This window comes from Pectinophora gossypiella, chromosome 14 (genome assembly GCF_024362695.1).
Source record: "Pectinophora gossypiella chromosome 14, ilPecGoss1.1, whole genome shotgun sequence".
NCBI classification, from domain to species: domain Eukaryota; kingdom Metazoa; phylum Arthropoda; class Insecta; order Lepidoptera; family Gelechiidae; genus Pectinophora; species Pectinophora gossypiella.
Window position 1 is genome coordinate 7,691,096 of NC_065417.1, and position 120,797 is coordinate 7,811,892.

Here is a 120,797-nt window from a genome sequence, read left to right on the forward strand (position 1 = left end):
CGTGGGGCTTAGGCTGTAAAGTATCTAACAAGATAAATAAAGACTGTTTCATATTTGAGGAACGTACCTATTTGCGGAATCCAACAAAAACCTGTTTCTGCGGGAAAACGAAATTGACAATTTACATTCTAAGGAAGCCTCTAAACAAAGTTTATTGGTAATGAATAAAGAATGTTTGAGTTCAGGAAACTGAATCTGGTATTCTATTGCCGCTTTTTGAGAATACAATAGAAAGTTGCGAATGTATAAGAGCAGATGTGCACCCAAATGAAAACTTCAGTAAGATTCTGAATAATATATGTATTTTACCTAAATAAACTTTTTTATTATTATTATAATTATAGTTACTTACTAGTAAAAATAATAATTTTATATATTATTGTCAATTGGCTCTATGAAATACATTATAACATCATAGAACTTACTATTCACAATGTAAGTACTTATATCTAAGTAACTAATACACTACTTATATAAAGAATAGTAAACTCCATTTGGAATATAGAAAATCTAAAAAATGCGATGATCTCCTGGTATTAAACATTCAATGATTAAATTAATTATCTCTTTCATTACATTCGAATGAATTAAATTTTGTTTCAACCATGTTTTCATTTTAGTTTTATACAAGAAAGTGTAAAAATAAATATGCGATCAAGTTTACAATAAGATATCTTAAACTGAGTCTACTGTGTGTACCATTTCGCTGCCTCTCATTTTTGTCATTTTGTGTAAGGCATTGTACATAATGATATTATTGAAACATTAACGAGTAAGTAAAAGGGCTGTGACATACAAATGGCGAACAATGACACTGCGATACTTGTTAAAACGACGCCAGCTAGGAATACACTTAGAATTCGTTTGTAAACTCTCGTCCGCAGATAATGAGGGAAGAATGGACGCTGGGTTTGTCCCCAAATCAGATATTCCTTTGAGCAGTCTGTGAATCCAATCGAAAGTTGTGAATGACATAAACAAGAGGTTGGGTTGGGCGGCGGCGGCGGCGCAGTAGACGTAGCGATTTGCCCTGAAACTTTATTTGCCAAGTCTGTCGAGGACAGCCTAGATGGAGGGGTTTAATTAAACGAACCACGGGTGGCCACAGATTATAGAAATTAATTTTAATACAGGGAATATCGAGCTTTATGTTGATAATTACAACAATCAAACTAGCAACATTTGCAATTTTGTGTAAAGCTGCACTTCATTTAAGTAGATCGATTATTTCAACAGTAAGATAGTAAAAGTTGTTATTGTGTGTATAATTTAGTTAACAGACAAAGAAATACCTAATAATAAGTAACTGTGATATTGTCATGTAGTTGAGAGTAGTGTCCTTTTATAATAAACAATTTGTGTTCTATTCTACTAAAAATACGTAATTTTTTTGTATTTGAGCGTAAGTATTCATTCAAATTTAGTTTAAATTTATATTGAAATTAATTTAAATGGGACTTTACTGAGCGTTGCCAAGCAAACTCACGTTTGAATGAATTCTTGAATTATATCCAATTCGGCTTTCGTTCATTCTGTGAATTTTTGTTTTTATTATTGTATGTCACAATATGACTAAATGTGCCGAACACTAAAAGTAATACATCCATCAGTATACTACATTTATCATTTCATTTCTAGGTATCCATTAGGCATGAAGATAATTGGTATGAAAAGTAATCGTAAAGTTTGAATGGAATTGGATGTTAAACGAATTATTAACCTTACTAATGGCTGTTTAACATGGCATGGCATAACATAAAGGAGTCGTAGAACGCTAAAAACACACATACCTATTTATTATGTTGTTATCTAACATAGTGCACTTAAGACTTGTTAGTTGTTACTGTAGGTTTGTTACTTTGGGGATAAATAAACCCGACCATTGATGTTTATTTTTACTTTTACCAGTTTCGCTTTGATCTTTGACATGATTACACCATTTGATCACTCAATTTCACCAAATAATGGAAACGTAATTGACTGCCATGGATACAGAAATTTCATGAATATTATGTAAGTAATTGAATTTCTCTAAAAACTGTTTAGTTGGGGTACTTTGTGTTTTGCTTAAATTGAAATTCCGCTGGACGGATTCTGATGTCATTTTCATTTCTTCTTTAGGCCGTCGCTGAAAAAGTTTTTGTATAACCCGCGCAGGTGGTACTTCGGGAAAAGTTGGTACAATGTAAAACAACGTCATCGTTGCTCGTTTAGCTTTAATCTTTATATAACAAGGGCTTTGAATTTCAGAGAATTGTGTTTCACTGACAATCCTGATCCCTTGTGAAATACTTGTTTTGTTTCCAAAATTACGACAGCTGTTTTAATTGGAGGCTTGCCCGGTTTGTACGTAGGTACACTTCATCTATATTTGTATCATAATTATAGGTAAGTACTTAGCTATAATTATAATACAATTATGATGCTGCCTTTTTTTCCCTAAAAAAGTAGCATGGAAAATGCTGCAACAACATGATGATGATGACTTAGCTATAGTTACTTTAAGACATAACACTTTTGCGAAATAATTAGTAAAAGATTGCAACATGACCTAAGATGACAGACTTCGTATACTTATACATACATTCATACATAAATTCACGACTATTTCCCACCGGTGTCAGCCGAGACAAGCCGAAGAAGAGAACTAGCCGAGCAAGAGAAGTGTGTCAGGATCGAAGCAAATGGAATTCTATAGTCTCTGCTTACCCCGGTGGGAAATAGGCGTGAGTTTAAGTATGTATGTCAGCCGAGACTACAGAATTATATTTACTTACTTCGAACCGACACTCTTCTCTTGCTTCCTCTACATTCATCAATCATTTCATACACGGACGCCGGTTAAGAGTAGACCGTACTAAACCTTTTCTAAGGACATCTCCAATTCGTATACTTCACCTTACTATTTTTAAATCTACTCCGAATGTTTACTTTTTAGTCGTATTTTATTAACAATGTTTAATGTTGTTTGTTTTGGCGGCTGAATAGTAACCCTGACACCAGGGTTGATGAGGCTGGTACTCACAACACACATGATAGAAGAAGAACAATGTTTATAACAATAAAACTTTATTTACACCATAAATAAAACAGTTACAGAACAAAAATATGAAACAAATCAAAAATAAAATTAAATAAAATTAAAACAAAACTCAAAATAAAAAAAATGTTTTTGAAACTAGTCCGAATGATACTCTGTGAATTTAATTTGCACAGATTTCTATTACGACTGTATTTATATTTACGTCATGCTAAGAGTTATAATCTCATTAGGACACCATGGTGGCACCACCACGATCACGCCACCAACAAAATGTATGCCCTAAGGCTTCTGCCTAGAGACAGTGTAATCATTGTACATGTTAATGACGTTACTCCGTGTCCCAGTAAATGAACTAAACGTGAGCGTTCACCGTTTGTTCGGGCAGAATTGCGGTATGAACTCCACAAAAATTCGCGCCGAAAAATTAATTGGAAGAGAAAGTTCGTTGGCTTAGAACAACTCCCCTCCGATTGTTGGGAGTTTTACTTTATTATTTTAATATTGTTATGAATGGAATGGAATTCGAAATTCAGAGGCACAACGCCGAGGGTCCCCCAAATTATTTGTCGTTTGCAATGCTTTACGTGGTTAGCAGGATAAGCCTCAAGATTCTTGGCCGCATTTAATTCTTACTCTTATATATACTCTTATCCTAACTTCGAATAAATAGGATACCGTGATACGTTTGCGTGGTTTTAGTCTGTTTCCGTACAAAAATCTGAGTTTTATTATAACTTTAGAAAATCTGACGTCGAAATATGAATTTGTCGAAAAGAAACATTAGCAATTCAGCGGACATCTACTTTTCTTCGAACGACATGCAATTAAAACTTATTATAAAGTCAGTTGTTGTGAAGTTTCGTTCGTATAGAATTATAAGTAGCACAGGAATGGTATGCTAGGACGGAAAGTTTGCCGTAGATTGAGTTAATGGTGCATGAGATTGGCACGAGAGCACATTTTCTCCTATCTCAGGTATTGACTGCATGTCAGCTAAACATAGCCTGAGTTCTGGTTTTTCCGCTAGCTGGAAATATATGGAAGAAAAACTGGCTAATCTTTTTTGAATCTTACTATTCTACGATCTAGTGGTAAAGGTTTAATTAAAATTAAAATTCAAATGACTTTATTTTCAGACCATAACGTGTCCATAGTAAATTCAAATTCAAAATGTTAAAATAATAAATATTTTTTTTAAAGAAAAAAGAATAAAGTACAACTTTAATAATATGCCTCTGTTAATAATAATAATTAATTCAGAGGTTATTTTTAACTAACCCAACATGCTAGCAGCAATCTATGTTTTACCACCACATGTTGCACATGCGCCCCGTAGAATTTATTTTAATCGAATAACAATTTAGTTTTGGTTCTACAAATCGTATTAATGGATTTGATGTTCTAATTAAAGACGGGTATGCGGTAAATTAGGTAACTCAATTTAAAACTCAATTTAGTCGTAAACATTTAAGAGCCTATTCCGGATTTATTTATTGTTATTTATTTCTAAATTTCAACACTTATCTTAGATTAATTTATCTGAATTTTAAAACATGAAGGATTTGTGGTTAGATAACATTTTAATTTACTGTCAGGTGAGATTGAATATGGTCTATTTCTATAAAAAAGAAAATAACGATGGATGTAGTCTTACAGCCCTGAGAAATTTGCGCTTTACTCCAGTTACCGTAAAAACTATATGTACTTTGTAAATTAAAATATTACTTACTTATTTAAATAAAGAATGTAGAGTTGCAAAAAATAATGGGCTTTAAAGAATCATTATTATGAGACTCCAACTTTTAAAAGATTTACTGTGTGTGTAAAATTTAAAGCTAAGATGGGTACTTAGTGATGTAGTGGCCCTTTTGTTAAAAGAGAATGTAATAGCATGACGCAGTTACGATAGCTCTTCATTGAGCATAAAATGTTACCTAGTTGATTCTTTCGGTGTTCCACTTTATCCACTTGTTGAATTCTTGGACTGTTTCCAAAATAGTTTTATAGTCATTTGTCTGTCTGGAGAGTTTTATATGGTTCGTTACATATAAGTTGTCCTTGCTTGTATAGGCGTTGTCGTTCGACATATGCTCTGACATTTTGTCTCCCCGAGAGGAAGAGTAAGGTCAGCCACCGAGTTACCGAAAGGCCATCGATCCTGAATATCTCTCGAACATATTATTGAACTCCTTTTCTGCTTTCATTTGCCAGCTATTTGATGGTAGTGAGATGAGAACTATTTGTTTTCATTTGTTCAATTACGTTGTTGGTACATTATTGATGTACGGCACTCAATTTTCGATTGATTGTATTACACATGTGTTCATATGAAGGTTATCGTCATTTTATTTGATAAATGCGAGGAAATGATTTTGTTTACAGAAAATTATCATTTTTGTCAGAATATTGTTATGCTATTTAGATTCTTGGTGGCATAATAAATAACTAACACACATTTGTTGTTGTTGATGATATCCATATAAATAAACACTTATAATATGAGAAAGTGTAACAGTTATTTATAACAAAATGTACCAATATAATTCAACGAAGTATTTAATTCAGTTAATTCTTTTGCAGAACGAAGGTGAAGTTCATTCTCATAACAAAATGTTTAAAAGCAGCAATCTCAGGTAAAAAATAAGAAATGAAGTTTGTGTATTTTAAAAAAGGTATAAATGATTGATAAAATTAGTCAGTCTAAAATATTACGACATCTACCAAATGAATCTGCGACACGAAAATCTGTTCAATTTATCGACTTGTGAATATTTATAATTGCAGTTCCATATTTCATGTATAAAGTTGGTTTGAGTTTATTATAAAGTTGGTTTAAGTATCAAGTCAGATTGCCGGGGAGATTTCTAATTTCCATACTTTACTTTCCAAGAATTTCTTATTAATGTCTCGCATCTACAGATTTTAGCCGAAATTGCGGATTCCACAAAATATGTGCGGATTTATTAAAATTCGAGGATATGAAAATTTATTTTTTTAAGTATCATATTATTTTAAATAGGATGTTGTTACGAAAAATGAGTCGGATAATAATAACAGAGGCATATTGCGCAATGTTTATTATGCGTAGTAGTGAATATTCTAAAGATGTATTTCGTTATACAGAATAAGTAGGACTTGCTTGGGAGAAGTTTTATTCAAGATGAAGACGAGGATTTTTAAGATAACAAGCGCTTCATAACTGTAAGTATATATATATATATATATCGTGGCCATATCATAGAATTGATCATTTCATGAAATGATCGACCATTTCATGAAATGGTCGTATTTCATGAAATAGAACAACATTCGTTGGCCACATCATGATGTGGTTTGGCCAGATCAATGAACACAAAACGTTTAACGATATGACCAACTAAATGCATGATTACTTCATGATATGGCCAAACGTTAGCGATCATATCGTAAAATAGTAACATTATCCACCGGTAGTGGCGCTGGTGTCGCTTTGTTTATGTTTTGCATAATGGCGGCGGACAATAATTATTCTTGTGTGAACGCGAATAATACGAATAATAATGAGCAAATACAAGATAAAAGTGCATTGAAGCAATGTTTTGACACTAAGGTGAAAAGAAAAACTCGTATTAACAGTAGACAGCAACTTTATTTTTATTTTTAGGTTATATGGCAAATAATGAAGGTCGAGTGACCACGCTACGTAAATCAATGGACTATTATTGGATTTCAAAATATGATATAATTAAAACTGCGAATGAAGAGATATTAATTTTAAAAAAGAAAAATATGGACGATCCTACTGTCCGTAAAGTTTCTTTTTTTGACGTGACTTATTGTAGATATGCCGCAGATGGCATTAACTACTTGAAACGGGATTCTATTAAAGCGCATAAATGTTTTTGTCATAATTTAAATTATCATAATCCTTTTTTTTATAATTTTTACAAGGCATAACAGTAGGTTAGGGTGCGGCGGGGGTGGCCCTTGGGCCACCCCTACGCCGCCAGTATGTTTATCTTACACACGAAAAGTATACTGAATAATGACCAATGGCATGAAATAGTGTCAAAAAATATGACGACGACTTCAAAGCGAGATGCAGTTACGGCGTATATGTCAACTACATCAACACTCCGTTAATCGAAAATGACTTTTTAATTTTTAATTGACTTTTAAATATTTTTGTACTTTGTACTAGAGTAATACATTATTTCCTACCTTATTTCGCGTTTTTATTACACCACTTATCATGGACACCCTACATTAATGATATGGCCAAACGTGGATGGAAATATCATTAAACGCTGACGTTTAAACGATATGGTCAGTTGAAGTTGGCCATTTCATGAAATACGACCATTTCATGAAATGGTCGATCATTTCATGAAATGGTCAATTCTATGATCTGGCCACGACATATATATTGTATGGTATTGTATAGTTGTTCGATACAACAACTCGGCAGACGTAGCAAGTTGCTACACCGTGCTACGCCGTAGCCGTTAGCGGTTACCGTGCTGCGAGGGGCAGTTAGGGTAGTCCAAGTCACGAAGGGGTCCACGGATTTTAATTGAACTGTAGGTTACTTTTGATATCAAATCTTTTTACAACCTTTTTTGTATAAAATCTTTTTATTTAGAATATTTTTACTTTTTTATATGATATTGTTTTTCGATCTATCTTTTTACTTCTGACATAATTATGTCTGACATAATTATGTTATATTGGAATTACATGCATAAACCGAAATTGCTGAATTATTTCTCAAAATAACACACCTTAGTTCATAAGTAAATTCATAAATCTATGCAGAATCTGCGATACTAGCGCCGCGGCTGTACCTTAATTTTCCATGTTCCTATCACAATGCGTCCATGATGGATAAGCCCACTATTCTCCACACAAAAGTTACTAAGTCAAATTAAAGAGAATCCAGGTAAAGCTTTCCGGATTTTCAATCTTTGCAGCGTAGTAACAAAGAAATTGCATCTTTTATGTAACAATGCCCTCAAAGGAGCAATTGGATTGATATGGAGAAAAGTTTGATTAAATTTTACTCTAGGAGGATTGAAGACACATTAAGAAGTTAATTCTATTGTCTGTGAATAGTTAAAATGGCAGTGGAAAGGGAGTGTGCATAATGATAAAATGGTTTCATATTGGGCCACATATATAAATTTAAATATGCATAGGTAGCTGTTTCTGCCACAATCACCGTTTATTATCAGTTCTTGACAGTCTTGATCGATGGCGCTGGTATAACAAACTTTGTTATAAGCCTCTAAATAAAAGAAAAAAAGAATCATCATTTCGCATATGTCGTCATAATTATTAAACACACAATTATCTACGAGCATAAAGTTATACTTAAAGCATATTGTTTTAACGTATAACATTTTTTAACCATAACATTGATCATTATAAACTGCTCTAAAGAACTGATAATGGTAGAATACAAGTCAGCAGTTGTCAGTATATTAACCTAACGAATTACTTAACATAATTACTAATAGTTTTGACATTTTTGAGTAGCTGCTTGTAACATTGGCCTTATATTTTATAAACAAAGACGCATGGTATTTGATAAAATATAATTTACTTATAATTTATTATTTAGAATGGGATAAGTACTTACCTTTAATTATATGTCAATATTTTATTCGTGAAAACTTGCTCTGACCTATGACTATTTTGCGCTGCCGCAACACACGTACACACCTGGATTCAAAATACAGAACTTCGACTCTGTTGTTTGGCTGTCAGTATCTAAACTTTTTACTTTTTTATGTGCATGTGTGTCTGTAGATTAAATAAATGTTTTTATCTGCTGCATTAGCAGTCGTTAATAACCACCAATCCGCACAGGGCGTGGTGGTTTAAGGCCCGATCTCCCTATCCATCCATAGGGAAGGCCCGTGCCCCAGCAGTGGGGACGTTAATGGGCTGATGATGATGATGATGATCTATCTGTATGTGTAACAAAAGATATTTTGCAATGAGGTTCTATTCATTTTATGAGTAACATGTTACTACGCAGAGCCGTAGCATGTAGTTGAAGGTGTGTATCACGAAGCTGTGTCATCAGGGATCGCAGGTCGCGGCGTGGGCTAATTCCCATATTGTACGCAGGGGATTAAGTGACACCGTCAGGCACGGCTAATGGATTTGCAACAACATTTTTTTATAGAAACCCGATAGTTTTCGCCTATTTAAAATTATAATTTGATGAGGGGTTATCTAGATTCTATTATTAAAAAACATTTTAGAACTCAGATTCTAGCTTCATTGTTTTTATGGTTTCGTTCGCGTTTAACTAGTTTGATTAGGATATTATAGGCTGATCACCTGATTGTCCAAAAAGTAAAATGATCCGTGCTTCGGAAGGCACGTTAAGCCGTTGGTCCCGGTTACTACTTATTGATGTAAGTAAGTACTCATTACATGAGCCATGTCAGGGGCCTTTGGCGGCTCAAAAGTAACCCTGACACCAGGATTGATGAGGTTGGTACTCCACCTCACAACTCACACGATAGAAGAAGATCTGATGGTAAGTGGTGTAAGGTGAAACCCATTTACCTAGTAAGTATACCTATTGCCTCTAGTTTTGAGGATTCAAGAAGACAAACACAGCCTTTTATATCTTCTTGTCACCTACGTAATAAGCTATTACAGATCAAAAATATTGTAATTTATCCTGGAGTTATGATTCTGCATTCTCAGTAGTAGGTTAGTATGAAGGACCGCAGGTAGGTGAAGGTGTGCTAACATAAAGCCTTGTAATCATGTAATCAAGGGTCGCAGGTAGCGCGAGGGCCAATTCCAATATTGTAGTCAGGGGGGATTAGGTGGCTGTAGCAACATCAGGCTCAACGGCTAATGGATTTACGGCAGTCGGTGACCGTAAATAGACACGGGTCTTTGTTTACCGCGCCAACCATCATAATCATTACATTGTCCTTTTAATTAACTCGGCCGCCTACAATAACTCCGTTGTATTATTGAATTTCAATAAAACAATCCAGGTAAATAGCTTTCTTAACAAAATAGATACCTACATGTATTTCCAGAAAACACATTTTCTAGTGGCAATAAAGTTTCTTATTAGAAATGTTTACACCGTTGTATTGCATAATACAACCTTTTTCACATTCCATATTGCGAACATAAAATTCTTCGCAAGACAAAATTATTATGAGAAATATTGCGGCCATTCCAGCTTCCATTCGTATTTTTTAATAGCCCACATTCTTGTCTTTATGTTATCTTTTCAACACGTAGCTGTATCGTAAAACGTGGATCGTTCCTTAATGAATATACGTCTTGTTTCTAAGTCATGCGAGCATCTAGTTTATTATTTAATATTTGTTTCATTGTTTCAGATACCTTCTCTTACATCTAGTTTTTAGTCTTCAGTGTGATATGTGTGAATCTAGTTGTGATTTAATCTATCTCAGTGTTGTAGAAATGTAGCTTCTGTGAACTAACAAATATAATTCTGTCATATTAAAATCTTTTAGTAGGTGACATACGTGAATACTTATAAAAAGTGTAGTTGTGATTTTGAACTCCGATATGAAGAATTAGTGTTTGTGTAGTAGTGAAGTGGTGAAGTCAGGATGAGTTTCCTGTCGTCGCTAGGACAGTACGTCACGAGTGTGGCGGACAGTGTCGCGGGGCTGGCGCTGTCGCCGCGCCGCGCGCCGCCCGCGCGACACCGCTCCGCCGAGGAGTCGCAGGCGCAGCAGCCACAGCCCTCCACAGCTACTATGCGGGGTGAGTCATATAATCAGTTTCGACCTCCTCCAACTCAGCTCAAAATTTGTATTCTTAGACGGCGCCACAATCTCGAGTTTACTCGGGAGAGGTATGATGTCATCATTTCAGTATTCTATTGTTGGCATTATGATATGCAATAAACAGCTCAGCTGAGCCTAAGTCGACCGGAGGAAATTTGGAGTTAACATCTTAGAATACGGGCGTAAGTCAACAGACGTAAAAAGATGAAAACATCTAACAAGTTACATGTTTAGAAACACCGTATTCGAAGACTATAACAAGCAGACATGCACTGGTAAATATTGGTCATCAAATGGACTCGACACATTGGCTGTGGCGGTGTAATGGATTGTTTCCCCGCTAATGTTTCACGTCTTCTCATCTTAGGCTGAGAGAAAAATGTTCCTTTCCTGTAGTAATATAATAAGACAGTGTCAGAAACTGTTGCGGATAAAAAGACAAAAATGCTCGAAATAAACTTCGGTACACATTTGTTTACAAAAAAAGCGTTATTCTGATAATGTAGATGTCAGTAGACTGTCTATGAGTATCTACGGACCGAGTAGTAATACTATTCATGACAATTGGCTAGTTTACAATAAGTCAAATTTTTTACTAAGCGTCAAACCACGAATTTACTATAGAGTTCATATGTGACGTCATAGAAAACGTAATATAATATCGGATTTATTATTATGATTCTTGATTGTAAATTCATAAATAAATTAATAGAAAAAGGAAAATGCTTTTCGTCAGTTTTAGATGTCTTTATTTAGTAATCAAAATTTCATGACCTAGGACACTACCCAATTGTGATTTTTGTAGTTTCTGTAGTTCTTCGCTCTTCGGCTTTCTCACTCTAAATTGCTAGGGCGGTGCAGACCATTTACTGCGGAAGTAAGACTAATTTCAGACAACGCCCTTACTTAGTCGCTTACTTTACGCTACGATTATATTTAGTTAAAAATATAACAGCTGTTAGCAATAGAATAATCGCTGCTAGTGAAACTGTGCTAGTTGATTCTATCGATCCAAATACCTTATTATCTTATTATTATTACGAGTGTATCAAGTAAATATCGTTAGAACATAATAATCCGTTGCTATGGAGGCTGTTACACTTCAAGTAAAATCCATGGCGGCAATTATGTCAGTAACTGTTACGATGCATTTCAATAACTAATTGAGTTTCAGATTACGAGTAGATGGGCTTATTGAACAATAGCTTTATTACTCGGCTTCGCTCATGGGAGTGATAACTGGTATATATCAGTATATCGGTTATAAATTCAACTACTTATAGGTAAGCGCGTGACAGCGCCCAATTTATATAGATCTCCGCGACAGTGTCAGTATTAGGCGTAATTAGTTCTGCCCATAACCAGTTAATGTTCATTCTAATACAAACATAAACGCTCTACATATTTAATATTCCATGAGCTGTTTTCGGAGAATGTATGTAGCATGCCCCTGCGTTTGGATCAGAAGACAGAAACCCGTTTTCATATTCCTGAGAATGCTTAACTTTGTGGATCGGTTTCAATTATTCAATCAACAAGCACCACGAGCTCTTCACTTGCTTCAGTTTAACTCGACAGCGACGCATCATAATTATATTCGCTTCAACTGGACCGAAGTTCAGTAAGGTTAAAGTTCACTTTCCTGTAGCGAAGCAACGTGGCAGAATAGACTATATACCTGCTACTAATTTTAATAACGAAGATTGATAATAATATGACTCTGATATAAAAGTTGAACATACAACATTAAGTACTTAAGATGTTTCTATTTTTTTGAAGTGAATAGATTTATTTGAAAACTTATCTGCGCGTAACGGATCTATCATTTGTAACGTTTCTATTAACGCAAAGTATGTTAGAGTGTGTAGGTTTAATAGGGTCTTACACTTAACAAATAATTCGTGAAGTGAAGTGAATGGAGTATTTTATCTGCTAGGTGTAAGACTCTATTACACCTACAAGTGCATAAAGTTTAGTTACAAAACCTAATAATTAAATATTCTTAAACTTAAAAATTACAAATAATTAAAACTGAATTACTAAATCAACAAAAAACAAAAAGTACATAACTACAGTTCTTGATATTTTATCATTTTACTACAGGGTTTTACGAGATTAGATAATATATTGATAATGTTAATTTTCTTAGCATCCAGCTTAATACCTAGATAGGTCTCTCTTTATTTTGTATTTAATATTTGTAGTAGGTATTTATCAATATAAATCATATGAAAACTAAACATAAAGTAACCTAGTAAAGTACCTACTGTGATAATGTGACCTCATCTGGGCACATCGTCCTAGATAGCAGCGCGTTATTTTAAACGTAAGTTAATCTTAAATGACGTCTATGAGATGGGAAGTACCTACGACGCCGTGCGCGTAAAGTATAGCATGGTGTTAAATATATAGGATTATTTTTCATTCGCCTTGTGCTACATTGCCCCATAATAGTACCTATACAGGGTGTTGGTGACATCGTAACGAAAACTTTGAGGGATGATTCTGACCATGATTCAGAGTTGATATCAAGTGGAATTTCCTGTCGGAAAATTCATGAAAATTTTAGTGATTGTTTTTTCAGCTTGTTCAGTTCCATACTTTTGCATTCATTTGTATTCGTTACGATGTCACTAATATCCATACCTATTTGTATGGCTACCTGTATGTATTTGTACAGGGTGTAAGTGACATAGTAACGAATACTGAGAGGGATGATTCAGCTCATAACTCTGAGTTAATATCAAGTGGAATTTTCCGACGCAAAATTCTATACTTTTGCGATGGAAAATTACACTTGATCATGGTCTGAATCATCCCCCCAGTATTTTTTACGATGTCACTAACACCCTGTATATATTTACATAAGTTCGAGCCATTCGACGCAACCCTGGTAAGTATGTAATTTGTTATAAGTACGCTCCCAAATCCTTATTATAAAGTTATCTCTATGTAAAAAGTCCCACCACACTCCTTTGACTGTAGTAATCAATATAATCTACAAAGCCAACTGCTTCGTTGTTTAATTAATTGTATGTCAGAGAACTAAGGAGTTATCGGTTCCGAGCCAAGTTGTTGATTAGCCAACCAATCCACAAAGCATAAGGGCGCTTACAGACAAACGACGATGGTGTCGACGACGTCGTCGACAAGCCGCCACAACGGTCAACGACTTCTTCGACATGCCTCGGCGACGGCCAACGACGTCGTCGTCATGCCGCGGTGACGGTCGACGACGTCGTCGACATGCCGCGGCGCCGGTCAACGACTTCTTCGTCATGCCGCGGCGAAGGTCGACTACGTCGTCGACATGCCGCGGCGACGGTCAACAACTTCTTCGTCATGCCACGGCGAAGGTCGACGACGGCGTCGACATGCCGCGGCGACGGTCGACGACGTCGTCGACACTAATTCGGTCGGTCTGTAAGCGCACTAATTGATAATTGGATCAATAGTCATTTCTAATATAATTATGCTATAAAATATACAAGATATGACAGTCACTGACGCCTTCTAATAACTAATTTAAACAATTCATTAGTATTAAGCGCTAGGCATAAGGACACTTCTACATCATCACACTAAACTAATTTACACTTTATAAGACCAATTAATTAATTCATTCATACAATAATTAAAATCTATTGTTTTATAAACACACACACATACACACGCACAATTAACACACACTTTTTTCATTCATAATTTTATCCTCATAGTAGAACAAAATACTCTTTGTTTATTATTAACCTATATTCCTGGTAAATTATTTAAAATAATGTACAAAATAAATATACGTAAACATCATTTTCCAATATGAGTTTTATCTCTATGTATTGGGTCCCTATGTATAATAAATTACATACAAAACTTGGTTAATATAATTACACGAAACAAGTCTGCGTAGCTGAACAGTTATTAATAGGATGATCAATTATATCCCCAGCTTCATCGCCCGGCTCAGAGGGTTGACTCTATGAACTCGCGATGAGTAATTCTTGTTTTATACATCTGTGCAGTAGCCGTAACATGGTGTCCACATATCGCGTGCGACGCGATAAATAAACCAACGCTTTGGAATAAGAAAAAATAAGCCAGTTTATAGAAATGATTTAATCTCAAAAGAAAAAGTATTTACATTTCATTTAATGAGGTGTAAATATTTATATGTACTTATAGTTTATTTACTTATTTTTGTTTTTAATAAACAATAGCACGCAAATACTAATAGGCTAGACGACAGAGTATCAAAATAAGATAAGTTACATACATTTATAAAATATCAAAACAGAATTCGTAAATATAATAAGTCGAAAATACAATTAGATTTAGTATTAAGTATCATTAGAATTGGTTATAAGCTGGCATAGCGATGCATGCGATACAGCATGCTACGTGGCCATTACAGTAGCCATAGTTTGCAGCCCGCATATCGCGAACAGTGCGATATGAACCATGAGATTATTTAAAGCTAATAGAGTTGGTAAAATCGCATCACACGCTATTATACAATAAAAAAATCTCATGCTACGGCCACAGATACGCCGTGAGGGACCCATTCATACCAACATTACTAACTTACACTTCCTTTGGCCAACTTGACAGCTTCAATTAATTACAATAAGGCGGGAAACCGACTTGTTTCTTAAAGATTAGACGCTCTTTGTTGTTTCACGTCAGCTTTCAAAAGCTTTTAGCTGATGATTAAAGTTAAAATTTGTTCCAAAATATAATGAATCGGGATCGAGTCGGTATTAATTTTCGTATAATTAAATAATACCGAAGTTTATTCACGTATGAAACTCGTAGGTATAGGATAGGAAATTGATATTTTACTTTGACATAATTATTTTTAACAATGCCTTGTTGATTTGGTAGGTTGGCAATTACAAGCAGTGTCAGTTTAGCTAAAACTACAGTAGACTATGGAGTCGAGTCATTATGCTCATGTATATTTTTAAAGGTCGATGGTGCGACGACCTAAACGCTTAGGGCCATTTCATATTCCATGGTCACCTGACCATGGCGATACCACGGTCGCGTCACCGACGTAATGTATGCAGTTGCGTTATACCGTTTCTCTCAGGGTCAGCTTACCTAACCTGAAGAATTGACATGTCCGGTTTTTTACAGAAGCGACTGTCTGAATGTATTTCCAAAAAGCGAAGGGAAAGCTAGCCCAACGATACAAGTTATATCACATAACTACCTCCAAAACGCATTTCTCGAGAATGTGGGTTTCCTCACGATGTTTTCGTTCACCGCTAAGTACGTGATAGTAATTTATAATCCAAACTTGAATTCGAAAGCAAATTCGACATCATTGGTTTAATTAGTCCCGTGCTGGAATCGGAACCTGCTTCCAACTGGGCTATCACAACTCAAACAAAGTTTCGGCTGTATTAAACATTAATAATATATATCATGTATAAAAATAACACTTATGTCCGCAAGCAACGCGTTGCGAAAAGCTTATCGCAATATTGACGACATGTTCGTGACAATTTTCTATCAAGCCATGTATGTGAGCGTAATGATAAGATGAGGGTTTGTCGGGTCCATGAATAAGTACCCATAGCGCTACATAGTTTACTTTGATGACAGACATATTATTGTTTGATATTTGTTCATAATATCGACGATGAAGTGTATATAAATATCTATTTATACAGATTTAAAATATGAATTCGCATGCACTTCGCAATACCACCTTACTTAATTTCGCAATTTTGAGATAATAGCCGGATTTTGTCAGAATAGGCGATGGAGCGGATCGAGCTTTTATGTCAGGGGGGGGGGGGGGGCACCAGGCAAATTGCAATAGCAACCCATGACTATAGCCCCCCCTTAGGTCCGCCCATGAGCCGGTCACAGGTCACCGAAGACAGGTCAGGGAAGAACTCCGTAGGTTTTTGTTTGAAAATAAGGCTAAAAATGACCGTATTTTTGGATTGGGTCGTGACAGTCAGACAAGCAGACGGACGGATAACAAAGTGCTAAGGGTTCCGTTTTTCCTTTTAAAGTTCGGAACCTTAAAAATCACCAATTTTCAACACTCTAATACGCTGACAAAATACAAGTGATCGGCCATTCTGTCGGACATTAAATTAGTTAATAATTAATAGTCTCTCATTACCCCGGTCGGAAATAGGCGTGAGTTTATGTACGTATTTATGTTTACAATTAACAAATTAAAACAATTTTTGGTTAACTCAATTTTACATTACAGCTTCCCAAGAAAAAATGGCTAAGTTAAGCAGCCGTATTGGTCTCAGCAAAATAGATATTACAAACAGTGGAGGTGTAGAATATAGCTACAGCTTAGCTACATGGTTACAGCATCAATTTGTATGAGTTGTGGTATACGTAGGTGCCGTATAGTGGACCGTCCACTTCAAACAACACCCTAACAAGGGCACTTGTTTGCTGTAGCGCGTGCCACCGGCGGCGCGCGGCGGCCGGCTGCTCTATACACAATCAATGAGTATTTTAACACAAACACCTCGCTAACGACGCGACTTGTTGCGGTGTAATGTCAACGGAACACAGTATAGTTGCTCTCTAGCTGCGTATTTTGTACGTACTTACTGTTATGTACGTACTTACGTACTTACTGAAATAAGTACCTATAGAAAGTATAAGTATTTCGTGACTGTCATTTTTCAATTCATCGTGTCGAGAGACGAGATGGAAGATCATCAGGAGTGGCTGTAGATTGTCTTATTGATGACTTGTTACTTGTTACTTTACTTGGGTTATGTATATGTCTTGCAGTGCTTAGTACTGAATAAAATTGCTAGAGCTATACAAATAACGTATAAAAGTGTCCCTGGATCTTCAAAAATCTCATTTTTACCGTCTGCTGCACGACATACCGCGTAAGTGCGAGATAGACAAACAGTCCGTGCTTGTTCTCCCTTACTCATTACCAGCTTATGATTAAGATAAGATACAGAGGGGGTGAGGTATATCTAGCTCAATGGCTGATACGAATCACACAACAGCAGTATTATTCTTTATTCTATCAACACAATAGAGCTAAAATGAGACGCCACTAACATTATATATTAACACTGTTATGATAGTGTGGTCACACTTGCCTACGCATTAATTTGTTCTGGTGAATGTCACCGTAATAGTAATGCTAATTATATATTGTACCTGTTACTCCGTGGCAAATAATTCATTGTATTTTTTTTTTATAAAAATGGGGAATTTATGTTTGGATCATAAATGATTATCACGTGCTCAGTGGTGAAGGAGAACATCGTAAACAACCCATATTCCCGAGAAATGCATTTTCGAAGGAATGTGACCTAACCTGTATTGGGCTGGTTTATCCTTCGCTGGTCGGAAAGTCAAACAGGCAGTCGCTTCTGTAAAAAAAACCGGACCTGTCAAATCTTCAGGTTTGGTAAGCGGACCCTGTAAAAACGGGATAATGCTAGGGAGGTGATTATGATGGCTCTGTGGTAAATAGAAAACCTAATTGTCAAAGTGGCTACTATGTTTTACGACTTTTACTGTGTTAGTGGCAAATCTTACTAGAATCATCGCGAATATTGTAAGTATTTCCATTATTTATAAACATAGCAGACGCAATATCATAAGGGAAGGCTTCCGCTATACATTTTATATTTATGAATACGCATTGTTTTTTCTGTTATGCGTAATGCGTGTGACACAATGCGTTCGTACTTTAATGTGTTGTATTATAGTTGTATCCTTATCTGACACGGTTTTCCGTGCAAAAACACAATTTACTTACATTAAGACAAGTAGTAGTGTTTTTTTTTATCTACGCAGCACATGTATTATACATCTGCTCGTTAATCAGAGGTATTAGATGATGCACGAAGAACCGTAGTTATGTATAAAATAACAAAAACTTTTTTCTTCTGCATTCGTGTGGCTTGTAAGGTCGATAACCGATCTCACCTACCGTCCTTGGTATTTACCGCGAAAGGTCCCTGACATATGTAATGACTTTTTTACTAGCAAGTAGTAACCGGCACCAACGAATTTAGTTTCTTCTTCTTCCACAGTTTCCTATCCAGGCAGATGTTTTGCCAATCTCTTCCATCTTAAATTAATTATTATACTTTACTTAAATTTAATTTTGAAGAATAATTTCATGCATTTCTCGCAGGGTTTCCCCGCGTAGTGCCGACGGAGGGTGCGTCGGCGCTGAGTGCGCGGCGCCGCACGCTGGACTGCCTCGCCCCCGCCGCCCCTGTGCGCCGTGGGGGCTCTCTGCGCATGCCCCGCCACCAGCCGCCCCCAGAAAAACCCGCTATGGCCTTCTGCAAGCGGCGGCTCTCCTGGCCAGAGGTTGACAACTCCGTCAATTCGGGGTAAGATGAAAATTAAGACAGATACGTGTAAATTTTTCACTACTTACAGCTCCATTTCCTATATACCACGCAAAGTTAAAAGGTAATCACGTAAATAACATTATTGAAAGAGGCATGACCCATGAGTATTAAAAACTATGCTCTCCTCTTGTATGGGACCTTCATTTACACAACCGAGTTATTTCCAAGAAACAATTAAATTTTATGTTATAACTTAGACCTTGAGTACCTATTATTCCTTTCTAAAATTTACGTACATCTGATATTGGTATACATTTTGGATAAAAAAACCTATTTGGCACATTTTCCGTCTGAATAGCTCGGGATTCATGCAATAATAGAAGCTTTTGACATAGTAAGCTGTGCACAGATCTTCCAAGCAGAATTGTGTGAAAAATAGTGACGCATAAAGTGAATAACGAAAGCCAAAGAAATGTCAGCCAATGTCGCTCGATTCATGATGGATGAAAGCCGAACAAGTGGGACAATTCATCAATTTTGAGGTGACAACAAACGTGAAACCGAAAAATTTTAGTTGGTGACATTTTATGCGGCTCCTCTGGCTTATATCAATAAAATACGGCTCATTACAGTTTCATACGGTTTTATTTCTAAACAAACACATCAGAAATGAGTAGGCCGTATAAATTATGAATCGTGGATAAAAATATGTCTATATATCTGAATAAATCATTTAGGTATCCGATTCCGCGCATACGTAACATCGGGCATACATCTAAATAATATATTTTGTTTATTTTACTTATTTGACTTGCAATGCAATCACACACGTATCAATCAATCCGTGGGTACTTTGTGCTGGAAGGTATATTGCAGACGGACATTTAGCATTTTATTTTTCCGAAACTCGGAGGATATTTGCGCGTCGGATAGTTGGTGCAAAAAGAACTTTACGCCTCACTGAGCGCGCTAGCAAAGAAATGTTCAGACGAATATAGGTGGATCACAAAGGCAAATGTGTTCTATGTCATAACTATGCCTGTTCTAGGTAGATTTCTTAAAAACATTTTGATAGAATACTTTGACAATACCAAACAAGAATATTTGTTCAAAAAACATTGCGAACGATTTAAAAAGTCTTTTGTGTTAAAAACCAACAGCTAAAAAAACTAGTTGGAGTGTCGCTTTGTTATTATTAAAATATGGTAAAGCAACTACTTTAAGAATACAATTGTTGAAGTCACTCAAGTGTCTCCAACTTAAGTGTTTGTTTTATCAAAAGGTAGGGGGGAACTTTTTCTTCATTGTTCGTTGACACTTTACACACATATCAACGTAATGCCTTATATTCGCGTCAATAAAATCGACAATTTGATATGTAGCGCGGGTAGGGCTCGAGAACTCTCAATTAAGTCGGGGAGTTGCCACAACAAAGGCCATGAAGACAAATAACGTTATTGAGGAAATCCAGTCTCGGAAGGATATTAACGTGTTTCCTCCGAAGGGGAATTGCAAATCAGCGGCGCGGACTCAGGCGATCGCAGCTCAGCCCACCATCCCCAATAACTTTCTCGACAGGTTTTGTAAATTCGCACGAAAGTTTCCCCAATATAAAGCGAAAGTATCTACGTACTTTGCCTTACCGATCGCTCAGCTGGAATACGTAAGTTTTTATCTTTGTAGCTTTTAGAACTTATTTGAAAAATATGACATTTCTTCGATATTGTTTTGAGTGTGCCGAGTTGAATGAATTATTTTATTGGTATAAGCTTCGTTGGCGATGCATTTAATTTTACGTTTATTGGATTGTGGAAATATATATTATTTATGCGGTTCAATAGTCCAGCTTCTTACAACCTCCTTTAGTACGGTTGGATATCTATATAAGGTAAATAAGGTATTAACTGTATGGGCCGTTTTGAATTCAGAACTTATCGCACAGGCGGCGCCAATTCATTAATCTTACCTTTGAATTAGTGTAATCAATGCTTTATCTCGACACGTACGATCTATTTAATACACGAGAAGATATATGCATAAACGATATGGTATATTATAATACTAGCAAAGCTTCAGATAATGAATATGGACATTTAAGCTCTTCGTGTTTTACGCGTTATTTTTCCGGCCAAGTAGTTAATGCCATCTGCGGCAAATCTACAACAAGTCACGTAAAAAAAAGAGCAAGTAACATTTTCGACCAAACCACGATAAATAAATATGTAGATAAGTAGTTAAATTAATAACTTTTTAGGGTCTTATTTCATTAGTACACCACGGTGGCGCCACTGGCAAACAAATTAATGTTGTGTAACCAAGCTGATAACAGGTGATGTACCCTTTATACAAGTCTAAATTTTCTTGGGCCGTGGTTTTTCTAGTGAGGTAAGCCTCCTAATTTCATTTTTATTTCATGGACACTATTTTATTAATAGATTGGACGCACAAAGTATGCTTTGCGGCGAGTGATAATAAATATATTACGATGACAACGAGGCACAGGCGGCAAACTAAAGCCCTAGGTAGTATTTAATTTTGGTAATTGGGGTTGGATAAACAAAGCGCGGGTCGCGAGCTGCCGCCGCCGCGAGATGGCTCCATTTATCAACCCGCCCCATTTGGCAACGAAACATTTGATTAAACCACTGGGCGTCAATTACCTCTTTATTTATTCCGCCACTCTGACATAATCAAATTTTTCACCAGGTCACATGAAACGTTGTCAAATGGAATTAATTTAAAGGGAAATAATTATTTTGTGAAATGTTTAGTAGAAAACACGACGTATCAAAAAAGGTCTGCACAAAAATAGAAAGGAGGAATTCGTGTAGGTATTAAATACCGTTTTAGGTCAAACCTTAAGCATTCTCATTCTTTTAACTGTTAATTGAGCAATTTCCTCCCATAACAAGAGTCCAGAAGGCCGCCTTACAGTTACGAGTAGCCGCAGAGGGCTCGACGAGGCGTTTACTGGTCGCCTTCACGGGACAGTTCGCATAATTGCCTCATATCCCTAATGGGAGCAATTAAGGGCTTGCGCAGCCCATATCCAGCGCATGAGAAATTCAATTTGCTGTCCTCCTGCCAGAGTTTATCTATTTATCGAGGTTGTCAGCCTCGCGCTTTATGTCACCTTGCACAAATTAAATTAAAATTATGAATTCAGAGTAGCTAACCACATAGCCGGCCCGTAATGGAATATACGTCGAAGACCGTCACATATAAAGCTGTATGTAGTTGAATCAGTGATGACTTTAATTAAATTGATAGCGCGCATATGGAGCAAGCAATGATGGGTTAAACCTCGGGAGAGAGGGTGGGAGGGGCGTCGGGGCGGGGGGCGAGGCGGGGCGGAGGACATGCAAGTACGTGCAACAGGTCGCTCGATGACCTACTTAATAGGCAAACACTACTTACTACGTAATGATCACTTCATAAACGCTCATAAAGTGTGCTATCCCGCTAATAGAGATCACGTTCCTTCGCTATGAGGAGGGATATTAAAGTATCGATCTAAGAAGACTTGTTTATCTTCGTGGGTTAATTTTATAGGTCAATGAAATGTTTTATTAATATTTTGATATGTATCACGTCACGTAAAGCGGTTATAAAAATTGGCACGCACCTAGGATAACAAAAATATTGAAGGGAGATCCCACTACAACCTTTCACGAGGAAAAGAAAACCAGCATAAATTACGCTCACGCCTTCTTTCGGGTACTCAAAACATGAAATGTGGATCTACATGTGGGATCTAGATAAATTTTTCGCCTGTACTTACCTTTGAATAAACTGAATATACAGATACAAAAGGCGTTTAGGCGCAGAATGTCCAATTCGCAAAATGTCCAGTTCGCAAAACGTCCAATTCGCAGAATGTCCAGTTCGCAAATGGTCAAATTCGCAAAATGTCCAGTTCGCAAATTGTCCAATTCGCAGAATGTCCAATATTCATCGTAACGTGATTAATTTACTAATTAAAAAAGTTGGGTTCTAATGCTAAGTCAAGTTATAAGTATATACATATAAGTGGTCCACTGATTGTAATTTTAAGCCTACAGGACTCTCTCCTTTAAATCAACAGGACTTTAAAAGAGTCAAACTTTTTAGGGAACTGTTATTATATATCTAAATGTCAATACAATTCAAATTGTGTAAAAAAAAACTGCCTAATTATTTTCCAATTTTCTCGTGGTTTCTTTGTATTTGACGTCACGTTTGTATAACAGTTCCCTAAAAAGTTTGACTCTTTTAAAGTCCTGTTGATTTAAAGGAGAGAGTCCTGTAGGCTTAAAATTACAATCAGTGGACCACTTATATGTATATACTTATAACTTGACTTAGCATTAGAACCCAACTTTTTTAATTAGTAAATTAATCACGTTACGATGAATATTGGACATTCTGCGAATTGGACAATTTGCGAACTGGACATTTTGCGAATTGGACCATTTGCGAACTGGACATTCTGCGAATTGGACGTTTTGCGAACTGGACATTTTGCGAATTGGACATTCTGCGCCTAAACGACAAAAGGGAGCTTCATTCGTGTCATTTTCGTAACACCTTTGGGCGCGTACAAAGGGCGTGAAACACAAGGGGTTGATTTTTAAACAATTTATTTGTAGGCTGTAAGGTGTGCGGTCAGCGTTGGCGGCGTCACGTTCCGTAATCCGATACCCGCCGCAGGGCCACATCAGCCTTCCAATTCAACTCCATTCGCAGCGAAAATTCCATCCGATAAAACCGACTGACATTATTCCAACAGATCTCGTTTGAACAGAGCCTCTTCCATCCGATTAGTTTACCCTGTCCGTTTCTATTTATCGAGATTTAATCCTAAGCTTAGCAACAGAACCGCGGCAGTGCTATGTATATAATGCGTGTCCCTCCGCCCTTGGGAGCCTTGTGTAGTAATGAAGCTTATATAGGGCATACGGTTATGTTATCCGATTTAAAATGAATCCTTCTATAGTATTATCTTTATACAAACTATCAGGTTATGTTCGAATAAAAGCTAATTATCCTATTTCCGCGTAATTTATATCAAATTCTATATGCGAATATACTGTTAATGGCTTCTTTTGACTAGGAACAAAGCTTTGTAAAAGATAGTGTTGTAAACAAAACTGCTGGTTGTTTAATAGAGAATTTCTTGAATACCGAGCAACTCTCGGATTTTGCTAACTAAATGATTTTTTTCCCTTAGATCGTAGTCTGCTTGTTAGGGAATTGTTTTTTGATGACGATCTATTATTAGTTACATAAGTTTTGGGTCGTCATAGGTAGTAGATATTATATTTCTAGTCAATATAAAATGTATGTTAATATACTAATATTCTTTGTTGTACACACACTTATTAAAAATAACAGAAAAAGAGAAGATGTAACAAAAGTTTGACTTATCTCTAATTTTGAATACGTATACTTATATTAATACCCTTATATTAACCAAAAGACAAAACGAACATATATTCGATATTTAGATTGGGTTGTTAATTTGGCGGGTTACCCTCAGGTGAGCGACGTGGAATGTTGATAAGTGGGAGTGAGTAAGCCGGTGGCAGCATCATTCATCACTCGCGCCCTGGGTCGCAAGATAACGAACCCAACATTTACATACCACAATCATTGTGACGTTATAATACCTATTGCTGATAGAGGTAACCTGGCGAGAGCCTTCAGCGCTCCCCATTTGTCTGACTGACTACTGAATGTCGAAGACATTAGCATGGAATAAGGAATAATACTACGTATAGAACGGCAACTCTCCGCTCACCACCAGCGTCCGAGCTAGGTTTACCTCACCGTGTGGTGTCTGTGTAAAACGAGGTTGTTTCTATGAAGTTTCCGGGGTGTGACATTATAAGTCTAGGTCAAAAATGCTAATGAGTAGATGAATGAAAATAAAAGCTCTACCGTCAGGATACTACGAATAAAATAGATTTTATACCTCCGGTTTATAATGCGAATTACTGGTATAGCCGAGAAAACATATTTTACAGTCATTAAATTTCCAAGAAAAAATAATTAATCACGTCATTATATTTTAGTGGAAGGAAATATCGCTATTTAATTTAGCGTTAAAATTATTTTTCTCAAGGTGTATCTAGTTTTAAACGTTGCGAATAAGTATCACGGCTTCGAAATAATTGATGTCATTCTCTGCATTGATTGAACTCTCCTACCATCTCTAATTAAGTGCTCTTTGTTGTACTCATACATATTTTAATTAAGTACACAGTGACAGAGTTTTGTCATATTGGAAAACTGTACCTAGGTACTCTGTTTTCAATATTAAACGAATTTCGTGAACGTTTTCAGGCGATATTAACGGACATTAACATACATTAATTTGTTTTATTTTAGTACGCTACAGCGCTCCTTTCAGTATTTTATTGTCACAATATTGTTTTAAAACTAAATTAAATTTTATTTTTATTTCTTTTAATCTAATAAAATGAATATACATTTTATTATATAAGGTAAATGTTACGCCCATATGGCCCTAAACAATAAGTTCACTTGGCCAGTTTTATATTATAGTTAGGTAAGTACTAATAATTGTTTCTGAAAATCTATTTGTTTTGTCATCATAATACATTTTAATCATTATAATAGCATCAAGTGCAGCACAAGTCATCAATAACACAGTTTATAAATTCCAGATTTTATATGGATGGACGTTTTATATTCTGTGAGCGTACATTATGTAGGTAAGTAACTAAGTACTCAAACACAAGGAACTTATACTCCTGTGCCAATACAATGTGAAACTGTTTCGTTGTTCTTGCAAATCTTTCGTGACGTATGTGAGCGTGGGATTGCGAGTTAAGTACTCTTTTCTTCGTGTGTTATGTTTGTTCGTAATCCGTGTATCTTACACGCCTACAACACATGTGGTATAGGAATATTTTTGTTTCAAGATTTTTCATGTCGAATTTCAAAGCTGTGAGACTTTATCTGTACTTTTTAATTCAGTGCAGAGCACCCCTCTAATAATGTTCGTAGTTTACAGGCTATTGTTGTAGGCAGGTGTACGTTTTTGTGTCATGATCTCTATTATGTAACAAGTCAACCCACAGTCCCGTACAAATAATATCTCACCGGCTGCCGTCAGGTGTCTCCGGTTGTATAAAGCTTTGCTTTCTCATCACAGGCAGGTATACTCAGTAATAACACCATGGCGACGGTTTAATACCCCGTGCGGCCACTTGCCTTCTTTGTTCAAGCCGAGATAAGATTTTCAGGGAGAGAACGGTAACAGGTGAATAATGGGCGTTTTATATTAAGTAGTACAGCTTCTTTTTTACCTAGAATTAGAGTAAATATTTATCCAAGTAATAGCTCCCGGCGCTCCCAGTTTGTCTTAAATTAGTAAAATGTTATCCAAAGTTAAATTATGCCCTGCAAAAATGTTGTTCCTGAGTTTATTAAACAAAATATATTTAAGCACAGTCCGTGTTGAACATACTAAACTTTATTTCTACATCTTTATGTAAATGTAAAAAAATATTTTAAAATTTTCGCGGTCCATCAAACTGACTTTTACGTAGGAAAGTTAAAAAAATGTTTCATTCTGGTCAAAATGCTTGTTATCTTTTTTTAAATGACTGTTCGAAACGTTGTATGTTTCCATCGTCAAAATTGAATACGTGTATTGTGCTGTACGTAGACCTGAAATGACAGCCGAATTCGAAAAATATTTGTGTTTTCGTTCAATTTTGGATTTAAATACGGGCTCCTTTGTTCCTTTTTTGAACAATAAATAACGTTATTCAGGTATTATGTACATGTCGATTGTGTTTCCATGTGTCTGTATTTATATCCGGGACGTGGAACAAAACACCCGTTAAGTAGGTACCGGGCATTCGTGACACGTATTCTAAACACTCACTAGAAGGGTTGTCTCGGTTCGCGCAGTCGTCGTTGCCGCCTGCGCCCGCCGCCGGCTATTCAAAGAAGTTAAATGTTGTGTTCCGAATCGGAAACTGGTATCTTCAGGCTTAAAAGGGATAGTTTGTCACTCACGTGCTAAATAAAAAATTCAATGGGTCTCAAGCTTATCTGATACCCAAGGGATTGTCTGAAGCCCGAGAGTTTACTGAAAGTGTGATGCAACTCTCCGGAACATTATACCGATAACAACTAAATCTATGCGACATTTACGAAGCTTTGTCTCGGAGAAAGTGGTTTTTATGACGGTTTAAGTATATAAAATAATAAGTTTATCATGTTGCTAAGATAAAACTGTCTTAGATTCGGTTTTCTATCATGTGAATGAATGGAAATGGGAGGTGTCTTCTCTGAGCGGCTGTCTTAAATATTTGCCGTCTGATTTTTTTCTACGCTTTTCATTGATGTTGAAGGGTTATTTAAGTTATTTTATGTAATATTTGACATTTGTACAGGATTTAGAGATACTTATTCTTAAAAAAATCTACTGATATAATGTTTAAGCCGTAAAACTGCCGCAAATGTTGTTTATCCCTTTAATAATTGCTAAAGTAAATAATGCCGGGTTCAAGTTAAACAAAACATTTTATATTTGTAATTAAATTAATATTAGGTACCCCATTGTCGGATCTCGGGATAAGCGGCGAGAGCATTATACGTCTCAAATTCCCAAAAGTGCTTAATTCACGTGTTGTATGAAGGTGTGTCAGTTAATTTGTACATGGTTCCTTCCTTATACCCACATTAGAGAACGAATAATGCAACGTTGAATTTCGTTTCAATTTATTTTTCCCTTGTTCGTGTCGTAAGGTTGGTGTTATGTGTCACAATAGGCCGTCTGGTCGTACCTCGGTCACGGCGGGTCTTTATTTGAATAATAGAATACCGGTGATCGTTGTAAATGCGTCGGCGTCATGCTCACGACGACACCCTAAATCTGACACGTGACTGGCATGCCTTACTTACTGTCTCGGATACCATTTTGTTGTATACAAAATGCGTGACGTAATCATAGGAATATGCATTTCATTTAGCCGTGGCTACCGTTTAATTTAAACTAGATTATGTGTATGGCTGTTATTTCTCTCTACAAAATGTCTGTAAATCTCTATAAATTAATACACAAGGTGTTAGTGAAATCTTAACGAAAACTTTGAGGGATGATTCAGACCATGATTCTGAGTTGATATCAAGTGGAATTATCCGTCGCCTGAATCATCCCCCTCAGTATTCATTACGATATCACTAGACCCTGTATACTTGATTAGAGTATTTATGAGACAGTTTGTAATGGTAAATGCAAAATAAAACGTTAAAAAAATACTTTTCTTTGAGTACACGTTTTTAGTAGCTGTGGAATCAATTTTTTCATCGACTCTCACCACTGACACATAATAAAATAAGAAAATGATCAATATTGATCGAATCACTCTGCTTGTTATAAGCTACTAATCAGCTTGCCAGTACATCAATTCCTTTATGTGACTTACTCTAACTTTCTTTCTAACTTTTAGAAATAAGCTGTACCTTGTGTCTGTCCTGTGTCTCTAATGTGTTTGTACGTATGTGTCTTTTCTTGTGTACAGTAAATTATTAGACGAAAATCTTTTAGTCTCCGCCTGTTTTTTATGTACAGGGTTCAAGAGACCGATGGGTCGTACTTCGAGAGCTTTACGGCGCTGTCGTGGCGGCAGGAGAACCGGCGGCTGGCTGCGCTGCGGCTGGCCGAAGCCCGGGCTGAGCGGCCGCCGCCGGCGCCGCAGGAACTCGGTCTACCGAGCGTCTCTGCACACCTGTCCGCTAAGGAACACGACCATCTTTATACTGAGGTGAGAGATTGTTTAGGTAATCTTTCAACACTTTCTGGGATACAAATCACGGGTGTGACCATTCTTCCCAATAGGGTAGTCAGTGGTACATCGATCGAAAGATTAACTAAGTAGCAGACTAACTGGATAGATGGTGAGCTGCATCGTGCGTGCGTAGCTGAATCATAAATTTTGCGACGGAAAATTCCACTTGTTATTAACTCAGAATCATGGTCTGAATCATCCCCCTCAATATTCGTTACGATGTCACTAACACCCTGTAAATGTCAGAATGTTAGATTTATTTATTTGTAATGGCATTAAGCTCGCCCACTATAACATTGGACTTATAGGTAGCTAGCGAAGGGGAGTATTGTATATAATGTACTTCTTAGTCTACCCCTTCGTTATGGTACAGTCATGTGCAATATAATGTACCCACTTTAGGACTCTGTCGCACTAACATATTTGACATTTAGTGAGACTTATACATATTAATGCTCGTGACCGTACATTTTTATAGACATGAACATATATGTATATACATACACCCAAAAACACAGGGTCATCCGGTGAATAACTATTCAGTGTTTCGTTACTGAACCAGCAATTTATTCATAGACATATTTAACAGCCTCCGTGGTCTAGTGGTTAGAGCGTTAGGCTCAAGATCTGGAGGTCCGGGTTCGATTCCCGATGGGGACATTGTCGAAATCACTTTGTGAGACTGTCCTTTGTTTGGTAAGGACTTTTCAGGCTTGAATCACCTGATTGTCCGAAAAAGTAAGATGATTCCGTGCTTCGGAAGGCACGTTAAGCCGTTGGTCCCGGCTATTAGCCGTAAAAACACCTCCACCAATCCGCAGTGGAGCAGCGTGGTGGAGTATGCTCCATACCCCCTCCGGTTGATTGAGGGGAGGCCTGTGCCCAGCAGTGGGACGTATATAGGCAGTTTATGTTATATTTCATTGATATGCAGAATTACTGAACCAATTTTATATTTGGAATACTTTTGCACATTTTCAATGCTATACCACGCAGTCGTGCATAATTAAATTGTTTGATAATAATTTAGTTGTTGTTTGTGTAATATTGATATAGGTTGACCTTTAAAATCCACACTGATATTCAGGTAAAAAACTTTACGCATTACTTTTCACTAAATACGAAAGCAGTGTTGGCAGTCTCTATTGTTTTTTAACGGGAAAATAATAAATAAACAAGCAGTGAACATGTGTATTAGTGCTTGGCTGCAAAGCAAAGTTCAATCAAATTACTTGGTAACTGGATTAAATTTTTCTTGGCTGTAAAATTCATCGTTTTTTCATTTTTTATTGGTAAGATCGTATACGTATACATTACCGAATAAGACAGTGTGGTAGTGGTACATTGACTTTTAGATCACGTTCATACTTTATTCGCATTCTCTGCACACTTAATCTTATGACATTTATCAGATTCATGACGCCGTGATACGTTGTAAGTACCAACTATGTAGGTAAAAAAATTGTTTTATTACAATAACACTCTTGATAAGACCGTAGCGTCGTAGCAATTGCTACGCCGTAGCACACTTACCAGTCAACGAACTTAGTTGTGGTTCGTTTAATAGAGATCGTAGTCGGTGCATTGTTCTTAGTGTTAACGACGCACGGACATTATTATTTATATTATATATAGCTACAAACCCACTGACTGACTGACTCACTCACTCACTCACTGACATAATTGTTCTCCCAGAAGGAGCGTCGGGGGGTAAAAATGGTGTATGGGGGATGTGATCTGGACCTTCCGGTGAGTATGGGAAAACTTCCAGATCTTGGAAAACTGCTCCGCATCAGGGAGACACCCTACGGCCTGGCGCAACTATCGCACCTAGAACGATTCTTTTTCCACAAAACCTACTTAATTCCTGGTCAAATTCAATCACTGGCGAAACAAGATGGCCGCCATACAAAAAAATGTTTTTCCAGAAAATGCCTCGGGGGTAAAAACTGTGAATGGGGTTGTAATCGGAACGTCTTGTTGAGTATGGAAATACTTCTCGATCTTGAAAAACTGCTCCGCATCAGGAGACACCCTACGGCCTGGTGAAACTATCGCACGTGGAACTTTTTATTTTTCACGATACCTATTTAAATATTGGTCAAATTTATGTGCCGGTGAAAAAAAATCAAAATGGCGGAAAAACAAGATGGCCGCCATACAAAATTTTCGTTTTTCCAGAAAATGCCTCGGGGATAAAAATGAAGTATAGGACGTGTGATCGGAACGTCATGTCGAGTATGAAAATACTGCTGGATCTTCGAAAACTGCTCCGCATCAGGGAGACACCCCCACGGCCTGGCGAAACTATCGCATCCTGACCTATTTTGTTTTCACGAAACCTATTTAATTCTTGGTCAAATTCTATCGTAGTTGAAAAAAAATCAAAATGGCGGGAAAAAAAGATGGCCGCCATACAAAATTTTCGATTTTCCCGAAAATGCCTCGGGGGTAAAAATGATGTATGAAGAATGTGAACGAAACATCATGTTGAGTATGGAAATACTTTTCGATCTTCGAAAGCTGCTCCGCATCAGGGAGACACCCTACAGCCTGGCGAAACTATCGCACATGGAACTTTTTTGTTTTCACGAAGCCTATTAAAGTCTTGGTCAAATTTTATCGCCAGTGAAAAAAAAACAAAATGGCCGAAAAACAAGATGGCCGCCATACAAATTTTTGTTTTTCCAGAAAATGTCTCAGAGGTAAAAATGATGTATTGGGGTGTGATCGGAACGTCATCTTGGAAAACTGCTCCGCATCAGGGAGACACCCTACGGCCTGGCAAAACTATAGCACCTAGAACTTTTTTGATTTCACGAAAACAAGATGGCCGCCATACAAAGCTTCGAACTAATACCGGACACGCGAGCAGCTTGCTGCGAGCGAACCACGCGAAATCTAGTTTTTATATAGGTTTTATACCTTTTGATAATTGTATACAATCTCCTTAGTTTTTAAGAACTTATGTTTTATTCTTCTTTTACGGTGAGATTGTCTTTTGTCTTTTTTCCTTTGTTTTATCTTCCAATTTTCGCTGTCTCCAAGATCGGTCGTTGAGTTTTTAAGTTTATTTTATTTTTGCTTTTCTTTTATATATTTCCTTTTTCCTTGTATGTATTTTTAGTAAAAGTGATATTCCTTAGTTTTTCTTTTATTTCCGCGCACCCGCTGCCGAACAGTTACACTTAGAATCAAATTACCTCGCTCCCGCTAACTCTTACCCACACATTTCTGAACAATTTTCAAGTAACCAGACAAAGCTCTTTCTTTAATCTACTGAGAAAGTTCCCTTTTAATCTCACCCCTTTGTTGCAAACAAGCAAATTGAATAGAAATCTTTATGAACTCGTACATAATCTTAATGGCCTGGGAGCATGCGAAGTCCTCCGGTGCGCGCACATTTCTTCACGTCAGACCCTTCTCGTTACCGAGTTCATCTTGAATAAAACGTATTACGTTCTTACGTCTGAAGGATTGGGTCACGTGTTTCTTGCGACTTTTGCAATATCCTTTTACACCATGCATTTGCGATTATTGTACCTTGGCCTTGATTTGATTAATTGTTAACTGTAAATTGATCGCAATTGCTTACATTTGATTAATTGTAAACAGTAATCAGTGTTCGTGTAAATTTAATTATAATTATACCTAAATTGTGTCGGAAGTCGAGTTTTACTTTGGATCATTCAGCCAATGAAGGTTATAGTACTGTAGTATTAATTGTCATATTTAAAAATTCTAGATTAAATAAACTAAATTCATGTTTTTTGGGGTAAGTATCAGATAATATTTTGAATTTATCAGAAAATAAATTTAAAGCTTATGTGAAGCTTACTTCATTTAAAAAAGCTTATTATATAAGTAATGATTACCTAAATGATAAATAAATCAATATATTAAATGTGTTTCTCTAGTTATTAAATAAATTGTAATTTATACCTACATTGATTTAAAAGACGTGTTGCTGTTGCATTTTCTTGTCATTTCTTCTCCTCAGCCAATAACACTTTGCGAAATGACGTAGATTCAAAAATGTTAAATTGACCTTCAACAATTCAGTTGATTCTGATTTCTGATTACAGATAATAATAATGCCTTGTACGTGTAACATGTCGGGATCGTGGAAAGTCGATAACAATGTAATTATGTTTACAAACTACCTGTTATTTATTATATACGCTTGTGTTATTAACGGTAGTCAATAATTTCATGTTTCTGACATTGATTATATCGGTTTACTCATTTTTCTTTTTAGTTGTAGTAAAACCGATAATGTATTGATAACAGAAACTCGTTTGCACGTAGCCTTTGCTTTTTGGTTGACTGCCGATACTAATATGTTGTAATAAGTTCGCCGTACTTATCTACTAGGTACGGTCACGTCACGAGCACTTTGGTACCATGTCACATTAACTTTTTTGACAAATGGAACTATAAGTCTCACTAAATATCAATTATGTTAGTGCGACAGAGTCCTAAAGTGGGTACATTATATTTCTCATGACTGTACAGGCTCTTCCACAATCTACCGAAGTTTAAATTATGTTATTAAACAGCGGGTGGCCATAGAACGTCCACATGTTTACTTTACCGACAAATTACTAGGCTTTCCAGACTTTACAAAACATTTAACTCATTGTTAAAAAAAGATTGCTCGAAGAAGCGTAGGTTCTTAATTCGTCATACGATGAATGTACCTCTGACTACACCAATTGGAAATAAAGTCGTGAGATTATCCGTCCATCTCTACAGCGTTATCCTGTTTTCATATGGCTCGCTTACCTAATCTCAAGACTTGATAGGTCCGGTTTTTTACAGAAGCGACTGCCTGTCTGTTCTTCTAACCCGCGACAGGAAAACCAGCCTAATAAAAGTGATATAATGCTGAGATGTTGTTTATCAACATTTTTGACGACAAAAATAAGTTACAATACCTTAACTGAGTGTGGAGTAGCGCAATTAATATAGTACTTTTATTCTCAGGTGCTGTACTGTATCGAGAACGCAGTAGGCGCTCCAGCCCCAGACGGTCAGTACGCGGCGTACAAGGAAGAAGTAATTGAGTACGCACGTCGTGCGTTCCGCGTGCCGCCGGACACGCACGCTCGTGCCGTGCACGCCGCGGGCAGCGAGCGCCCGCCTACGGTCGTGCTCGGTGTCGCTGTGCTCGAAGCTGACGGACTCGAGGCCAAAGATGCTAATGGTTAGTTTTTAATTTTTATTTAAATAAACCAATACTAAGTTGAGCTTACACGAAACAAATTAAAAAGAAGGCAAACGTCGTGTCTTGTAAGGAAGTCAAAGGATGGAGAATGCTACATCGACAAGAGCGTTGCTCTTTAGTTAATGATGATGATTTATATAAAGTATTAAAATATGAAGATACATTGTTATCTTCAATTTAAACTACTATGAAATAAAATATAGAATATTTATCTAAAATATCACATAGCAACTCGTATTTTAAATTACTAACGGTAGTATAAAGTTTGAAGTATGTTTGTCGATTGTACCTAAAAAGCACATGTAGTCCATCAAATACTTGTAAGACGAGTAAAAGGCTTTATCATAGTTAGCGAACTTGATAAGCTTGAACGGCTTGAATGTTGTATAAATAGTAATTTCCTTGCTCGCCGCGGAAAGTGTTGCGCGGAAGTTGACGGACTCGAGGCCAAAAGATGCTATGGTTAGTGAATATTTATCATTACTTACTAAGTGGGTATAGTTCAACGGTTAATTTAAGATATCAACGGTAACACTAACAGTACTTTAATGCCGGTTTTCATCAACAAATTTTAGGCAGCAATGAGATTTTCAACGAAGGATTAATTTTCGCTAATGTTTGTGTCTTTATAGACTTAGGGAACTCCTTAATCCACGTTTCTTACATGAAGAATATTGGTGATAACGGGCATTAGTTCATCTAAAATTTGTAAGTAGAGAAGACTATCTTTATTAGGTATCTATTATAGACTGGCTACCTTTGTATAAATATGAGATATATACCTATACAGTAAATATCATTACTTACTAGAAAGCATTGTTGCATAAACGACCCGTGGTAGCTTGCAAGTGACTGCCTGTAATCGCTTTTCAAGCTTACCAGAGACTAAAGTGGTTAACGGTCTCTAAACTGTTGTGTAGTATCGACGTCAATAGCTACGATATTGTGCTCCTTCACTAATAAATATGGCTTAGTAAGTAGCGTCACGTGCCGGAGAAACTACTCACTCAATATAATAATACATGGCGTTAAAATAGAAATTGTGTTTGCTTAATAAATCTCCTAAACTCGTAATTTTTTTGTCACTTTCAAAAGACGATTATAAAGTGATCTCGAGTATAAATATTTCCTTTTGTTCGTAAATAGACAATGTTTAGATTTTATTCTAACAAAAAGCAGCAGCAACAGATATTATCGTTGAGTAATTTGTTTCTACTTTGAAAAGCTTTCGTTTTATTTTTCTCCGATTGCTTTGGTATAAAAAATCCGATTTCTGCCCACTTTTATTTAATGAAAGACTTCGCCGGAATATTATATGAGTAATCTTTACAAAGTTTTCCACTCGGCGGCGCGTCGGCCTCGGTTGCGAAAATCAGCTAAGCGTGGCTGGGCGCGCCCACTCGGTGTCCTAGTGGGACCTTCGCTCGCAAACTGTCTATTTTTATGCCCTTTATGTTCATAAATAATGATGTCATCTTGAATAAATTTCCCAAATAAAACCCCACTTAAAATACACTCTGAATGACACTGTTGATTCAGTTTAAATCTTTGACGTCGCATGAGATCAAGGCACCAATTACAAAGTGAATTTTTATTTCTCAAATAAGTTATTCAACAGGCTCATTATTTAAATGCAGGATTTTATGTCAAATCAGAGGTAATCATTCTTATCCTACTAATGTAATAAACGCGAAAGTTTGTGAGGATGTGTGGACGTCAGGATATTTGTTACTTATTAACGCAAAAACTACTTACTGAATGAATTTTAATGAAAATTCATAATAACGCTTCAGTGATGGTAAGCAGTTGGTTCCGGCTATAGTATGTCGTTACATGAGACATGTGAGAGGGCCAGTGGCGGCTCAATAATAACCCTGACACCTGACACCTGGGTTGATGAGGTCGGACATTGTTTAACAACGCACACGAGAGAAGAACTAATATATGAAGATATTGCGTATACCAGCCTAAATATAATGATAAGTACAAAATGTAACAACGCTCGTATAATAATGTGACGGCGAAGTTTTTAATGTTTTTAGAAAGCAGCGTGATCTTAGCATGGTTTTTTTTTGACATGACTTATTGTAGATTTGTCGCAAATGGTATTATCTACTTTGACGGACTTAGAATGGGTGTAACGCGCCGTATTGTATTGAATTACTCGCAGTCGTAGCAGGGAATGAGTAGCGACTACTATCGTCATACACGTATATAAGAATACACTATGAAGGCAAAGAACTATGCCGCGCTGTACATTAGATAAAGAAAAGAAAGCATTTTAATTTTCCTTTTAGATTTAATAGCCTACAAGATATCACTGCTAAATGCCTTCTTTATTATTATTAGACGTAAAAAGTGATGTTAATGCTAGAGTGTAAAGGTCTAGAGAGTAAAGGCAAAGATTATATGTTTCATCTGCCTGCAGACATGTCGGAAATCTGACGTAAAATGGAAAGGGATTTTGTATAATGTTCGCAGCAAAAGCCACACAAATACAGCTATTCTACCTGCATGATTGCTTTTGATGTCCGCTCTGACAGAATAATAGCCACCGGGAAATATATGGCGGATTCCTCGCAAAATCCCGTGCATTCTGCATCCACATCGACAGCGCCTCTCCGACACGGCCCGTGTTCCGAATCTGCAAATTTAAACAGAATAAATGGAAAGTTAAAATCAATTTTCTGTTCAGTAACTTTGTTTCGACAGGTTTAGAAATGTTGTAAAGTTTTGAGCAGTATTCAATTTAGTCTCGAGTTGTTTTACCAAAACATACGCTTGGTGAGTAGCGTAATGAAATAATGGGTTTGTTTTGTATATTTCTACATCTGTGCGAGTAAATAGACTGCTGTGTATAGTTCACGAGTGTTTAACTTGTTTCTAATAATGTTGACATGTTATTGAGCTCTTCTTGGTATTTGATACGCTCACTCAATTACTCGATGATTAGGTGTTAAATTAAGTAAGTAATAGACGTTAATAACGTAGAAATATTTAATGGTTCTTGGTATTTACTTTTTAGTGATGGAACTCACTTCGGATGGTTTAGTACTAATACATACGGGCGTCTTAAAATTAAAATATGACTTGCAGTTTTAAATCTTCATACCTATGTTCCTTGTTCATAATGAAACTTTCGTGGAAGGATTTTCGAAGTATTTGAACAGGTGAAGGTTCTTTAATAATCCGTATAGTGATGGAGTGATAGATAATGCTCTATACATCGCCCGATCTGTGCCCAGTAGTGATACGTATAAGGCTGTTTTTCTTTATAATAATCGGTTCTGATTTTCGTTGAAAACGCCTCCTTCACTTTGCCGAATTGTAATAGTACAGCATTGTATAACATGACACGTCTTTGTCTAGGGTCTAGACTTCGGGAACATTGAGCAAGTACGTCTGGGAGTCCCGATAACATTATTATAGGTAATACAGACGCTCCCGGTGGATATTTGAGTCACGTCCCTATATTGATAGCCGATGACGTATACGGGGTGTTAGTGACATCGTACCCAATACCACATTATATTAACTCAGAATAATGAGCTGAATCATCCTCTCATTTTTCGTTACGTGTCACTTACACCCCATACAAGTACGTACAGGTAACCATACAAGTACGAATGAGTGCTAGTGACACCGCCATAACGGATATTAAAGGGGATGAATCAGACCATGATTCTGATATGATATCATGTGGAATTTCCTGTCGGAAAATTCATGGAAATTTTAGTAAGTACTTTTTTAAATTATTGTCAGTTCCATGACGGAAAAGTCCACTAGATATCAACTCAGAATCATGGTCGGATTTATCGCTCAAAGTTTTCCTTACGTTGTCACTGACACCTGTATATCACTATACAATAAAATACCGACTATGGTGACTGAGTTTGATGCTCTCTTCTTTTATCGTGTGGGTTGTGAGGTGGAGTACCAACCACATAAACCCTGGTGGCAGGGTTACTATTGAGCCGCCAAAGGCCCCTGATATGGCTCATATTGATGCTATAGATGCACAATACAAAACTAGCAATATAGCAATTAGCAACATTATATGTATAGCTTTATACAATTTAGCAACACATGATAGGAACGGAAAAGCCAAACATCGTCGGGAAACTTTTGCTGATAATGGCGTCCATCTCGCACGCCATTCACTACAACCAACTGACAAAATTATCTTAATAAGAAAGCGTGCCCAGCTCTATAATTTTCATTATTTGACTTAAATTATTTTAACTTTATTATCATTAAAAGTTTTAATATTAACTTAAATTTATTGAATATGGTATTTAACAGCGAAATGCTGACAAGCGCCTGCATAAAGGACTTCGGTAATTATTAATTTAATATTACACACATATATAAACATACGCCTATTTCACACCGGGTAAGCAGAGACTATGGAATTTAATATTATGTTGAGAAAAACTATATTCTCTCTCTAATCATAAAATTTCATCCCATCGAGACTCACCGTTGAGGCTCGAAGATGAGATTGTTCCTGATTTCTTTACAAGCGTTCCAATACGACAGTAAAAAAGTTTCATACGTCTACGTCTACTACTATGCCTGGAGAAACTATTCCAAGGTGGGATTCAGGTTATTGCGAGGTTCATGACAATCATATAGTAGGTATATGTAGTTCCGCGTTCATTCTACTACTATACTATACAAATATTCCATCTAAAACGGTCACTACTAAGTTACCTAAGTTACGTATTTTGCTCCACTTTAAACCGCACCCGTCAGGTGAGATTGAGTTGAAAGTCGAGTAGACAACATTACTAAACTATAATTGTAATATTTATTAGGATTCAGTGACCCGTACTGCATGTTGGGCATCCAGCCGGCATCGCTGCCGGCATCCCCGCGGGCCTCCGAGGACGAGGGTCGCAAGCACGGGTTCCGGCTCAGCTTCAAGCGCCGTGACGGGCGACAGCAGCGCGACAGCCTCGGCCGCCTCCCCGCGCGATATATCCGCGCGACAAGCGTCCGACCACACACACTCTCACCGAAATGGAACGAGACTTTCAAATTGTAAGTAACCCTTCACCCTACACAGGTAGATTGATTCTGGACGTGAAAGTCGCTAGCGTGGTTTCTGTGCTTGAAGCGCCCCGACGGATAATACCCATAATACCTCTGTTGCTTACCGCACGACTACACACTCTCACCGAAGTCGTTCGCTTTGGTAGATTTACTGTCCCCAAAATGAAATTTATTATTATAACCTAGATACCCGACTATAGGATATTTGTCGAAGCATTTTTATTTAAAAAGGCTGTTAAATCTTCGATTTGATGTTTAAGTATATATACAAGCGGCTTGGATATGATATGTGTACCTATTGGATTCGATGATAATAGTCATAAGGGACGTCTGTCTAGTCACGGTATAGCTACGCGTGTCGTATTTGCGGTTACACATACACTCCCAAATTGGTTTTTCATAGTCCGTAACTTGGATACTGAAGGAGTGGTTATTCGGCTAGGTAGCGATATAATAACAAAAAAGAATAACTGTTTATTTTTAAAAAGACACAAAATCTGTCAAATCGGAACGCCGCAAAACCACGAAATGAAAATCGAAATAATCTGACTCGGACGGGACTTGAACCCGCAGTTCTTGTCAATCCGGGACGAGCATATTAACCATTACACCACCGAGTCCTGCGATCCTGTCCATGTGAAACAACAACAAAACACACAAAACAGGTCTCTCGGTTCAAAATTTTGGTGAAAAAAATTTGAAAACTAGATTGAGAATATGTAGAAATCAGGTTAGCCTATAATTGCAAAAGGAAAACGTTCTTTGAAAATCTTTATAATGTTATGATCGTTTCAATAAGGAAAAATTATGTGTAAATTATTAATTGAGTAAAAAGTGCCGGCAACCTACAGCGCCCTTTCACGTTCAATGTTAATGAAAATTTAAGCGATAACAATTTTGTAAGTAAAGTATTAAATGGATTTTAAAGTACCTACTTACATTTTAAGATAATAAATTCACACCAAAGTTTTGCATTATTTTAAACTAGCTATTGCCCGCGGCTTTCCTCGCGTTAAATTAGGGGTAACACGGTTCCACTTTCTTAATACCAACGTTTAGCTTCCTACCTTGAAAACTGCGAAAAGTCCCATATAACAAATTATGCAAGATTTTTTTGTTAGTCACATTTAGTCAGCATACCAATTTTTAGCTTTATATATCTTGAAAATTGCGGAATACTCCATACAAACTTCATTTCAACCATTTTAAGGAAATGGGGGGTTAGAAAGAGACCAAAAGCAGCCTACTCGTATGTTACTCTCCATCCCTTCAACTACGTCCAGTTAAAAAATCACGTCAATTCGTCGGTCCGTTTTGCCGTGAAAAATGGACAAACAAACAGACAGACACACACTTTCGCATTTATAATATTAGTATGGACGACCATATACATTTTTGATGTTAATAATATGTTTGCCTGGACATACAAAATTATATTAAGTACATACAAAACATGCGAGAATACTGATTGGGAAATTGAGTAGGGCCAATTTCGGCATTAGAGAATCAGTAGAATATTAGGAAGAGCAACAACTTTTCAGCCAATATTTACATAAAATATCTCCATCTATCTCCAACGACAGGATCTCTAAATTGAATCTTACGCCGCCATCGCGCCATGAGGAGTATGTATACGCAGCGTAGATGATTTACAATTCTGTTCCTAACCCACTCAACACACGAAACAAAGAATTTATCTTTCAAATAACAAATAAATATTGAACTAAATTCTGAGTCAAGAGATTGCATACTTTATAAGCGCGCGGATAAAGGGAGCCCTCGGAAAATGGAAAACTTCACGAGACTAGATGTCATCGCCTAAGGATATTTGAAACTTGTTGTATTTTGCGGAGCGAGGAAACTTTGTCAGCTGGGTACATGTTGGCCTCTAGTTAGTTACCGTCCTAGTGTACCGTAATACAATAATGTCGAGGATAACAAGCGTGTAACTTTCTATTGTACTACACTTTATTCTTTGGACATTGAAGCGGAATGGACTAGATATCGATCTTAATTTGGAAGCTCAACACTACCTATTTAGGCTGACCAACTGAAAAAAATGGTCGAATTTTATATAGTACGTCTATCAGATGGCCTATAGGCTTCTTTATTTTTTTTTACTAGCCTTGATTTTCCCACTGCTGTGCAAAGGCCTCCCCTCTCATTTTCTACGTCTTCCTGTCCTGAGCGATCTCTCTCCAGTCCGTCTCAAACGCATCCAGGTCGCTTTTCCATCGCTTCCTGGGTCTGCCTCTGCCTCTGCGTCCAAGAGGTGTTCATTCCGTGATAGCTTTTGCCCACCTATCATGTTGCATTCTGAAAACATGACCGGCCCACTCCTAAAAAAATCTGAAAATTTTACCATACATGAACGTTTATTGACATTCTTCTGCATACAATCAAAACCTAGTAAAATACAGATTACATACAACTTTTACTCGACACGCCGTCGAATCTATGGTCTTTACTCGTATTGATTGATTATTTATGTTTGACTAATTAGTTATGGTCTGACCTTGATATAGCGAATACGTTCCCCGTATTGATGTATGCTTTGATGAAGAGTTTAATCTGTCTATAGGTTTATGAGACACCGTTTTTTGATTGTAAAATGTTTATTATTACTTTGAATAAATAAAAAAAAAAGAGAGACTTAAGCCTGGTAATGGGATGGTAAAGGCTGCGGGTTACCATAGTGGGTAGTAACGTTTGATGAGCGGTTCAATAAACTCGATATTTTTCTTCCGAAGGCAAGACCAGTTACACGTAACAAGCTAGGACAAATAAATAACGACTGTGTACACCAGTGGCTTACAACAGCGTAGCTCATCTTATACTAAACGGCTTCTATCTCATTATCAAACTGTCATTATGTATATTAGACAAGTCCAGTGGAAATTAAATGCAAATTGGTTCAAATAGGCTAATAATAACGTAATTAAGAAACGCTGTATTCAGGAAGCGGGATTTTTGGGTTTCGGTCGTCGAAGCAAGGAGGCACTTTCCAGGCTACGTTTACCAAAAACAATATCCCGATTATCCCGATCCCGTTACCACCGCTCTAAATATATTAAATGAGGTTGCCAAGGAAATAGACCTGTTCAATTGTTCATTGGCGAAGTTCGCAGAGGCTATAATTAAAATTGTATGTGATAATAGGTAACATATTTGATAAGTTTAGTATCTAGGTATATAAGTATAATATTGTAAATATTGAAATAATAATTTAAGTTTATATTAAAGTATGTGTCTAAGTTACCGCCTTGGGCATATGCCTGTATGGTAACTTATAGTTGTAATTATTAGATAAATAAATAAATAAATAAATATAGATGACGTTGTACAGCTTTAACGTGATAATTACCTATTTTCTCATTACTCGGGTATTTATATAATTGTTCCAAAATACAATGTACAGTCAAGAGCAATAAAATGTACCCACTTTAGGACTCTGTCGCACTAACATATTTGACATTTAGTGAGACTTACAGTTCAATTTGTCAAAAAAGTTAATGTGACATGGTACCAAAGTGTATACATACCTATTAATGCTCGTGACCGTACTGGCACAAGCAAAAAAATCAAAATAATTGTTGCTTGATCACATTATGTATAGAATATTTTTCGTTGCTACCTATATTATTATTATTTATCATGTGTTATGTCTGATTGTTGAAATTCTAGTTCTGTGCAATAAAGTATATTTGATTTGATTTGATTATTTCTCTTTATTTTGATCAGAATAATAATGGGTGGAAGATGTGTTGTGCTTGTGTATAGGTAATATAATAACAAGGGTCATCATTTATACCCAAAAACAAAGGTACAAGATGCATATGTCTGTTATCCATGAAATGAGAAGGTTAAACGAAGGAAATTATGTACAGCGCCACCTATATTGTTTTTGAGGAATGTAGCCTAGAGAGACCCTCAATGACAGCGTAAAAATTACGCTGGTGGCGTGTTCTCGGTTCTGATTTATGGCCCGTGCGTGGGCCTGTGTTGCTATTTGTCTTGTCATAGATGCTTTTTGACCCGTGGTACATGTGTCTCAGCGACATCGACGATATATCGTCGGATGTGCTGCACCTAGACATCTGGGACCACGACGACGAGAGCTCGGTGCTGGACGCGGTGTCGCGGCTCAACGAGGTGCGCGGCGTGCGCGGCCTCGGACGATTCTTCAAGCAGGTGTGCCAGAGCGCAAGACAGGGCAGCCAGGATGACTTCCTCGGTGAGTTTCTAACAAAATAACAACTTTTTCATAGTAAACTATTTTTAACGGGTCGATACGCGATAAAGTGCGCCAGTGAATCTTTAAAAGTGGTCGTCGACGTGAACTGCGATTATTACGAGATTCTTTTATTATGTATTATACACATTATAGACAGTTTTTTTTTAATAATACGGGGTGGGTTTATCTTTAAAAGAGATCTATCTCTTCTGCCTAACCCCACGTGGCAAGTGCTTTAGATCGTCCCTGAAAGTACCCCATTTCTGTCTTTCCCTGGGTTTTGGTCTATCCAGGTATTTTTTTCTTAAAAGTTTCAGTAATATTAAGCTCCTATGTCAAATATTGGGAAGAAGCTGCAGTAGCAGAAATGTTCGTTAAGTATGTAAAAAATTACGATTCAAAGTGTAACTACGTTACCTACTGAATATAAATATTGAATTTGTATTACACACAGTGGCGATAAAACGAATGAACATGTCGCGGTCGCAGCACTTTACATAAAACGTTGAACATTTCAGTATAAAATGATCAAACCATGAAGGTGACCGGCTGTCACTATCACTAATGAAATAATAAGGTTAAAAGGCAAAAGCTTTTACATCAAGTCGCAGCCATAAAAATCACGTAGATTGGTATCTACGTTAAAATCTAGGTTGCAGACACATAATCGATAAGTAATTATGAACTTTCCTAGCTGGATACCTGAGTATATCAACTCATGCATGTGCATACGACAGGTGGCCCGCCTCATTTGTAATTCTCTTACCCTCTCATTGTAAACTGAACAAATTGCTAGTCACTTCTTATGAAATAACTATGTATTTTCCTCAAGGCTCTGTTGCATTTTCGATTAAACATTAATAAGCTGACTGAATCGATTTGGCCTGTCCTCAAGCCTCGTGGGTGGGTTGTGACTCAATATCGGTATTTTACATGTTTACATGTGTATGTAACAGGTATTATGTAATGAAGAACAAAAACAAAAAATGTGTTCCCCGTGGCATTATTGTCGCTTTGTCTCTAGCACGAGAGACTAGGTTATAAGCGGTGGAAGTAACCAAAAGTTTTCTTCTTAGGCCTTATAGATTTTATCACCATATTATGTAATACGCATCGTTGTCAACGTAGCATCACGCCCCGAAGGGGCAGACAGAAGTGTATAGTATAGTCTATATCTTCTATACAAGCGGCCTGTGGGCTACTTTCATGCAGAAACCATACAGCGCGCTGCGCGTTCAATATAACAACGCGTTCAGGGTACTGATGGGGCTGCCGCGGCGTTCAAGCGCGTCAGGGATGTTCGTTGAGGCGCGGGTCGACTGCTTCTACACCACAATGCGTAAACGATGCACATCACTGACTCGTAGGATCCGCGCCAGCCCCAACAGTATCCTGAGCATGATTGTAAGTAGGCTGGACTGTCCGTACATGACTCATTGCTCCATGAGTCACTTTCCATTCCAGTCTATCAAAGGCCAATTCATTGACTTCCCTATAAGACACGACGTTAACCTTTTCTTTAATCTGTTCCATGTAAACTCTTCTTAGTCTTCCCCAATTTAATGTCAATATACGATCCAAACTTAAATTATAATTTATAAAGGCAAATTCAATGATTTAGACATCGAGCTGGGATTCAAACCCGTGACGCTACGATGTAAGTCGTTGTATGTGGATGGGCATCAATCAAATCAAATCAATTTATTTGCGAGAACACAACATTACATACTTAATACCGTCGATCTCCTAATATTTTCGATCACTCAATGCGAATTCGTACGTTTACAACAGTGCTTTCATTCGATTGTTTCCTAAATATCGGTCGGAGTGCACAGAGGTATGTTCACGAAAATGTTAAGGACGGGGACGGAACAAAAGCGGGTTTGTTTTGTTGTCGAGAGCAAGCGCTTCGTTGCGAGCATTGTACGCGGCTCCCTAGGGCACCCTAGGGCCACACGCGATCAACTTGCCACTCTCATACGTTGGTCGACAACCGGGGCAGGTGCTTCTGACAAATGGCAAATGGAAATGTCAAGATCATGTTTCGTAATGTTGCGTTGTCATTGTCATCCCTTTGAATGTACTTAAGGGGGTGTGTGAATGTTACCAAGTACGTATTTTTGATGTTTGGTAACATTGATTTTACAACGCAAAGTTTTATGTTTACAAGTGTAGATATAATATTACAATGACAGAAATTTACTTGACTCACTTTTGTTCAATGACAAAATAAATAAACACACCTAAATAGAGTATGCAAATAATGTAGCCTTCAGAAATATTTAAATTTCCCTTCCATTGATCCCATAAACATAACAATTAGGTACCGAGTGTTTTCATTGAAACATTCTGTTTGCTTTAATGTGAGTTCATAAGCTCAGGAAAGTTGTGTGTCACAACCACATTACGTAATTTATCTATTAACGCTGGAGTGTTTGTGAGATATGAGTACTTACGAGTATCTATGTGGATTATTTGGTGTTTGTTGACTGCCGAGCTGAAACTTTCCCAGCAAAGGCTCAGCGAGGTAGAGTTCAACGGAGTTTTAGTTACTGTGGCTGTCAGCGGCGGTGTTAGTCAAATCAAAGATTCAATTTTCACTCGCATGTTAACGCAGAACGATATTTAATTTTGATACAAAATCCCACCGACATAAAGTCCACAGTAGATTGGCTTGCACACGCAGATCGTCTGTGTTTCACCCGATAGGTGATACGTGTCGGAGTGCCGGGCTTGTTTAATGTTGTAGTTTGTAAACATTCACTCACATACGAGTAGCTCATCGATTTCCTGAAATCCGATAGTAGAAAATCCGATTGAACTGGGCTATTTGTAACTAACTTTATATGAAACAATGACATCGAAAAGTCGGATTTAAAAGGGATCATTGTGTCAAAGCCGCGACATCAGCCTTCGGAGCATCCGCTACAGGACTCTTAAATCCCTTCCGCTGAAAATAATCCATGTAAGCCTTTTTACGGCACTGTCACTCTGAATTCACAGCGGGTGATATCATAAAATGTGAGTTCGCGTCGAAAAATTGGATGTAACAAGATTGATGGACGAAAGCGCAAATTCAATATTTATTTAGAAGCCGCGTCAGCGGTATGTATATTTGATTTTATGCGAAGTGGAAATGATTCAGCGACGCACCGACGACGTGGGGCACGAATCCACGCACCTGGGAAATATACGGCTCACGGATACATGATTGCGCACCAAGCTGTGAATGCAAGCGTCGATATTGCGAAATTCCTCCGGGAAGTCTGTGTATATTACGAAACCCAATTAAATTTTAATACAAATTAAAATGAATACAGGCACGTAGTTGTACAACACGTTATATGTTTTATTATATCTTCCTGAGCTTTTTACAAGCACTTACTCGCACGAAGTGCAGTGCCGTGTAGAGGTAATCCGATAAGCCGCGACGTACGGTAGTAACCGGGAATACTATAAACTCCACTTCTACTCCAAGTAGTCTACTCCAAGCCTTAATTAGTATCTGTTCTACGAAAACATCACACGCAAGCCGTCAAAAATAGGTTTACCCTCGATGCCCTACACGTGACCCCTAGAGGTCAAACGGCACATTTGTTAGTAAGCGTGAAACTGTAGACCACATAATCACTTACTCTCAATAATCGGGTATTGTGGCCAATGCAAACGCTACTTGTAATAAATAAAAATATTTTTAGATGTCCATTACAAAACTGCCTCGTTTCTATATAAAGATTACCTTTCTTTTTCTCATTATATTTCAATATAAGTTTTTCTTTATGAATTTAATTGCTATCGAAAAAATAAAAGCTGTCATAACGACTTTTTTCTCGGATTCATTCGTAACGTTCAAATCAAAGGTAGTCCAACTTTTTGTGAAGTTCGTTTAAAAAGAATGAAAATATGCCTACTGAATTTCCGGGAAAATGTTGAAGAAATACGATTTTAAATCTACCAGTACGAATAGGGAATGTGCATTTTTACCTGTTTCGTGAGGATTCAGCTCAAGGTCAAGGCGACAAACAGATTCGTCTCATGCATTGTCAAGGACGAATAAAACGTAGAATAAGTCACTTCTTTGCCGCTTATCGTTCGTGAAAGTAGGATTAATACCGTAGAAATGCGGTCTTTGCGTAGCATCTGCTGTGTTAAGTTGAGTGATAGAGTGAGAAACAGTTTTTTTTTTGACGTGACTTATTGTAGATTTGCCGCAGATGGCATTAACTACTTGGCCGGACAAATGGGGAGCGCTGCAGGCTCTCACCCGGTACAACGTTTAAGACAACAGGCCTGAGGGTGCCCAGTTGGGCGCGAACCTCGGCTCAGGGCGTCGTCTGAGAGAGAGAAACAGTGTGATAAGACAGAGATGTGGTGTACAAGATGATATTATAGTGACTAACATTGAAAAGGGAATGTTAGGTTGGTTTGGAGACGTAGAGCGGACAAAGGATTATAGAATTGCGAAAGCGGTATATAAAGCGAAAGTTGATGGTAGGGCCGGCAGAGGAAGACCTAGAAGGACTTACATTGATCAAATTGGAGATGTCCTTAGAAAAGGTTTAGTACGATCTACTCTGAACCGGCGTGCGTGTATGAAGCGTTTGATGAATGTGGAGGAAGCAAGAGAAATGTGTCAGGATCGAAGCAAATGGAATTATATAGTATCTGCTTATTCCGGTGGGAAATAGGCGTGAGTTTATGTATGTATGTTATCGTTCCAAATGATTTCCTAATAACGATGGGTGACGACCATTAGTCACTGGTCACCTTTCTCTGGTCATCTTTCTACTATGTGGTGACTAAATACCTACTTTTAAATAAAGACTCAGTAAAGAAACGAAATTCTCCTCTGATGTAAGTTGTACTTTTCTATTTAAGTAGTTGACTCTTGAAAATTAATTAGTTGAGGAAGAAGAAGTGAAGTTGGAGTTGTTGGAACTTGTGGATAACTTCGTAATTATTATAATTATTCACTTATCTATAAGTTTAACCAGAAAATTTGAATTCTATTTTAAAGCCAGTTTCTACGCGAACACTTTTATGAACAACCGTAACATATTTCGTAGCCATTCTAGAATATCGATGTTCAAATCAGGAACCGATTAGCGTTTTATGTGTACTTAGTCGAATTCGAAAATTGACTCAAATTGTTATGGACCTGTATCGATTGTGACACATCATATGGTCGATATTTAGTCATGGTTCTTCGTTATTATTAAGTACTATAGGGATGGTGAAGTCTATAATAATAACAACTTATAATGTCGTAGGTTGCGTGAACATCCCACTGCGCGAGATCCCGTCGACTGGCGTGGAAGCGTGGTACAAGTTGGAGGCGCGCTCGCAGCGGTCGTCGGTGCAGGGACGCATACGACTGCGGCTGTGGCTGTCGGCTCGTGAGGCCGGCCGACATGATGACGACAACTATCAACAGGTAAGAACACTTGTACTTCAAAATCCCGCCGAATCGTGGTCATAGAATAAACAATATTACAACGTGTAGAAGGGACACTCTCTGCCCCGCACTGATACGAGCTTGATTAACCCAACCCCGATTTACGTCTATAGAGGTAAAACATAAGGTGCGTCTGTCTCGCTCGCACGTACAGAGTTAGGCGATACACTTCCCTACAGGGATACATAATTACGACTATCGACAGGTATATTCATGTTAAAATTTTAAAATTATTAAAATTTTGTATTTCGGGGTCTACTTACCTAACCTGAAGGTATTTTTACACGTAAAAAGACTTCAATACGAATGTTTTTTTATTTAGAGTTAAAACGAACCTATATCTGAAAAAATACAATAATTGAATAGGTATTATTGTGTGTTATACTTGTATATTACGCATACTACAAACCGCAGAGAATACGCGGAAAGGGAAACCGAGGCACTATACCATTTGAACGCACTCGGCATTTATTCATATTACATATGGTGTGATTTAGTTGAAACATTTTATCTCATTCCAGTCTGCGACGCGTTATTAATATCGTTGACAGGGTTAATGATAAGTCAATGCCTTTATAGTTTTGTAGTACTTAAACGTGTAATTGTAAATAAAAAGTTTTATGTATTTGTAGTGAGATGAACTAATATTGGTGCAAACTACTAAGAGCTGTTGCACCTTACATAAAACACTTTATTGACTTTTTCCAGCGTGATATTAGTCCTTTGTCGGACAGGGCTGACGCAGTGGGGTTCAATCGGTAGAACGGTCGAATGCGCCACGCCGCGGCCGCCGCCAGCAGCCTTGTTATTTCGAAACGTATAATATTGGCTTGTTTATTTGCTTAACAGACTATAAGCGATATCAATTTATCAGCGCGGCAAGCAATAACAAGCTGGAAACATAATACATAACGTGTCGATGTCTCGCTCCAACGAATATTAACACGTATATTGAACATTGTGCTGAGCATAAGCTAGATTTGCGGGTTATGTCATTCAAAAGAGGACTTAAATATCGACGCGCATAGATACGAGTAGATATTTAGTTACATACCTAACTACAGGCTTTCAATTCCTACTTTAAAGGAAAAAAAGCAACAAAAAAAAATAAGTTCGACTCATTTCAAAGTTCATCAATAAGGCGTTACCGTGACTCTCCATATCAAGCATAAATCCCTCTTAATTACGGTCATTGTCCTAAACTAACGTTGATGGGTTATTTTGTTATCTTTCGCGTAAATTAGATACGAAATCCTCTTCTGCAAGCTTAAACAAACGAGGTCGAAAGAGCAAAGGTTCAATCAAAAGGGCTAAACATCGCGTAAACTTTAAATTAAGATTGAAAGTCGTTGGGTCATCGATCTTCTCACTCATTTGCTCTCAGTCTTTCTTGCAAGTTCCATTAGTTAGCTTTACTTAGATGTCAATTGTCTCGTATTGATTAGAGGGTGTGGTTTAGCCACATGCTTTAATTCTTCTGGTGTCAGGGTTACTATTGAGCCGCCAAAGGCCCCTGACATGACTCATGTAACGACTACATACTTACAACAGTAAGTAGTAACCGGGACCAACGGCTTAACGTGCCTTCCGAAGCATGGATCGTCTTACCGGGATTCGAACCCGGGACCTCCGGATCGTGAGCCCAACGCTCAACCACTGGATCATGGAGGCCGTTAATTGCTTTAAAAGGAGTATTATTATCATGATTGAAGTGACCTTTTCTAAAGAGGTTGTTTTTATATAGTAATTCAGAGCATGTCGATAACGTATTCAGTGGACATCTTCTCCTATAGTTCGGGGTAATCAAGTGAACGAGTGAGTGAAGCGAAATTGCGATTACTGATACAATAAATCCAATTCATCCCTATGGCACTTTTTTCGCTTCACAAGTCTCCATATCCAAATTTTATTACTTTGACTTTACTTACTTTTTCTCTTTTTTTGAATAAGTACATAAATTAATTTCGATTGTATTGTAATGGAGTATGATATCAACTTTTATTTTTTAAATCACAATATTAGTGTATTGTCGAGGGCCTAGAGGATTATCATCGAGAAAACATATGGAACCTACCTAGCTAGTAAGTACCTTCGTAATAGCAGGTAATCGAATCCGAGGAACGGGAACTGAGCAGATTGATCGTCTATTGCTAGGTCTCTAATAGTTACAATTATATTAAAAGACACGTGGAGGACTAGAGAGTAAGTACTTTAAACGAATAAATTAAAACTAATAATAAACCGGCAAGTATACTTATATGTACCTAAGATTTTGATGAGAGTGGTAAAAGCGAAAATCTTGCGTTTGGTGCCCTGCTTCCCCCAATGGGAAATGGGCGTGATCTTATGTATGTATGTGGAAGACTAAGGTCGGTTGCTCCTCTGATTAATAAGGAGAACGTCAGTATGTATTTAAGTTAAGTTAAGTTTAACTTATACCTAGCGTATAAGTTACAATCATGGTTCTCTCAATGCGTTTTCAATTAATAAAGGTGCGTCAACATGAGCGCTTGTTCGGCGTGCTGCTAGCTCATGAGCTGGAGACTGCAGCGTCGCAGGCGGCGGCAGCAGCGGCGGCTGGTGCGGAGGCCGAGAACACCAGCGCCGCGTGGGAGGGCGAGCTGTGCGGCGCCGCGCAGACTCTGCTGCATCAACACGCTGTGCAGGTAGGGTTACTTAAACTTTTACCCCGGTATCGACTGCTCGATGTTTCCCTTTTTTCAGCACGTATCGCTATCGGCCCACTAGTTACCGATCCTCTTAAATGTAATCCTTTCAGATGACGCCTTAAGCCAATATTTGCGCCCACCTGTTAATTCTACATAGAATGTATGAAGTAGAAAAAAAGAAATGTATGAAGTGATGTAGCCTTCAGCGCGTCTTCGACGACGCTCTGGGCCATGGTTTGCGCCCACATGGGCACCCTTTGGCCCGGTTTTTTGTTTTTTTTTTTGGGCCTAGTATCTTAAATCTACAGAGTGAAAGCCCTCAGCGCTCTCAATTTCCCCAGCCAAGTATTTAATTTTTGTCATGCGAGGCAAATCTACCTACAGTAAGTCAAGTCGAAATTAAAAACTGTCCTACAAAGATTTGATTGAAGTTGGTAATCATTATTAAATAATATTTATCTTGATCTGTTGTGAATATGGAGCTAACCATCCGCTATTTTCATCACAATTTCGTCCTGAAGTTTAAAAACAAAATTAAAAATTTCATTTTATTTTCCCAAAGGCCTATATTTATTTAGATCTGTTATGTAGCGGCAGGACTCAAGCTTCTTCATATATTCATCATAGCAACCTTTTGTGTAGGGGGATTTGAGCTCATTACAAGCTGCCATCGCACGATTCGCCGCCGCCTGCCGACTTAATAGCGACGCTCCCGTCGACCCAAAGTAAGTTAAGTACATTACGTTTATCTAGTTCTAACATTTCCAACGAAGTACCAACAAAACTATTTAGTAAAACAAAGTCTATTCCCCTATCTATGTAAATGATACCTGTTTAAGCCCAAGAATGGAATTTCTTCAATGAAACTCGATAATGTCTTCGATTTGGTATAATTTTGGATTATATAAATTACGACGTACAGATAGTGTGTGCGAGACAAAGCCGAACGAAAAAGTGAAAAAAGAATGATCTACCTTACAATTCAAAATAAAAATATTACTTAAACTAATATTAATCAACACGTTCTTGTGAGACTTTGCTATGAAATTTATGCTAGGCGCAAACATATCTTCCCCCCGTTGAAAGGCGTAGACTTTCAAGCTTGGGCTTCACCAGCAGTGGGCAGGGGACACAGGCGGACCAGTGGGCGACGCACGCTGCCTCTTATAGTGTTTATGTCTGCCACTCTAGAGATGCCGTCTGGTCCGGGGAAGAGTCTAGATACACGTCCAAGGCGCCAATTTAGTGGTGGCACATTGTCTTCATGCAGCAGCACCAGGTCTCCAACATTTAGTCTTGTAGTATCAGCCCTCCATTTCGTGCGTGACTGTAATTCAGATATATACTCCCTCTGCCATCTCCGCCAGAAAACTTGCCTTATTTGTTCAAGGCGAGCGTATCTTTGCAAATTGTTTTCCTTGCTTTCCTCTAGGCTGGGAGCTGGTAACGCATTCAGCGGTCTTCCTATGATGAAGTGCCCTGGGGAGAGGGAAAGGAAGTCGTTAGGGGATGATGACATAGGACACAATGGACGGCTGTTTAGAATTGCCTCCACTTGTGCGAATAATGTACATAGTTCTTCAAAGGTTAAATGGGTATTTCCCATAACACGTTTAATGTGGTATTTAGCCGATTTTACTCCGGCTTCCCATATGCCACCGAAATGAGGGGCATAAGCTGGTATAAAATTAAATTTTATTCCTTCCTCCGATGCAAACTCAGATAAAGATTGTTGATTATCATTTAGGAATTTAGTAATGTCTTTAGCAGCGGCAACGAAGTTTCGGCCGTTGTCGGAATATATCTCCGTTGGTTTTCCTCGACGGGCAACAAATCTACGTAGCGTCATAATATAGGCTTCCTTGGTAAGGTCGCTGACAGCCTCTAAATGAACGCATTTGAAACGCAGACAAACAAACAAACATAAATAGCATTTCAATAATTTTGCTCCGCGCCCCTTACGATTTAGAATAAAGAAGGGGCCCGCGTAGTCAACACCTACCGATTTAAAAGGGTAGTCAACGGAAACACGATAGGCAGGTAAATTTCCCATTTTAGGATATAAAGTTTGGCCGCGAACACGTGTACAAGTGACACAATTTTTGACAATACGTCGTGCTAACTTTCTACCGTTGATAGGCCATACTGATTCTCGAATAATGGATAATAATAATTGTGGGCCGGCATGAAGATTCCGTATGTGTTCGCGTTCAAAGTAGAGCTTAGATACGTGGTGAGAAGAATCCAGTAGAATAGGATGTCGCTTATTGAATGGATAATTAGAAGTACCTATCCTTCCACCGACTCTAATTAGATTGGTATTAGTATCCATGAATGGCGACAAGCATAATAGTTTACATTTTGATTCTAATTGCTTGTTTTCCTGCATTTTTCTGTAGTCTGAAATAAAAGATTGTTTTTGTGATACACGACAAATAAAGTGAAATGAATTGTTCAATTCGTCCACAGTTAAGATTCCAGTAAGCTTGTTGTTATAATTTACTGATTTAGAATTATGTAAAAATCGTAAAATATAAGCAAATATTCTTTGTAGTTTAGAAAATTTGGAATATTTAGTAAAGTCAAATTTAGCTTCAGGTGTGGTTATAACGGTATTAGCCTTTATTTCAGGTAAATCGATATTTTCTGTTTTATTTAGTAAAGGCCACCTAGCTTCGCTACAACGGAGGTAGGCAGGACCTGTCCACCATAATGCATTATTACAAAGCTGAGAAGCATTAGCGCCTCTCGAAATCAAATCAGCAGGATTTGCATCAGTTGGGACATAACGCCAGGATGCCCTATCAGTCATTTCTATTATTTCACCTATTCGGTTAGCTACAAATGTTTTTAGTTTACTAGGATCACCTTTAATCCAACATAGTACGATGTTAGAATCACACCAATGTACGATGCGTGTAGGAGTGTACCTGATAGAGTCGATAACAGTTTTGCATAGTTTTGCTGCTAGTAGAGCTGCGCAAAGCTCTAGACGAGGTATGGTATTGGGTTTTAGAGGCGCGACCTTTGATTTCGCGCAAAGTAATCTTACTGTTACCTCGTCATTCTCATTCAATGATCGCATATAAATACAGGCTCCGTAGGCCGACTGTGAGGCATCACTGAAGGAATGAAGCTCTATTGATTTTGATGAATCGCATACAACTCTACGAGGAATTTGAAGTTCTGAAAGCAAGGGAAAATTACTAGCAATTTCATTCCATTTTGCCTTTATGTCTTCAGGTACAGCCTGGTCCCAATCAATACCTTTCATCCATATCTTTTGTAGCAATATTTTTGACTGAATTATGCAGGGGCTCAATAAACCGAGAGGATCGAATATACGAAATGAATGTGACATTATAGACCTTTTAGTGATTTCGTCATTTTGAAGGACAGATATTTTGACAGGAAAATGAAATTTATCATTCGATGGATCCCATCCTAGTCCTAGAGTATTTGATGACTCACTGAGAGTGAGTTTTTCCTTTGTATTAATGTCTGAGTTTTGAAAAAGTGTAGGTAAATTAGTTTTGTATTTTCGCAGAGGGAAACAAGCGGAATTTAGAGCATTAGAAATTGAATTTTGAATGTACTGGAGTTCATTTGCATCATCAGAACCGGTTATTAGATCGTCAACGTAAAAATCCTTCTGGATTATGGTTTTGATCAGTTCGTCCTCACACTCCTCCCCCACCTGCCAAAGACATCTCGTGCTCAAGTAACTGGCACTTGCGGTACCGTAAGTGACAGTACTCAGTCGCAGAGTCTTGATAGGCTGCGACTCATCGTCTCTCCATAAAATCAACTGCAGGTCACGGTTACTTTCGTCGACTGCAACTTGACGGTACATTTTAGCTATGTCACCGGTCAATATGTATTTGTATTGACGTGCCCTGAGCAGAATGGAAAAGAGAGAGTCTTGCATATTAGGGCCTTTCATTAAGATGTCATTGACAGAGTAGCCAGACGTAGTGGGAGCCGACCCATCAAATACCACTCTGATTTTAGTAGACTCGCTATCATCTTTAAAAACGGCATGATGGCATAAAAAATATGATGTATTTGGAATAGGAACAGGAGACTCAGACAGATGTCCCAAGTCTGCATATTCACGAATAAATTCTGAATATTGTGATTTTAATTGTGGATTTTTGCGAAATCGTTTTTCCATATTTAGCAGTCGTTTTTTAGCTTGTATGTAAGAATTACCAAGGCAGTCAGGCGAGTCCTTTAGGGGCAACTTCACACAAAACCTGCCATCGCTTAGGCGAATGGTATTATTTAGAAAGTGTTTTTCGCATAACATGTCGTTGGAACTCAATATCTTCTTTTGTGGAAGATCTTCAAGCTCCCAGAATTTAGTAAGCATTTGGTCAATACCGGGTTTTGAAATAGTGGTATGATTGCAATGAACTTTATGATTATTTGTATATTTAGAAATTATAGGACCGGCAATTATCCAGCCAAGCTTTGAATTTTGCAATTTAGGGTTGTTGGGCCCTAGGGAGCGTTTTTCACTACCCAGGATATCCCAAAATATATCTGCTCCAATTAACACTTCAATCGGAGCAGGTTCATTGAATTTAGGATCGGCTAATATTATACTTTCGGGTATATTCAAGTTCTGAGTATCTATTGGAGCCTTTGGTAGATCTCCTGTCAGATCCTCAAGAACATAGCAAGATAATGTGACATTGTAAGTATTTTGCAGGGATTGAAATTGAGTAACACAACTTTCCATGACTTTAGTACAACAGTTGTTACCAATTCCAATTACATTTAATGTATCTATTGGATTGCATTTTAACATCAATTTTTGTTGCAGAGATTTTGTTATGAAGGAAGATTGGCTACCGCTATCCAAGAGTGCTCGAACCCTTTCTGCCTTATTATTTAGCGGGTTGCAAACATTTATCATGGCGGTAGACAAAACCACATGATTTGATCTTTGTTGTGAAAACGCTACGACGGCTTCATTTTGATTTTCATCAATATTGCAATTTACTGAAACCTTTGGATTATGCAAGAGAGTGTTGTGTCTCTGATTACATTGACGGCAAGGGCCCATGCGACACTCACTAACAGGATGTCCTTGCCGAAGACAGTTCACACATAGTTTATACTGTGATACGCATGACATCTTGTCTGGTATGGATTTTAATTTGAATGTGGGACAATCATATATTCTATGATTTCCGTTACATACTACACATAGAAACGACTTTGATTGATATTGTTGTGGTTGGGTTGTAGTAGCAAAAGTTTTAGTATTTTGAAATTGACTTGGTTTATTATAAATATTATTTTGATTCGATTGGAATTTGCTTGTTGGTTGCAAGGGACGCGGATTAAACTGTTGTTTGGGAGCATTGTTATTGTTGTTAACAAATTTGTTACGATTAAGTGATTCTAAAACATCAGCACGATCAATCAAAAATTTCTTAAATTGTTCCAAGCTTGGAACATCGTTTAAGGTGTTACGATATTCTTCCCACTTCACGATGGTACGATTATCCAATTTAGCTGACAACATATAGATGATTAATAAATCCCACTGGCCTGTAGGTTGACCGAGACTAGACAGCGCACGTAGATTTTTAGTGACATGGTCGACTAAGAATCGTAAAGACCTATCAGACTCACGGGTTAACGTTTGAATATTAAATAATGAATCTAAATGATGACTAATAAGTATTCTTTTATTATCGTACCGCTCGCGAAGCAGTTTCCAAGCTTCCTTGTAATTAGACGAGGAAACCTCAAGATTTGATATGATGCGTGCCGCGTCACCTTCGAGATACGATAATAAATAATGAAATTTATGAATGTCTGCAATGTTACCATTGTTGTGTACTAGGCTTAAAAATGTATCCCGAAATTCCAACCAACGGAAGTAAGATCCGTCAAATTTCGAAACTTGAATCTGTGGCAATTTAAAACTCACTTTTTGATGATCGTTGTCCGCATTGGACATGGATGGTCGTCGTTTACTGTGATCATCATCAACTGCTTGGTTGTATTTTTGTATTAAAGTCTTAGCTATAGCTATATTTTGAATAATATCATGTTCAATGCGTTCACGTTCATCAAGCTCCACTTGTATATTTTGAGCATTTAACACCTCGATCTCAGTTTGCAAATCATCAAACTTTGTAGATAACCCTTCAAATTTATTAAGTTTTAAAGATAATTCAGCTAGCTCCGTGTTAGACAGCGCAAGTGACTTCTTTATTTTATCTATATAGTTTTTAAACTTCGTTATTTGTCCCTTGATGGAGCTGCGTCGTGCCAATATATCTTTTAAAGAGAGGGTAGATTTTTCACCACCTTCATATGACATTTTAATGAATTTATATTTTAAAATATGTAATAATGTACTATAAATCAGAAAAAGGTAATTTAGTTATCGTTTACAAGATATACAATGCACTTATTTGACGAAAATTTAATAAAATCTACAAAGTTTGAGTTTAGTTAAAATAGGAATAAAATTCAAAATAGTCTCACGCTCCTCCTTTCGGCGGCACACAGGGTAGGCAGCCGCGTAGTCCGCACCGCACAGCTGATGCCGGCGATAACGGTACTTCACTGATAAGCGCACGGAGGCTGAGAAGAATGCGACGCAATTCCTGGAATTGTTCGGCAAATCCACTTGAAATTGCGATATGAAATATCCTATTGTGACGTTAATTATTCGAGATTGAACGTGAATAATATTTAAATATAATAATTATAAAGAAATCAAAGTGTAGATAGGTATTTTACTAATATACTTTACACGAAAAATATAGAAATTGCACAAGTGGAAACGGCGTATTATAAATTTAGATGAATGTGAATGGAATTAGGTAGTAGGAATGGATTTAGATAGGTAAGTAATTTTAGAAGGTATGGAAGAGAACAAAGGAATGGCACTTAACTTGGTGACATGACGACACTGCGCGATGATCCAGCACGATCTTTAGCTGACTCGTTGTCTAGGAATGCACGCTGTCTTTGCTTAACCCAGTATACCCAATCTTCTTCTTCTAGATGTTTCTTGAAACGAGTAACTGCGTAATGGGTATGTGACACGTTGTATTTCGTGTGTAGAAATATTTTGTAGTTCTTCTTTTGTTAGTTGTCCTGTCACGGTCGCCAAAAACTTCTTGTTTAAGCCCAAGAATGGAATTTCTTCAATGAAACTCGATAATGTCTTCGATTTGGTATAATTTTGGATTATATAAATTACGACGTACAGATAGTGTGTGCGAGACAAAGCCGAACGAAAAAGTGAAAAAAGAATGATCTACCTTACAATTCAAAATAAAAATATTACTTAAACTAATATTAATCAACACGTTCTTGTGAGACTTTGCTATGAAATTTATGCTAGGCGCAAACAATACCCTTGACTGATAGTGAATCAAACTGTGATTATAATAATCTGGTTAGAAACTTTATCTCTTTGACGAGCATATCAACAACAATCAATTTTCTTTAACGCTTCTCTTGGTAAGTACTTAAAGAACTACCTCTAGAATCGAGGTGCACTGCACTACAACTTACACTGTACTGTTAGTAACTCTTAATCCCAGAGCTCGATGGTACACCACGTCTTGTAAACAGCACTCTGTGTTTTGTAAACTACGTGAAGATCAAAGTTTATGATGGAAGTAAAGTAACACTGGAAAAGATTATTATATATTAACGACAAAGTATACTCGTATTATACCTACACGTCCTACTACTAATATACTTTCATTTCCTAATTTGTAGTATAAATTGACTTAGTATACTACTTAACCACGTAACTCAGTTAGACTTAGCTGCAAGCATGAAATGATCCACTTTAACACAGTCCCTTTAATGATCCAATTTAACATACTCAGTTTATCAGCTTCTGTGGTGTAGTGGTTAGAGCGTTACGCTCACGATTTGAATTTCCGGGTTCATTTCCCGATGGAGACATTGTCGAAATCAGTTTGTGAGACTGTCCTTTGTTTGGTAAGAACATTGCAGGCATGAACCACCTGATTGTCCGAAAAAGTAAGATGATTCCGTACTTCGTAGGGCGCGTTAAGCTGTTGGTCCCGGTTATGAGCCCTAAATACACCTCCACCAACCCGCAGTGGAGCAGCGTGGTGTAGTATGCTCCATACCCCCTCCGATTGATTGAAGGGAGGCCTGTGCCCAACAGTGGGACGTGTATATGCTGTTTATATATGTATGAAGTTATGTACCATAGTCCCATTTTTGGATTTGAAACATCTCATCTTTAGGTACTTATGTTAATTTCTGTATTACGAGTACTTAAATAATTTCTCCTCATATATTGTATTTATATCACTTACCCGTGCTTAGGAAAACCAAATCAAATCAATTTATTTGCGAGAACACATAAAATACAAAAAGGTGGTAAAATTATTCAAATAACAATGTTGTGATGTGTTCAAAGAGAAGATAGATCGAAATATTCTGACTAAGTCGGGATTCCACCCGGTAGCCCTAGTCAATTGTGTTGTAATGGTTAACACGCTCGCTCCTACTTGACATGTTGCGTATTCGAATTCCATCCGACTCCAAAATTTTCGATTTATGTTCGTGTCTGTAAATGAAATAATTTGAATTTAGATACATGTTCAAACTGCTGACTGAGTTGGAGAAGGCGTGGTGTGCGTGTGAAGCGATGAGCGGCGGCGGAAGCGGGGACTCAAGCGGCACGGCGTCGCGCGACGAAGAGCGCTGGTTGGCTGATTGCTTCTGCGAGTTCGTAGATCGCGCGTTACATCAGCTGCGCTTGCACCGAGACTTGTATCCTGTGCTGCATCACCTAAGCTTGAACAAGTTAGTTTTACTCTTATCTAGCCAAGATCCTTTTGCTAGATAAAGATTTCCACTTCCACAACGTCAATCTCATGTTCCTAGACGTCAAAATCATTTTTATAGCTTATTAAAGTAAGTCTTTCTGCAAATGTGCAGAGAAACTTAGTTTTTATAAAATTACAAATGGCCGGCGGCCGCTGGCTCTTAGACGATCTGTTTTTGAATTTTCTCGATTTGACAAATTGCTAACTAGACAGTCGCTTAAGTACTTTTACCCGCGGATGGACGTACCGACATTAATTTATTAACTTACCTCAGAATCGTTAAAATGTCGCTTCTTCCAAGTTTATTACTATAATTAAGGGCCCGCACGGAACAGTTAACAATAATTGCATTAATTAAGTGATCAAATATTAATTTTTGTTACATTCTAGGGAATTCACCTATTACTACTACTAATTATTGAGTAAGTACCATTCAAAACAATTCATCATAGATTTGGACGGACACTACAAATTGCTTATCAGTTTAGAAACTTTCGCTCTTTTAATACCTCATAAAATGCATTCGTGTCCTTATCGGCCATAAAAAACTTAAAATATTAAGTACATTCCTGATGACATTTGTATTTTCTTTATCAATTTTCCCTAAAATAAAAACAAAGGAAGACATGAAATAGTATATCAACATCCGTCTTCTGTCCGAATTACGTATCTTAAGGTGTGTCAAAAGGTTCATAACCATGACAGACAATGATAAATGACTCGGCACTTTACGTCTTATAACTGTATAAAATGTCTATCCGAACACGTGCAAAGGAGACGGAGTTTATAGCCATGAACAACGTGGCTAATGCTTAATACCGAGCGTAGGTAATACCGGGTAACAGCCCTCAGCGCTCCCCATTTGCCCGGTCAAGTTTATGCCATTTGCGTCAAATCTACAATAAGTCACGTCAAAAAAGAAGTAAGCTTACTAGATCTATGTTACAAATATAGATGCTGAAGAATAGCTGCCATGCTGTGTTGTATTTACAGTGGCCTACATTGAACATTTATAGCGGCGTTACAATATTGTATTTTATAGATGCTCATTGATAACGGCTGACTTAGCAATTCAGAGTAAAAGGTACAAGGTAGATTTTTATACGACAATAACGTTATTAAAAAGATCTCTATTTAAATATCACCCTTAAAAAACCAGCCCGAAGCGCTTCTAGTGCCACCTCTGTCATCAGCATGCTTTGAACTAAACTATAGCTTACTATACACAAACCAATAGTATATTATATACCTATAGTGTAAAAGTATTTGAACCTTTGATGCCTATTAGCTCTGTCCATTGATGTAAGTATTGTCTATGATATGTAATAATCTAAGTAACGCTATGATGTTATTCTAAAGTAGTTTTTACCTGACTACGAAGCAAAAAGGAGGGTTATGCTACCGCTATGTGTGTACATACGTGTGTATACACGTCTGTTCCAACCTAACTTTGTCACTAGAAGCGTCTTGATTGTCCGATGATTGTAGGCTATGTGACGTCACGCTAAATTCAATGTGGCGCCCTGCACAGGACATAAAGTGAGGACGAAAGTATTGGGTATGAAAGGGCTTACTTTGCACATTTGAAATATACAGGGTGTTAGTAACATCGTAACGAAAACTTTGAGGGATGATTCTGGCCATAATTCTGAGTTGATATCAAGTAGAATTTTCCGTCGCAAAAGTATAGAACGGAAAATAATTTAAATAAGCTCTAAAATTTTCATGACTTCTCCGATAGGAAATTCCACTTGATATCGACTCAGAATAATGGTCTGAATCATCCCCTTCAGTATTTGTTACAGTGTCACTAACACCCATACCTACTTGTATGGCTACTGTATGTACTTGTATGGGGTGTAAGTGACATCGTAACGAATATTGAGAGGGATGATTCAGCTGATTATTCTGAGTTAATATCAAGTGGAATTTTCCATCGCAAAAGTATAGAATTGAAAGTAATTTAAAAAAAACTAAAAAAATAACATGAATTTTGCGACGGAAAATTCCACTTGATGTTAACTCAGAATCATGGTCTGAATCTACCCTGTGAGTATTCGTTACGATGTCACTAACACCTTGTATATGTAGCTTTTACTTACTTGCGGGTTTTCTTGTATATTTACATGACACATTTATAAAACACGCATCGAAAGCACGTTATCTTAATATAATCTTAATATGACCCCAAAACAATATACTTAAATAAAATTATAAGTTTAAAAACTGAAACCCGACTACGGAAAATCACACTATAAAATGTATGAAACAAGAAAATAAGTTTATTTCTCTGAAATTCTACCGAATAGTTATGTTGAGAAGATAGCCGTGGTCGCATGCCGTGGTAAGTAAACTCTTAGGCCAAATTGGCATACGACTACGGCTATGTTTTGTGTTCGTGATTTTTTCCGTAGTCGGGTTTTAGTTTTTAAACTTATATATAAGCTCTCGTGATAAAAAAACTTGTGTGTAACCCAATGGATGTTTATCTGTAATGTCGCAAATGTGTGTAAATAAATAAATAATATATTTTTAATTTACGTTTGTTCCCAGGTTAGAGTTTCTCCTCCGGTGTCTCAGTCAACTGGCTCAGATGAAAGCGTTTTGGCGGTGCTGTCCTTTCAATAAGGAAATAAGGTAATTAACGTAATTTGAGAAGTTCACTTTACTGATTGGTAACCGAGTAAGCATATTTTTATTACCATTAAGTAGTTTATATTGAGCGTGTACCTTTATATATAAGTATCATAGCATACTTTCTAAATATAATAAACTAACTGTCTCTGTCATTTCAACAATGTAATAATTTTAGTCCGACTTCCTTTTCAAAGCTGGAAGTCTCATCTAAATTCCTTCACTCAGGTGAAAGAAAATTAAATTTTAACGCTCCTATTAATTTCATTAAAAGCTTTGCCCGAGTTTGGGTGTTGGTCAGAATTTATCTTTGTGTCGAGAGAGATTGAGGCAGGTAGACTATTATTTAGTCAAATAAATGTTTTGGATATCTGCCGGGTTATTGTAAGGTTTCGCAGCTACGTATCGTTCGCTTTGGACAGTCTCATCAGTGCGCCTTATAACGACGAGAGATTGTCTTCGCTGATATTTATTCTTGTCCTTACGTATACGTAAGAAAGATTACAGTATATGTTAGGTACGGATTGTGTAATTTTCCTCACAATTTAATGACTCGCAAACTCCAACGTACAAATACGTACAGACAATTTATTATTAAGTGTCATACCGAAGCTCTGTAGGTATGCTGTATAGATGCGATGCGGAAATTAAACGACATAAAGTACAAAAGACGACGGGAGACGAACCATCTCGTCTGGTACAAAAAATACAGCTGCTATCTTTTTGTCGCCAGTTGTTTGTAAACAAAATCGATCAATACAATATCTGGATAAATCGAATAAGTATTACGTCTTTTTGTGTGACGTAATAATAATAACATAATTGTTTTGTTCTATCTAAGGCTTTGATTCAATTACATATCACCATCTCCCTAGCTAGCGTTAATACATTTAATACATTTACACAGGGTCCGTTTACCTGACCTGGAGATTTGAAAGGTCCGGATTTTTCAAGTCAGTTTTGATTTAATTACTATGGGTGTCAAATATTCTCCAGTTATAAGGTAATGACATAAGTTAAAGTGAATCGTATTAACTAATAAGCGTGCATACACTTATGTGTGTTGTCTTGAAGTAAATTAATATTATTACATACATACATAAACTCACGCCTATTTCCCACCGGGGTAAGCAGAGACTATAGAATTCCATTTGTTTCGATTCTGACACACTAAAAAATGAATATTAATCATAAAAATACATAAATTACATACAGAGATACTTTAAAAAAAAATCAGTAGGTACTTAATTGACTCTATGATTACGATCCAGATTCAGAACCTATGAAATATGTATATAGCCTCATATAACTAAAAAATATATCTATCATTTAATATCATGACTTTATCAATATATAATTCCAAAATATATTTATATTAAGTATACTAATTTTTCAATTTTATGTTAGGAGCGAAATAGTGGGAGCCCTTCGCAAAGGAACAGCGGAGTGGTACGAGGCACTGTGTGCGCAGGATACGGAGTCGGAGCGCGGGGAGGACCTGGTGAACCTCATCACGCTGGTACAGATTGACCTGCAACAGGGACTCACATACTACCACCCGCTCTTCGAAACGTGAGTTCACTACGTAAACACCCGTAATTCCTGATGCTTCGGCCACAAGCAGTGTAAAGACAACTTGCAGCCACTTTTGATAGAAAGTGCCAAGATGAATTATTAACTGTATGATTACAAGTGATCATCTTATCTCAATAATATAATAATCCAATGTGTTAGATGCGGATAGATTCGGTGAGCAGCGTAGTGTCCATTTATGCCAAAATCTTCGCAAACTAAGAAAAAAATGTTTATAAGACATGGAGGTAGAGAGTACAATTCTTCTGTTAGTTTTAGCGCCCGGGAATAGAGGTATAATAAGCTAACAACGTATTCTACGTTTTAATTGTCAACTAACCAACTGATTTAAGACAGTAGTTAAACAAAAACTTTACAAAAAAGGTTATTATAAAGTTATGCATGAGATTAACTGTCTGCGAACTGATATTAGGCAGCTAAATTACTCAATTGTATAACAATTTATTTTATGTTTATTTTTATTTTTTAAAGAACGTCTAGGGCCCTGTGCCGAGGTTTTTCTTGCAGCTTCTTTTCCCCGGCTATACAGGTTGTGAGAAGCTGCAATAGTTTTAGGCAGATGAGACGTTCGTTATGTAAAAATTGTCGATTCTAAGTATAACTATGTTACCTACTGAATAAAGATATTTTTGAATTTGAATTGAATTCGCCCATACACAGGGACTCACATACTACAAAAGTCGCACCTGTATGGAGTAACAATGTGATCAGAGCCACTAGTGATCGTCATGAATAATACAACCATCCGAATATATAGTCCACCATTTAGATAATGCTACCAAGTCCATACAAAATTGTCCACATTTTAAAGATATTTGCAGGCACACGGAAACGTAAGTTCCACTCAAGTTATATAAATTCTTTGTAAACATCTCCCACCCACTCTCAGCAGATATTGCAATTATTTCCGCGAAGCAACATGTGTAACATTTATAAGTGGATTATAAGTATATGGCATACATACATAACATACATAAACAGCCTATTTACGTCCCACTGCTGGGCACAGGCCCCCTCCGGTTGATTGAGTATATGGCATTCTATATTTATATTTGCGCCGTGCCTTCAATATTATAGGGTCATTAAGTACCTACACAACGTGAAAGCGAACAATAGAAGTAACCCCCTTTATTAGTATTTGGTAAAAATACAACTCCTGAAAGGCCGAAAAATACTCAACGATATTTTCATCTTATTCTTTAGAAAGTTTTCTGAGGATTTCCTTTTCAATCGGGCACATGTGTTTTGGATTGTATTGTCGAATCGCATGTATGGCCTTATTTACAAGCACAGTTGAAGAGCGGAACCCGCGGGCCGGGACACGTTTTGTTTGTATTTCCCCATTCTCTTTGAGATGCGATGTGATTGACTCAAATAACATGATGTTGCGTATTGTGATTCATTCAAGTAACATGATTTTACGTATTTCAGGACCAACAACGTGCCGTATTTTCACGTAGTGTTCATGCAAATAGACAAAATGGTGAGTACCCACTGAAACATTACCTTCAATTGAATTAATTACGTACCTATATTTGACGGCTCACTGGTATTTGATTAAAATATGCACATTGGATTTGAACTCGGTCACAGTACCGCAATCCTGCTAATAATTTCAAGATAAAAAATTCGTGAAATAGTTGAATTTTTGCTTTACATTTATCAACTAAAATGTACTTTCCCTGTATGTGCAATAATTGCCTTAGCCTATGGCAATAAGATAGATAAGTTAGAATATTTAAAAGACTGTAATTTGTCTAAAAAGGCGCTTAATAACGAACTCAATCTGAAATTAGGCAAATGTATATTAATTAATATGATTACAATATTCGAATCCTTTCATGTTTCAGTTATTTCAGAAAGTACCTTTGTAATCAATTCATCATCCATCCTCCTGCCCTTATCCCACTCTAGGTGTTGGTGGTGGTGGCGGAGGTACATTTGTATCAATTATTTTTTCAATTAATATAATTGTAATCGACACGCGTGTATGTGGTTGTACAGGGTAAAATTTGATGATGGATCGAACACAACCTTTTAAAATATAACGCACATTTGGACGTTTCTGTTAGAGTAAATGATGTAGTAATGTAATAATGAACATAAAGATATGGGACCTCTTACGAAATTATCCTTTCAAATCATTCGCAACTAGAGGAAATAAAAGAAAAATATTTATATTGATTGGTACATTGCATTTGTAGAGGTACTGTACATAGGTACCGTATGTACTTAATCCATCAAAGAAAACTTACGGTAAGTATATTCTAAATACAAGGGAATTCTTCTTTTATATGATACTACATTTTCAAAGCTTATAGTTTATCCTATCTTATTGGATTCAAGAAAATCCCTCTGTGGCCGCTTTTATGCTTTTTCTAGGAACAACCGGTGAATAGAAGCGGTGGACGGGAATATACTTTATATTATTCCAGGAACACATATCCTAGAAAGTCTTAAACAACTGCTTTTAATTATTATATGAGTAGGTATCCTTTATTTTTATCTTCTTCTTATCGTGTGGGTTGTGAGGTGGAATATCAGTCTCATCAATCTTTGTTTATTTTTATTGTTCTGTTGTACTTTTGATATGTAGGTAAGTTCGTCGAAACACTTTATTTCCCACACATATAACTAATATTAAAAATTCAACGAACACACAGGTACATCACACATTGCACAAGTTGCAAGCGGGATCTAATCATATATGATCAATAGGTACAAGATTTAGTAATTATATTTATGATGAGCTCGAACTTTTTTGAGCAATTTTTTTTGCTTTGTTTAAGATCAATACGCAGTCCACGGCCATTTTAGTGTGCGCGTTACGTCACACTATCTGTCTTTCTGTCACGTTGGGTCATATCATAACCAGACATGATGTTATAACAGGTATCAGAGGATGTGCGGCAGTGTGTCGACCACTGGGTGAATGAAGGCTGGTGTGGAGTTGCTGAAGAAGAGATCTATGATGAACAAGGCAACGGAGGTAATATATCTACCTCCTACTTTACACATATCTCACTTGCTCTTTTATTTATTAGTACAAAATAGGATAGACAAAAAGTACTTTGAGTTATTTTAATATATTTTTAACATATTTAGTAGTACCTGAAAATACACAAGCTGAAATTCGGGAATATTAATCAAATGCACTCCTAATGTAATTTTACATGGATGCATGATATAGCTACCAGAACAAGACTAGCTAGAGATCGTCATTCATACAAATGGATGTAGAAGAAAGAGCCTTTCCTATTATGTATTTCTAGACTATAACTGACAGGTCAATAAACAAATAAGATGCATTTTATAAAAGGCGCATAAATAAACCTCCTGTTTTTTCCTGCAAAGCATGCTGACTAGATCATTTCTCGGGATTCTAGAAATAGCTTATCCTAGAAATAGCTTCTAGTTTCCATCCCGATTCAAATAATAAATTCCTTTCAGTGCTTTTGATCAAATACTAAAATAGAATTTCCAGGTTCGCGGAATATTACAGGTACACCCACGTAGCTTTGAACTACGTAAATGCATCCAGTTTAATTAGTTACTCCGGAACATTTGCATTTGAATTCAACTCATTTATCTGGATTTGATATTTCAATTGGCTTTTGATTCACGGTTAAAAATAAACAAATTGACCTGTGTCGATGCAACATCGACCCTATTGAGTAGGTAATAGACACAATGTATCGAGTCTGACACCGGTATTCTAAGATGAGCATTTTGGTATTGTAAGTTACATTTACATCCTCGACTTGAGGATTTTACTCACTGGAGTCGAGCATATCATACTGCCAACATAATAATACAAAATGACGTCATGCCATTAATAGAGTAAACTCGAGATGAGGCGCCATTTAACAATACCGATTTTGAGCTGAGTTCCAGGATGGTCTTGAGGTCGCCTTAACTGAGAACGGAGGTGAGGAAGAAAATTCAAAAAATTCAAAAATATTTCTTTTTCAAAATTGGCTTACATAGTCAGCGCTTTTTGAACGTCAAAAATTATATATTATGTAACTAACTGTAAAACTACTACCACATCGAAATCTGTAACGCTGAGGGAAAGACGTGGCCAGAAAACCTCTCAGCACAGGGCCCTAGTCCTACTGTTTCATGTTATCCTTTCTTTCTTTTTTTTTAATCCAGTTTGTATTACATAATTTATAAACTTAAATACAATGGTATTCCAACTGCAGTCGGTGGAAGGAAAGTGAAAAATAAACAATTTATATGACTTCACAGAAACAGTGTTTTATGGGCTCCCTGACAGAAGCAGGCCTATCCACATACGCAGCACCAGATCACGAGTTGACGTTGGAGTTAACCTCTTAGAATACGGGTGTTACGCTTCCGTCACACTCTGAGTACTTTACACGTCACATACTATGCCACACACGCGAACCAATCACATTCACACAGATACTGTCCACACATTCAACTCACCGTGCTCTAGCGACGCCGGATAATATTGTTGGCCGTAAAGGCTTTTTGGCAAGACTAATTTTCCTTTTATGTCGTGTGTTCTAAAATCAAAGTATATATTAATAACCGTCTTACCAATAAAAAATAAACAAGCGGTGATCGTGTGATTAAGTATTTGACAGCCAAGCAAATTTGAATTGCAGTATCAAAATTCATTCGATTAAGCTTTGCTTGGCTTAAAATATGCGTTCACCGATTGTTTTGGTAGGTAAGGTAATGTGTACCTATTGGGTATATTAAATGATTAGATATATAAAATAGAGTCAAGAAATTATTTTCTGGAAGAACACTACATAGGTGCTTCTATAATATTTCTACTTAGGGATAACCCATAAAGGACCACGACTGCCCTATACTTAAGTAACTAATCTTTACTTACCCGTCTTTTGATTACACCAAACTGCTATGTTAAGTTGTAGCACATTAAAATTGTATGTCCAGTATGCGTGGTGTCCGCAAAGACCTTGCCGTTCGAGGTGCTGGCGGCGGTTCGCGAGTTGTGCGCGGCAGCTGCACCCGCGCCTTCTAATCCTCATGAGCCTCCCGCGCATCTATTCAGCGCGTACATGTAAGTATATTGATGTATATTATATTACTATATATAGTTGTAAGTGACTGGATAAATTAAGTGAAATGTATAAGTCACTTAACTTACTCTATGGGCTCAATGTATATACTTATTATGTTTAAATTAAGCGCATTCACACACGATCCGAAGGAAAATCTTTTATAATTTGAACCGGCTTCCAGAAAGGTGGTTCTCTATGGTGTGTACAGGTCAAGGGTCAACTTATATTCGCAAACTGAATTAAGTAGTTTTTTTTGTTTTTATATTTTGTAGTTCTGGGTAGCGTCCCCTATATTGATATACTTACGTTACGGTATGAGTCAATTTTTGAGTCCAACAGTGTAGCTGAAATGACGTCAATATTACCTACTACATAGTGTAACAACACGTTCTAAACTTTTGTAAACCTTTTTGAAACATGTTTACTTTGTCCCAATTGTTTTAATATTTGTTTGAACAGCCTGTCCCTGTTACCTACTAAATCTCAACTTGTTATTAACGCCCAGTCCCTTTTAAAACGCCGCAGCAAAAAACTGAGGGGTTTCATCTGGAGCGTTTCATCTAAAAAAGCAATATTTTTATTTAATATTTGTTGACATTGCACATTCATTTACTTTTTATATGCGCAAATGTCAAATTGCAGTATTGCTTTTAAGATGGATTGTTTCAATGTACCCTTTTTAACCCCCTGTTACTATAAGTAATATATTGACATTGGTTGATTGGTTCAAACAACTTCCTGAACGGCAAATAAAAAATTGGCTTCGTACTTAGGTAACTTTAAAATATCGCTCCGATAAATATTAATTCTCAAAACCATTTTGCGAATAATGTTAGAATAACCACGTAATGTACATATAAAACATTATTATTCCCGAAACCACTCAAAATTGTTACAACAAATCTAAATTAGATTATGTATACGTACGTTACCTACCCAACTTTCTCTAACTTTTCCTTAACTTTTCTGAAAAAGGAACAATGAGAAAAATATTATAAAAGGAAACTCATCTATCTAAATCATGAATATCATATACGTCCAGGAAAAAATAAGTAAAATATTTTTATTTCGGTCTTATACAATACTAACTCACAATCACTAACTAACTCGTATTACATGCCTATCAGGTTTGTCTGCCTCAATATTGCGTTGCGAACTTTCGAACGTCAACGTAAAAAAATATCAAAACTCGCCAAAATTTTTCCATTAGGTATTCCTGAAGCCAGGTTATCGTAAAATATCGGATATATTCCAAAATGGAAATATTTGCCCTGGCGTTTATACATTAATGTTTTAAATTTATTTTGACATGAGGTAACGAAATAAGTGTATTAAATTGTAGAAAAAGTGACATAGGTAGGAAATGAAATAAATGTTCGCAAAATAGTACACAGTATAATAAAAGTAGAACAAAGTAGCCCGTATATTTTACCACAAATGTAATTTTGTTCAGGTACTTAAATATGAGTGCAATGTAATTCGAGTCTAAACTATAATTTCAAAACTGTTCGTTTGTTTATGAAAGCAAGTAAACTTCTGAACGTTTTGTTTACAAAGTTGAAATTCAACACTCACTCTGAACGTAAATTATATACTACGTAATTATATAGTTACTACGTAAACATAAAAATCTACGATTTTCCAAATAATACCGGAGGGCCTGGCCGGAGTACGCACAAGGCCGTGAAACATAGAAGGTTAAAGTTGAGTATCTTAAAATTCTATTTCTAATTTCAAGTTCACGTATAAACCAGTGTATACGTTTACGGAAATGCCATGAACTGGGCCGATGCCTTGAGCAAATGTAGCAATAAGCACTTTCCAACTTGATCGATTTGACAGGACATAAGTAGTGCGCCGGCTCAGGACGACATATAGTCTAGATTAGGTTAAACCTCGTTATGTTGTAAGTATATTATTATCTTTTTAGGAAAGAAAGTTAAACGTCAACCAGACCAACGCCAATCCCAACACCAGAAGTACAATTTCTTTTGTATTAATTAGGTAATTTTACAACAAATAAATCATCAGTACTTATTTACTTATATTTTTTTTAAATATAGGCAACATGTGTATCCTTTGCGGCAATAAGTTCAGTTAAGCGGATTGTACATCTAAGTCCGGTGCTGCTCCAAGGGCGGGTCTAGAAACTTCCATGTTGATGCCAATTAGTCGGCGCTATTCGCCCAGTAAGCCGTCAATCAGCTTAATATACAGGGCGTATAAACTGCCTCCGAAACAAAGCATGAAATGCCCAACCAAATATTAAATTGAAAATACTCGGAAACATACGTTTTTCACCAAATAGGATTGCAATATGCCAGTATTTACAAACATCATTATTTGTTGCGTTGCAAATATCCCTGTAAAATATCAACAGTGAATCAGAACAACATTTCCAATCAATTTTCACTGGAAAATGCATTCAGCATAAATATGAAATACAAAGGCTGTAATACCATTGACGTTCGGACTTAATACTTACTCGTTTTTAGGGGATAATTAATAAGCGTTGGAAAGCTTTTATGAAATGAAAAACGCGTGTGTGTTGTTTCTGTATCTATAATATATTTGGATATTCCGTCGCATCTGGATTCCATCTGCAGCTCTGTGCAACTCTGCCTCGAGATATTCGCATCTTTCTTTTACGCGTAACGCTTTGGAAGATAAAGATGTCTGAACATAGTCTTGCAGGTGGTACTGCGACTAACAAATGGTATAACCTTGGTTATACTTTATACGTATATATAATGGAATAGGAAGTCCTTGAAATACGGCTCTAATCTGACCGCGATAATCTCGAGACTGTTGTATACGACTTAGTGCAGTTATCACTATTATGTTCTCGAGGAAGGTTCAAATAGATACCCTACATTTGAAAGCGCCTTGAATACCTTGATTTGTGGCACAGAAAGCTTAATCAAAACAGTTTATCTCAAACAAATAGGTAGAACGGCTAATTTTTTTATTGAACAACTTTGTTTCTACCAAGTATTTTATAATTCACTTATTCTTTTTTTTTGTAAACCTGTAACGTGGTTTGGTGTTCAATATGGTATGGTAATTAATGTGTGACGCAGGTGGTTCGAGCCGCTCATCGATCGCTGGCTGGCAGTTACGAAGACCATGGCCCTGCAGCGAGTCCGCGCGGCCGTCGAACTTGGTGACTATACACATCTTATTGTTTTTAATCACTTCCTAGTGCGTTTGTTTCATCTGTATTTGTAGTATATGCCTACATGTTCCTTTTACCTATTAGCAACCCATACTATAAACTAATTAAAATTGACCAAATGTTCATGAGGATAAAAATATTCTTTAGTCTTAAAACTAACTTCTCCTACTGTGACATAGCTGATATTTATAAAGTCATCGCATGATTAAAAAAATATGAAGATCTGCCATTTTATATAGATGTAAAGTACTACTTATTTCAAAAGTAAGCTACATCTATTAACTCAAATAAACTGTAGGTAGTCATTTTACGTAGGATCTTCGAAAGTTTTATTTCGCCCGAACTAAAGAACCAAACAAACTTTTCATGACGAAATACGACTTTCCAACTGTGACTTCGGTCAGCCATAAATTCTTGTAACAAAAGACCGATAAACTTAAATGTAGAGCCACCCTTTTGATTACGAATCCCATACAGATTTATATCCAAATACCTTACTCCTTAGTGCAAATACCGGTATTTCATACGCCGATGCAAGATGATGCGTTACGTAATTATTGGTACATTCCTGTTCTTGGAATTTCAATATAGAGAGGCATTATATTGGAAGTCAATAAATCAGCTTTGTGATTTCCTCCGGCGGTGCAACCACTCATCAGATTATTTCTGCTAACTGCACAAAGCCGGTGGTGGTAGCGCGGCTACCTATATCCGTTTTTTCGTCATGACGTGACACAAAGAGCAACGCTTAAATAGTACACGCCGACCCAGGATAATCCTAATGAAAGCCAAACGGCACAAGTGAGCACAGCACACATTAATTTCGCACAGGGAACTAATTCGCGCGTAACTATCACGCAGATTATATCGTGCAAACAGTAAGCCGCAAACATCAAACTCCAGGCCACAATTTCCGAAATAAATGCTGAGAACTACCGACAGTTATGTGGCCGCTTTGAAGTGAGTTCTGAGAGTCGGCAAAGGAATTGAAACGTAAGGGCGAAAGAATACAAGTTACTTTGAGTTAAGCCGACGCGTCGGTGGAGAGGACAAAAGGCGAACGTTCGCAGCGCGCGAGGGCGCCCCTTTAGATAAGCATCGGATCTAAACTGAGGCGCGACACGAAACCTTTTATTGGCCCGAGACGATAAATGCTAGTGATACTAATTTATTACTTACTACACCACTTTGTCAGTTTGCCAACTATTGAATTGCTTCTTTCATAGTCTGATGTTTATTGTAATTTGATACAATGTAATATAAACGACATAAAGATACAAAGAACGAAACGAAACGAACAAAAGAAAGAAACGATATTAACCTTTAAGTAAGTAATCAAGAAGAAGAACGTACGAGTACGTACCTACGTATATTGAGAGTGGAGTTTAGCAATATCATTTTTATAATCATAAACATATAAATTTTGTACCTATGTTAGGAATGAGTTTGTTTTCCTTTTAAGTAATGAAATAACAAATGTCTCTAAAACAGTAAACCTAATCTGAACGGAAACTGCTTCCAAATACAAATACCGGAGAAACGCTGACACGGAAACAGAATGCTGACCCACCCTTTCGTTGCGTTTCTTGTGCGCATTAGTATAATATTTTCCAGCACAGTTATTTTCCTCTTTTAACGTGAACGTTGCTTGCAGACCGGTCGGTGGAGGGGGAGCATCTTGTTAAACACAGCACCTCTTCGGTAGACACGGCGGCATGGTGAGTTTATCATATTTTCTACTTAGCCTGAACATATCTCTTACTAGGGAAAAACTATTAGCTATATATATAAACATACACACTTAGACTACTCACACTAAGCTAACTTGTAATTTGTCAGGAACAAGTCCGATTTTAAAGATTTTTTTCTTTTGTAGGGATATTTTTTTATATCTTTTAAAATCAGGAACATCTTGAGTTGGGCAAATAAATCACATAAAAAGTATTCAACGAAAAATGGATTTGATGTAGTTTTCTGGTAAAATAACAACTATACAATAAAATAAAAAAGTTCAAAAATTAAGGGGTCGCAAGTTGGAAGTGAAACCCTTCATTGACGCCACTATCAATGTATTTTTCCTTTTTGTTCTAGGCCCCGTATAAGGCTTACTTGAGTAGAACTGACATATAGCTTATCTTTCTTTCGATTTAACTCGAACGTACCTATCTCCAGAATATGGCTGCTAAAATCCTGTAGTGTCAAATAGTAACCGATAAAATTAATGCTTGTTTACAGAAGTAGTACTTACTTATTATTCTTTATTCTGTAAGGTACACGAGATAATTTTAGTCATTATCAATATGATAAGATGTGTAACACAACAACAAGATTATTCATTTCACAACACGGGTAGAGTATCTATTTCTTTATGGTATTAACGTTACTAATTGGCAGACAATACAATGCCAGGTTGGTAATCTAACTCACAACCCACAAGATAGAATATAGAAGAAGACAATACAATACAAAGATGTAAAACAAAACGTACCTGTGTAGTGTAGATTGCCGATTTTTTTTTTGTATAAACACAACTGATATAAAAACGAATTAGTCAGTAAATAGGTACGCTAAAGCTAATGGTTCAAAACATGTATATACCTACCTATATTGCCTCTATAACCTCTTATTTATAAGTATTTATAAGTAGTCTTTGATTTTTAGGCTTTTCTACTTAGTGTAAGTATCAAGAATGCTGCAAGATGTCATTTGATTAGTTGTGGCTCTACCAACCCTATTAACAACTTCGGACGTGAAGTAAATAAATAAATTTATTAAAAGTGAAGCCGTAATTTTTATAATAAATACAACGTTGCGTGGTCACTGAGAGCGTAGCTGGTTTATTAAGATTTCAATTTCCACATGAAAGGGAATTAATGAGATTTATTTGTTTTAGCCTGTACCACATGCGGCTTGTGTGGCGTGCGATAGGCGGCGCGGAGGAGGGGACGGTAGGGGGAGGACTGCGACTCCTGGAGGCGGCCTGTGCCACCGCCCTGCACTACGCTGATTTGGTCCACGGCGCACTCGCCGACCAAGGATACTACGAAAATCACGGTAAGTACTACAAGCGCTCACTACGCTTACGCTTGCAGGCATTCTTTTTTTTTAATTTCTAAATTATACCTAAGTATTTTTTACTTGTTTAGCATAACATAAGCCCACGACTATATCCCACATAAAGTAATCAGATAACATCTATCGCGAGATGAACTAAGTAACCACACCTCACCGAGCTTCTTGTTAGACTAACGTGTTAGGTGGTAAGCCGTATCGCCGTTTCATTTGTATGTAACAAGAAAGTTCTAATAACGAAGTATCATTTAGTGTTATGAAAATTAATATAAAAAGTGGTGAAACGGTGAAGGAAACATAGTGAGGAAGCCCTAACCTGTATTGAGCTAGTTTTTCCGTCGCGGGTTGAAAGGTCAGACAGGCAGTCGCTTCTGTAAAAAACCGGACCTGACCTGTAAAATCTTCAGGTTAGGTAAGTGGACCCTAATAATGCTAGGGGGATGATGGTATGAAAATCAAGTTACTCTTTGAAAAGGAAATCGATGGGAATTCAATTGGACGGTCTTATAGAACAAGTGAGTATGCGAAGCTACCACTTGCAAACTGTAAAGCTTACAAAGTCTAGTCCATATTCATGAGCAATATTATGTACCCACTTTAGAACCCTGACCAACTATCATATTTGACATTTAATGAGAGTTACGGTTTAATTTGTATTGCTGTATGTGTACCTAAAGAAATAAATAATAATAATAAAATGTTAATGTGACATGGTTCCAAAGTTAATACATGTTAGTACTCGTGACCGTACTATCATGACCCTTCAGCCATAGTAAATGCCGTCCGAGGCAAACCTACGATATATCACGAAAAAAGAAACAATCGTGTCCCGCGTGACTAAAACCGTGATAGCCCTGTCGGAAGAACAGCGTGACATTACAATCAAGACGAATAGTCGTTACATGAGCTATGTCAGGGGCCTTTGGCGGCTCAATAGTAACCCTGACACCAGGGTTGATGAGGCTGATAGAAGAAGATTGTAATGTCATGGATACGAATCCCGGCTCGCACTCTAAACCACTGAATTCGACTTACGTAAGTATTTGAATTCATGTTCGGATCATAGACAATTGATATCACGTGGTTTCGGGATTTGTGCCCGTTTAATGGTGTGGCGGACCCAACTAGTTGGCCACCTAGTTCCGCCCACATGCAAAAGATGGCGCCACATTCAATAATACAGTCTTCAAGCAATCGTGAAACGCGATATCGAAGTTTACACAGCAAGACGCATATATACAACTTCCAACATAACACCGTTGGATCGTCGCTCCCTAGTCACACTACCAACTTGTGGCTAGCGGGGTACTATGGTCAGTTCAGTCAGGTCAGGTCAGCAGGCAGCACACCATCGCCGCCAAAATGGCAATGGGTTATACTCTTCTGCCTACTCCTTCAGGGATACAGGCGTGATTGTATGTTTAATGACAATAGGATCTCCCCCTATTACATGAGACTTAAACATAGTTGGCACGGAGTGGGTATATATATACTATACACCTCTGTATTTTCTCTGTATTACTGCAAGCAGGCTGAATACACTAACGACATATTATTACCTATTAAGAACATTGTACTTTTTTCATGCAAATAAATGATCTATCTATATATTTGCCTACCCCTTCAAGGACACAGGCGATGCTATGTTATATTTTTTTGTGTGTCGCATGTGTCCTATCTTGTTCACGTGTAATGATTTACTCAAAGCAAAATTGTTGAGATCGCAACTTTCTGTTCTGATAAAGTTCTATAGATAAGTACTTAAGAAGAATGGAATTAAACGATACTTTCTTTGTAAGCCTCCTATTTACTGAATGGAACGACCAAGAGATACTTTTAAATACTACGTATACTGAAAACATAACAATTCATACCATAATCTCACGACTGCGGTAGCCAGACCCACATCCATCGCAAGATGAACTAAATACCCACATCTCACCGAGCTTTCTATTAGACCAACGAATATCGAATTAAATTCGATACAACGAGTATCGAATTAAATATAAATTGAGTCTGCATATTTTATCAAAGATAGACAGATAGATAGGTAAAATCATTTATTTGGTCTACAGTCACAGATGCAGATCTGTCGTTGAATACTTTTATAGAATATGTGGTTATATCTCGCGTATAATGATACCGCTATGCGTTTGATACGTCCGACCCGCCAGCCGATCCGGAAATTTATCCAGCAACTCCCGCCTAAGTTTAGTTACTTAGCAACGTACGTGAAACCATATCGTTCCAAGTTTCTTTATGAAACTTTCTAAACACTTTTATAGAGTTCAAAATAGATTAAACTAGAGGCTGAGTAAGCGATATTGCTAGACATTTATAGTTTTTAAACAATGGGTTTCAGGACTTTCGGGGTTTGAACGATTTGTTCTTATTTTTGATTTTCGTTTCAATAAGTACCCCGCTGTTGTTATGTAATTAATTATATCATTATTACCCAATGGTTACCTGGAACACATTGCTACCTTAGCCCTGCAATAAGGCCCTCTTTTGTACGTTTGTTTAATTTGTATTTTTGTGTTATATGTTCCTATAATTTAATAAAGAATTGTGTATTGTATACAAATCTCGTATTTGATAGTACAATAACTACAGAGTAACCTACAATAACGATTAAAGTTAATTTGTATTTGGTAACAGGCCAAAACAAGACGACGGAGGAGATATGCACGATCGTAAATAACTTGGAGTACGTGCGTCGTTCGCTAGCCGAGTACGACGACGAACACATGTAAGTACTTGTAATCCCAAATTCCCCACCACGTCTTCAAACTATCTTGCAATTTGCGAGCTCGCTTCAATATGCTGCATGTTCATATGCAAGGAAAAATAGTAAACCAGAACTTTTACTTTGCACTTAAATTACAATGGAACATCAACGCTTTTGTAGCCGTGATACTTTACGGGGAAAAGACGCGTACTTCTGCAAGGTAGCTGGGAAAGTTAATACAAAAACCTAATAAAAATACCTACGATGCACAACACCTCTACGGAGCGGCTTTGAAAAACAATAGACTACTAATGAGCTGTACGGGAAAACTGAGGGAAAGGTTGCCTCGCAGACTAGTTGTGGAACAGACTGAAACGAGTTAATTAAGAAGTATGGTGTTTAAGAGAACATGACGCTGCTAGAACTTTGAGGCGCGCTTGTTTTCGAGATCAGTGTCCAAATTTGCATTGGGTAATGAAGCATTATCTCTATGTAGGGTAATGAACACTTTACCTTATCAGACAGACAGAGAATACTTTTTCAGCTACAGTGAAAATAGTTAAAAGTAATAATTAACTGAAAGGCTTGGCAATAAAGACATTATGTGTGTGTTTCATTATAATTTCGCTAATGTACTTACATCCCTGATTCAATCTTTTTTCACTATACTTATCTACAACATAATTTGCATCTAGGTCCCTCTAAACTCCAACCAAAATCTCGATCTGCCAAAAAAAAAAAAACAAAAAAAGAACAATCTCTCGCCTCCAAACATTTTTCTTTTTTCGTATTTTTAATTCCAGCGTAGTGTTGCAATGTCTCGTAAACATTTTACTCGATTAGAATTGACCTTACACTGGACTGCGCATTACTCTATGAAATAAATTTTCCATCTAATTACTCGGCATATCAGAATCCGATGTATCACAAAATCCTAGTTTCACAAGTCGCAAGTAAAACGAAGTGAATTCCAAGTAGTTTGTAGGAAATTCAAGAAGTCGTTAGACGTAGCAATTGAACCTTGCAGGCGTGACATCGTTTGATTATTATCGCTTCAATCGATGTCAATTATTATTATCGATGTCAAGCGTATATTATTATACGCTTCACAGCATCGACGCAGTGAACGACGATCACTTTGAAAATTATGGACTTGTTGTATTGCAGCTGCGTTATAGGGCGACTTATTACAGAACGAGAACTTTCTAATGAGAACCTATATTCAATCACATATACATTGCATTGATGCACTAAAGAACCTAAAGTGTATACATACCTATATGTGCGTGTGTGTGGAAAATTGTGTGTGTTTGTGTGTGCGGGCGAGTGTATTTACGAGCATTATAGTTTAATAACCGTTTGTCTGACATTAGGCCAAATGTCATTTTCACTAAAATAGGTTTTTTTTTACTTGAACATAGGAAACTCGCTTTCGTAAATTTTCGAGACAGATTCAGATTTTAGGAATGAAACTAGCAGCATATTTTATGCAAAAGCGTGATGCGGAAAGGGTTAAAGCCGACTTTCAGATATGAACACAGTATATGTGTTAATTAACACACTTGAAGAAATAGAACGTAGTAATCCGTGAGAGTAATAAAGCAACGGAAACGAAAATCCCACTTTAAGAGCACATATTAAAAGCACCATAGGGTGCACTTTACAACCCTTTTATGGATTCAGCTGGTAGCCAATAAACGCAGGAAAGCACTTGGTTCAATATTGCGACTCCTGTTTACGCAATACGAGCTGAAACTCGGAAGCTATGTTAGTTGTATGTAACCGTATGTGGCTGAAACCACGTACAGAGTTTTCGCGTTCGTTATCGAACATTTCAAATTGCATACGAATTGCAAACGCAGCGAGAGAAACGGTCGCCCGGGGCTCTTGATTCAATCAACTATCAACCCGGGTTTATATTGATATCTGGTATTTTTCCGTTGCATTAAAGTAAACATTGGAATGGAGTAAATGTTTACAGAAGGCTGTTTCTTCGAAGTCCCGGTGGGAAATAGGCGTGATGTATGTATGTATGTTTCTACTGACTATACCACTTAGCCTATCGTAGTTCTATATGCCTATTAGATAGACACAAACAAACAACAATTCAAACACGGACACCGGTGAACAATTTTGAGAATATTTCATTTTCATACTTAACGTTACGTTCTTAGCGATAGAAATATTGGTAAATTAATCATCAATCGATCGAATACCTATCTATCAAGTCGAAGCCGAAACCTAATTTGTATTCGACGCCTTCCACGCATAGTAATCAGTAGCAATCAACCCGATAATCATGTATGCACTTAAAAGCCTTCGGGCTATCATTGATGCTATATGGATTCTTGCGAAGGTTACGAGGGGCGATTGAAGGACTGTCTCAAGTTGCCTGACAACAAAGCAGTACCATGTCATAGATAAATAAAATGGTCTTGTCAACATATACTGTGACGTGTGTTACTGGCCGTTGGTTAGTTTGTGGTCATATTATTTGAATTCTTTTGGAAGACGTCGTTAGTTTTCTGGCAGATTGAATCCAGCGCGGATCGACGAGCCCAAAGAGAATATACTCACTACGTTTAGTCAAGCCTGTGACACATTATCACGTAGGTTTGTTTTCGTCTTCCAAGGTCCTTCAGACCTTTGTATCTAGAGGATGTCGGTTTCTCCTCTATAAAACTTGATTGCAACGTTAATCGTACGTCTTTATCTTCTACCATTGAGGCCAAACGTCTCTACTAAACAAACACACACCCTCTACAGTACTAAGTTTAAGGGCTGGTAGATAATCATTAATTGAGATTTTGTCAATGATGCAGGAAAATATCATCAAAGTTGTTAAGTATTCAAATTTCTTACAGTAAGGGTCAAATCAAAAGAGTCAAAATTACAGCGTCAAAATCGGGAATAGGGTCGCATTGACTATTCATTAACATCTTTTGTACCCGCAATTGCAATTAAGACATTTTTAGATGAACGAGTGTTTAACTAGACAGACCCTTCGCATACTAAACAATGTGTCTAAGTCTTTTATAATAATTTTGTCACTGTCCTTTAATAAAAATAATAAATTAATCATTTATTCCACAAGCCCTCCGTTCTGAGGCCAAAGTTGTATTCAACTCGTAAAATATACTTGCCATCATAATAATCCAACATACACGAACTTACTCCATTATACAAACGTGGGTGCTTAATACTCGTACCTGGAACGAAGTTCGCTACGAGTAAATAGAGTAATATAAGTCAACGTACTTTATTAAAAAAAAAAACTTACTGGTACTTTCCTACTATTCCAAATCCAATAAACGTTTTTGAGTAAAATTTTACTTCCACATAAAATGGATCCTAACTCGACATCCTCAAACCGGTGAGAGCCCTCAGCGCGCCAAATTTATCCGACCAAGTAGTCGATGCCACATGCGACAAATTAACAATAATCCACATTAATAATAAAATGGAGTACTTAAACAAGAAAACGTAGTCTTAAAAATTATCGAAGAAGTAAACGGTGATTAGTAAAAAAAGCTCCGAAACTCTGCGTAATACTGGATTTATATTTCTCATTACTTCTCGTTCTACTGATCACGACCTGTCGGCTACTCCCTTCGATTATAATTTCTCGAGAAGATTAAGTACTTTTAACGAGATCGTTTTTCTTAGATCAACACATTTTTCTTTTACTAAGACAGCAATAAAAGAACTGAGGACGCCGTAAATCGATCACTCTTAGAAACTTTTGTTTTTGTTTCCCTCGGGCAATTTAATAAACTGTTTTAGGGTATTCAGGAATAGTACCGCTATATACGTCGTTTAACTAATTGAAACATGCAAGTAATGACGCATTATCTTCCATGGGCTCGCAGAGAGACGTATAGGTTGATGATGACGATACAGGAGCATGTATCTGTACGTAGTGGCAATGACGACAACGCCCGTCAATTGGTGCGCGGTGCCCTTGGGACGCTGGACGCCCGCGCCGCCCGCGCTGCCAACCCTCTAGCGGCCCGGGCGCGACCACCACTCCGGAAGGCAGTGTTCCACCTGGCTTGGTCACCAGATACCCTGCCTTGCCCTCAGGTACCCGATATATTGTAATATCTCTACAGTAACATCCAATATTCGAAAAATATATAGAAAGTCAGAAACTTTTCGGTATCTTGAACATTCTTGAAGCAAGCTTTATACTTATTAATTAATAGAACTAATTTTGCTCGAATAAATTCGATAACTTTGCCTGTAATCAGAAGAAGTGTGCGAAGCCACAGAACTTAGATTTGAATTGAACTGTATATTTTTTTCCTAGAATTCTAATTTCGATTAATTATTTCATTCAACAGGCCATAACTCCTCTGTTGGAGTTCCTAGATCACCACTTGTCGCAACTAAATACTTGGTTGCTCCCTCGCGCATTCACTCGTGCTTTGGCCGGTTGCTGGAGCGCTGTGTTGAAGGAAGTCTCCACACAAGCAGACGCTGGTGGCGCTGAACGCCCGAGAGTCTACCACCACCGGCTAAGAGAGGCTCTGGATTTACTGGCAGAGTTCTTCCATGCCGAAGGAAAAGGTGGGATGATAAAACCAATCGAAGTTTCCTCACAGAGCGATTCAAACAATTATTGATCTGCGATATTAGGCTAAGGTTGACCATTTGATGACGTTTTAAGCCTTTACATAGACATGTTTTATGTTTAGTAAAATTTTAGTTGTCTAGGTTATCCTACGCTAAATTTAAATTGTCAATTGTTTCGATATCGCTGGAACCGCGTCGGGAAAGTCCCTTTGAACAAAAGCAGCTAAACTGTTCCTGACACTAATGACTATCGTAATTGTTATTTTTGATTGATCTGTCATAAACAGCCATCGTGTCATTATTCAGCTGTTCGGTTACATAGAAATACACCGTTGATAGAAACATGTATAAGATTTTCGAATCTGTCTATTTCCGACGACTCCTGACCGATCCATGGACGTTCACACTTTCCTACTCTAAATTCGTCCCTGAAAAGTTATAGTATGTTAATTCATTGTTCGATCTACATCAAATTACCTCCAAATTCGTTTAATCGTGAACGTGGCTTAACATACTTTCGATTTTGCAATATTAGTGGTGATAATGTCTTATTTTTCTTGGACCAGGTCTTCCAATGTCAGAGGTTCACAACGCAGAATGGGCGCGCCTGGAACAACGCATGCAGTATCACCAAGCTCCTACTGAAGAACTACTGGAGCTCTGGTTGGCTGACAGACTTGCAGACCAAATCCGCACACCGTTGCCGTCTGCGTACGGATCCATTTTAGTGAGGTACGGAATCCGGGCTTCGATAAAATTGACGATCACAATAATTCTTTATGATTTTGTTTTAAAGTTTTCCTTTGCCGTTTTATTTTCTTATCATTTTAAAAATAAATTAAGTAAATCAATATTATTTAATTGAAAAATGACGTACTTAGCTGTCAATTATTTCCTCGTAGGGTGTATTTCAACCACGATTCGCTGTGTGTGGAGGTACTGTCGGCTCGTGACGTCATTCCTCTGGACCCCAATGGGCTGAGCGATCCGTTCGTAGTACTAGAACTGCTGCCCAAACGTCTTTTCCCAAAAGCTCACGAACAGCAGACTAATGTTCAGAAGGTAAGATTAATCACTGTCTTCTTAATGCAAGTAATAATTTATATAACTTTCTCCGTAATGGTTCTACGTAAGTATATCGCTGGAATCAGTTTTGAAAAGCGAAGTGTCTATAAAACATCGTTAACGGTTGCGCCTTCTCCGAGCTTTGTGTTCGCGAAGACGATGTGTTTTGAGTTTAGAGGACGTCGTCTGAAGTTCCGGCTCTAGCTGAACTTTTGCAACTAGTAATATATAATGGACTTTCTTCTTGCTATTAAAAATATATTTTGATTTGCGTAGAAAACTTTGAATCCTGTGTGGGATGAGTGCTTCGAGTTCGCGGTATCACTGGAGTCGTGCCGGTCGCCGCAGGCGGCGCTAGCGCTGTCGGTGTGGGACCGGGACGTGCTCACGGCTGATGACTTCGCCGGTGAGGCGTTTGTGGCCCTCTCCCGCATCCCGGGGGTCAACAGTCACGCACCCCCGGATCCACTGCGCCCTCTCGAATTGCCGCTTATGCAGCTGCACGATCGCAGTAAGTGCTAGCGATTAAGTTCTAAAATAAACTATCCATACTAGGTAATTATTCAAATTAGTAATAAAATGAATAAGTGATGCAATCTACTGGGCGACAAGATGCAAAAATAATACGAAGCTACTTGAAATGCTTGGCACTATACGAAGTTATGTAAGTATGTCAAATTTAAATTCAAATTAAGATTCAGGGTGCGCTCCTTGGTCTCACGTTGAGGACAGCCTTAATGTAGACTACCTATTAAAAGGACCCGGTCTTAAGCTTTAAATCTTTGATGAACTGTACTTTAAGATCTAATTTTCCGCGCAATAATTTATTATGCTCGTAATAAATTTCCGTTCCAGATCACCCCATCTTACAGATACTAGAGTCTCGTACAACGGACAAACTAGCTGTGGATTTCGTCAAAAAACAAAAGTTAAGATTTGCTGAACAGTAAATATTACTTTGTTTATCTAACTTCATATCAGTTTTGAAAATTGATTACCTATATTATTTACATTTACGCACAACGTCCATCAAATGTCGACAATATTAAACAAAATATATTTTAAAAAGAAAAGAATTTCATATTTATAAAATCAAAATTTAGTTATTTACTTATATTGATATATTTATTGTTATGTATATAAGCATTTATTGTATTAAGAAAGTCACTTACAGTATTATTGTATAAAATACTACAAGACTGTGTAATTCATCTATTCATGAGAGAAACGTTTATTGTGAGTCTTCAAATTTTATATGTGTATAGATAGTGCACCCTCGGAGCTTATGTCCCTAGTCGTTAGTCTCTCTTAGAAGTTCCCGACCAAGTACTTTAAGGTTCGATATAAACCATTAATTCAATTGACATAGGTATCAACCTCCAGTACTGTATACGTATCCTTGCCAAATCCGCGCAACAAGTGTATATGGCAGAAGTCTACACAAACGAAGCGCCGCACTTTCAGTGTCTATATGTAGCTGCATGCATCATATGTAAATAGATACCTACCAGTTTTTACCAAGTACTATTTTGTTTGTACCTTTTGTATATCCAATTTTATATAATGCACTCCGCTTTATGGACACTTTATGTATTGTTTTATAACTGACTTTACTGCTCAATGCACTTTACATTTGATAACATATTTATTGCAACTGTACTCGCTTTAAATGGAAATAAAATTATAAATCACTTGTATTTTCTACCGATGTTGTAATGAAACGAGCTTTTTACCTCTTTACTGTCCATCATACTAAACCTTTGTCTTTGACGACTGATTTTCATCGTTAGTTTAATAAATGTAAAAATTTTATAACTTTATGTGAAATGTTCATTGTGTATACAAATGTATTACTACTTTATAGAGGAACATATTGTATTGATGTTTATTAGCGAATGACTTTATCGAATCCAATATTATGGTGTAACAATTAGCATACAGTGTCTAACATAATCTTACGTTAAAACCATGGAAAGCTCATAATATAAACGTACCTAACTGGAAAGTGTTATTTAATATCGTGAACAACAGTAGATATACTTATACATTAAGATTTATATCGTCTGTGTACCACTGCTGAGTGTCTCCTGTCGATACGAGGAAAAGAATGGATCCATATCTAAGTCAAACCTAATCATATCGCGGAGCTTTTAACTATATCAACTTACCTTCATAAGATTTGCTACAACAAATTATGAAATCAAAGTTTTTGAATCTTGGTAATACGAACAAGACCATTCCAAAAGTCAATTAAAATTAAGCTATTTACAAAAAAGTTCTTTTACATTTTGGAATTATAGAGAATATTTTTATTGCTGATCGCTTTTGGTGATTAAAACATTTTTTTATACAAAAATAACTTTTTATACGTACTTAAATAAAGTATTGAATGTTAATTCGATCCAGAGCCGCATTTGTCACATGAATAAATATTTCCTTGTGAGAACAATTACAGAGATTGTTTAGAAACGTTAGAAAAACGAAGAGGAAGGTCCTCGAACGGGAGGGAAAATAAAATACTTGAAAAAAAAAATACATACATAACCATATTCTGTAAGTACTTATAAGATGTGTGTGATATTATGCAGAATTCAAGTCTATGTTATAAATTCTCTGCTAGAGCTCAAGAAGCTGAATATGGATGTCTTATTTACTTACCTACTTTACTGCGGTGTATGTAACATTGTCACATTATTGACAGTTGTGTTCCTGGCTTTAATAAATCAAATAAAGACATGTTGTTATTTTATTTGAATAATGTCGTCGCGTTCCAAAATCTTGAGAACATGGAAGTGCAATTTCATATTTATTAATAGACTTATTCAGTTCTTATTATATTATATCTTTACCGTTGAGAACACGTATCCTATATATTTTAGGTCCTATGTTTACGTCCTATTTGTCACAGTTGTTTATGAAGGTTCTCATAAAAATAAATTGTAAAATGGTCGGTCCAGACAGGCACAGTAACTTGTTACGAGCAGATCATAAAACATCATATCATGTCTCTGCTTTAATGAACGTATTACAGGCGATAGGTCATATCATCCGACAGCCGTCATTTCCAAACAATAAAACTATGGGGTTTGGATTCTAAAAGGACTTTGGACCTTATGGGTAAGTATAAAAGAACAAACGGAAAAAAACAGGAAGTAGTTAATTTACTACTAAGATTACAAAAAATGATTTGTTGTTATAATGTAGTGTAGGTATTGTTCATTATTTACTTATGTTTAATAGTCTTTATAGGTGGCTTGAAGTCGCGTCTGTCATTTACTGATACAGTTCAAAATACAACTTTAATCACGCTACATACAATATTTTTTTCACTGAAATAATTGTATTTTTAGTTCATTTTCATTTCGTAATACAAAGGAAATTAGCTTAGGGTAAACATTACAAATGTGCATATGGTCTACGCACTATCAAGAATTTTCTTAGGATTCAGTATTTTTACATGACTTGTAGATTGCCCCGGAAAATTTTAGAACCCCGATACCAACCCCGCCGGCGTGGTCGACTATTCCCTTATTCACTGCTTATCGCTATCGACCCACCAGGGACGATTCATTCTTTCAAATATTTACCTCTCAGATGACGCCCTGCCCCGAGGTACGCGACCTCAGACCTGTTGTCTTAAATTTTGTACCGAGTGGGAGCCCTTAGCGCTCCCCATTTATCCGGCCAAGTAGTTAATGCCATTTACGGCAAACCTATAACAAGCCACGTCAAAAAAACTCTGGAAAAGAAATTCCGTGCGTTTCTGCGTCCAATAGCAGAAGTCACAAATAATGCAGCAATAATAGTAGTACTTGCGCCGACAATATTTTCACAAGTGAAGCTTTTCTTAGGGACCAAATCCCGAGTAAGGTTCGTGATTTATCACCGGCTCAGCAGAGGTGGAAGATGGAATACCTGTAATGGTAGAGAGTTATGCATGAGAAAAGCTCGATCCTTGTTCAAATAGTGGAGTAGATATTTCAAATTAAGGCGGTTTACACACGTCGTGGTCGCGGTTGACGGTGATGTGGTCGAAAAGGTAGCATTGACTTGTATGTAAACCGTAGATCCTTAACACACGCACGAGTACCGACCTATGATAATCGCCTATATAGTGTAAGTATTTTTTGTGAATTAAGTCTGTGAAGTAGGATATCTCCTTGTTAAATGCCCCACGAATTTGAGATGGACATCAAGCTAAGTATAATTACGCCGAAAATGATATTATTAGGTATGATACAGAAAAAAAGCCTACATTTCAACTAAAGGTGGGTTAACATAGAAAATAGGTAAGTACCAATATGTAGTCAATCTGTCCTCGAAAAGACTCAAAGTTGTTATCATCTTTGTAAAGTAAATTGGGTGATATATCTATTGATAAATGGTTGATAGGCCAATCGATAACCTCTGACTACGCCCTTTCTTAGTTAATCCCTCTTAACATTTGAAATATCTTACATATTTAGAGTAAAGTTTAGATATGTTTAGGTAAGTACAATAAAATCAATCAGCATAATTTCTGTCATACTGACATTCCTATAGCTTTACAATTTATATCAGTATTTTGATTACGCGTAGAGCGATAAAATCGAGAACTTATATTGCAAGAGAAATTCATCATATTTTCTCTTGCAAAATAAATTAGTCGTTAATATTTTGGTTTATGTCAAATGTTCTCAATGAATTCGTGAATTTCTCGATTGTCATTGAATTTCTAGTTTCATTGAACTTCTACTTACTTATATGTGTATTATGGCATATTGAAATCGATGGAAGGCAACAGGTCGTCCAATCTCATGGTATTGGTTGGAATTTAGGATCAGCTACGAAACAACAGTTAAGAAACATACGATAAATATAAAAATGTTAAAAACCAAAAAGAAAAGAGGGAAAAACGTAAAACTCTTCGACCAACAAAAGCACAGCTTTTAAACATAATGATGATGATGATAACGTCGCAAGCGGTTGCTAGCGCTGTACTGTAAGCCAATTGGAACATTATTTTCGTAAAAAAGACGGTTAATGTTTTACCATCGACTTAATGATAGTCACTTTGTTACAAGAGCATTTCTATTTCACTTCCGCTTTTGAAGGCCTAGTGACAAATCCGACTTCTACGCTGGGTGACGTATAACCCACGTGGGTCGCGTCGAGGACGCCGGTTTTATTTCAGTTGGATTAATATGTCAGCGATTATAGAATTAGGAACATTTGCCACTTGGCGAGGCCTTCTGGACTTGAACATAATGTCAATGAGTGTCAACGAGGACTCGTGTGGCGTTATCTAAATTGTGCACTCAAGTGAGTAGCGGCTGTGACGAGAGACCCGAATTGCGGACCGAATACGGGCCGCACTAATGATGCGGCCGCCTGACTATTTTCCTCTTAGAAATGAAATTATTTTCGATTTACAAAAGCAGCAATTTATACCTAAGCATGGAATAGTGACCAGGAAAGGAACGTAAAAAAAGGGTTTTTAAACTCATTTTAAAAACTTACTCAATTGTCCTTTTGGTGAAGTATATTTGTATACGTTTTGTATTTTATAAGATTTCCAATATTCATTCCGACTATTTGATAGTTTTCCGTGGAAAGTTGTCCGGGAGTTTGAAAAACAGGTGATTTATATTACATTTCACAAGTAGGTGAAATTACCAATTTCCATAACACCCGGAAAACTTTTCAGTCGACCAGATTAATGACGATCAAATGACTCGACTACTTGTTTTGTTTCGAAACCAAAATTGTTTTGTTGGAACTGTGAATTATCAGCCATTACTATTCTCAGCAAGTGATGTGAATAGGTAGGTGTTACTATAGTAACATAATAATATATTACATCAATGGGTAAGTGATACTCGCGTAATAGTAGGCACCGAAATTGCGAGTTAGTGAGAGACAGATGCGAAACGTCACGAGGTCTCCGTTTGCGGTCTAAATACGCGTCTATGCTAATGAAGTGGTCGCCTAAGTAGTTTCCGTGGAAATGCAATATATTCGTCGTATTATAGGTAATACTTCCTAGGAATGTATGCTCAATCTTCTTCTATCGTGTGGGTTGTGAGGTGGATGACCAACCTCATCAACACCGGTGTCAGGGTAACTATTGAGCCGCCAAAGGCCCCTGACATGACTCAAGTAACGACTACGTACTCACATCACTAAGTAGTAACCGGGACCAACGGCTTAACGTGCCTTCCGAAGCACGAATCATCTGACTTCTGGACAATCAGGTGATCAGCCTGCAATGTCCTAACCAAACTAGGGATCACAAAGTCATTTGTCCCCACCGGGATTCGAACCCGGGACCTCCGGATCGTGAGCAGAACACTCAACCACTGGATCACGGTGGCCGTTGGTATTCTCAATTATTATCTATAATTCTACGAGGAATATATTGTACTAGGTATCTTTATACTGGACAGGGAACGAATATGAAATACGTTCAACTCTTTATTTTCCCGGGCATAACGTAAAAACCAGAGGGATCGCGTTTTAACATGATGAGCTATTGATTGAGCGACCATGGGCTAAAGGCTGATCACCTGCATCCATATGATTCATATATTGATGACCCAATACGAACCATATAATCATCAATATGAACCGTTACGCAGACTAAATACCCATCTAAGGACTTTGTATCCGAAAGTGGTTGGAAGTTGATGTTTCGTAGATGTAGGTTCACATATACATACATTTACCTGCTAAAATAAAACCTCTTTTAATAATATTTAAACTACGTACTTATACTTAATTCTGTTACTTCATATACCTACGTACATAATATAGATATCATAATTTACATTCTGTAAGTACACGATAATAGTTATATGGGTCTCTATAGGCCCGAGATAGTGAAACGACATACAAATAATAACAATACATATAAGCATGTAACATTATCGAGAATAACACTGCGAATAATCTTTCGAATTCCATACAAATCTCGCATCTATTGGAATACACCACATTATGTCTTCCCCACTGAACAAAGGAGTATTCTAACGTAAGGTTTTCTCTACACGAAGTAAAGGGTCGAGTGAATCATTCCCTTTTCTAAAAGTATCAATTTCATTTAAGTTTACTTTAGATACACAAAGGTTACAGGGAACAGATCTTAGAATAGGGTTCACTAGATAGAAATAATTGCAAAACGAAACATTTTATTTCCGAGTTAAAACACCACATATTGGAAGTATGTAGATAAGGAGATAGTAATCATTAATAAGTAAAAAGTGTATTTAAAAAGTAGTTTATTAATTAAAAAAAAAATGTGAAGTAAAAGGTATGTGACAAAAGTCCAGTTGTTAGTTTATTAAAGTCGGACCCCGTGATATGAAATAATAATACTTTTAAAAATACGGTATTAAGCACATACCACCTATATGTAGGTGTACGTTTCTAAAACTAGTACAATGTAGTTTAACAATAAGATCTTGCGAAATCCCGTTTATTTGTATTGAAACGGACTTACCCCAAACACGGAACAAAGTGGAATTCAATTTACGTTCAAAGTAATGGTAATAGAATCATAAACATTACTTACACTTACCTATTTAAGGAATAAAACAACAGAACAGTGGAAAATTCGGCGTCTCCTTGTTTACCTTAAACATTTGAACCTTTATGTTTAGATGATTGTGTATAAAGAGAATTGAGGTTGTAGACTGGAAATACAATGCAATACAATACAATATACGTTACGTACAGACACCTCAGTAACACAATACATGCTAAAAGCTACAACACCAAAAATATACCACCACACTGAGTACTACCAATCCTTTCTTCTCCATTGTAAAGGGAACGATGAATTAAGTACGTAATAGTTTTTATGGTGCATAATAAAATTGCGCTATTAGTAGTTTAACAACTTATCACAATGGTCGCCAGGAAAAATAAAAACAGACAATCTATTATTTTTCTTTATAAAACCACAGACTAAAAAAACTTATATATATTTTTATTACGTTTTATTATTATTTTTTAACCTTTGTTTTTGCGTTATTATTTAGAAATAATAAATAACAGCTCATCTCAGCTTAAACTCTATCAGCATGCCACAACTATACAGCCATCAGCGATTTCTACACGGCAATTGTTAGACTATGCATAAAGGTAATGTAGTATTTTCACACTTCTGTCTGCTTCATCATCAGCCGTATGACGCCCACTGCTGGGCATAGGTCTCCCCAAGGATCTCCACAACGATCGGTCCTGCGCTGCCCGCATCCAGCGGCTTCCCGCGACCTTCACCAAATCGTCGATCCACCTTGTAGCGGGCCTACCCACTGAGCGTCGTCCGACACGTGGTCGCCATTATAGAACCTTTCCACCCCATCGGCCATCGGTTCTCCTCGCTATGTGTCCTGCCCACTGCCACTTCAGCTTTGCAATTCTCCGAGCTATGTCGGTGACTTTAGTTCTCCTGCGGATCTCCTCATTTCTGATTCGATCGAGCAGGGAAATACCGAGCATAGCTCTCTCCATAGCCCGCTGAGCGACACCGAGCTTCCTCACGAGACCCATAGTAAGCGGCCACGTCTCACTGCCGTAGGTCATCACTGACAACACGCACTGGTCAAAGACTTTCGTCTTGAGACACTGAGGTATTTTGGACGAGAAGATATTTCGCAGCTTCCCGAACGCTGCCCATCCGAGTTGGATCCGACGAGAGGTCTCTTTCTCGAAGTTGGACTTACCTAACTGGATTATTTGTCCTAGGTAAATGTACTGGTCTACAACTTCGAGTGTAACGTTCCCAACCTGAACTGGAGTGGGTGCGACATGGTCATTGGACATAATTTTTGTCTTTGCCATGTTCATGCTAAGACCCACTCGTTGGGATGCGTTACTGAGATGCTCGAGCATGGTGTTCAGGTCTTCCATGGTCTCAGCCATTAGGACTATATCATCGGCAAATCGAAGGTGCGTCAGGTACTCGCTTCTTCTGTCTGCTTAATAACTCTCAATTATCGGTTCGACTATTATCTATAAGTACTCTGCTATTAAGTATATTATATCAAATTCAATAGGCAATATCTACACTCCATATCCCACTTATTAGATACCTGTAAGGAAGCCTACTTTACTAGAATGAGACATCATTTACAGACCAGTAAAGCATGTAGATTTGATTCTAATTCCAAATTCTAAACCATTTATTAAACGTAACTAACAATGACAAATGAATTAACGGTGTATTTCCGCAAATGGCACCGATCAGGCTGTTGAGAAGAAGAAATTACAAAACACTCAACAGTAACATACTTGTCTCTGAAATTTAAATTATACCTATACATTAGGTACAAAAGATAACATAAGGTCATTTTATTTTCTGGTATACCTTTAGCGCTGACGCTTCATACAGCGGATTCAATTTGCCTGTAACTTCCTGGATGCCGTGTTTTGATCTAGTTTCCCGACGAGGGCTGTCAGACTACATCCGGCCTCGTACCATCAAAATAACATTACCTTCGATAACAGCCAGCCGTTGACTCTACAACGTAATTCAATTTTATAAACTAGAGTGTATCAATTATCTGAAAATGTTTTCAAAACAACATTTACAAGTAATAATCTTAATAAAATTGGATTATGTGGGGTCTTAATTATGCTGGTATTTTTTATAGTGCAATAATTTAATTTGCCACTCTCGAATTTATAATATGAACTAGAGATACTATAAGAACTAGAGATAGAGATGGTGCCCGAGATTAAACGCTATCGAAAAATATGCTTTTAAGAATAGGTAAGATTCTGTGGTTTTCATTTTGAATTAAATACGCCCCACTTCTTTTATTACAAAACAAAATCGGACTTAGATTACGGCAAAGACATAAAGGCCCATCCAAATATATTTTTTAGACAACTTCTCCGAACTTCAAAGTGGCGAACCGCGAAGCCGATATAATTTTCCACTTGAGGGATTAACCTCTTAAGTGTCCGGAATCCAGAGGGTCACAGTTCAGGGGAAGTCGCTTTACGGTGAGCATAATGTACGATGATCGTTTTCCTCTTTATGATATCGTCTGTGGCTGTGCCGCGGTAATCTTGATAGATTTTTCAAATCGTAGGTAAGTAGGTATATATCTTTTTATTACCCGACCGCGGCACAGCAAAAACAAGGGTTATGAGTTTGACCGATATGTATGTATGTGTGTATGCACGCCTGTTCCAAACTAATTTCTAAACCACCTATCAGAATTTAACAAATGAGGTGTCACAAGAAGCGTCTTGATTGTCCGGTAGTTATAGGTTATGTGACGTCACGCTAAATTCAATACGGCGCCCTCTAGAAGACATAATAAAATGAGAACGAAAAAAAATTTTTTTTCGAATTGTGGTGTGTTGGGTATCAAATGAAAGGGCGCATTTCAAATATGTACATATTACTAGTTTTTATTTCTGAATCTTGCATAAAACACGTATTGGAAGCACGTTATTTTAATATAATGTTAATATGACCCCAAAAAAATAAAAAATAAAATATAAGTATAAAAACTAAAATATGCTCTAAAAACTAGGACACAAAATATAGGTACAACCACGGCTATCTTCTGCAAGCAATTTATAAATATTTTGTTTTCTGTTGGTACTGAACCTGTAGAAAACAGAAAAGATTTTATACCCTATCTTGAAAAATAAATGAAATGGAAACCGGTGCTTTCGATTACTACCTGCGCAAATAAGGACACATTTTACTATTGAACTTTATTGGATACCTACCGTATGCGTTACCGGAACCGGGTGCACTAAAGTGCACGTCAGAACATATTTTATAGACCACATATCGAAGATCCAATTATCTTTAATGCAATCGAAAATATTCCCTGTACCCAACTACATTTTACTCACACGCTAAAAGGTTTATTGTGTAGCAGGTTTCTAGAACAAAACTTTTTGAAATTCTTTTACATTTCTTGATAAAATTATTAACCCACTTACTCCTGAATTAACTTTTTTCGTACGATCTGTGTGAAATTTAGAATACGTGTTGCTGTAACGATAAGAAACAAATAAAAAAATAGAAAAAAAATATTTCTTTTCCAGAAAAGCCGGAAAATGCCGTGTCGTAAAAGACACAGTAGGAAAATGTATTACCATAATCTTCGACTACGTCGATTTTCTTAGATATTGTGATGAATAAATAATTCAATAATAAAATGCACATCCAGTACTACAAAAGGTTATATTTAATTTTCATTTAAAAATATTACTTATTAGGGGTGTGATAACCTTCAAAACATTTTTTTGGGTGTAATGTTACGTTACATTTCATACAAAAAAAATTGGCACTCTTGTGGCAGAAGCCACACCGCAGCCGCTCCTCCCTGTATTTCACTAAATGACCATTGTGGTTATATTGTAATACCCCAGAAATACTTTGTGATGGTCGCCCACCGCTATGGCTGTCAGGTTTTTTGTTTATCTCAAGGAGACTTACAGTAATATTCCTCCAAAATTTCAAATGATCCAACATTCCTCCATTTTGCTTGTATAACTGCCAAGCGTTATGTGTGGCCATGTCCAGACAGTGACTGATAAGCGAAAAGTACCATTTTTTTCCACGAATACTAGTTCTGTACAGCCCGATGTTCTGATCTGAACGGTCAACACCGCCCAAAAATTGGCATTCAGCAGATCGAAAAGCGGTCTCAATTTTGAAAACTTATCATTCAAGTCCAATTGAGTATTATCGCAGCAGTGAATGTTTGCCATTATAAAATTGAACCTGTCTCTGGACATTGCAGAAAACACAATAGGTACGCCACAATCTGAAGCGTTTTCCCAATACATGCTTCTCCTTGGTACCACCATATAACCACTAAAAAGTAAGATTCCTAAGAAGCATTTTATCTCACTAGAAGTAATGTTACCCTCTTTATTTCTCTGCGTCACATACCTATAAGTTTGTATATTTGACTATCATTTCTATTACAGGTTTGTCAAACATACTATCAAAGTAATCAATAGGTTTCATGTCATTGACTGGACCTTGTATATTCTGCCATTCACTGTGTATCGGCCAATAGGCCGATAATAATCCCTGGACATCCATGAATAGTTTTTATTTTTGAAATTTGTCGTAGTAGGAACACTTCTTGAAGTAGATGGAATTGGTTCGGCGCGTTGTCTTTTGGCAAGTTCTGACAAAGGCAAATCGTCATTATCACTATAATCGGAGGAGTCCTCACGCTGAATTTCAGCAGGTGCTCGGAGTTGCGACCCGGGAAGATTTTGAAGTAAAACTACGTCTTCATCGCCAGAATCTTCGTCAGTAACTTCAGCATTGCAATTTGATGATGGCATGATGATGATGGAATCAGGAACTTCCTCCTCATCGTTTTGCTCCAATTCTACTATTATATCGTTCAAAGTCAGCGGTTTTTTATACTTCCTAAAACAAAAACAAAACAAATATATAAGCACCACTCCACAGTAGCACATTGTCCTACTGTCTCTTTTACGGAACGGTGGAAACAAATGCAAAATATTCTAAGAAAATAAACGAACGTAACCTTTCTTTTTGTAATTTTGAAGTGTTTCTAAACCCAATAATCGGTAACTTTGTCATTCAGATAAATATAATAGTAATATCACAACGTAAACTTACCTTGTTTTATTCATTTCTAAAATCACTAATTTGAACAATATATTACATAAAAGAAATAAACTGCAGGCCACGTTTATTACTTTGTAATGACTAACAATGGTCTGGTAAGCAAATTGCTAAGTCAAGTTTTTTTGTAAATACCCTCATATTTTTTTATTTTTTTTATTTAGTTACTGTATCGTATACGACACAGTAGGAGCAAGTGGGTTAAAGTTACCAATTTAAATCACAGGTTAGTGAAATATTAAACTCACCATTTCTCACGTTGGTCTAACAGAAAGCTCGGTGAAGTGTGGGTACTTAGTTCATCTTGCGATGGATGTACCTCTGACTACCCCAATTGCGATATAGTCGTTAGGTAATGTTATTTATTTATGTAATAATTACAACAATAAGTTACCATACACGTGTTATGTTATTTATGTGTAGTAATAGAGAAGGTAGAACTATGAGTCGGTCTCAAAATAAAATACGTTAAATTAGTCAAATTACTATTTATATATTTTATCATAACATTGGCGTTTGTACTAAGTATGTCTATCGTATGTGTTACCGCTCATTAGGTACCTGTGAGTAAAAATATTGCAATATTTTTTTTTCGTAAAAATTACCCGCATATTTCCGCAGTGAAGTCGAGCTAAATAATAGACAAAGACGCGGGTGAACATTGTAAAACGCTGACATCGCATTTAAGCTCGTTAACGAAGAGAGGCGCGGCATGTTTACTTAACGCTTAAGATTTTCGCGTTTTCTAACGTTGTAGGGACAAGGAATAAACGGAACATCAACTATAGCGAGATATTTACACAAGATCAACTCTCAAGAGTAAACAGTTTGAAGGAGTTGTAGCCGTAGGCATTCGCGCACGTTTCAGAACTGTAAACGAGTAGCTCCCAGCAAAACATTAATAACCAATTAATAAATCTACATGTTACATGACGTTCATAAGGTTACGAATTTAGACTGTAAATTAATTACATCATAATTAATAACGTATTGTCGGAAAATATTGTTATAAACAGCCTACAATTTCAGTAGCTACAGCTACATTATGATCTTATTATAACCTTGGATCAGTGCTAATTTATTTTCAACATCCTGAACGCAATACTGAATATATTATTTAAAAATAGGTCTTTTCGCTTAATAATCAACGTAGAATTTGACGTGTTTATCGATAATGTTTGAAAGGAAATGCACGACACGGTTGCCAAATCGGAGATATCAAAAACGAGTTTTCGTCTCGTCACACTCGCTCATATCTGATAAAGGGTACATTTGGCTCTCTTCCCACAAAGTACCCACTTTCTTTGGTCATGAATATGGTGACTAGCTTAGTATATGTAAGCTCGTGTCTCAACAAGAACGCTAGTAAAGTGCTAAGACGACGTGCTTTTATTCAGATACATGCAAATGTTTCTACCGCGCGAGCTGCCTTTTTTATATTACGAGATAGTACTTTTTATAGTCTCATTCTATTCTATGAAGAACGGTATCAAAACCATTATTTAAGTAAGTACCTTATTCGTGCCCAAAATAAAACATAAAAGTATCTCGAGGGTATAAATAAAGTTCGAATTCCCGGAACCGATGGATTGAATAAAATTACCGCTCATAACCTTCATTATGGTAAAGATATTTACCCAATAAGTTCCAGAACCTAGTGTTGTCACAAGTCGATTACTTGTCGACTCAGACTCTAATAAGTGGGTGGACGAAAGGGTGGCTGGTATTGCGAGCTTTTATAGAAACGAGGCGATTACGACCCGATATTTATGGACATAAAAAAATATATTTCTTCAACAGAGATGGTACATAATAATATTTGTAGTTGTGACCTCCTAGTAAGTGTGAAACACCTGTGTCAGAAGGTCACGCTCCTCCATATCCATAAGTACTTATATTGTTAGATAGAACAGTATTTGTTTTGATATAATGTTTACCGAATAGAAATCAGTAAATGTATGAATAACATAACGTAAACTCACGACCATGTTCCCAATAAATTATATACTTACTGAATACCTACGTTTCACTGAGGTTTCACCTTGCACGAGACCAACCTGTTAAATATAAGTATATGAATTAATATAATAATATTTTTTATAACAAGACTACACCATACCACTGCAGGGCAAAGGCGTCTCTCTTTTCACCACTTCTACATAGCCAATATATCCAAGCCCTCAAGTGCGTACTTATTCAACTCGGATTAATAATAAATAATAGTAATAATAAACTGATAAATAATATTAATAATTAATAAAACGTATTTAAATTCCATTGTAGGGAGTAGATTGAGAAGGGAATGTTATGTTGCTTTGGACACATAGAGCAGTTGAAAGATAATAGGATACCAAAGCGGTAAGTTATAAAGTGAAGGTTGACGGTAGGGTCAGAAGACCTAGAAGGACGTACATTGACCAAATTGGAGATGTTCTTATTGGTTTAGTACGATCTACTCCGAACCAGCGTGCGTGTATGAAACGATTGATGAATGTGGAGGAAGCAAGGGAAGCGTGTCAGGATCGAAGCAAATGGAATTCCATAGTCTCTGCTTACCCCGGTGGGAAATAGGCGTGAGTTTATGTACGCATGTATGTGTTGTAGCTAGTAGAACACCAAGTCAGCACTTGTTTTCCTGGTAGTGTGGAGTCGTGTAGTGTGGAGCGTCGGCCGTGACCCGGCGACGCCCGGCCCGCGCCCGCGCCCGCCCTGAATTCTAATATCCTCCCATCGCCTAACTTCAGCACCGCAACCTGAGATCAAAACACAAATTGGACCATTCAAAATGCCGCGATATTTTTAAGGAAAACTCGACCGGAAAAAATATTACTGTTTCCTATCAAATTATTCTTTTGTTCTGTAAAATGTTTTGTCAAAACGTTATTTTTAATGGTCCAGATAAAAAAATAGGTACTTATATAGTACACTGGCCTCTATATTGAATATAATTGACGTTTAATTTTGATCCGTATAAAATTTACAATCATTCAACCGGAGGGGGAACGGAGGTCTGGCGGACTCCATCATGCTGCTCCACTGCGGATGAGACGAGGCCCAGCAAGTGGGCGTATAAAGGCTGTTTATGTTTATGTATTTACAATCACCGGAATAGAACAGACAGCGTGGTGAAATTAATATGTTTCATACCCTCTCAAACGTCTTTATGACGTTGCTTTTGTTTCGGTCTAATTAAAATGTAATTGATTTATTTAACTTTTGTATCACAAACGATTTCCATTTCTAAAATTAAGTGGGTAGGTTGTAACGAAGCATTTCGGACCAACGAGCCTTGTAGCGACATCTTGTGGTTTCTGACGATATAACGTTGTTTTTATATTTTACCCGCCGGAAATCACAGATGGCGCTGCAGGGTTATCGATGGGCCCGAATATTTTTAATTATTTTATTTTCTTCAAAATTTGGTATAGAAAATTATCTGCAACATTTATTTTGATATATTATAATTATATTGTTTAAATTTTGGGATCAAACAAGTCGATCGATTGTTGTCGTTGATTCGGCGAATTTATGGTTTGGTAGATTTTTTCTAGTTTGGCAATATTGTGGGTTCGTGTGTCAGACTGACAGCTGGCTGAGCTGAGAGACAGGTTATGGAAAGTGGGGACGTCGCGAGAGCGCCGGAGACTCCACTGCCGTAACAATAATGTGGGCAAATTAAAAGCCACGATTTATCGGCGACATCAAGAGCCGATGTCTCGATTTAAATAAATAGCTTAACCGAGATGGTGAGTCCTCGCAATTCTTCGTGCATATTTTTGCACCAACTTTGTGATAACCTCGAGGTCCTTGTTTTCAGCAACATCACTGAAATCCCATCGCCTAAGGTCCAGTGGGTGGGTTTAGGTTTCATCCGAGCGATGCCCAACTATCCCGGATGAACCTGTAAGTTATTTTCTTTGTTTTACACTCGTGAGTTGCCTTGCCACGCTGTCAGCTGAACCACATGCTAATCATTGCCATTCCTTGTTGCAGATGGGGTTTTTTGTTTCCTTTAAGTTTTTAACGTTTTAAAGTTTTAACGTTTTTGCAAGTTTTAATCTAAGAAGAAGTTTATGATTGGATCAGACTATTTCAACAAATTTTGTGAATGAGGATTCCTACTGTTTTCTTCTGCATTTGAGAGCTATTTCAAGCTTCATTTCGGCGGAGCTTGCCTTGGTTGTTTGCACGTCGAAGCTTTCCTTTGTGCGGCGCGCATGTGGATGTGCCGCGCCTCACCTTTTGTCAACACTCCGGATAAGGCCCGGTGAAGGACTGCGAGGTTGACCGGTGGACGTGCAGCCCGCCAGCTGCGTAACAGTTGGCCCGCTGCGCCGCCATCGTCCAGCACGCCCTGGCCTGAGCCGGCCTCAACTCATCACCTGTACGGTATTCCGGAACGCCTCAGGTAGGCCTGATAGTCGGAGGTCCTCGAGTAAGTGAGGTGCCTAAAGGAGGACGGAAAGATATTTTAAACATCAGTGCTATCTTATGGTCATGTCACAGAGTGATACTTTACCTAACGGCCCACTTCTCTGTATTGAAGTCCATTCTATTGGAATTTAAATAGATCCGTTTCAGTGGCGCCCTTCTTGGTGAAATTGTCGCTCTGTACAACCATTTTAGAATATAAGTGGTGTTGGCATAAACTTTAAGTAATTTTTTTGTGAAAACAGTGTATTTTTTATTATTAAAAGTGATGGGATTTTGTGTGAATTGTTTGTGTTTTGTTTGCATCTTAGGTTAAGTTGTGTCTGTTTCTTAGTATAAGTAAGGTTCAAGGCCTCCTAAAGAGACCTAACTTAAATACTTATTTTGTACAATAAGTTTAACCCAATTCTAGGGCTTATTGTCATTTTTAGTACTACATTTGTGTTTACTTTTTTTTAACCTTGTTTATATAAATTACAGGTTAAAACCAATTTTGAACATTTTTTGATACTTACTAGCAAATATTTTTTATCAGTATTGAGCTTTTTTGTAACAATTTGGACAAATAATATCCATATTAGTACTGCATTTTGAGATTTCCCAACAATTGAATTTTGAAAACATATTGATTTAAAAAACAAACAATTTCACAATTAAAAAAACAATAATAAATTACTTTCTAGTTTTATTAATTACATTTATAACAGGACATTGGTTTGTAATTGGAATTTTGTGACTTTGTTTCATCATCATAATATTGAGAGTTGTGCCGCTGCTTGGCAAACATTTTTCTTATTTGTTTTTTTTTTTAAATAATTATAGAACTGTCTTCCAATAACATCTTTATTGATTAATATTCAGTAGTAAACTTACTTTACCATCTTTGCACATTAAATAACATATTACAACTTACAAATAAACATTTACTTAAAAGTAAACATAACCTTAAACAAAATTAATATAAAACACTGTTGTTTCTTTTATTATTTTGAAAATTATTTACAGGAATAGACTGAGAATTGATGTTGTGAGAGAATTACACTAATTTGGTTTATATTCAATGAAAAATTTTTACATAATTTAGAAAATAAGTTTTGGAGGCAGACGGGTACATTTTGAAATATAGATTTACTTCAGTTTACTTCAAACCTCTTTTCAATCTTGAGATTATAGCTCCAGAACACAACCATGGATGTCCAAACTGTTTATTTGCAATCACTGCTCCGTTATGAGTTGGTTTATGGAGTGAGTATTCGTGCTGAAGCACCAGCTGATACTGTTCTCAAAGTGAAGAAGCGGCTTAGGGAGTTGATCACAGGTTTCTCTCCGGATGGAATACTGGACGATGAGCGGAAGCCACAGGCCGAATTCCCAATTATCACCGAGAAGCTGAAGGAGCTGCAGGCAAAACTTGATTTAGCAGTGAAGTCTAGGGAACGTCATCGCCTTATGCGTGCTAGGGCTTTGTATAATCATCTTCATCACCGTCTTGAGCGTGTAGTATGCACGGAGTCTGTCGATAGGGACATCCAATCGAAGCAGATTGGGAATCTTAAAGCTTGCGGTCACTCATTGGAGAATTTTTCCTTTTCATGGTTAGCATTCAATAACATTTAGAAAAAAATTTTTTGGGGTTACTTGTGTCATAGGACCTAGTAACAACCTATTTATAACAAACACGAATTATTTATGTGGTTTAAGACTATTAATTGAGTCTTGATTTTAAAATAACTAGGTACATTTACCAATAGATGTTTTATGTTTGTTTATGTTTAATGTTTTTTTTTTTTTGTGTGTTAATGGTGCGCTGATAAGGCTCATACACACTAGCGTCTGCAACGCAGCGTTTTTATGAACGCTCAATTTAGCGTTTCATATTTTTTTGTTTAGGCGGTTATAGCCAACTATTTAATATAGTTTTATGTTGCTCGTGACAACATTTTTTAGGCTTTATAGTAGCCATTTATTAGAAATTCATTTAAATAGGAAACCTCATTAGGTTGACTATTTTTTTTTGTTTTCGACGGAGCGGGTAGTGACTCCTTAAATAAGCCTCTAGCAACTGTTGTTTTGTTTTTTGTCTTTGTTTTTAGAATTGGGGTATCGAGTGACACTAAGATAGTCGTCAGCTCAACAGGGGTATGAATGTGGGTAACATCCAGTGAAATGGATACTGGGTGCTACTATATGAAAGAAGTGAAAGGTGATTAATGAATGGCGAAGAATAACAGGTCGGGGTAATTGTTGTGCTTAGGGTTGTGCTGTTTATATGTTGGTTTGTGCTTCGTTACGTTTTTTTTTAAAAATTGTTTAGTTGTCTTGTCTTTTGTGGCAGTTTTTTTTTAAAATCGTTAAAATTTAGACTGGTTGTGCGCTCCAGGCTCTATGGCTGAGGGCAGCCGTGTTTCTCACCCAGTTCGAAACCTCTCGTGGGTAGGGGGGTATTGTAACGAAGCATTTCGGACCAACGAGCCTTGTAGCGACATCTTGTGGTTTCTGACGATATAACGTTGTTTTTATATTTTACCCGCCGGAAATCACAGATGGCGCTGCAGGGTTATCGATGGGCCCGAATATTTTTAATTATTTTATTTTCTTCAAAATTTGGTATAGAAAATTATCTGCAACATTTATTTTGATATATTATAATTATATTGTTTAAATTTTGGGATCAAACAAGTCGATCGATTGTTGTCGTTGATTCGGCGAATTTATGGTTTGGTAGATTTTTTCTAGTTTGGCAATATTGTGGGTTCGTGTGTCAGACTGACAGCTGGCTGAGCTGAGAGACAGGTTATGGAAAGTGGGGACGTCGCGAGAGCGCCGGAGACTCCACTGCCGTAACAATAATGTGGGCAAATTAAAAGCCACGATTTATCGGCGACATCAAGAGCCGATGTCTCGATTTAAATAAATAGCTTAACCGAGATGGTGAGTCCTCGCAATTCTTCGTGCATATTTTTGCACCAACTTTGTGATAACCTCGAGGTCCTTGTTTTCAGCAACATCACTGAAATCCCATCGCCTAAGGTCCAGTGGGTGGGTTTAGGTTTCATCCGAGCGATGCCCAACTATCCCGGATGAACCTGTAAGTTATTTTCTTTGTTTTACACTCGTGAGTTGCCTTGCCACGCTGTCAGCTGAACCACATGCTAATCATTGCCATTCCTTGTTGCAGATGGGGTTTTTTGTTTCCTTTAAGTTTTTAACGTTTTAAAGTTTTAACGTTTTTGCAAGTTTTAATCTAAGAAGAAGTTTATGATTGGATCAGACTATTTCAACAAATTTTGTGAATGAGGATTCCTACTGTTTTCTTCTGCATTTGAGAGCTATTTCAAGCTTCATTTCGGCGGAGCTTGCCTTGGTTGTTTGCACGTCGAAGCTTTCCTTTGTGCGGCGCGCATGTGGATGTGCCGCGCCTCACCTTTTGTCAACACTCCGGATAAGGCCCGGTGAAGGACTGCGAGGTTGACCGGTGGACGTGCAGCCCGCCAGCTGCGTAACAGTTGGCCCGCTGCGCCGCCATCGTCCAGCACGCCCTGGCCTGAGCCGGCCTCAACTCATCACCTGTACGGTATTCCGGAACGCCTCAGGTAGGCCTGATAGTCGGAGGTCCTCGAGTAAGTGAGGTGCCTACAGGTGTACGGACAGTGTTTTTAAACATAGTGATATCCCATGGTTGTTACGGAGTGACAATTAACCTGACGGACCAAAGCGCGACCTGTCTCCCTCCATAGGGTTTTTGACCTACCTATGGTTAATGAAATTTGTAGATTTAAAAATATACATTGTACAAATTCAAGGGAGTTTTCTTTGTCTCATGCTCACCGGTCTATAACATCTAGCTGTGCCCTTCAGGTAAACACCACTTTATAAATTTCTGAAACATATCGATATCTGCATTTTCATAACACCATTTTCCAACTACCTACCTTCCTATAAGGTAGCAAAAGATTTCCGTTTCAAGGTTTAACCTATTATATGTATATAATGATGATTGTAAAAGCAAAATCTATAGAAAAAAAAGAATAGAATAGAAAAAGTTTATTATAAAAGGACGCCACACACAAAAAAAGACAACAACATCACATCAAATTTCCACTAAAACAATTACAAAAAAGCAAGACGGATGTTTGTCGAAGTGACCATAAGGTGGTGGTGGACGTCCTGAGATAAAAGGGCCTCACTCAGCACAAGTCGCGGCGTGAACCACGACGCTGATATTATGTGGACCCTGTTGGGTGACGCACTCATATATTATTTTATCGTGCGGGTTGTGAGGTGAATTACCAACCTCGACAATCCTGATTATTGAGCCACCAAAGGCCCCTGATATAGTGCATGTAACGACTACTTACACACACTATTAAGTACAACCAGGACCAACGGTTTAACGTGCCTTCCGAAGCACAGATCATCTTACTTTCGGATAATCAGGTGATCAACCTATTATGTCTAACCGAACTAGGGATCATGAAGTGATTGTTGTGATATGTCCCCGCCGGGAACGGAACCCGGGATCTCCGGATCGTGAGTCTAACGCTCAACCACAGGACCACAGAGGCCTCTTTTGGTTTAGTAAATCAAGGATCTGAGCATAATCTCAAGGTGGGCAGGGAGCATATTATTATTATCCTATTTTATCCAAATGATACCGCTTTGTGCCGGCTACCGACAGTATCGACCCGCTACCGTACACATCTGTTTCACTTTGATCTGTTACAGATTGAATCTTGACTTGAAAATGAGTACCGCTGTTTGTTTATTTATTTACTCGTATTCTTAGGGAAATTAACAGCAATATAATATACATACATAAACATCCTATATACGTCCCACTGCTGGGCACAGGCCTCCCCTCAATCAACTGGAGGGGGTACGGAGCATACTCCACCACGCTGCTCCAAAGCGGGTTGGTGGAGTTGTTTTTACGGCTAATAGCTGGGACCAACGGCTAAACGTGCCCTCTGAAGCACGGAATCATCTTACTTTTTCGGACAATCAGGTGATTCAAGCCTGAAAAGTCCTTACCAAACAAAGGTTGTCCTTTGTTCTCACAAAGTGATTTCGACAATAATGTATTTTATCCATCTATCATCTACCTATACAAAAAATAATAATAATAAAAGTAATTAATATAAACATAAGTACATTGTTGGGTACGATGGCACTAACACCCTGTATATACTTACGTATATATATACTTATATATAAGTATATATACTTATATATAAGTATATACTGTATAAGTATATACAGGGTGTTAGTACTATCGTAACGAATACTGAGGGGTATGATTCAGACCATGATTCTGATTTAATATCAAGTGGAATATTCGGTCGCAAAATTCAAGTATGTTTTTCTAAATTAATTTCAATTCTATACTTTAAAAAAAATCTTTTCTCTTGGCCCCAGACTTTCCCGTAGGCATTGACGAGGCCTAAGATGGAGTGAGCTCGCCCAGAAGGTGTTTGTTCACTCTGGCCTTGAAAGCACCCGGGTTATAGGCATTCGGAAATACAGAAGACGGCAGAGAATTCCACTCACAGGAGGTCCCAGGTTCGAATCCTGGTGGGAACAAATCACTTTGTGATCCCTAGTTTGGTTATAAAGTTACAATGGAAATAAAATAGAAGATATTTAACTCGATTTGTCACTTTGTTTGTTTGAGTTTATATGTAATTTATTGTACATTGTACAAAAGAGTTGAACGTGGCGAAAAGTATTTGCTGCTAAGGCGTAGCCAGTGCTCCACATGGTCGTAGCAACGTAGCACCGTAGCAGCACATGAGCGTACAAAGTGGCAAGTAAATACTCGCAGGAATTTCCACATTCTCTCGCCGTCGCGTCATGGTTGAGATGAAACGATTTCTCGCAATTCACGAAACATTGGAAAATTATTAAACCCTTACTTTTTGAATGAACACTGAAACATTTTTAAAAACAAAAACTGCCTAATTTATGATCCGTATTATATAAGGTAAACCCTTGAATTTTCTACCTCTTCAGTGACTTTACAATAGACGATGACTCGGTATGAAATCCGCTTTCGTCTGGCCCTGGTCACTCATTCATTCCGCTTAGGAGGGATCTCTCCACAAACACCCTTATATACGTCCGTTGAATAAAGCCTTTATAGAATTGTGAAGCTTTTGTCACACAATTTTTCTGAGCGGATTGGTGTCGGTTGTTCTGTGAGTCTCGACATTTACTTTGAAATGCGAAAATCTTTTCGCTAGCTTTCAATAGAAATTGCCATGTGCCGGCAGACAAAGGTAATAACGTAGACAAGGGTATATGAAAGTACATATAACTTATATAAAATGTCTGATTGGTAAGTACGTAAAGAGGTTAAGAATATCATTTTTCGATGACAAAATATGACTATTTATGAATACTTTAGGTAGGTCTAGGCCTACGTAACCCTGTGGTTATCTGACTATCTTTTGCCAATTATAAAGCTTAAATTAATTTATTATTATTTTTAATTTATAATTTTATTTGTAGTCTCATCAAACTTAAGTTTTTGTATCAATAAGAAAGATTATAGTATAATATCAACAGGATATTATAATATTTACAACTTCAAAAGCAAATAAAGGCCGTTAAAGAAGTTTAGTTGAGTTGCAGTCCGCAATTGATATGAGGTTTTTTTACCTGACTTATTGTAGCTAACTACTTGGCTGAAAGGCGGCAAAAGTTTCGCCAAATGAGTGTCGCCTCTACATGATGATGACCGCTCTAAGGAAAGATGCAGGATTTTTGTTTTTATTTCGCCGTCCAACAGACCTCCGCAAGGTGTTGATTTGCCTAGCTTACCTAGAAGTCTCTAAATAGACTTCGGACTCAGGTGGGCCGAAGTAAGGACAATTTGTTCAGGTGGGGTTTCTCGGATGGCTCGGACACTGCTCCCCAAACGATGAAACATCTTCTTACATCCTGCGTATCCGAACACCTGCACGCAGGAGGATTTGGTGAGCGCTGCAAATTGCGCCATACTTGTTGCCAAGTTTTGGGCCAATACTATTTAGTTTGCCATCGACACGACAAGAAGACTTGGCTGAACAAATGGGAAGCGCCGATAGCTGTCACCCAGCTCAGTAACTACAGCATTGGACACTCTTCTTAGATTATATATTATAATTCTTAGGCCGCCTTTGATAAAAAGTAAATGAAAATGTTTATTTTCATAAGGATACAAAAAAATATATGATTACAAAATAAATAGTAAGTAAGATAAATTAATTTATCACTTATTTCACAGGCCAGTTGGAAAGTAACTTTTAATGAAATGTTTAATGTAGAGATGGCGATCTGAGATCGATTAATCGAACAATCGATTTTTCGAGCCAAGAAAATCGATTTTTTAAATCGATATGTAGTACTGGATCGATTCATTGGATCGATACATCACCCTTTAAAATCGACATTCGATTTTTTTTGTTTTTGTATTAACCATACATACAATTAGTTGTAGGTGCCCGTATTACAAGAGTGCTGCCGGTTAATTACTCAAAAACTTACGAGATGGCTGTGTGTTTAGTTTCCTTCGCCTCACTTCTCTTCAATAGAAAAAAGTTACGTTTATAATGACTGAGTGACTTTTTTATCTGTTCTGTGATTGCGTCATCATATCATTCGATTAATTTGTTTGTTGACAACAAATTGTTGTTTGTTCGTTTTTTGACTAAGTGACTGTTTATATTGTACTTAATAGAAAATTGGAAAAAAGATCGATTTTTTGGAAATCGATATTTTAGATCTCGATTTTTTTGTGGATCGATTCATCAGGTCACGATTCGAATCGATTTAAAAATCGATCTTTTTTGGAATGAATCGCCATCCCTAGTTTAATGTTCGTGTTAATGGATTTTAGGTCATCAATCAAAGGATAAATCAATCATACGGCAGTGGGAAAAATAACTATTGTTTTGCGTGTGCTTGGCCGATACTGTGGTTCGTGCACGTGCATAAGTAAGTATAAGTATATCAATACACTATAACTGACTCCACAACAGTATGAGATGTGGTGTAAAAGACGATATAGTGACTAAGATTGAGAAGGGAATGTTAGGTTGGTTTGGACACGTAGAGCGGATGAAGGATAATTGGATTACGAAAGCGGTATATAAAGCGAAGGTTGGTGGTAGGGCTGGCAGATGAAGACCTAGAAAGACGTATATTGACCAAATTGGAGATGTCCTTAGAAAAGGTTTACTCTGAACGGGCTTGTATGTATGAAACGATTAATGAATGTGAGGGAAGCAAGAAAAGTATGTCAGGATCAAAGCAAATGGGATTCCATAGTCTCTGCTTACCCCAGTGAGAAAAAGGCGTGAGTTTATGTATGTATGTATAACTGAAGCCATACTTTTATATAAACAAACATCCTATATTACGAGTATACAGTTGTTACGAGTGTTCATGACATCGTAACGAAAACTTTGAGGGATGATTCAGACCATGATTCTGAGATAAATTATCCATCACAAAAGTTTGGAACTGAAAATAATTAAAAAAGCACTCAAATTTTCATGAATTTTCCTACAAAACATTCCAATTGATATCAACTCAGAATCATGGTCTGAATCATCCCCTATACAGTATTCGTTACGGTGCCACTAACACCCATACTTACTCCACCTGTACGTACCAAAGTACGTACTTGTACGGGGTGTAAGTGACATCGTAACGAAAACTGAGGGGCATGATTCAGCTCATTATTGTGGGTTAATGGGTGGGCAAGTGGAATTTTCCACCGCAAAAGTAAACAATTGAAAATATCTTAAAAAAAACAATAATGAATTTTGCGACGGAAAATTCTACTTAATATTAACTCAGAATCACGAAGTAACACGTAATATTCGTTACGATGTCACTAACGCTCTGTATACGTTCTATACCGGGAGTTTGTTGAGTATTTTTATTTACTTAATATTGTTGTTTCTTGGAAGGCCCTTCAGTAAATAATATAGCTAAGTGGTTATACGTAATCGTTCGTTTTTTAATAGATAAGAAATGGGTCCATTACTTAAGAGTAATTGTGAGTCAGGTAATATCATAATGTGCCCTTCCTTTTTTGTGGTAAAATGGTAAGAGGCTTTGAGAGATTACTAAAACGAATGAAATTAAAAGGCAAAGTTCCGTTCGCCCGACCATTCATTGCAAGTTTAAGCGAAGTAAGTATACTGAAAACATTGAGTTAGTTAAAATTTAGTTACGTTACGACCTAAATGTCCTATTGGTACTAGTGGACAAAGTACCATCCGATTATCAAAATACATACTTTATTGTCTTTACTTCCAAATCTTTTAGTATCAATGTTACTTTTATCCAGCAAAGAATAAATATATCTAAAAGCAACAGCTAATCATAATAATATATCGTGGATCCGTATTGAAACTGGCATCGTTGGCCGAGATTCATTTATTTTCATTTAAGTCGCTTCACATTTTCGTCGGCGAGGCCGTCCGCTGGACTCTCGCCGAATATAAATTAGAATCCATCTGGCTACTAACAACTGTGTTAGTGCGGTAATGTGTCCAGTAGACCCTATGCATCATTTTTCATTTCCATCTGGTAAAAGGTCACAAGGTCAACCCTGAACATAGAGTAAAATGAGACGCCGAATTAAATACGAAACAGTTTTATGGTGTATAACTGCGCTATTATTTTAACATCTTTTCGCAATTGACGAAAAAAGTATCGAACGTAAGAAGTTTAAAATATGCCTGTATCAATTTATTACTGAGCGTCCTTGGTAGATTATACCTTCTATAATCCACCATGGAGTATACTGATTACAAATTAAAATGATTGCGTAATTATTTAGAAATAATAAGCAGCTCAGCTCAGCTTCAATTCAGCTTCGGCATAGCACACCACAGCGATCAGCGATCTCTGCACGACAATTGTTACAATAGACTTGTTTGGCATTCTGATGGCCTAGTGAAGATGTATTCGCATTATATTGAACGCATTTTGGCTAAATCTAATAATACGAAAATCAGGAATAGGTAAACTTACTTACTCTGTAAAATGTAGATTAAATAAAGATTCATTTGTGTCCGAGAAAGACTTTGGCCGTGGTTCGTTACTTCCCCGACAGACGCTATGCCACCAAGAGACGTAAGTAAGTACTATTCCGGCGTGCTTCCGTGCTTAATCTTTTTGGGAAAAGGGGTCACTACCACCACTACACCTCCACTGAAATCAACTTTGAATCAGTTTGAATTGATATTTCGTGGTTTGTAGGATTTGTGTCCGATTAATGGCAATAGACTCGCCCATTTACATGACACTTAAACATAGTTGGCGAGGATATACTATACATCTCCGCTAACCCCTTCAGATAAACAGAAATGATCAATTATTCGTGATTAAAGGGATCAATTATTACTCAAATAATCACTTACCATTAAGTGGGTGGATTTTCACCAGCGCAACGCGGTATACTTATAGGGTGGCGCACTAGTCTTATAAACGGTAAAACGGCAGTAGGTACGCATTAGTTAACCTTTTTGTCGATCGTATCTTATTGTCTATGATGCCCAAAGCCAACTATATAGATACTTGCAAAAAATGCGCCACTGTTGGCGTAAATAACCCAAGAGATAATTTGGTAAAGCGGAAATCTATTTCAATCAACTTAAAATATAAGTATATTTTTGCTTTTAGCAAGTGAACATTCTCCGCACGTCACATTTTTAAATTGCAATTTAGAAATTGTTGCTCTAGCTAACCTCATTCAGAAATTGGAGAGCTTTGTAACATAAACCACGTCCTCGCATTAATTGAATTGCGAATGCTGTTACAAAATAAATATATTAATTCAGAAAACCACAAACTTTAACAAATAAACATTATGAAACATTGCCATAAGAAGTATTTAAAAATCTACACTGCAAGTTTCCACGGGGATTAATTTGGTCACGGTCCGTTCGTCGCTGTAAACAATGTTGTTATCTCTATCGAAAGCTAGCCCGTAACCGTTATCCACCGACAATATCTTCACGAGCCGTTTAGTTTCTTCATCGATCGAATAAATTCCATCTTGCGCCACAAAGTGAGGCCTGCCGTCAACATCAGTAGTTGCACCACGAAAATTTAAATCTCTAGAAACTTCTTCGCACAATATCGGTGATTTACTACCTTTTGGCATTACAAACACCCCCATCGAACTTATGAATATCAAATCATCATGCCTATTCATTACGAAATGATGTATCAAACACCCTTTCGCTTCTGGAATGAGATTCTTCTTGCCATCCTTTAAAATGAAAAGATTTTGTGAAGCGGTATCGACGAAGTAAAGTTCCTTGTGGAAGTACATGTCAAATATGTCAATGCCATTAATAAGAGCAGGTTTCATGACGTCATTGATGGTGTAGTTGTAAAGGTAGATGCCGTCGCTGCCGCCGAGGAACACAGAGCTGGTGTTCTGGTCTACGGCACTGGCAAACCCGTTGCGGATGCCGGGAATAATAGAGGTCGCTTCCGTCTCCAGGTTCAGTACTGCTGAGTGAAAGCTCTGGTCTGAAAACTCGTCAGCATTAATACAAAAGAATAAATTATTTGTGCACCGGTCTACTGACAATTTGTATGGTATGTTGGCATCAGCTAAAATGACCCGCTTTCTGTACGGCTTGCCGCGGACGAGCACTACAGGATCTTTGAGCTGTTTGGTCCGGAACATCACTATATTTGTGCGCACACTCCATCAAATTTTATATTTGTCGTATGTTTTCATATTGAACGTGTTTTGCAACGACGATTTTTTGTGTGTGACCATGTTTGACGTTTAATGTTCCAAAAACCAAAGAGTATTAAAAACATTGATTTGTCTGTACACGGTAAGTACATAATCTATTTGACCAAAAAACACATTGTCATACCTAGACTAAAATGCTACGATTTTATTTTGAGAAAAAATGCTGAAGATATCAAATTTCAGAAAATCTTAAAAAAATACTTGGCTTAGGTGGGTAGTAAGATCCATTCTGCAAGCGAGATCATTCTATTATTTTATGAATCAACTATAGGTAATTAGGTACTTACCTACATAACAAATCTAAACAGACAATATCATTAACAGGTTTATCAACAGGTGGCAATCATTTAATCCTAACAGTCGCAAATATATAATTGATAAATCTTTCATGACAAAAAATTACGAAAATCTGTGTTGTCCAAGGGCTATCGAAGATTGTGATAGCCTATCATTATAAATACTAGGTAGGTAAACTAATCTGATTGGAAAAGGTAATCGTCTTAAATACATAGTCATAAACACCCGGCGTATGAGTTGGTAATGATAATATCTTTTTACTTATTATAATATATATAAATAATCTGTAAAGGTAAATCGGATAAATCAGCAGGGGGTAATCGCATTAAAACCCACAAAATTAAGTTCCTTTGTCAGAGATAAATATTTAAATGTTATTAAAGGGTCCAGGATTGAAAGCTTCAGAAGAATTTTGGATGATAAGTTATAGTCATTGATTTATAATAGGCTATAGATAGGTATTACACATCTATACATCGTCACTGAAAAGGCAAAACCCGAAAGCCATTTCTAAAAATAGCCGTTGTAAATATTTTTTTTAGTTTTTTATCATAATTATTTCCTTCGTTTATATCCAATATTGCAACGTAAGATTACATTGCTTTATCATTTTCTTTTTGCTTTTCCAGTGACGATATTTTTGTACCTAAGTATATGTAGGTAGGTTCCAAAAATTCAGTCACTATAAAAGCTTTGGTGTCTGTTCAGAAACAAATATGAACGATAGGTAAAATTCATTAGAAGTGGTGCGTCAGCGTTTAGAGCAACATGTGCAATTACTTGCAGTTTGGACTCAAAACAAGCCAGGCATTGTCATTGACTTATTATATGTATTTTCGAATTCAAACGATTGACTCTCGATATCGCTGTGGTCATATGAAGGTGTCCACATTGTCTTTCTTATATCGGACAAAGCCCTTAAGAAACATGAAGTCCTTACCTTGCGCCTTACGTAGGTATGTAAGTAGGTTCGAGTAATGACTGTGTCCCTAATATCCTAATATAATCATCTTGTGTATTCAAATCAATAAAACAAAAGTAATGCTGATTTTTTAACACGCTTTTTTATTAAACTGAATCCATAGCCTTTATCAAATTGATAGTTCTGTCGTACAATAGTGTTCTAGCGTCGATACCCCATATGAAGTCTAAATGGGAGAATTTCGACATGTTAATGCGGAACAGGCCTGCTGGCCGGCCGAGATCTCTAAACAGGCGGAAAACATCTTCAACATGAGCCAAAGGATCGTTGTCAGAGTAGTGAAGGAATACAGGTGTGGTGATTTTAGACAAGTCGTAGCTCGGAGGCGAGCGGCTACCATAGAGCCGCCTGTTGGCTAGCCAGCCGTGGTCAAAGCGTCGGAAGCCCTTGTCAGAGATGCTCTGGCCGTAGTGGGCAAACTGTGTGACGGACGCACCGGCTGGGGTGTGCCCTAACTTCACAGGGAACATCGTCTGTAAATAAATCATAAATTAGAAGTGTTTTTTTTTGCAGTTACTGTCAGAAAACACGGAAATATTTCCGCAACGTGTTGGCTTCGGCCCCACTCACGACTTCTAAAAGTCCGGGACTCCATAGGCCCGAGTCATGGAAATAGTAATAATAATGAAAATGAACACTTACAGCGTTATGTTGATCCTCATTCCATCCTCCAAGTAAAAACATAATGCTACTGCACATAGGCTGGAATATCACTTCATCCATGCATAGAGCTTGTCCTGCCCAGGTCATGATCTGATTGTTTGGTAGAAATTCACCCAAACCGATTAAATGTGCCAATTGCTGAAAACATAACCGAAAATATAATTAAATTAAACTGAATTATGTACAGATAATAATTCCAAATAATCATGGACTATACGTACGTCAAGACTTTTTGAGAAGGGAGCTATCACTCTTAAGAAGAGATTTTGATTATTCGCCATATAGGCTACAGGAGCAAAGGCATGCATGGAAATAATCTTAGCGTTATATTCTGGTCGCATGGCGGTAAACACGAAGAACGCAGTTGTGCCTTGAGAATGGCCGATATAATGCAGCCTTGGTCTGCCAGTAGCTTGGAGAGCGTAGTCGATCATAGTTGGTAAATCGTGGTGTCCTATGTCATCCCAGGAAAACTTCCAGAAATCAGTGTTCAGGATACCGTTAGGGTTGAGACGGAGGTGCCGACGAGAGTAATAGTTCCCGCGAGCGTTGCCCATCCATACGTCGAAACCTTCCTCAGCAAGAATGTAGCCTAGAAAAAAATACAAAAGTAAAAGCAATTTTAATTATGAATACTTTGAAGAACAAAGAGCGTGAAAATTTCTAGGTCGACGGACTCTCACAGTAGGACTATCGTTGGATGGTTCAGGCTAGGAGTGAGTATCACGTTTACACAGAAATTTACAGCAGTGCGTTTCATACAAATTCCCGCTCCCCAGCATGCAACGTACCGCCTCTGTTTGCGGAACTAGAAATAACTGTAAGGTATTAATACTAAATACAAATATGTCCCCAAAAATTGCGTCTTATTAGTTGGTAGAAGAGCTTACCTAGAGCACAACCAGGCCCCATCAACACCCAGTCAGCAGAGGAGGAGAGGAGGCCGTGCATAAGGAACACGATAGGTCTATCTCCAGGCTGGTTGTTGTTATCGCGGCCGTGCGGGATGCGGTGCATGGTCAGGATGTACCCATCCGAGGTGATTACCTCGTGCTCCTCCAGGGGATACCCATACTTTCGGACGAGCTCCGGCTGAAATATCATAAACATTATTGTCTACACAACGCTCACGCGACTACGTCCGACTTCGGTTCACGCACACCTACTTAGATATTTTTTACATTTGTTACTTCAAAAATGGTGAAGTTTCATACGAATATTTCATCCCCTTTTTTGCACTTTCGGGGATGAATGCTTATAGACTAAGCGGTACGGTTGTGTTGGTCAATCGACTGTCGGTCGAATGGTCAAGTTGGTAATTGATCCATACCCTGTCCGATCGATACCAGGGCGCACGTATACATATATTTTAAAATATTTGTATTTAATTATAAAGTACTATTCAAAACCCAATATAAGATCTACAAATAAAAATATCGATAAGTCCAAGTTTTCAGTTTCAGCATTAAAAAAAGTAAATATGAGCAGAAAGCTTACCACATCGAAACTAGCATCTTCCAGGATATTATCAGAAATCCTAGAGTCGATCACCCCACTCGCAATCAACTGCTCGATCTCGTCAGCATGAGGGGAGTGCCCCGCGGCGGCGAGCGCCAGTGTCGCCACTAATACCACTAAAGTTCCACTGAGCATCCTTTCTGGTTGCTTCTTACCACACATCCAACTTGAAGCATATTTATAATGTCTGCAAATCCGATAAAATTCTTTATCTTTACCAATCCCGTTGTTAATACTTAGCCCGATAACAATCGATCAATCAATTAACAATTAACTACTAGCAAACATGAGTAGGGTATTTATTGGAATCGCATCATTTTAATAGCAAGACGACGTCGTAATCAAAGTAATATAACACAATAAAATCACAGCCAAGTTTGTTAAGCAAACGAAAGAGCAATGTAAATAGTGTCTTTAGAGCTTTTCTCTGATTAGAATCATAAAATTATTAAACTGTGATTTTGCGTTTTTCAGTGGCATGCGGTGCTGGCTGTTGGATTACAACATACTTACCTATCTAATCCACTAGATAAGTAAGTAAGTAAGTACGTTTTGGATAGATATTTTGTTCCCTAACATGTACAAATAAGTCTGCGACTTGTTCCTTTTATCAGCTTGAGGTGAGACATGACTGACTCCTAATATCAGATATCAAGGAAGATCATAAAGTTCTTAGGTATTTAGGTGTTTGAATAAAGAACCTTATTTACGTCGTAGGCATACATACCCATGTGTGCATGGAGACGCGTGGGTGGGTACCCACGCGTCTCACTACAAGTACCTACTTGTCGTGAGCTTATGTGTGTGTTACCTTTATCACAATGCGATGATCGAGGTGTTACACTTCCTATCTAAATTAATTTTCAATTTCTTGTCTAATCCGATAATACGTACTATTATAGTTTATTATACATCTACAGATCTTAACCAATTTATTGGTTTACGCAGGTACTTGTACGTAAGTAATTAATTATGTAACGGTATAGATACCTTCACACGAGGCTACACTAGGTAAGGAACCTATCTACCTAAATTCATTTTCTATTTCGTTTCTAATCTGATACCACCGACCTACAGATCTTATTCCTGGAAAGGTTTAATTGACGTCAATGTAACCTTCCTTAGTAACATTTCACGGAGTCGAACGCTTAGTGGTCGCGCGGCGCATCGTACACCCAAATACCTTTTTTTTGACGTGACTTATTGTACCTAGATTTGCCGCAGATGGCATTAACTACTTGGCCGGACAAATGACGAGCGCTGAAGGCTCTCACCCGGTACAACGTTTAAGACAGCAGCCCTGAGGGTGCCCAGTTGGGCACGAACCTCGGCTCAGGGCGTCGTCTAAGAGGAAAAATATTTGAAAGAATTAATCGACCCTAGTGGGTCGATAGCGATAAGCGCTGATTGAGGGAAGACGTCGACCACGCCGGCGGGGTCGGTATCGGGGTCCTGAAATGTTAATCAGGTCGTCGCGAGCCCAAATACCTACTAACTTAGGTAGATACCTAATACATGACTCAGGTAAAACATGCAAAGGATCAGTTTAAAAAACAGGCAGGCACCTTCTGTTTATCAACAGGTGCTAATGATAACGCTAATGACTTGTAGTGTCAAGCCTTGATGCAGTTATATCTTTAAGATTATCAAACCAATTGATCTGATAATGTGATCTAGACGTTGAACCTCTATGAATCATTACTTATCTCGCCTTTAGTTCTTTGTCAAATCAGTCCAATCAACTAACATGGACGGATTCAGAAGGGGGGGCAAAGCCCCATGCCAAACATGGTCGTCGTCCCCCGCCGGGCGACAGGTTGAGTCATGGGTGGCCACCGCACTTTTATCTAACTCTCTACGGAGATAGGGTGTCTGCGACCTAGTCCCGACATAAAAGCTGGATCGGTTCCTGCAACTATACCTAATCCCTGAATCAGATTTTTGCCGACAATGGGACACAGTGGAACTTAGTAAGGTAGGCAAAACTCAGCTCCAATGCCTTCTCCCTGTTTTCACCAAAGCATAATTATAATATAATGTTAAGCCGCTAATGTTTGCCGTGAAGCGAGCAATGCCCGATCCGATTTTTTAATATCTGTAGGGCCGTCTTTTGTTTCGGTAACCTTTTTTTTTTTTTTTTTTTTTTGACGTGACTTATTGTAGATTTGCCGCAGATGGCATTAACTACTTGGCCGGACAAATGGGGAGCGCTGAAGGCTCTCACCCGGTACAACGTTTAAGACAACAGGCCTGAGGGTGCCCAGTTGGGCGCGAACCTCGGCTCAGGGCGTCGTCTGAGAGGAAAAATATTTGAAAGAATTAATCGACCCTAGTGGGTCGATAGCGATAAGCGCTGAATGAGGGAAATCGTCGACCACGCCGGCGGGGTCGGTATCGGGGTCCTGAAGTGTTTGGTGTCGCGAGCTGATTGGCTGCCTCTATGGCTAGAGTAATCGGGTCGTCGGGATCGTATATTACGTCCTTCGGACGCCGATACTTTTCAGTACCGTCCCTAAGCGGGATGTATTCGGAAGCCGCAACTACCAGGGGATTTGGGTGGTGCGGAGCAGAATCGAAAAAACGTTTGGAAGCTAATTTGAGCCATTGGGCAATGGTTGGCAGACCTAGGTCAATGTGCAGATTTTCATTGCGAAGGAACCACGGAGCTCCCGTGGCTTTCCGCATGAAACGATTTTGTATTACCTGTAGACGGTGGATTTGAGAGGGACTCGCATGAGCGAAAACTACCCCTGCATAGGTCATGATCGGACGGATGCAAGTCGTGTAGATTTTCACCTTATTCCTAAGGGACAATTTACTTCGCTTGTTAAGGAGACAATGAAGACGGCCCATTACAAACGCGGCGCGATCGCGCACACGTTTGATATGGGCCTTGAAAGTAAGACGTCTATCTAAGACTACGCCGAGATATTTGACTTGCTCCTCCCAAGGGATCGGCTTGCCAAACATCTTAATGATTTTAAGTTGACGGCGTGACCGTGGCGTGTTATAATAGCCCTTTGAAAAGTACACCGCTGCACTTTTCTCCGGGTTTACCTCGATTCTCCATTTGCGAAACCACTTGCCCAAGGCATTGGCCGCGCGTTGGAGGATTCCGGTCATCATAACTCGACCACGGCACGAAGAATAGATGGCTGTATCATCCGCAAATAAAGCTAATTCGGTATTAGGGGATTTGGGAATGTCACTAGTATACAATGAAAATAGTAAAGGGGAGAGGACGGAGCCTTGTGGGACTCCGGCATGTATCGGGTGCGGTGACGAGAGCGTCCCTTCTACGCGGTAGCGAAAGGTTCGATTTGAGAGGAAGTCTCGTATGATGTGCACGAGACGGTCTGGCACTCCCAGTGAATAAAGCTTGTAGATCAAGCCGTTGTGCCAGACTTTGTCGAACGCTTTCGCCACATCGAAGAAAAGCGCTCCCGTAGCGACAGGTTTTTTTAAGTTTAATCTACTGGAGATATGTTCAACAATACGGTGCACTTGTTGAACGCAGGAGTGTTTGGTTCTAAAACCAAACTGCTCTGGTGGAATAAGACTATTGGATTCGGCGTAGTCCCGTAATCTGGCAAATATGAGCCGCTCATAAATCTTCCCCATGGTATTGAGGAGACTTATAGGGCGGTAACTGGAAGGTTCGTTTTTAGGTTTCCCAGGCTTTGGTATACCAATTACAATTGCTTCTTTCCACTGCTGTGGAAAGACGCAGTTGCTCATGGCGACGTTGAATATTGCCGTTAGTAAGTAGATGAGGGGAGCACCGAAGTTTTTAAGGACACGATTCGTGATACCGTCCGAGCCAGGGGCTTTTCGGGTATGAAATCTTTTGATGATACCTAGTACCTCTTCCTCAGTAACCTGTGGAAGAGGAGGATCGGTGGGAGGTACAGAAGCCCTACGCTGAACTTCAGAGTTCACCGTCGAGAGGTGCCTACGATCGATAGGGAGAGTACTGGGCGAACATTGGGCTTCGAGACTGTCGGCAAGGCATTCGGCTTTTTCGTCATCGTCAAAAGCGGGGGGTTGGTTAGGCCTATTGAGAGGAGGAGTAGGAACAACCGTATCCTTTTGAAGAGACCTAGACAGCTGCCAGATGGCCTGGTGGTGGGGCTCAATGCCGCTCAAAAGATTATCCCACCGATTCTGTCGCA

General features: G+C 37.5%; 3 protein-coding genes and 1 long non-coding RNA gene across 4 annotated transcripts; 2 read left to right on the plus strand and 2 right to left on the minus strand.

Moving 5' to 3' along the window:
* Window positions 1-10,641: 10,641 nt before the first annotated feature.
* Window positions 10,642-87,047, plus strand: LOC126372669 (BAI1-associated protein 3). Its single transcript, XM_050018518.1, has 26 exons — window positions 10,642-10,798; window positions 13,939-14,244; window positions 18,971-19,175; window positions 28,729-28,921; window positions 33,932-34,151; window positions 38,990-39,215; window positions 43,283-43,461; window positions 48,732-48,895; window positions 51,409-51,582; window positions 52,228-52,310; window positions 60,202-60,414; window positions 62,991-63,074; window positions 64,479-64,643; window positions 66,096-66,147; window positions 67,557-67,653; window positions 69,597-69,723; window positions 72,805-72,887; window positions 74,554-74,617; window positions 75,793-75,953; window positions 78,630-78,720; window positions 82,569-82,782; window positions 83,043-83,268; window positions 83,841-84,006; window positions 84,177-84,336; window positions 84,616-84,850; window positions 85,195-87,047. The coding sequence occupies exons 1-26, from the start codon at window positions 10,642-10,644 to the stop codon at window positions 85,287-85,289; spliced, it is 4,140 nt and encodes a 1,379-aa protein (XP_049874475.1). The 3' UTR covers window positions 85,290-87,047.
* A 17,151-nt stretch (window positions 87,048-104,198) lies between these two features.
* Window positions 104,199-105,197, plus strand: LOC126372899 (uncharacterized). The gene is made up of 2 exons (XR_007567239.1): window positions 104,199-104,483; window positions 104,574-105,197. It is a non-coding gene; the product is annotated as an uncharacterized LOC126372899 (long non-coding RNA).
* A 6,044-nt stretch (window positions 105,198-111,241) lies between these two features.
* LOC126372670 (ommochrome-binding protein-like) lies at window positions 111,242-113,090 on the minus strand. Its single transcript, XM_050018519.1, has 2 exons — window positions 112,611-113,090; window positions 111,242-111,340 (listed from the first exon to the last, which is right to left on the minus strand). The coding sequence occupies exons 1-2, from the start codon at window positions 113,088-113,090 to the stop codon at window positions 111,242-111,244; spliced, it is 579 nt and encodes a 192-aa protein (XP_049874476.1).
* Window positions 113,091-114,504: 1,414 nt separating this feature from the next.
* LOC126372287 (lipase 3-like) lies at window positions 114,505-116,787 on the minus strand. Its single transcript, XM_050017960.1, has 5 exons — window positions 116,605-116,787; window positions 115,998-116,199; window positions 115,329-115,699; window positions 115,087-115,245; window positions 114,505-114,917 (listed from the first exon to the last, which is right to left on the minus strand). Exons 1-5 carry the CDS (start codon window positions 116,785-116,787, stop codon window positions 114,531-114,533), a joined length of 1,302 nt encoding a protein of 433 aa, XP_049873917.1. The 3' UTR covers window positions 114,505-114,530.
* Between the last annotated feature and the right edge of the window lie 4,010 nt (window positions 116,788-120,797).

Excerpts from the sequence above, each read along its gene's own strand:
- LOC126372670 (XM_050018519.1), bottom strand. The coding sequence starts at position 113,090 with ATGTTCCGGACCAAACAGCTCAAAGATCCTGTAGTGCTCGTCCGCGGC. Across the intron at positions 111,341-112,610 it reads GGTGTTTGATACATCATTTC|GCCATCAGAATGCCAAACAA; the intron begins GTAATGAATAGG and ends CATCTTCACTAG.
- LOC126372287 (XM_050017960.1), bottom strand. The coding sequence starts at position 116,787 with ATGTGTGGTAAGAAGCAACCAGAAAGGATGCTCAGTGGAACTTTAGTG. Across the intron at positions 116,200-116,604 it reads AAGATGCTAGTTTCGATGTG|CCGGAGCTCGTCCGAAAGTA; the intron begins GTAAGCTTTCTG and ends ATGATATTTCAG. Across the intron at positions 115,700-115,997 it reads GGGGCCTGGTTGTGCTCTAG|GCTACATTCTTGCTGAGGAA; the intron begins GTAAGCTCTTCT and ends ATTTTTTTCTAG.
- LOC126372669 (XM_050018518.1), top strand. The coding sequence starts at position 10,642 with ATGAGTTTCCTGTCGTCGCTAGGACAGTACGTCACGAGTGTGGCGGAC. Across the intron at positions 67,654-69,596 it reads TGATGAACAAGGCAACGGAG|TATGCGTGGTGTCCGCAAAG; the intron begins GTAATATATCTA and ends TTGTATGTCCAG. Across the intron at positions 72,888-74,553 it reads CCGCGCGGCCGTCGAACTTG|ACCGGTCGGTGGAGGGGGAG; the intron begins GTGACTATACAC and ends CGTTGCTTGCAG.